The sequence below is a fragment of the Dysidea avara genome, chromosome 2 (assembly GCF_963678975.1).
Source record: "Dysidea avara chromosome 2, odDysAvar1.4, whole genome shotgun sequence".
Lineage (NCBI taxonomy): Eukaryota > Metazoa > Porifera > Demospongiae > Dictyoceratida > Dysideidae > Dysidea > Dysidea avara.
The window spans coordinates 25,653,419-25,775,314 of NC_089273.1; the positions used below are offsets into that span (position 1 = coordinate 25,653,419).

At 36.7% G+C, this 121,896-nt stretch overlaps 2 protein-coding genes, 3 long non-coding RNA genes and 1 pseudogene across 5 annotated transcripts; 3 read left to right on the top strand and 3 right to left on the bottom strand.

Annotated features, from left to right (window-relative positions):
• Window positions 1–14,391: 14,391 nt before the first annotated feature.
• On the bottom strand, window positions 14,392–34,216 carry LOC136246949 (methylmalonate-semialdehyde/malonate-semialdehyde dehydrogenase [acylating], mitochondrial-like). The gene is made up of 17 exons (XM_066038552.1): window positions 34,077–34,216; window positions 33,937–33,984; window positions 32,641–32,718; window positions 31,875–32,036; window positions 31,212–31,290; window positions 30,879–31,002; window positions 26,896–26,926; window positions 25,837–26,049; window positions 25,034–25,090; window positions 24,878–24,937; window positions 24,394–24,523; window positions 19,765–19,862; window positions 18,582–18,665; window positions 18,180–18,254; window positions 15,679–15,783; window positions 14,950–15,048; window positions 14,392–14,624 (listed from the first exon to the last, which is right to left on the bottom strand). Exons 1-17 carry the CDS (start codon window positions 34,107–34,109, stop codon window positions 14,523–14,525), a joined length of 1,578 nt encoding a protein of 525 aa, XP_065894624.1. The 5' UTR covers window positions 34,110–34,216; the 3' UTR covers window positions 14,392–14,522.
• On the top strand, window positions 34,217–43,560 carry LOC136246950 (uncharacterized). Its single transcript, XR_010696940.1, has 3 exons — window positions 34,217–34,443; window positions 38,850–38,986; window positions 43,445–43,560. It is a non-coding gene; the product is annotated as an uncharacterized lncRNA (long non-coding RNA).
• Window positions 43,561–60,647: 17,087 nt separating this feature from the next.
• LOC136246957 (alpha-tectorin-like) lies at window positions 60,648–96,551 on the top strand. The gene is made up of 24 exons (XM_066038557.1): window positions 60,648–60,846; window positions 65,982–66,266; window positions 68,101–68,350; window positions 68,995–69,954; window positions 71,066–71,233; window positions 74,291–75,217; window positions 75,388–75,558; window positions 76,024–76,212; window positions 76,535–76,711; window positions 76,934–77,107; window positions 78,587–78,760; window positions 81,424–81,597; window positions 81,780–81,953; window positions 82,582–82,773; window positions 83,393–83,581; window positions 85,182–85,319; window positions 85,373–85,492; window positions 85,998–86,183; window positions 87,580–87,708; window positions 88,566–88,682; window positions 89,527–89,712; window positions 92,188–92,397; window positions 94,175–94,306; window positions 96,150–96,551. The coding sequence occupies exons 1-24, from the start codon at window positions 60,649–60,651 to the stop codon at window positions 96,284–96,286; spliced, it is 5,757 nt and encodes a 1,918-aa protein (XP_065894629.1). The 5' UTR covers window position 60,648; the 3' UTR covers window positions 96,287–96,551.
• A 5,172-nt stretch (window positions 96,552–101,723) lies between these two features.
• Window positions 101,724–103,916, bottom strand: LOC136246958 (uncharacterized; annotated as a pseudogene).
• A 12,612-nt stretch (window positions 103,917–116,528) lies between these two features.
• LOC136246959 (uncharacterized) lies at window positions 116,529–116,919 on the top strand. The gene is made up of 2 exons (XR_010696943.1): window positions 116,529–116,688; window positions 116,743–116,919. It is a non-coding gene; the product is annotated as an uncharacterized lncRNA (long non-coding RNA).
• Window positions 116,920–119,787: 2,868 nt separating this feature from the next.
• Window positions 119,788–121,029, bottom strand: LOC136246961 (uncharacterized). The gene is made up of 2 exons (XR_010696949.1): window positions 120,684–121,029; window positions 119,788–120,036 (listed from the first exon to the last, which is right to left on the bottom strand). It is a non-coding gene; the product is annotated as an uncharacterized lncRNA (long non-coding RNA).
• Window positions 121,030–121,896: the final 867 nt, after the last annotated feature.

Sequence of the window (121,896 nt, forward strand, 5' to 3'; positions counted from 1 at the left end):
TCATTTTTACACAGGTTGCGTAATATAATATGAACCCTATATGATAAAAATTCTCACAAGTTTGCATTCCCTAGAGCATGCATTCATGCTGTTTAATGGGACTTTGTGCAACAGTAGTTTAATGCATGAATAATAATCTTTCTAGGAAATTAATGTTTAAGGAATAGATCACATACATACCATTTCATGACAATCAGCCTATACACATGATATCTGTATGAATAGACTACACCCATCCTTCACAGAAGTGTCTAGCTCTCATGTATAAGGTGTCAGACTTCATAGGTTGGTATGAGGTTTCATGCTCAGTGGATGATTCTTAAGCGTTACATATGGTGACTGTTCTATTAGAGTATTTGACTTGTTTCTCTATTAAATGTGTATAGAATTTTTTGGGGGGAAGGGAGCTGTGCCCCCTCAGTGCAAACCAAAAAAGCATAATTTTGAGCTTGCAACATGGCTCCACAGCATCACACAACCAATTGGATCACTTCTGGGAAAGTTATAACCTTGCAGAGAAACCAAAAGTAAATATTTGATGATATTTTATTCAATCTACAATTTTGATGGTGTGCAGGTGTTTACACACAGACACATACATGTAGGCATATATGCAATGCAGCACTGTAGCTTTGCTTTGTATAGTATGTGCAGATCTGGCTGACGAATAGGGGATGCATATGGGTGCTGACATAGCATTGTGGTATATGTGATAAAAGTGTCTATAGAGTACAAGGGTAAAATGTGACCCGGTCTGACAAAACCAGTCTTATTAAACGCTTTCCAGATTGCTAACTTTGACAACTCATAACTTCCCAACTCTCTCTAATAAAACTACTTGACACCTGGCCACAGTATTGTGCCATGCAAGGGCTACCTGCTGAAAAAATTTCAAGTGTTACCATATTCACAGGACAAGATATCATTTGTCAAATTGAGTTAATTGGAAAAGCTATGAGACTAGTTTTGTCGGACTGGATCAAAATAATGGTGAAGATTTGACATTGTACAGTATATGTTTCACAACTGCATGATGTACACAAGTACATTCATCACATAGGTATATGGCTACATGGTTAAGTTAATAAATTAAGACAACTGGTAATAGTGAATAACAGTCCATGATAGTGAAACATGAAAATATCTGTTTGTACATTTCAAGGTGAGTCAAGGTGTATACGTATATACCATAATCATAGGCAATAATCATAGTTGAAAGTGTCTATGTATTATATAGTTTTATCTACTGCACATCAATTGAACACCAGCTTTGATATGTAATACAGGTATGATTTTCGTGGGTAGGTATTCTCAATGACTTTAAGAACAGATAAGGCCATCATTATTTTATTCCTTTGTTCCCGTCACCACCCGCATCAATTTTTAGATAACTGCACCAAAATTTTATTATTTAATTATAGATCACGTGAATGCACTTTCATGATAAAGGGAGGCACAGAGTGACCTAGTGTTAAAGTATATGTATTAGCTGTGTATATAATTATAGCTGAAGGGTAACTAAAGGGTTGGAGTCCTCCACTCTCGATCAACAGCAATAATGGGGGCACAGTCTTTGTACCTTTCAAGATCAAGATACGTACTCACATATCTACTCAAATAACAAGAGTCAACTATATAATTAATAATTAATAATCACCTCCCACCCATATTAGGTGATGGGAATGAGCAATTATTATAATAATGATGGCCTAAACACATTGATTCCAAAAATAATATGTGACCGAATTTGTGAAAAGGGGTCTTCCACACACATCCAATTCTATGAACTTGGAAGACCATAACTTTGTGTTCAAGAAAGATACAATTCTGAAAGTTTTTCCATGTATTACCTTGTGGTGGTACTCACTACTGTCCAAATATCAAGGCAATAACTTTTTCCAATCTGAAGTTATGAATTATCAAATTTGGTAAATTAGATGTGTGTGGAAGACCCCTTTTGCAAATCCGGACATACTAAGCAAACTAAAACATTTGTTCTAAATCAAACTACTGTTCACACTATAGGCAGCAGAAACAGAGAGCCAGGAAGGCTATTATCCTCCCTCCCCACATTTATTGTTCAGTGCTTGTATTGTATAACAGAGCAAATCGATCACTCTTACACAACAGTACCATTATAAATACTGTCGGTAGCTCCCACTATATGTATGCACTACTATACACATGTGGTGGCAGCCTAATCGATTATCTATTTTATTACCACTATTATACTGTATATAAATACGTAGTTGTCCATGGAGTATGCAATGAAGTTGGTTACTTAACTTTTAAATTAGGTTATACTCTAACACTGTATTCTTATTGTTTGCTAAACACACCATGGATAAAATTAGGGCACTTGTATGTTATCTTAGGATATGGCTAATTGCTACATGGAGTACAGACTCATTTTACTTACCTCCTCCCCTACTAGAAAGTGTACTAATAACAGGTTGATGCTAAACTTACTCTCAGGTATGTACGAATAATCTAAGTTACAACGTTTTCGGTTTCCCACACTGCATCTGCTTCAGAGTTTGTCAGAATAATTATATTGTGTGTAAGTATTGACAAAATGTTGAAAGAGCCTTGTGTACAATATTAAACTACTTAAGCAAATATGTAATCTGACTACTAAGTTTCCACCACCTTTAACATTCTAACCAAACAATAGTACTAAATTATTATGAAAGTTATATAGCTATATCTTTATACAATGTCTACTAAAAGCAACACTTTAAAAGCATGCAAATTGGGCTTACCCCTCCCCCTCTGTACTCTTGTACAATGATGAATGATAAAGCAAACCAACTTCAGTGATCCCTTCATATCCAGCCATCAATTAGCTGAACATTCTGTTACCAAACAGCAGAAATGACTGTTCTATTAGAGTATTTTTCTAAGGTGTGAATTTTATTAGAGGCATTAATTTATCTGAATTTTTCAATGGTCTGAATGTACACAGAGCTCAATAAGATATCGTGTTTGTTTCTTTTTTTTGTATTTTGTATTGTTTGTATTGTTTGTGCTTTTGTTGTACATGTGTGTGTTCCGGTAGGGAAGAATGGCTTTGCCAATTACTGTGATGATGAGCAAAGAATCATATCTAAACTAAAATAAATATATAGATTTTCTGTGGCACTGGTAGCTGCAGTAGTAGAAAAGATTTAGCAAATTCTTGATGCTTATTGTGTCTTAGTTATCCATTTGGTTCCACATGGGGTACTTAGAGATAATAAGTCACTCTGTAGAGTTCCTATGGATACATACATATACATGAAATTGACAAGGAGAAAACATCTTGACCACCTGGCAGACTACTGTAAACGTTCGAGCGTTGATCGGATGGCTGCAGGTTCGATACATACAGTCAGTACCTTTAATTATTATTGTTCAAAATTTTTTGTGATAAAAATTTTCTTGTAAAATATTTTTACGTGAGTTACTGCTCTATTACAGTAGTTCAATCTTATGATGTAAGAAATTTTCATACAAGTTTTGCATATGAAAATTATTTTACAACGAAAAAAAGTTAATTATGGTATGTGGCATTTGCTAAAGGCATGCAGTAAACCACACGGTTGATGCTTGGAAACTTTCTGTGGTAGTAGGTGGTGGAAAAAGTCTTCATGCAATAAATCTTTGCATAACTTTTGCATTCAAAAAATTAATAATGAAAAAACTGAATTACAGTACATGTATGTACAGCCTAACCTTCAAGAAGATTTTAATGTAAACTTACCACAAAGACCATTTGTGACCTGGTCTAACAAGACCAGTCTTACAGCCCATCAAATTTTGAATGTTATTTTAAAGTTTGAAGTTTAATAATATATATTCTCTCTGAACATGATAGCTAAGTAACATTTTACCTTAATTACGTATGTAAAATCCCTGAATTTTTTCTAATTTTACAGAATTTTTATAGCTTATAGCTACAGAACAGGAGATAGTTACATAATATTAAGCCAACGTATTTTCAGGCTATAAGACTGGTTTTGTCAGACTCAACACATTTTACCATGATGCATATGACCATGTTTAAAACTCATAGATAACCTACAATACATGCGGTGTAAATTAAATAACCTACAATAAAGAAGCCATCATGGAAAACATTTGAAGCAATTTTCAATAAGGATATGCTGTTAGGCTTCTGTTTCCTACACCAATACATCTGGCATTCCTCATGAAACTCTTTCTGTAGACAGTACCATGCAGCATTACATATGCACACACCTTTCAGTACACACACACGCACACACACACGTACACACACACTGACACACGCACACGGACACACACACACACACACACATACACACAACATACACACACCACACACACACAAACATGCTAGTACAGAAAAGCATACATCTATGTAACAGTTTTATTATACAGATTCTGTTTGCTAAAAGAAGTATCATGCAGAATCTGAGTAATCCAGAAATGCAAGTGCATACAAGCTGCACCTAGTATATGTTTGACAAGTTGTTGATTACCTGAATATTAGGTTACATGGTAGCAGCTAAATTGAAATCACAATAACAAATCTCCATTTTACTAGATTTGCTGATGGAAAGCCTGATAGCAAACATCAACAGTAAAATTAATGGCAAACATGCATGAACAATGACAAGAAGATTATTGATTGTCAGTTGGTTTCAAAAGCAATGATTATTGCATGCTCTATATATAACTATATTTGTGTATGATATTATTGGTCAATGTTGTCACAGAATGATGTCCTATTGTTAAGTAAATGATGTGATAATGCCAAATGAATATCATGCAGCATCATCCTTATACTTTACATTAGTAGAATTTTATAGCTATACGTATGAGAAAATAATTTAAGGTACTCAGGTAAAGTGTAGTCTCAAGATGAAATAATTATACATAGTCTCTCACCCATTCACTCTTACACATATAAGAATAGTACTCCCATCAGTGTGATCATGCACCGAGATTTACCAAGGAGCTATTATATATATATCAAAGTAACAGATGCATACATATAATTTTGTAATAACACTATTATTTAATAGATATAAAGTTACAGACATCAACTTACAAAAGGCACAATTGTTACTACTTCATTTAGCTTTTCACATGTCTTTTAATATGCCTCTAAGAACTATGTTAATTGTTCACCTTGTTTCTTGGAGATATTAGAATTTCTTGCTCTATATGACTTTCTAAAACAGCACTTGCTATCAACTCATGTAATCGTATATTAGTATCTTTACTATTCAGGGCACATATATCCACCACAGGGCTACCCGAGAACATTGATTTAATGAATGCTACAGCTGAAGTGTAATCCTGTGTGGGACCCTCAAATGCAGGAAAATTATTTTTCAAGTCAGAATATTTCACCTTTTCCTTAAAAATGTCGCACTTGTTTAAAAGCACAAAGATCGCCAATCTTTCACTGCAGTGACGAAGATATTGACTATCTACAAACTCCTTGAATAAACTTACACTTTGTGCAAGGCAGTTCACTGGTTCATTTTCAGTATACACCACTTTATCATACTCACTAATGTCTACCACGTACAGCACAATTCTGATGAAAAAGGAACCACCTAAGTAAGAACTCCACTTCTTTGCATTTTGCTGACTGACATCAAGAACCTTGTAATTCCAATCTGTTGCCAACTCAGTAACATTTGCTAAGGTGGGCACATACACTCTTAGCACATCCTCCTCTGTTGGAACATAATCGTCATCACCACCACAAATGCGATCCAAACTGTCCAAGAAATATTTACCAGAATCGATTAACTTGATGTTAAACTCAGTCCTCCGACTGTAACATTCATCATGACTCGAACACCAGCATCACTCCATAGTTGTGATATCAAGCTATACTCTTCACTGCCAATAGCTGTGTGGGTAGGAATATCTACTATTCGTCTCCACATGTTATCATTAGCAGGATTTTCATATTTGATTGATATTTGATCCATCCCAAGTAATAAAGACTGTATGGCCATCAGAATGTTATCGTGTACTGCACTAACATATCCCTTCCTGCGTTCTAAGGAATGTTGGCATATCGATCCAATAGTCTTCAGTAGGGTCGTTTTACCTGATCCTCTAGCACCCAAGAGCAACACAACCACTTCACTGTAACGCCTACGTCGACGTTTTTCTTGTTTTATCTCTCGATCTATCGTCTTGCTAATTCTTCTTTGTTCTCGCAATTGACGATTTCCACTCAGGCAACTCATTGTTACTGATCCGAATGAGAAACTAAGCTAGCTGCAGCGAGACCGTGTAGCTATGAGCAGCCATAGCTATCACGTGCGTGAATCACAAAAGTTTACAGGAAATAGCTTGGACCACACGTGTCCATTTCCACAGAATTGTAGCTACCGATGGGGTAGCCAACGTCTTGGGACTCTCGTACACTATCTGAGAAATCTAATAAGTATTTAGAAATCCCAAATCCAGAACCAGTAGTAGTATGGTGTAGTTTTCAGTATGTACGTGTGTTATGTTAAAAAATCCAGAACCACGTACAAAATAGATTATTCTCGTTTCCGTCCATTTGAATTCAATTACGGTCGCCGCTCTATACAATCATTCAAATCGACAGTGCAAAGTACACCTGTGTCTCTTCTGATATTGCTGTCCAAACTGGCACATCTTTACAAGCGTAGTATGCACACCACATCAATCACACTAATAAGAGTGTGACCATAAGTTTACAAATGACAAAAAGCACTTAATGGATTTAGGAGTGGGAGGCATGTCATGACAAGCTATTATCAATAGTCAACTACTAATCTCAGTACTATTTGTGAAAAGCTGCATCATCTACAGTTTCGCAATTGGTGTTACAATCCTGGAATGTCAACGATCTACAAACAGTACACAACACTATATGTCATCAGTCAGCAACTTACCTACTTTAACATCTCTACTTAAACATTGTTTTTAAAATGTATTTAAAACCTGTATCAGCCAGCATGGACAGTGGGATATAAGATGGTATTTCCAGTGGCTTATTGAATACAAATAAGCCTTAATATAAAAACTGTATTATACTCATCATATACTTTAGTACATATATGGTTTCAGTTTATTTACCACCAGGGGCGGATCCAGGGGGGGGGCACAGGGGGCACGTGCCCCTCCCCTCCCTTTAAAAATGTATATAAGATCGGGATACTCTAATAGAGCAGTCAATCACCAATCACTCTAATAAAGCAGTCACAGTGTTCATGGGGAAGTGTAGCTTACTTAGGAAGCTATAAATAGGATTTTATTTTACATAACATACGTAATATAATATATTTGGTAAAGGATAACTAGCTATTATTGTTGTGACCTTTTTTTTTTTTTTTTTTTTGCTCTTCAACTTTTTTTCAGCAAGGTGTCCCCCCTCTTTCCAGACTCTGGATCCGCCCCTGACCACATCAAGACACACGATACACTGTGAAAAAGGTGGGATATAAGATGGTATTTCCAGTGGCTTATTGAATGCAAATAAGCCTTAATATAAACCCTGTATTATACTCATGTTATACTTCAGTATAATGCATACTATACTATTACATATATGGTTTTAGTTTATTTACCACAATACCAAAAATAGCTTATATCAAATATAATGCCCACACTATACCATCACATATATGGTTTCAGTATGTTTAACACATTAACTAAAGCCTTACATGTGATTGTTAGTATACTACAGGTTATATCAAGCTTTTTTGTATTCAATAAGCCACTGGATATACCATCTTATATCCCACTTTTTTCATAGTGATAGTGTGTCGTGCGGCTCAAGAAAGCCGGCGCGCCACACCGTGAGTATATTAACAGGAAGAAAGAAAACGCAATTTTCACACCTATGTAGCTCTGTGATTCCTTATCCGATTGGAACCAAATTTGCTAGAGACGTGCCGCCCAGTTAGGGGAGTCTACATACCAAATTTGAAGAAAATTATATATATATTTTTTTTTTCTTTTATAATACAGTTACAATACAAATTACTCTACAACTAAACTACAAACACAATTAATTACAACGGGGTTTGGGGAAAGGAAAATCAGAGTCCTCACACTGCAAAACCCAGTACCGTAAAATCATACGGGCATTGTCCGTCCATAAAGAAACTGAAAGTTGTTGTAACAAATGTTTACGAGCCTGTTTGGTTGATGCACCACTTCTGGCTGTGGTGCGTTCAGCGATGGTACGAAGGGTCCGAAGCGCAAATGGTGACCAAAAACCAAAAGTTTCTACAAGTGGGACAAAGTCACACCCTGCCTCCTCTACAGCATCTTGATGTCTCTGGTCCTTGGCTAACTCACCTGCTGCAGCAGCTACCCCAGCACAAGAAGAAGAAAAAGAAATGTGAGAAGGCTGGGTAGTGCTACGAACAGACACATCAAAATAAGCTGGACGACCATGCTGAAAGTCAGGGTGGTACACATCACCTGGGCAAGAATTATCTTCATAAGAAACACGTTGTTCCTTCAAAACTCCTGAGTGACTCTGGGACAAAGCATGACAAACAATGTCAACTAGAGCATCATGGCGACGAATTCTCATAGGACCATGACAACATTCTAGAAGATGGTCACCAAATTGGTCAATGGAAATAAGACACGCACATAATGGGGAAAGTGAAAATAGAGGGATTCCGAGCCACAAACGAAGGCCAACAACAAACTCAGGACCAGGAATAGCCAGAGCAAGGGAGACTTGAGGAATAGCTTTGAGCCATCCACTGCTAGTACCAGATGAGTGAGAGAGAGCAGCACGGTTTCGGATGTTGAAAGAAGCAAATAGTTGGTCATACTGATTTTGATCTAACAGAGCCTGTAAGTCCTGCTGAAAATCGCTCCAGCCATTTCCGAGATACGAGCGAACAAAATTTCGTTTTAATTTCTTCGTTTTTTTTCTTCTTCATTTCGCACACTTCGCAAAATTCGCCATAAAACACGAATGCGTGCTCGGATTGGGCTGAAATTTGGCACACGTAAAAGGCTCGTTAAGGCGGATCTCCGTACCAACTTTGGTAGGAATCCGATGAACATTCACTGAGTTATGACCGATTATTTGCGTAAAATAAGGTCGAAGGTCTGTCACGCCTACAGGGTAAACGCCTTGGAAGAATCAGTTGAAAATTGATATGTAGATGGAGCAACCATCGTAGGAGTGCCTTTTTGTGGTTTGAAAGGAATCGGGATAAAGACCATGGAGATATGACACAAAACCCAACCTGTGTCAAAATTACGCGATCGATTTTTATGAATAAATAAACTATTAGTTTTCGTGTCTACCAGGCAAACCGCTTAGAGCAACGAGCTGAAAATCAGTATGTAGCTGGAATAATCATCATAGAAAGTTCTTGCAGTAGTACAGAAGAATCGGATTACAAATCACTGAGTTATGATTCGAAAGGCAACTACGTGCAGCAAATGCGAGATCGAGATACTCTAATAGAACAGTCACCCTAATAAAGCATTCAGCTGCATGTATAATTTACTCAGTTATATTACATTGCAAGTTATTTTGTAGGGAATTCAGCTACAAACAAGTCACCCTGTAGTCAGATCAGCTAGAAGAAGGTACCTAATAGAGAGTTCAGCTACAAAGAAGCCATCATGTAGAGAGTTCAGCTCAAATAAATCACCCTGTAGAGAATTCAGCTACAAACAAATTGCCCTGTAGAGAGATCAGCTAGAAGAAGTTACCTTGTAGAGAGTTCAGTTACAAAGAAACAATCATGCAAAGAGTTTAGCTGCAAACAAATCACCCAGTAGAAAGTTCCGCTATGAACAGATCACACTGTAGAGATTTCAGTTAGAAACAAGTCATCCTGTAGATAGATCAGCTAGAAGAAGTCCCTTTGTAGAGAGTTCAGCTACAAAGAAACCACCATGTAAGAGAGTTCAGCTGCAAACAAATCACCTGTAGAGAGTTCAGCTAGGAACAAGTCACCCTGTACAAAGATCAGCTAGAAACAAGTCATCCTGTAGAGAGTTCAGCTAGAAGAAGTTACATTGTAGAGAGTTCGGTTACAAAGAAACTACCATGTAGAGAGTTCAGCTGCAAACAAATTACCCTGTAGAGGGTTCAGCTACAAACAAGTCACCCTGTAGAGAGTTCAGCTAGACGAAGTTACATTGTAGAGAGATCAGCTAGAAACAAGTCACCCTGTAGAGAGTTCAGCTAGAAGAAGTTACATTGTAGAGAGTTCAGCTACAAAGAAACTACCATGTACAGAGTTCAACTGCAAACAAATTGCCCTGTAGAGAATTCAGCTACAAACAAGTCACCCTGTAGAGAGATCAGCTAGAAGAAGTTACATTGTAGAGAGTTCAGCTACAAAGAAACTACCATGTACAGAGTTCAACTGCAAACAAATTGCCCTGTAGAAAGATCAGCTAGAAGAAGTTACCTTGTAGAGAGTTCAGCTACAAACAAATCACCCTGTAGAGAGTTCAGCTAGAAACAAGTCACCCTGTAGAGAGATCAGCTAGAAAAAGTTACATTGTAGAGAGTTCAGCTACAAAGAAACTACCATGTACAGAGTTCAACTGCAAACAAATTGCCCTGTAGAAAGATCAGCTAGAAGAAGTTACCTTGTAGAGAGTTCAGCTACAAACAAATCACCCTGTAGAGAGTTCAGCTAGAAACAAGTCACCCTATAGAGAGTTCAGCTAGAAGAAGTTACATTGTAGAGAGTTCAGCTACAAAGAAACTACCATGTAGAGAGTTCAGCAGCAAACAAATTGCCCTGTAGAGAATTCAGCTACAGACAAATCAACTTGTAGAAAGATCAGCTAGAAGAAGTTACCTTGTAGAGAGTTCAGCTACAAACAAATCACCCTGTAGAGGGTTCAGCTACAAACAAGTCACCCTGTAGAGAGTTCAGCTAGAAGAAGTTACATTGTAGAGAGTTCAGCTACAAAGAAACTACCATGTAGAGAGTTCAGCTGCAAACAAATTTCCCTGTAGAGACAAACAAGTCACCCTGTAGAAAGATCAGCTAGAAGAAGTTACCTTGTAGAGAGTTCAGCTACAAACAAATCACCCTGTAGAGAGTTCAGCTAGAAACAAGTCACCCTGTAGAGAGATCAGCTAGAAACAAGTCACCGGTAGAGAGTTCAGCTAGAAGAAGTTACATTGTAGAGAGTTCAGCTACAAAGAAACTACCATGTAGAGAGTTCAGCAGCAAACAAATTGCCCTGTACAGAATTCAGCTACAGACAAATCACCTTGTAGAAAGATCAGCTAGAAGAAGTTACCTTGTAGAGAGTTCAGCTACAAACAAATCACCCTGTAGAGGGTTTAGCTACAAACAAGTCACCCTGTAGAGAGTTCAGCTAGAAGAAGTTACATTGTAGAGAGATCAGCTAGAAACAAGTCACCCTGTAGAGAGTTCAGCTAGAAGAAGTTACATTATAGAGAGTTCAGCTACAAAGAAACTACCATGTACAGAGTTCAACTGCAAACAAATTGCCCTGTAGACAATTCAGCTACAAACAAATCACCCTGTAGAAAGTTCAGCTAGAAGAAGTTACCTTGTAGAGAGTTCAGCTACAACCAAATCACCCTGTAGAGAGTTCAGCTAGAAACAAGTCACCCTGTAGAGAGTTCAGCTAGAAGAAGTTACATTGTACAGAGTTCAGCTACAAAGAAACTACCATGTAGAGAGTTCAGCAGCAAACAAATTGCCCTGTAGAGAATTCAGCTACAGACAAATCACCTTGTAGAAAGATCAGCTAGAAGAAGTTACCTTGTAGAGAGTTTAGCAACAAACAAATGACCCTGTATATAGAGGATTCAGCTACAAACAAGTCACCCTGTAGAGAGTTCAGCTAGAAGAAGTTACATTGTAGAGAGTTCAGCTACAAAGAAACTACCATGTAGAGAGTTCAGCTGCAAACAAATTGCCCTGTAGAGACAAACAAATCACCCTGTAGAAAGATCAGCTAGAAGAAGTTACCTTGTAGAGAGTTCAGCTACAAACAAATCACCCTGTAGAGAGTTCAGCTAGAAACAAGTCACCCTGTAGAGAGATCAGCTAGAAACAAGCCACCCGTAGAGAGTTCAGCTAGAAGAAGTTACATTGTAGCAGTTTAGCTGCAAACAAATCGCCCTGTAGAGAATTCAGCTACAAACAAATCACTCTGTAGAAAGATCAGCTAGAAGAAGTCACCTTGTAGAGAGTTCAGCTACAAACAAATCACCCTGTAGAGAGTTCAGCTACAAACAAGTCATCCGGTAGAGAGATCAGCCAGAAGGATCACCTTGCAGAGAGGCTAGCTACAAATAAATCACCCTGCTTCATCTTTTCTTCTTCCTGTAGTAAAGAAAAAATGACAGGTTAAAAAGCCGTGAAGCCGGCCATAGGCCGGCTTTATGGCCAGCTTTGGGGTATACAAATACAAAAAGAAGTGAAATCTAATCCAAAACAGCCAAGCTGTAAAAAAAGAGTGCGGTCCTGAGAAAGGCTATGGTAAAAAGATGTGAAATCCAAGGTGGCGGCCAAGAAATGGCTGTGATGGTAGGTTAATGGTAAAAATTTTAATAACAACAATTCAGGTGAATTTGATGCCGCTTGGTCTTGGCACAAAATTCACCTGAATTGTCGTTATTAAAATTTTTACCATTAACCTACCATCACAGCCATTTCTTGGCCGCCACTTTGGATTTCACATCTTTTTTCACCATAGCCTTTCTCAGGGCCGCACTCTTTTTTTACAGCTTGGCTGTTTTGGATTAGATTACTTATATCAAATATAATGCCCACACTATACTATCACATATATGGTTTCAGTATGTTTAACACATTAACTAAAACTTTACATGTGATTGTTAGTATAATACAGGTTGTATCAAGCTTTTTTGTATTCAATAAGCTACTGGAAGTACCATCTTATATCCTCTTTTTCCACAGTGGGAGTTTCATTGTGGGTTTTAATTTCACTCAACCAAGGCTTACATGTTCTACAGTATGATATGTACTGGCCCCACTGATCATTAGTACACAGCAGGGGCGGATCCAGAGTTTGGAAAGAGGGGGGGCACCTTTCTGAAAAACAGTTGAAGACAAAAAAAAAAAAAAAAAAAAAAAGGTCACGACAATAATAGCTAGTTATCCTTACCAACTATATCACGTCTGTTATGTAAAATAAAATCCTATTTATAGCTTCATAGGTAAGCTACATTGCCTCATGAACATTGTGACTACTTTATTAGAGTAATTGACTGCTCTATTAGAGTATCTCGATCTTGTATGCAATTTCTTGGAGGGGGGGGGGGGCATTTGCCCCAAATGCCCCATCCTGGATCCGCCACTGCACAGTATTGTTATCCCTTTACTGTTGCTTACATTCTGATGTCTGATGACATAATTGATGTATTTTATTTAGCGATGAGCTAATGGAAATTAATTTTGTTGATTCAAACATATATTTCAGCTTTGTGCATTGATCTGAACTGCCTGTGTGTAATGGCTTAGCACAAAATGAGTTTGTTGTCACAATTATATTTTAAACACATAAATTCAATGAAATTGATACTTTGTGATCCTTCTTACAACCCCTCAATGATAAAGGATGCCACAAAATACCTCTATTAAATACTAGAATCATCTATAATGGCAGAGAATAGCTTTTCATGTACAAATATTGGTGTCACACACACCAATGTACAGTCACACTGTTTGTCTTATGTGCTTTACACACCATATCCTGAAAGTGTGACTGCACCCCCAAGGGTGTGCTGCTGTTTAAGTGTGCTATGACCACCTGAGTTTTAACAGTGTATAGGTGTTTTCTGCACAAGTCACATAATATAAGATTGAAATAAAGCAATGATCTACTCTAAAGTACTGATACCGGCATTGTAACAGAAGTCCATAACATAATGGACTCTTTTGACTAAAATTGCAAGCTCTCAAGATTCTAGGTAAACCAACTTTATTAAATAGTGTCCAAATTCTTAAGTGGGCATGAAAATTTGACCTCACACTTGTAAGATGATCCCTTTATGACAATATATCAATGTTTGTCTCATCTCTATTTGCACTGTTACATGCAGTAAACAAAAATTGGGTGAGGGTAAAAATTGGGTATGGTACAGCATTCTATAAAAAAGATGTGTTCACAAAAAAATGAGGAATTGATAGTAGATTGTAGTGGTACAATTTAAGTGACAGAGAAAGAGCTTGAGCACAAGACAAATTGAAATTACAGTAGTCAGATACATAGCTTCAAGGAAATTGGCATTCACAGTAGCATAACTTCTACACACATTCTGAATTATGAACTTTCCACTAATCTGAACACCACATGGATACTAGTGCAATCTCCCCACCCCCAATTCGGTAATGACAGGTGTGTATGAGCCATTGAAGGAAGCAAACTCCATTGGTTTATAACTTTAAGGTGACAAATATACACAATACACAAATTTTCGTATTACAGAAAAAATATACAGCAGCTAAGTAAATATTTGTGTCATTTTTCCAGTAACACTTTAGTGTGGTGGATCACTTCATTGTTGGCATCACAGTGGCTGAAGGGATCTGTCCAGCATCCTCTTTCCTCCATAAGCTAGTAATGGTCTTCAGTTGAGTGTAGAATTGTATACCCTATAAATTATGATGAGATAAATGTGTAGTGATGTACGTATGTGTGAAGTATCCAGTGGCTCATAGCTACGTAGTTACTAAAAGTGTTAAAGACAATCAGCAAATAGAAGCCAGTTATAGTAATGTCACAGTAGTCGTAGAATCTTACTTGTCCTAGGCTTTGTCTCAGACTCATATCAATAACTTAGATATTAGTACTGGGATACCTATAAACTCTTTATGTATAGCTAAGAGTTATTGCAAGCAAAATCTTGGGCTGCATAGTGACACACAGGTGGACACACAACATTGTAAACAGACACATACAGTAGACAACAACACTTACTGCTTTCCCATAGAAGTTGACATCACCTCTAAAAGAAGCACGTGATCCAGTGAAGGAGAACATGGGCAGTGGTACTGGTATGGGAACATTGATACCAATCTATGGGGAGAAACATGTACATACAAGTGTGCACGTACGTATGTGATTACATATGGATGTATGTACTTTGTACTGTACTGTACTGCATTGTATTGTATTTATTACTGTGCAGAGCCTCCACCAGGGAATATAAGGCACAGGAAAATTACAATTTTGCACAATAGATTGGATGATTAGCTACAAACTAGTTAAATGAATTATATGAAGTTTATCAATCTCTCTAGTGCTGTTCCTGCTGCATCAGATGGTAAGTTTTTCCATAATTTTATTGCTGATGTGGAAGAAGGAGTGCAGATGACAGTCTATTCTTGATAAGGGTCTCATGTAGCAGATATGATGGCCTCGAGTTGTGGTATGGAGAGGGATTATGTAGGTAGTTCATGCCGAACAACCACACAACTTTTAAAACAACTAAAGTGTTTGTTTTCTCAATACCTGGGAAGTATATGTAGCCATACAATATGTGTATGTTTGAACACAGTGTATAGTGTACATACCTAAGACATGTGGTGATATGCATACAAGTATATACAAGTACTCATGCGCATGTATACAAAGTAGTAAGTCCACTTACTTCACTACATACACAGATGCATGACTACATACACAACCCAACAACACTTAACTCACTTGTCCAACATCCACTTTGTCCTGGTAAGCTCTAGCAGTAGCTCCAGAATTAGTAAAGATGGCAGTACCATTACCATAAGGGTTATCATTGATCACCTTCACTGCCTGTACATGTACAATGGTGATAACTTCCAAAATACAGTGGAACCTTTCTATTACCGACATTTTGGGAGCCAGAATGTTTGGTCACTTTGCTGTAATATAGAGGTTTCCCTCTTTCAGAGGTAAAAGACCAAAATTTTTGTCCTTATTATGGTTTTTTTTTCTATTGCGTCCTTAATTCAGAGAGTTTGTTAAGAGAGGTTCCACGGTAACATCTATAACTCTTAAACTCTGGAAGTAACTTAATTTAAAAGTACAAACACTCAAAAGCAATATTCAAATACAAGTGTTCATGTACTTGTTTTGAAAGTACTCAAGTAAGGTACAGATACTCATTAATGTGTACTTTAGTGTACTGAAGTATAAATACTTGCTCCAGGGCAAAGATGTGAAATATAGGGGAGTCTTGAATATCACATGTACTCTCAAACAGAATCAGGACACACGATAGTATTGTTGTGTGACCACCAGTGTCAGTGGGTGTGTGACAGATATATAGTGAGTGTGTATTTTAAAGGAACCAATAAAATGCTGTTTTCGCTGATTTGTAATTTGATAGTACATGAACGGAAATGAACCAATTTTGCCGTGGAAACCCCTTTGGGGTGGGGTACCTCCTATTTTAAATTCAAGCTGAGATATGCATCTTCAAAGTTTGTCTTGTTTTCTTATATTTTTCATCTTTCCTCTTGGCACGCTTTATATAACTTGCAAGTGTTGTAGTTGATTTACTTCAAATTTGGATGACAGTACAAGTATGTATAATACAGAACATATACAGTCCAATTTATTGCACAGATCAGATAAAGAACACAAGGGAGTTATGTAAAATTTTTGAAAAACAAAAGTCAAGCTTCTGGGACAGGAGTGGCCATCATAGCGCAAACTTTTTGTGGTCTGAAAAAGAAATCGGGATAACGACAAAGGAGTTATAACAAAAATATCAACCATGTATAACGGGTGCACGCTCTACATGTTGATTCATGAATACAAACAGTTTGTTGTCATGCCTACCTCACAAAGCGCTGAAGAGTATACTCTGCCAGAAAACCTGACAGTTGAAGGGTTAAAATAGCTGATTATTACCCCCTGTACGCCGTTCTTTGGAAAAAATGTTGTGTTAATTTTTGTTTGTATCATTTTGGGGGGCCAGATCCTTTTTCTGTTTGTATCATTTTGGGGGGCCATATCCTTTTTCTGTTTGTATCATTTTGGCTGTTGTGGTATAGATATCACTTCTTTTTGTTATGCCAGCTTTGGGGCTTTCCATTTGCTTTTTCCCCCATTTTCTTTCCTTTCTTACTACAGAAATGAGGAAGAGAGAAGGTTTGTGTTAGTATTACATAGATTTGTAGTGTAGCTGAACTCTTTACAGGGTTACTTGTAATGTAACTGAGCATTCTACCGTGTGACTTTTTCGTAACTGAACTCTCTACATGGTGACTTGTTATATAGTTGAACACTCTACAGTGTGAGTTGTTGTATTGTAACTGAAGTTTTGACAGGGAGACTTATTATATGGCTGAACTCTCTACAGGGTGACTTCTTTGTAGCTAAGTTTTCTACTAGGTGACTTGTAACGGAGCTGAACTCTCTACCTGGTTGTAGCTGAACTCCTCACAGGATGACTTCAAACGTAACCGAATACTCTAATAGGGTGACTGCACTATTAGAGAGAGTATCTCGATCACACACTAGTTGGTTTTATTGATGGTTCTTGATGGTTTTTAATCCAAAGTTTCTTCTAAACTACTCATACTCAAAAGGTTCTCCACTTGTTAACTATATACTGTATCACAATGCTCCCTATGGACTAAGGAACTTAATCAAGGCATTTTTGTTTACACAGTGTTAACCACAAGATTGTAAAGAAACAAAATCGCGCACTGTAAACATGAATCTACATCTCTATTCTCTACCAAACTAACTGAGAGTATATTCTAAGGCATATGAAGAGTTTAAGACCAATTCCAGCTTCCATAATCGCTACCAATTAACATACATGAAGAATCACATGGGTAATATGCTGTGTCTTGAGAAAGTAGCGTATGTAACTATCCCCGGTATCTCGATTGTTTTCTTGCCTTCTTCAATTTCTTTTTAATGATTGATATCAAAAAACTAATGTATTTCCTTCAGTATGAAATGCTTTTCGTGATTGCACAATTATCAGAAAAGGATCTATTTATCCCGGAACCCTATGGAAGTAAGGGCTATATGGCTTATGCAAGTGTATACTAATCGCACAAAGAGTGGAAACTGCAGTCAGCACACAAGTGATTACAATAATCCACTATATGGCAACTGTAACAGTTAGAGGGTTAAAAATTCTCAACATAAGCATGTATCATATTTAACCACTACAATACATTGGTATATATCACACACAAGTGACTCACATCTTCTAAAGTGTCCACACTAAGACTGACCAATACTGGCCCAAAGATCTCTTCAGTATAACACTTCATTGATGGCTATAGGAGGATACCATTGAGCAGTAACACAACATAATAATACAGACAGATAACCACAGTTACATATTTGAGCATAGTGTTCATCTTGTGTTCAGATAACTCAAGATCTACTGTATACAATACATTTCTAACTGTGTAGAAAATCATAAATGTAAGCATAACGGTTCAACAAAACCGTCTACTACTTTTTAAACAAAGACAAGGTCTGGAGTTTAAATAACTCAATTTGTTGATGGTTTAGTGGTGACCAGAAGCCATACTCTCAACCACACACCTTACTACGATCAAAACTGAGCACTACTAATAAAACTGTACACATCTCCTCACCTTTACATCATGTAGAATAGTGGGACCAACAAAGTTTCCCTTCTCATATCCCGGCACTGTGATGTCTCTACCATCCAGCAACAACTATGAAGGAAACACAGCATCACAAAACTAGTAGAATACTGTATGTGTACATCAATGAATACACATGTACATCAATCTCACTAGTGTATCATGTGGTCAAGCAAGCCAGCACACCACAGCACACCACACCAGATATAACTAGTTTATTCAAATATAATTAGTTTTACATTTGGCTCCTTTTAACAGTGCCAAATTTCATCACAATCAGATAATTTGCATAGCACTACATGTACATATGTGAAAGAAGAAAAGCAAACCAAATCTAAACTTTAGTCAAGTATATCCTAGGAATGGTTGGTGTGATATTAACTTGGTATATGGACAGCCCCACACAGCAGATAATCATTGAATAAGGGAGCATGTAGGTAGATAAGCATGATAATTATTTGACATTCCTTACACTACAAGGAAAATCTCTTGACAGAAAATATGTCTGTAGGTATATTAGCTATATGTAATAAGATGGGGGCACCTTGTCACAGCTTAAGGACCGGATTCTCTGGCCATGTGGTTCTTCTTCAACTCTCTTATTGACATGTCTCTTAATCTTACACGCATGCACACACATACACTATTATACATCATATTCCAAGTCCATATAGCTAGCTCTGTTACATGCAGTAGAAACGTCTTTACTAGTGTAAAAACCTGAGATCATAATACTCTAATAATACAGTCACCCTAATAAAACATAGTGACTTCGTTCATACCATTATTCGTAATTACAAGCACAAAAAGAGAAATGATACCAGGAGTATCACTTCACACACGCACATGCATACAAAGTGCAATATGTTCATGAATACTTCTTTAAGTGTTGTACGTAAATCGTGACATGCAAGTGGAAACCTTCATGCGAACTGTCGTGATTCAGTTAATTAGGAACTGTAAAGCTGCTCACAATTCTAGTTTTTCTTATCTGAAAAAATGCAAAATCTAGACTTGCGTATAGCCTACAAAGTATCACTTTCTAGCATTTTGATATCAATAATAACTGAAAGAATTTGCACAGTTTAGTCACTGTACCCGGCTATGGTAGCTACAGAAAGTTTGCTACGTAATTTGAAAGTTGCCACCCATACAAAACAGCAGCACTCACATTAGCTCCTTCATCCACTCCAGACTGGACTAGCTCACATACCCTCTTCTTAGCATCAGGGGAGATCAGTGGACCCAAATCAGCTCCTGGCTGGTCACCTGTAAACCAAAATTTCAAAGTGATATGCACATTTGTGCACTAACAATTAATGTACGTAACTTTACATCAATATTGTTGTAGTAATACAGTACTTATATATCCCCCTCCCCCCAGTATAGATAACGAAGGCACCATGTGTGTAACGCATGGTTGCACCTAGACTTGTGTTGCCAGACCTTCTATACGCCAGACGCTTATCGATTTTTAGATTATAAGCGCTGGCTGTAGATGGTCTGGTGACACCAGAACAGATTAGTCGTTCTGTTAATTGGATAATTCATGCATGACCCTCACAGACAAAATGGTGGATCTTAAAGGAGCTCACGCCAGCTACTCAAAAGATGATTCATTCAATGATTTGTGTTGCTTATGGATTGGACTTGTCCTCGAACCCTAAGATATGAAGGAATTTATGAGAGTCATCTAAGGGTCATTCCACTGATGCACGTGTTCAAGTCTGTGGTTTGTGGATTGATTTGGACCAATGCTGCTGTTCTTATACACGATAACATGAAAATGTGCCGTAATTGCTTCAATGATTACAACAGGTATGCTTTGAAGTATGATGAGCTCAAGAAAAAGCTGAGAAATGCTATGTTGAAACTAAGTTGGACTGAACAGAATGAGGAAGATGAGGAGGAACAGCAAAGCACAAGTGATAGTCAAGGTCATGTTGAGACAACTACTACTAGAAAAAGAACTGCAGTGAGTGCACAACCACGAACAAGAAAACTTCAAGCATTACAGCAACCCATTGTTATTGATAGTGAAGAAGATTCATCTATACTTTTTCAAATGTGAGTTATTGTATTATTGGAAAACTGGTAATTTTTAATAAATCTTTAGCTTACAGTTGGATACAAAACTTTCGTTAAGAATTACAACCTCAACACACCAAACAGGAGAAACATCAGCGTATCAGCTGCTAGAGGCTATAAGAAGGGTATTTGTTTCTATTATAATCCTAAGTAAGTTATATCATAGGAGTTGCTGACCACTGTTTTGAAGACGGAAAAATCAAGGATTACTCTGTAAACAAGGTGGCAATGACAGTGTGTGATAAAATCAAAAAGATGTGCTCTCATTCTGTCAAGTCAGTTCTACAGAATAACTCTCCGTTAAATTTTCGCTGGACTGATTTGCTGAATGAGCTTAACACACGTGCACCAACTTTAATGACGATTTTGAATTATGCGACACAGTGAGAGACATAACAGAGATGGAGTAAAAGGAATGTGTGCTGCTATATTGCTGAAGTTCAGATATGATGAAATGAGTGTAGCTCAAAAGCTGATAATCTCTATTCTGTACGCAGGGCACTGTGGCATGCAAGTACGGAAAACAATGTGCATAACACTCATGTACGTATATACTTTTTCTTATATAGGTTTACAAGAGGTTGCAGAAGCTATGCCTTTCAGTGTCCCACAGGACTACCTTGAGACTAGTAAAGCAACTAGGACAACACCATGACAAGGCAGTAAAGGGATGGAGAGATTCATTTATGGTAGACCTAGAAAACCTTCTGGTTCCAACATATGAAGAGAAGGGGAAAATTATGAACTGTCCAATTCTGAGCATGATTCTGAGCATAGCACTGAATCGCCCAGCGAAGATGACTAGTGACTTTTCAACCGCTGGTTTGACAACTTTGATGAGGCTGATGATGAGGAGTATTGTTTATCAAGTGCAGTTCATGATGATGATGATGATGTTGCAAGGTCAAACCAGGAGGTCTCAAACGGAGTCCTAATTGTTCATCACCCAGAAGTTTTGGAGCCACCACATATAGTAAAGGTGTTACCTGGAGTCCCTCTGCAAGTAAGACACAAAGGCTTTCGTCTGTGTGGAAACAACATCGACAAAACTGTTCGTAGGCGTCACTTGCGGTCTGATAGGAGGAACCAGAGCCTTCACTATTTCCATGGAAAACCAAATTGATGTGTCACATTTGTCAGATGTCAGTGTCCACATATCCAAAGTTACATCTATTCATCATGTGGCCAACTCAGTTTGCCACTAGGTGACGACACCAAGATCAGGGAAAACATTGTAATTTTAATATCCAGGGTTTTGTTTAAACATTTAGACTTCTTCCCAGTTGGGTTTTGATGATATCATTGAGTGGCATATCCAACACAAGCATTACACTGTAAATTAGAAGTGGCAAGTGCATCAATTTAAAGTACATAGATTGTATAATGATTCCCCTGTAGGTTCCCCTTGGTGTAATGAAAACACTATTGATGGTATGATTGAGATTCTAACCCAACTGCAAAAGTATGTTCCACAGTCTACCTATTTAATTGTGTTGAAAGAGCAGTTACGTAGCACTGGAGTGGTTGAGAAATTATAAAAGACGAACATGAGATGGAGGGGACCAGTTAACTGCAGCAAGAGCCAGATGTGCCATTCAGGGAAAACTGAATGCACAAACTCCAGAGAAATCATTGGTGGAAATTGTCCCAGTGATTGAGGATTGGCACACAAAAGCAAACTTAAGTTTTGTATAGTGCATCTTGTACACCAATGAAGTTGGTATTTTTAGGTAATATGGAAGTACTATTATTCATTGAAGTCAGCATCTCAATATGGTACTTTGTACCAATTGAGAAATCTTACAGGGAGGACGAACGTGAAAAGAAAACCAATCAACAGTTTCGATTCATGTGAAAAATTTTCCTTGTTACTATCGAAGCCCACATTGTGGCTGCAGCAATGAAAATGTTGAAAATGACATCTGTATATGATACGCCGTCAAAAGAAATTATTCCTCAAGGAGATGTAACTTGGACTGAGACAGCAGAAAATTGAAAGGCTGTTATCAATCATATTTCTAGTAGCTTGGTAGAGTCTTTCATGCATCTGGATTATAAGACCACATCACCAGGTGACACTACGTCTTCTGAACCTTCTAGGACTGAGTTGCGTGATTCTTCTAAATCTGATGATATATACCACAAATTTGTTGACACTTGGTTGTTTTTCATGGAATTCAGGGATTCAGGGATGCCATCAAGCGGATAAAGAGTTTAAGATGTAACAGGTACATAGTGCCAATGCTTTTAAGCAATGGAAGAAGCAATTACAGTATTGAAAACCTGAACCTATTACTGCAACATGATTTTTTGTTAAGTCCACGTCTAGCTGAAGAATTGATTTGGGGCAGGTTCATAAATACTCATGGACAAGCAGGCAGGAACATATCCAATGATTTTCATTGCGAACATCTAAATCGTTTGTGTAAGAACAGCATCACACATTTAAGGGCAAAGAAACAGAAAGTGCTATTTGCCAAGTAGTGCAGGCACTTGGAAATCATCCAACCTGGTTTGACTGTGACAATGCGGTACAAACAAATTCCTCTGCACACCCAGAAGCAAGCCATAAGATGATTCTGGAAATCTTAGAGAAACAATCCATATTTACACGAAAGCCCAACAGAAAGCACCAATCTTTTCGTAACCCCCCGTGATCCTCTCCACGTCAAGCCACACAATGACATCATTGAATGGATACATGAGCATGCTAAGTGCTACTTTGATAAATAGCAGATATGAATATATACCATAATTGAATTGATATAGAACAAATTAAAGCACTAATAACTATGTAAAAGTTTCACAAAATCCACAATTACACTGTGATTTACAAATGTCACAACACAGGCATTTCTTGCCCATGCCAATGTAAACATAATTGTCTGTATCCTGAAAAAGAATATCTCGGCGGCATTCTGTTGTATTCTTAATGTATCCAAGAATGTCTTTATAATAGTAATGATTGTACTTGCTTACTTTGAGCAAAACTGTAGCTGTAAGGTTTCCATTTCTGTATGCCATTTGGTGGATTATACGACAGATGTCAGGAGTGTCAACACCCATACCAAAAGCTACAGTAGCACATACAATTCTCAGAGGAGCAGATATAGAACCAAAGGATTGAATGATCTGTGCTTTTACTTCAGCTTCTGTGTCACTAGTAAACACCTCCATCAGTCAACGTTCTGGTGGTGCATCAATGGGGTGGGTAAAGTGACCACCCAATCCTACTTTGAAGAAACGATACAAGCTGCTGCAGTCATTACATCGTCAGCAATATATAATAATTCTCCCCATATATAGATGTCAGTTTTCCTTTTAGCTACAAATTCATTACTTTTACGATCAATATGTCATAAGAATGTATTTAATTGGCTGGCACACAAATACTGCACTGGAACAACTATAATCTGTTCTGGTGTCACCAGACCATCTACAGCCAGCGCTTATAGTCTAAAATCGATAAGCGCCTGGCACGTAGAAGGTCTGGCAATGCGAGAGTAGGTATCCAACCTTCGTTACCATAATTGCAATAAGCTGCATAACCTTCTTAACATTCAATAGTATAAACCCACATGACAATCACACACACACATTCAAGTAGTGTGTATTGTGCGTCCATACCATTCACACATTTCAGATAAAGTGTGTGCATGTGTGCGCACTACACAGTGAAGTCATACACACGTGTACATAATTTTGTACTAACCAGCATTCACTTTCAGTTTCTTAGCCCTCTCCACCAGTTCAGGGACCCACTCCTTTGCCTCACCAACAAATATGGCAGTGGACAATGCCATACAACGTTGACCAGCAGCGCCAAATGCAGCTCCTACCAACTGTGCGTATACAGTATGACAATTACAACTATCATCATGTATGAACATAGCATGTATGAATACATACACAAAATGTTGTTGTATGGACATGAATATGTACATATACATGCTGTGATCCCAAGCAGCATCAAATGCTAAGGGATTACAGCACTAAAGGGCACAGAAAAATGTACACATTTGTACTTTCCTTTATCAATCCAAACAGACTAATGGTTATATTTTAAATGGATTATTTACAAAACTTATAAAGAAAAGAATTGTTTGTTCAAACTTGTTATGGTTCAAGGGCTTCGTTTATTTTGTACTTGAATCATTTTATATTTTGTACTATGTATAAAGTACAACTCAACGTACCTGAGTCAAGGTATGCTCTTTGTTAGCATCAGGCATTATTACTCCATGATTCTTGGCACCCTACAATGTGTGATATGGTGGATTCGAGGGTATCAAAATGTACAGATATGTACAGTACTTACATGAACATAATTATGTTAACAGACATACGCTTACCATGTTGGATTGTACTCTTTTTCCATTAGCACATCCTCTCTCATAAATGTGTTGACCCTAAACAACATACAGAGATGTGTACATGTACATGATTGAGACAGTATGCAATATTCTGATCACAATGTTACATGGGGAGAAACTCTATTATAGTTCTATCAAGTACTTCATCTGTTGGGCTCTTCTGCTACACATGAAGTTAAAAACGTCTATGTACACACACTATACATACTGCAAACAGTAGTTGGAGCACTATGGACAAAGAATATATTACATCAAAGTCAGAGTGTCTTTACTTGGCTATTGTCTCTTAACTACAAGAACGTCACACACACACGCACAAGCCTAAAGCAAAAGCCTTCAGCTACTGCTAATGCGATCATGCCTACCCAGTGAGCCAGCACTAAAACACCTCAGGTACTAGAAGTCTCAGATACAGGCCTGTGGCATTTAGATTTATGAGAGCCATAAAATGTAACAAGACTGTGCAATTGTTTCACAGACTTGTAACATACTTTAGTGTTTATAACAGTTTTGTGGCATATTTAGGTGATCCATACAGGCCTACACCCATCTTAGATTTATACAGGCCTGCAGCTCACAGGCCACAAACTGGCACAAAGCAATACATACATATGTACATTAGGCCTGGAGTATTAGGTTTTTGTGTGTGCAATATTTGCTTTTCGTTCACCGTACATGTTTCCATATCAAACGTTTGATATAACATTCATGACAAATATTATTACATCTACGTACATTAAGTCTGGTCCTACTGTATGGTGTGTCTGTGTAGCTCAACTTACCACATGATCTGATCCAACAAATGATATGGCTCTAATCGTGGGATGATCACAGATGAAGTCCACGGACTCCTTCTGACCATGAATAACATTCACTACTCCATCAGGTACACCAGCCTCTTGTGCTAACTTCACTAACATCATGGCAGCACCTGGATCTCTCTCAGATGGTTTGAGGACATATGTGTTGCCACACACAAGAGCCATCGGGAACATCTAAGGCAAAGGAAAACACATACTAGTCTATTCTACCCACACAAAACTTCTGTGAAATGTATCATTACACTAATCTGGTGTACCTGGCAGGGTAAGAACTCCATTAGCCTAAACTCTACATGTATATCAACACAAAGACTATTCATTGCACTACTTAGATAGCCACCATAAATAATGACATAGGCTTAATTGTTGCTAAGTAACATTTGAAGAAAAATGACAAGTTATTTGCAATGCCACATTCCTCATCCCATTCACCATACGCATTTAATCATTGTTTGAATCATGTAACCTATACAAATATATATACACGTATGCCATTGAACAGCAAAACCAGCTAACATCTGTTAGCAAATTTAATAGGACCAACTGGTAACAAGTTGTGCATAAAAGAATCTGTATGGTTATTTATTTCCACAGCGCATATTAGTCCCCTATACACCTTTGTTGTAAGTTCAATCTTTGTAATTCTGATTAAATCATGAGTAGAATGATGTAGTTAATAATATTATCTATTATGTAGAACACTAAGAATTCTTCAAAAGTTAGTGTCCAATTATGCATGAAGTATACTGGGCTAATGTGGCTTTAAATTCAGGGCACCACTGAAAAACAGTATTTTATACTGAAGCAGCCCTGAATTGTTCCCAAACGTATTCTATGCACACAAGTGAACTGTAACCAAACAATCAGTATGTCAATAACAGACCTTACATTAATGTGCGTGCACATACATATATCACATTAACAGAGTAAGCGTCCATATACACTATACACGTGTTAAATACATCATACGTTGCTATGATCTTGGAGCAAATAGGGTTCAGATATTCACACAACACTTACCCATAATGGGATCATTGCTGGAAAGTTAAATCTGCAGCAAAGAAGACATAAGCAATACATACTGATCTGTCTTGATCAGTTTGACAGTGTATTGTACAGACGTACAGACTCATACAGTACAGTTATGCAGCTAATAAGTACTATATGGAAAATACAGTACGCAGCATCGCTTTAATCCTCCCACACAAAGTACAATATATATAAGGAACAGCAGGTAGCTTGATAATGGTGTCTCTAGCGTTACAAGAGCTAGAAATAATGTGTGGATTGTTGCTATGAAGCTGTTTACAGCCTAGTTGGTGATTCACCAGTCTGTAAAATACATTAGGCCATGCATAAAACCAATTATAACTGTCTATATACACAATACTAATTGAATCAGTGGGGGCTACATACCTACCTATGAGTTATTTGATATTATGTTACACTCAGACTGACAGGGTTCATCAGGTCATAATAAAAGAAATACATAAGTTTAGTGAATCATTAGCATGTAGGGCTGCACCGATTCCACTTTTTACCAATACTCCAAACACCAAGTACTCAGCTGGGAAGTATCTGCAAGTACAAGTACTGATACCAAGTACCTTAAAGTAGCTACTTCATAGTGCACACATTTATTATATAGTGTATTTCATGGTATCTTGTACACGTTTTCAGTATGGTTCATGTTTAGAATGAAGTAGCCAATCAAGAAGGAAGTCACTGAAATGCAAACCAGTGGATATTCCAGTATTCTTTTGGAGAAGTGTAGATAATAATGGTGCTTACAAAAACACAAAGTATTCTAATACTGAAACAGTCAATTCTACCTGATTGCTGTATTAGAGTTATTGACTGTTCTATTAGAGTATATCAATCTTTTTCTCAGTAAAGCATTTTCACACGTAGGTTTCAGCATAGATCAGTAATTTTGCTGGTAGTTAGCTATTAACGTTATAATTGATGCTTTTAGGCGTCCACTGTGCTAGTAAAATAAGCAAGTACAAACGGACGTTATTTTATTCTCGCACATGATAAGAATCGGTATCTGCAACAATATAATAATGACCAATTCCGATACTTTATGAAAACAGCAGTATTGGCCCGATACCGATACTGATACTAGAATCGGTGCAGCCCTATCAGCATGTAAACAGTTTAACAAATTTTACTGGGGATATTGTACAGCCAAAAATATAAAATAGCTAATTGCAAGGTGTCAAATAAAGTAGAGCAGTAAACTGGCAAGATTATTGTAAGTTTGGCAGATTGACAAATCAACAGAACAAATGGTTATTCGCTAATTACACACATTCCTTATAGAAAAGGGCTGCACCATTCTACTTGTTCTGAGTTCTTTTGATGTAGAGCAAACTTTCGTCATTTATGGTATACAGTTATGCAGCTAATTGGCAAATACAGCACACTTGGGCAAATACAGTACAGTTATATGGAGAATGTATTTAAGGAATGTTACGAACACAACACACTGTAAATCGCTAAAACCAGCCAAACTAAAATCCTACCAGTTCATTCTACGACTAAAAACAGATTGTATAAACACTTACTGATCATCTGATCATGAAGCTATTTAAACATGGCTCCACGATTGTTCACGTGCGTGACATTGTAAATCGTTAAAACTAGCCAAACTAATCCTATTAGTTCGTTCTATGACTAGAAATATAGGTTATATAAACGCTTACTGATATCCTGATCACTAAAATCACAGGGGTTTGAGTACTAGAGAAAATCGCTACGCGACAGATGACCAGGAAGTATACAATATAACAGTTAAAGTACCACCTATGCTTGTGTGTACGAAAAATACAGCACTGGGGGATGTCTTGAGGCAATTACAGCACTCGGCTTTGCCTCGTGCTGTATTAGCCTCTCAACACATGCTGTATTTTTCATACATACATGCAGTGGTGCTTTAACTATAACATACAGTGTAGATTACAAAGGTCGAGTATGCACTTTAATTTAGTAACTACAAAATGTATTTTCATACGTACGTATGTACTATTAGACTATGGTATGGCTCATTCCTACACATGTTCACTTAGTCACCTGCCCTCAAGCAAAAATATAACACGAAAGGCACACTGCAGTACTTGATAATACTGTAATACTCTCCTTCTCCGTGTTCTGCAAATAATTCTGGACAAATAGTAGACTAAACGGTGTATCTACTGTAGCTGTAGCCGTTACTCTGGTTACCGGTTGAATAATTATTTTTGTGGGCACTGTAAGGATCTCAGGGAGAAACTGTTCCGCTGTTCTGCATTGCTCCTTCACCCCACACTCATGCTCTGGCTATAAAGGTATGTACTTTAAACCATAGCCTAAATAAGTTAGACACCGCGACCAACGGGAATTATGCAATTTAGTAACCCCTCAGGTCCTTGGTAGTGCCCTCGCTACACTTGGGACACTACAACCTCAGACCATCAGGGTTACTAAATTGTAGAGGTGTACCGATATAAGAAAACTAAACCGATCCGATACCGATACGATATGGATTAATCATTTTGAAACCGATACGATACCGATCCGATATACCGATATAACTAAGTGTAGCTATTTATATTTGAGGAATCACATATGCCATGTTCAACTTTATTTTAACTACTGAAGAAACAGTCTTAAGATTATTGGCTATACTTGGTTACCCATGGTGGTGTGGCCTCTATTGGCAGCTCAGACTATAAGGCACCCACAAATATTTTAATACATGCCCCTGCCAAGATTAGTCCGGATTACTCCGCATTTTAGTGGCTTATAGAGATGACTGGTTGTTTTATGCTGTGCTCTTGGTTCATCTTTTTGCTGTTTCCCCAGGCCCACCGCTATGAGTGTTTGCTGTATGATTGGTAAGCTTTGTGACAACAAAACAGTAATTATCCATGCACTTAGATGGCTTCGTGTAGCGTGCTGCTTTGAGACAAGGAAAATAACTACTGTTTCCTGCCCTTGTTAGCTAAGTATAGGGTTTATAATGTGGCTTGATCATTGGACAGTGTCCTCAAGATAGTTCAGTTGTATATCGGCGTATCGTATCGGTTTTTAGCAGCAATATCGGCTCCCACCGATATAGTAGAAATGTCTATATCGGCCACCGATACGATATGTATTGGTACACCTCTACTAAATTGCTTAGTTCCCTTGGTCTTGGTGTCTAACTATTATGTAGTTGTAGAAGCTATTGTTCTAGCATAGTATTTGATTCATTGGTTGCTCCAGTCCTTAGCACTGGAAGTACAGTAAGGCTTCAGTGATTGACCAGAAAAGTATTCACAGACCTAAAATCACATACATAGTCTTGTGCTCCCTGTCCACTCAATGTTGAATAGTCAAAAGTTTATGCCTACATGTATCTACAGATAATCTACAGATAATGATGGCTACACTGAGTATATGTAGGAATATTGTTAAGAAGCTGTTTTGCTCCAGCCCAACTAGTGGGTCCAATCTGTGAGTCCAGTCTGCGAAATCCATTAGGCCTTCCTTTCTGCACAACCTGCAGACCTCAGCTAAATATACTGTGACTTTTTAAGGGCTTTCAACTACTTCATTATTGAATGTGTGAACCTGACTCAAGCGTTAACTTTTAGAACCAACTTTCTTCTTTCACATGTGGATTACATCATGGATTGGAAACAATTACCACATATCTACAAAAAGAAGGTTAAGTTTGACCAGGGACCATAGAAATAAAAAAAGTTGTGAAATAAGGGAGGTTGCCTACACCTGAAGTTACATATACGTACTACTGTAGATTTGGTGCTAGACAGATGTCCTTTATGAAGTCCCCAACTCAAACATTTCCTTAGATGGTTTCCACTGCACCCCACATGCAACAACCTGTTACAAACATATATATGTGTGTGAGAGTGTAGGGATTCATAATACAACACTACTTACACACATGCACACACACACACCCACACTACACACACACCCACACTACACACGCACCACACCACACACACACTTACGGGGTAATACCAGAACACACTCCCAATGGAACACGGTAGGTGTATGTGTCCATGTCCTGACTGACTCCTCCCAACGTTTCTCCCAACTGAAGTGTTGTAATAGAGCAGGCATGCTCCACTACCTCTGTGTGTACAAGAGGGACATATAAGAATTTGTGTTTTCTAGTATAGCATCTACATTTTATTGCTACTAAAACAAATCTGCAATGATACAGCAGTAGCCATACTGTAACTAAATTTTATAGCGAAATTATTACTATACGTGTCTTCATTCTATGTTGAAAATCAATCTCAAACTTCATGACAATTTCATAGAAACATATAAACACTCACGTAGTCCACGAGTCACATCTCCTACAGCATCTGCCAAAGTTTTTCCTTGTTCCCTTGTGATTGACTGAGCCAGCTCATCCTATAAAATACACAACATAGGTTATACTGTACTGTAAACATGTTCAGTATACGTATATACACTTGCTGTACCAGCCATCTTCACAAGTTGTTAAATATACAGAGTAATCCATCAAATGTACCTACACAACGTGCCCACCATTAAAATGTTTGTGGGTATATACTGTAGGTGCCTTCCTGTTTATCAGTTCACCTTTAAACTTTAGTGTTGTGGAAACTTGTGACACCTACTGTAGTTACTAAGTACACTGTGTTTATATTTGCCTTTTGATTTAACAGTTTCTGCAGTTTTCAACTTGCGTTACTTATGTGGTGCTAAGAGTTGACAGAGGTAAGGGGCAGAACTAGAATATTAAACTACACTATGTTTCACAGGTACAAGTGTGGGTAACCTGACCAGAACCTCATCTAAAACTAGAAACAGTTGGCAAAGACTATGTTTTAACTGTCCATGCAATACTTTCACACCTCAGATCAAAGGAGCCGCCCAGCAATATTACAAATGAGACCATGGACAAATGTTCCAATTATCAAAGTTCCAAGGGTTCCATTGTACACATACACACATGTACATTATCAACCCACCATATTTTCCCTGATCAGATGTTGGAGGTTAAACATCACTCGTTGCCTGCTCATCACCGACGTGTTACTCCAAGCAGGGAAAGCATCCTCAGCAGCCTTCACAGCACTATTCATCTCCTTCTGTGTACTACATGGTACTCTGCTGATCACCTCATTGGTAGCCTGTCACACAACATTAGAAAACTTATAACAGCAGCTCTTACAGTGTAGGTACATATTCCTGTGTTTGTACCATATACGTATAAAAGCATGACTATCTATTTCCTACATATTTCAGATTTGGCATTCAATATGTCTATCAGGCAATGAAACAATGATAATTGTTTCAGGTGAGTGTACTTATAAATTGACTTATGATTCTGCATTTCCATTCTGACACATGACATGAAGCATTTTCAAGGTTTCATTTGTCTGAGCTTTTTGTAGCCATGCAACTCAACTTTTATCACTCTTTGACACTCTGGCATTTCAATGGATGAAAGGGCGTTTTACACTACTCCTCACAGAATTTCTTTTTTTTCTGAAGTTTCCCATGAATGCAAATATGTAGCTTTATTAATTTGATACCACAATTAATGCTCATCATGTTAAATCACTGCTTGCATAAAATTGTTTTATGCTAAAGTTATGATCCCAGCAGTATATTGATTTGATAGCATGAAACTAGCACAAAATAAACACTTGGATGTAAATAGATGCTGTAGCCCTGTACATTTACACACTGTATGCACACATACTAGTATATAGCCATATCGCTGTCTCTTACCGGATTATGTAGATCAATCCAGGTGTCTGTCTTGGACTCCACAAACTTTCCATTGATAAACATTTTGGTTGTGTCCGGCTAGTGAACAGTAAAAAAAATGAAATTTTTTTCTTTTGTGTGGGGGTGGGAAGGAAAAGGTATGGTAGATTACCTTTAGGCACAATGAAGTCAGTTCTACAAGTTTTGGGAGAATAAGTTTTTAAAAAAGCAAAAATGGTATAAACAGCATGTGTGCACTTGGATGCAGAGTTGAAGGCACAATTAACAAAAGCCTTACACATTCTTGTTTCATTAACCAGCCATTGCTGTATATTTATCAACAATGATCAACCATCTCCAAAAATTAAATGCACAGCTGTACAAAGTGTCTATGAAGATCCACCATGCACCTGTTCTTCTTGTCCCTAGCAACCCCATGAAACAACACAGTATAATAGCCACTATAGAAGTCATTAAAAAAATCTGAGACATGCATTTATTTACGAATTGCCACGAGAATTTAAGAGATTTATCAGAAATTGAGTGAAACTATTGTTACGCTTAATTTACAACCACAGGTAAAGAAATTGGTATGACTTTTTAATTAATGGTTGCTAGAGGGTGTTTAAAGACAAAGTGAATTGAAGGTTGTAAGTTATTCAGTATTGTAAACAAAGCCCAACTAGGGATATAGTTTGAAGAAAATTTTCTGCTAAGCAGTTCCAAGCCAAATGTGATTCACTCTACAAGCCACAATTTAAAAGCTGGAACTATCAGACTCCCTCCCTGCTGCGAACAATATACCTGCTCATCAGCCAATGGGATGCAAATAGAACACTCAATGGTTTACATGCCCAGTAGCCCATAAATTATCGTGGCTGCATTGACATTACGTAGCAGTAATCCGTAAATATACTGTATGCATTCTCAGATTTCCGAAAGACCTTTATACATACAACATAAAAGCCTCAATACACTCGTCACAACTAACACAGTACTATAGTGTACAAATAAACACAACACAAACATAATACAACCAGATATTTATGCACCTATCAAAGTCACGCCCCAACCGTACTATCCCAGGTCGGGCAAGGTATTGGAGATTTTCAAAAGCAGATGACAAATTTCCCAACCCTGGGGACAGCCTACTAAGTTGTTTACCTAGGGATTTTGTATATATTATTGTCATGTGTATATTGTACGTGGAGCGTGACACCATAGATCTATGGTGACACTGTAAGGTACATTATTATGCGTGCGTGCTAAACAAATCGAATATAGTTCAGTCTGGTAAACCACGTGTACTAAACTTACTGATGACGCGAAACATCTTGCGTACCGGCGGCCAACAAATGATAGCCTCTAAATGGAAAAAAGTTTTGTTTAATACAGCAACTTCATATGCGCCCGTTATAGTATAAAGCTCCAATAAAGGTTTACACACAGTCCCTCACCTGAACGGCTCTAGAAGATTTCCAGCCTAACATACTGTTCAAACCTAGAAGAAAAGGTCAATCAATTACGCTCCGATTCAAAGCGCCTGTAGAATGAACAAATTTCCAGTGGCGCTAACCTACTTCATACCACAATCGAACACGAAAATCCCGATTGGTGCACAACATCGTGATCGTCAGTAAAGAAATTATATTGTGTAATGTACAAGACCTATAAAGTACATGATTATCTAGTAACTAAACTTACGTAAGATTTAAAAGTGTCAATATTGTCAGTTTCTCCTACAACATGATTAGAAAGAGAATTCCACAATCTAATCTCATTCTGGGGGAATAAAAGAGTTCAGATAGGAATCAATTCTGAAGGGTAAGTGTAAATTTTTCTTATTACTATGTAAAGGTGTGCAATGACTAATTTAGACATATCTCGATATTTCCTTTGAACTTATCTCAATTATCTAACATATCTCGATAACTGAAACAATTATTTATTTTAGTGAGCTGCCAATATTGTAACTAGTAAAGTGAGCAAATTGCAATTTAACGACTACATAAAGTGAAAAATGTTAATCTTAACACTGTTCAGTTCCCAAGTGGTAGGAGAGTTGGAGGTACCGTATAGCCTAAATATTTCGAGGGGGGAAATATAGACGACACTATAATCAAAACTAGTAGTACTCACCATGACCTGTCATTTATCAACTGATTTATCTTGGAAAAATCATTATAACCATATATCAGCTAAAGCCTATAGAACCCTTGGACTAGTGAGACGTACCTTCAGCCACTTAGTTGACATTCCAACCAAAAAAACTTTGTATTTAGCATTAGTTCAATCACAACTACTTTACTGTTCTCCTTTATGGCACCCTTACCTTATTTGCGACATCTCTACTTTAGAAAGAATCCAACACCAGGCAACCAAATTTATTCTAAATGACTATGTAACCGATTACAAAACACGTCTTATCAAACTTAACATGCTACTACTGATGTACACCTATCTATGATCTTTATGACATACTCTTCTTCGTAAAATCAATCCAGCATCCATCTAATCATTTCAATATCAGTAACTATGTCAACTTTTGCCACAATCCTACCAGATCCTCCACCAGCAACAAGCTTCACCACAATTTTACATCATCCAACAAACAAAGTAACTTCTACTTTAACAGATTACCAAGAACCTACAACAGTCTACCAATACTTGACTTAAATCAACCTTTTTCCACCATTAAATCACAGTTACTCAAGATCTTCTGGCAGCATTTTACAAACAATTTTGACTCTGACAATCCTCACAGCCTGCACTTTGTTTGCCTTTATAGTGCCTGCTCCAAGTCTCCTCACCCACCAAACTTCAGCAGTAATTAATTTTTTTTCTTGCTCTCTCTTAAAATAAGTACTTATGTAAGTAAGTTTATTATTAAATACACATGCAAGTTTTAAAATTATAGGATAGTTCAACTATATATCAAATGTAAATGTGTGTAATAACTTTAGCCAGCTAACTTAATTTTTATACATTCAATTGTAAATGTAAGTTGTACGTATACTTTTTCTGGCTGTGGGCACCAGTTGCACACAGACCTTTAATGCAGGCAAGGTTTAATGCAGGCCTTGCCTGCATTAAAAAGCAGTTAAAATAAATAAAGAATAATAAAATTTCGCGGTTTTGGGTGTTATCAGCGAAAATTTTACCCTCGAAATATTTAGACCTCCATATAGTCTAATACATTTTAGGAGTGTATAAAAATTTTTATTTTTAGCAACATTGCTCAACCTCGAAATATTTTCCCCTCGAAATATTTAGGCTATACGGTACCTACACCATCAGGCCGGTATGGAAATAATTTAGATTAATAAACCTATCATCCTTATCTCGATAAGTCTTATGATATCTAGATGATATCTTATCTCGATAACTATTGTGAAGGCCTATGACTATAACCTCCAAATATAAAATATGAAAGGATTTGGTTATATCATGTGACTGCAGTTAGTGTGGAAAAGATTGTCCAAAAATATCGATGCCACAGGAGAGGGTCTTGTATGGTGAAATTGAGAACATACTAAAGCCATACCTACTGGAATGGTTGTTGCTCAGACCTGACCGACCTGATTTGCATAGAAAAAAAGGCTCACGTGAATTATTATTGTGATTGCTTCAAAAGATCAAGATACTTTAATAGAGCAGTTAATTGGTACAATTTTGATTTCAGATATCATGCTAGCTATCTGTAAGCATAGATAACTTAAAACCGGCATGTTTATTGCTATACCAATAGTGACATCAGTGCTTTTTGAACTAGTTATCATACAGCTAAATGTTTCTTTAATGTGACTTACTGATCTATTTTGAAATAGTATAATTATGGCTTGTAATCATAAATCATAAACATGTCTAAACTAGTTAGTTAGCTGTTTTTTGTTTGTTTGTTTGTTTGTTTGTGTGTTTGTTTGTTTGTTTTTTGCCTACCGAGCAACCCATTTCATTGTAAAATAAATCCAAGCATCAATTTTTCAAATAGGTGTGGCCTAATGCACTTTAAAAAATCCGTTTTTTTTTGGCACTTTTGTAATGCAACTCTATAAAATAACCAATTAAGCACTCAGTTTGGGTAGATTCTTTATTCAGTAAGCTCCAACACATTGAGTTTAGCTAATTTGGTTGAGGATAACAGGTTGTACTTCCAACCTAGTATAAAATTTTCAATGGAGTTATGTATGGAGAACATATTATGTTGTAATCAACAGTGAATAATTGTTACTATGGTAACATTACAACAAAAGTTCGGGTGGCATTGTATAGAGCAATTCAAGGGCTTTCTTTTGTTGCATGGTGTGCTGTAGAGATTATACTACTAATGCTATGTATTGTGTAAAATAGCTACATGTATTTTGTATAGGGAAAGGGAAAATGGCTGTCGATGAGGTTTTTCAATCGACTAGTTCAACCAGGCTAAGGCTGCAAAAAGGACATAGATTATGTTTTTGGTTGTTTCAATGCATAAATTCAAAGAACTAAGGGTGAAATTCAGTGTTGTGTTGTTTTTATTAGATGACAAATTCCAATAACAAGTTTTGACGTGATGTGCTTTTAAGTGTAATTCTGACAAATGTGTGCCTTCTGCGCTTTGCCATTCCTCAATTAAATGGTTGTCGTCTTCTTTATGACCATACCAAAGCATATTCCATTTCAAAGTTATGGTAATTTTTACTACAGAAAATTCATACACATAAATTCAACTGCCCACGTAACTAATTACACCCTTTATCTAAGATATCCAGGGGTTAACAATTTGTATTTGGATCTGTATAGCAAAATGTGTTCCATGTTTGTAAGTATAATAGCTAAAAAATGACTTCACAAAATGTACTTTCCAAAGCTTTACAGCAATAAAAATTTAGCATACAGGTTTTTGAAACAGCACTATCAGTCAGACCTTCATCCAGGAAAGGACTTAAGGGAAACCACAACGGGAGTAAGGAGGGATGATAATGTAACGATCTTTGTGTTCATAGCTAGTTTACACATATGGGGGAATGCCATACACCCAGGATATTTTAGAATCCCCCAGGTGCATTCTCAGGTACCTGAGAATGACCTCTCAAGTACCTGAGAATGACGAGAAGTAATCTCATGCTGTATTATATATTAGTTCTGGGCTACTGTACTTGACAAAATACTCATGTCATGTATTTCATTCAATATTACAGTTGTTGTTCACGTATTCACTGAGATTTTGATTTACAATTTAAGGATTTTGTTAGGTAAAAAAGCACCCCTCCCCCGAATGAACTAATACAGAACCCCCATTGTAGTTAGAACTATTGATAGAGCAATCATACGTACGTATAATTATGAGCTTTTGTTTAACTATGTACCACAAGAGAGGAGGGTACATACCACCATGCCCCACCCATGCATTTTATGTAACCTGTGGTGTTCATGGTTAGTTTAAAATATAATTATATAACTATTGAGTGGCAAACAAAGAATGTAGAAGAGTGTAATTGTGTGGGCAGTTGAATTTATATGTGCTAGTAAAAATTACCATAACTTTGAAATGGAATATGCTATGAACTTGCAACAAGTATCAGCTTGTGTATTGGATAACGATCTTCAATTTGGCACCTAGATTGAACAAATTGAGTGTTGTATAGGTGATAATTATATAGACAAAGGTAAGCATAAAATGAACTGTTGTCTGTAGAGGACACCAAAGATCAAATCTGCAAAGGCTCCATATCTCAATATACACTCATGGTAGGTAGGAACAATGTGCAAAGTTTCATATTAACTGCACAAATTTCTCATTTTTGCTAGCTATGCTGCTCAACAGATAGTATGATTTTTGCAAATATTTTTCTCCAAAAATTATAAGCTCAACTGGAGCCCATACATTTTTATACAGAGTTCTGTTGAAATAATCTAATAAATTATACACTTGTACTCAAAATACTCTAATAGAACAGTCATTTCCAATTTCAGGGGATGAACAAATAAATAAGTATGTATTAAGCACTATTATATACAGCTAATAGTACAGCTGTACATGTGTTACCATGCTTACCTAATTGCTTTTATTTATATACAGTTGTACATCCAAATCTCTTAAATTTTGACAAAGCAAAACCTGCAAAAATTTACACATGCCCACCACTGATATGTACAGCTATATATAAGAGCATCTCAATCTAACATATCTTTATGGTGGGGTAGAGCAATACATGTACATACATTTTTTTTAAAAATTTTATTTACAGCCTGTTTAAAATTGCTACACAAACTGAGTTTGAAAAGGTGGAGAAAGGAGAAAAAAATCAATGACTGGACCGTAGCTTGAACTTGCAGCCATCTGATTAATGCTCGAACACTTACAGGAGTCTGCCAGGCGGTCAGGGTATTTTCTCCATATCAATTTCATGTATATGTATCCATAGGAACATGTGTGCCTTAGGCCTTTTATTTCCTGTCTGCATCTTTTTTTCAAAAAGGTGTGTGTGTGTGTGTGTGTGTGTGTGTGCGTGCGTGCGTGTGTGTGTGCGTGTGTGTGTGTGTGATTTTTGTCTGCCACTACTTTTGTTCACAAATACATGTAATCACCTTCATTGGGTAGTCAAGGATAAGTCTGCTGAAGAAGGCCGCAAAGAGCAACTCGTGACTTTTTGCCATTGTTTGCTATTAGTGTGCTTGATTACTTAGTTGCTTGCTTAACTGCTAGCCTGTGCTTCAACAGTTATACATAATACAGTAGTCACATTTCTTTCAATTATTGTATTAGAAATACGGTGAACTACACATATCCCTAAGAGTAAAGCTTTAATTTGTAATCTGTCTATATATTTACTGAGCATCAACAAAACTTGTAATATACGGACCTAACCTGTAGTGAAGAACTGAAGATGAAACTTGCTCTACTCTGATACTATAGCTGGTATACCACAGCAACTGTAGTATATAAATGATGGCCACGGCTTGTGGCTACGCTTACCAAATATGGTGTAAGTTTGCACATTGTACAAAATCCTCACATAAACAATAAACATGTATGTCTCTAAGAACAAATACCTAATTCAACCAACTATTAATGATGAAATAGAATGGATTTTTGATGAAATCCTATCCCCCGGCCTTTGTGGATTCTTCAGTAATCTTGAGTTATACTTTTCTTGTCGATTGAAAATGTAGAATGCTGAAGCTGCTAATAATAATTATTCCTGCTGTAACGAGTGCTGTTTCCCTATAAATGTTAAGGTGTAATCCTGCAGCTATACTAGTTGACATTAATCCCTACTTTAGTCCAGGGGCGGATCGGGGGGGGGGGGGGGGGGGGCTTTGGGGGCTGAAGCCCCCCCCCCCCCATCATATTTAGGCTTTACTTGATCAATATGCTGAGTATTATAATGAAATTTTGTCTTAGCATATATGATCACTAATAATACAAATACTCATAAAACCACCTTATAAACATTTTTCCAAGGTATTATCAGTGGATTTATGCTAAAGTTTATGCAACAAGGACCCGGATCAGCATTGGAGGTAGTCTGGCGGCGCCCGCCCCTTCGCATAGAGTAAGGGTCTGGTATGCTTAGTATAGTGGAGTTGTACCGGATTACCAAAAACTGGTGCAACCAATCAGAACGCTCCACGTTTAATCAGCGCATTTTTGTGTATGTTACGTCAAAAGAAGGAATCAAATGCCCTAACAGTACTGAAGAAACAAAAGGAGTTAGCTAATAAAGAACAAAGAGAAGAAAGTGTTATATCGGGAAGGGATTTTCGCCTTGTTTGATACGCGAAAAAACCATGTTACGCTCTGATTTCCTAGGTAGGGAGACATGTGTCTTTTATAAAAGTAGACCAATCCACTTTCGCCTATGTAAAGGAGAAGAAAGTTCAATATCTCTGCCACAGTTTTGGGTGAGGCACTTCCGTTAAAGCCATTTTCGTTACGTCATTACATTCAAATTAAATTCCTCCAGAACAACTCGGTGATACTAAGCATACCAGACCCTTACTCAATGCGAAGGGGCGGGCGCCGCCAGACTACATTGGAGGTGTACAAGATCGAGATACTCTAATAGAGCAGTCAGCTAACTACTCTAATAGAACATTCACTGGAAACATGTAGTTGGTTCTGTTGTGGAATTTTTCCAAATCTGCCTGCACCTATACATACAATGAAGTGCATTGGTCTGTTTAAAGGGCTTCATTCATCTACTTGTGTACGTAGTTAATATGTATGACAATACTTAATTCAGGTACACAATTTCCATTGAAAATGATCTCAGATTCAATCTTGTATTGTTCAAATGTCAAAAGTTTCCACTTTCAACATATTATTATTCTAACATGCACCTATTCAGTGTTGTGCAATTGTGAGAGGGGTGCATCATGTACTTGGTTGCCTGTACCTACCCAAACTTTTCCATTAGTAACATACTTCAGAGTCAGAGAGCCATACCTATAATCTAAAGGCAGTATATAAAATATCTACAGGCAGAAAATATTATGAATTTTATGTGGAAATGTCTCCAAATTGCAGTATTTTAGCATCTATTTTTCAAAATTTTCCTGGGGGGGGGCATGCCCCCAGACCCCCCTAGTTCCAGCATGCGATTCGCACACCTCTACCCAAGAGATTAGTACCTTGAGTTAGCCCCCCTCCCCCCTTTTATAAATCCTAGATCCGCCCCTGTAGTCATAGCTATACTATTAACAGGGCAAAGTAGGAATTAAATGTCAGCTAATATAGCTGCAGATGTAGATGACCTCTCTTGTTTCATCACTATATCTGTGCTCCTTACTCAAATGTAAAATTTCTAATCTTTCATTTCACTTGTCATTTTATGATTCAAAATATTTGTGTAAATATGCCATTGTAACATGTGGTTATTGCTGTAACTTTCATTGGTAAACAAGAACACGAAATTATAACTGTATATAGCAAAAGTCCTGGACCAACTACATAAATCAACAATACGATTACAAACTATGTTTGCCCGTTGTATGTAATGATTGTACTATGGAGACTATGTACTTTAATCGAGCTCTTGGTGTTTTCAAATATTGGTGCAATCATGTTGTCATTATTAGTTTCAATCACTGTAACTGTCTGATACCGTATTAAAATACATGGCTGTTCTATCTCAACCTTCAGAGGATTAAAAACAAATACCTGGTAAGTTAGCCCAATTAAGAAGTAAACTAGAATGATTTAATTTAATTAATTAATTAATTAACCCTTATCACCCTACATTATTTATTAGTGCAAAGTGTAGAAAGCTTTGCAAAGCCTTTTGTTAGAGAGTACAGCTATAAGGTCCTGTAGAGAGATCAACTAGAAACAAGTCACCCTGTAGAGAATTGAACAAATCACCCTGTAGAGAGTTCAACTGCAAACAATTCACCTTTTATAGTGTAGAAAATTCAGGTACAAATGTAATAAGTCTATAATATTATGTTACTAGTCATTCAGTGGGGAGTCAGTTAGTAATACAGGTTATCCAGCAGATAGTTCTATACAATTGGGTAAAACTGTAGAGCATTCAGCCACGTAAAAGTCACCCTTGAGTTATGTAACACCCTATACAGGATTCAGTTATGTAACATGTCACCTTATTAGCTACATACATATTTATGAATCATTTTGTTCAGCTTTAATTAATATAGAAATATTTTAATTAGACACAAAATATACACACAAATATACATAGAGAAGCTTTGTCTTATTCCTGTAGTAAGGATAAAATGAAGCCCTAAAGCCAGCTTACGGTGGCTTGCAATTATTACAAAAAGACTCATAGTGATATCTAAACAAAAGCAACTGCAAAAAAAACTGTGGCTAGAGTGAAAAAATGGCAGGCAAAAATGGCTGTGATGGTAGTTTAAAATTTTCAATAACAACTAGGTGAATTGTGTGCCAAATTTACAATGGTAAATGTAATTATGACATCTGCCTTAATTAATGGATATTCTAATGTGTTTTCTTAATAAGTGACAACCACAGTGAGTTTTTGACCATGGTCAGTAAGTGGGCTATCAAAATCAGTGCATTAACCAGGGGCGGATCCAGACTTTTAAAAGGGGGGGGGTTCCACTTTGGAATTGCAACTTCAGCCTAGCTGTAAGTTGAAGATCAAAAAAAAAAAAGGTCATCACCTGCTGACAATAGCTGCCCCTCACCATAGATGCCATCACAAACTACATTTCCTTATTTATAGCAACTAGATACATAGCTCGCTACACTGCTCCTCAAAAAACTACTGTGACTGCTCTATTAGAGTATCTCGAGTAAGAGAGGCTCTTTCAAAAGGGAGGTTCCATGGAACCCTTTGAACCCCCCTGGATCCGCCCCTGTTAACTGACCTGCTGAGATATAAAGATATAAACAGTTTGTATATCTTTTATGATAAAGCCCTAATATTACTTGTGTGAGTTACATAATGGTTTAGTTGCAACTACTGTACTACATGCATAGTCCTGGCACTTAATATAATCTTGCATTTTACACTCTCAAATTCTTATGAGATGTAACTGATAATCCCATGGAAACATGTTGAACCTCTGTTATGACTGCCAGGTTGGCTTCCTTCTGCAATTACTGGGGTTTTTATTTTGGTATAATTAATTGCCAATCTAGTCCATCTATGGTTTGAACTGGTGTGATGCACAGTATTTGTGTCCTGGGTGATTAAGAAACACTATTTTCTATAATTCATACATACACTAGAATTGTAGGTGACTATATTCTGTAAGAGTATTTCTGCTTTTCAATTCCTTATACTTTACACTTTGCATAGCTGCACCTGTTGGCTATGTCAGCATTTGCTCACTGCTACGTATGTGTCTATTATAGCTATGCCCCTAATTTTGCAGCCAAAATTGATGGAATAAATCAGGGGCAGTAGCAGGTGGAGAATACAAGCCAAGAGTGTGCAGTGGTGGATTCAGGATTTGGCAAAGATGGGGGGGGGGGGGGGGGACTGCAACAGGATAGTAGATACATTGAGCAGGGTCTGTGGGTCACATCCACCTAGAAGCTGAAGGTATTAAATTTTTACATGTAGCGATACAGATTATAGTTCACAGGTGTGTTACATTGTACAGCTGTATGTAGCTATCTACATTTTTTTACAAAAGTGGTGGGATATATGGAAAGGGGGGGCGGCGGTAAAGTGCTTCAAATTTTAATTACAGTGGGGGAAAATGGAAACTTAAAAGCATCAATTCTTGTAAGCAGTTGGTAAAATATCCTCTTCTCAATGAATGGTAGCTGGATATGTATTAGCAGGTGGGTATAATATTTTGTGCATCATTATAATGCTTTTGCTTCGAAGTCTTCTTTCCTTGAGTGAAAGTAAGTTCAACATGGTAGTAACACTACTTGTTCAAGAATACTTATTGAAACAGAATCTGCTGCAGATCTCTGGATACTTTGTAGTCTGTTTATGTTTAAAATGGTGTAAGGGCCCCAAATAGATGATGCAAATTCAATAATAGGGTGGACCATTGTTTAGTACTGTGACAGGTAACATTTGACATGACACTAGAAGTTTCGACGTAAGAAGGCATTAACTTGTCTAGCTTTGTTAGTAATGGCAAGGAAGTGTTCATTCCATTTCAGCTTTTCTCTCACTTCTAGGTACTTACTATGAGTTACCTGCTTAATGATAGAGTTGCCAATGAAGCATGTGGTATAGTTCAGTGTGATATGTGAATTCACACTTGACAGGGTTAAAGTCCATAAACCATCCAGGTCCCTGGTGACAGACCATTAGCTTAACAGATTTAGATCTTCTTGCAGACAGACACAGTTTGCTACAGAATGGATAGCTGAATACAACAAGATTTCATCAACGTATAATTTTATCCTGTTATGTACACAGTCAAGGAGATCATTCACATGTAATAAACAGTAAAGGTGCCAAGACGGTGCCTTGCAGAACACCAGATAGTATATTGGCAGAATAGCTCTCCTTAGTATCTAAAATGACCTGTTGTGATTGATTTGTTATCCTTTAATCCATGCATAGTAAGAGAGGACCTCTACTACTACAATGAGAGCTTATGGAATAATCATTAAGTGAAGCACCTTATCAAATGCTTTCCTGAAGTCCAAAAATACAGGAGCTCACCACATTGTCCTCCATCATTAAGGTAGCTTACAAAATCATGGACTGTGTTGGTTAGCTGGGACTCACAACTTCTATGGTTACTGAAACTGTATTGTTCATCACATCATAATTATGTGCGCTTAATAAGTGCTCTGAGTTGTTAGAATAGATAATGTGCTCATAGTTAATAAGTGAAATGGTGTGTAATAACTATATGATTAATTTTACTTCTCTTTTGTGTATATAGAGACTATTGTGGCTGTTTTCCAAATGTTTCAGGACATACAGAATTTTTTGTAGAGCAGTTTTGTGCACAAATATCTAAATCTTAGTAGCTAATTAATTATCTTTTCTAAGTGATCTGTATTTACAAGAGTTGTAGGGATCAGTTACACATCACTTAAAGGATGGTAGTTATGCAGTATGCAAGGGACCACATGCATTTTATTTGCAAAATATTCCTAGCAGGCTAGCTATAAGCTAAATGTGCCATGCTAGTTTTCATGCTCATACTAGGCACCAGCCTATTGTTCTGGCACAATTTTTAGCATAACAGGTGCACTGAAACATCAAACATAATGCTAGCATAGTGGGAGGTCTTGTGAAAATTCCATGGATTAAACCTAACTTGCTTAAATGAATATAACAGATTCTATACTCTGAATACTATCCCACTAGAGACCTGTGAGAAGGCTTAAAACCTGTAAATACAGGGAGTCAGAAACATAATATATATTATAATTTTTTATTAGATGAAAAGGGAATATCAATGTAGAGCTGCCAAATGTATAATTTTCTATGGAAAACAATGTCATTATGACTCTCAACTGTTACCGACAGTTATTAAATTTACATGAGCATAATTTTCAGCATTAAAAGTGATAAGGTTTTTGAGTACTGCAGCATGTAGTTAGCATAATAACTAGGTGAAATAAAAAAAGCATGATGTCCTGGTGCTTAACTCAAGATCATACGGTGGAGGATTCTGATGACTGTTCTATTAGAGTATTTTGTATTTGATTCAGTGATTGTTCTGTGGAGATCTTGTATAAGTTTTGCTTGTATTTTGGGGATGTGGAAGGGATTTTAGGCATAAATTAAATTACACAGTGGAGTTAGGATACAACTGACTTGAGCTTGATGTCACTCCTGGGAAACTTGTCGGTAAGAAATAATTATTTATTATTATTAGCACCTTACAGTGACCAGCACTAAAGGTCTGACAGCAACACGTGCTGCAGCCTTAGGATTACCTAACCTAATTTCAGGGACTTAGACCTACACCTAATGACTTGACTTACTGACTGACTGAAAAGGTGTAACAGAAAAGGGGCCAAAGTAAGGAAAAAAATCCCTCTAGCCCCAGAATTCGAACTGCAGGTCACCCAATGTCTAGTCGGGGCCACACTCAGTCTTCCTCCAGGAGGGATGGATTTTCTTCCTTAAACCTAAAGTATTTATTATTAGCACTTTACAGTGACCAGCACTGAAGGTCTGACAGCAACATGTGCTGCAGCCTTAGGATTACCTAACCTAATTTCAGGGAATTATAATTGCTGGTCATTGTAAAGCTTTACAGCTTTAATAACAATAACAATTGCAGGCTCTGCCTTCTGTGCAAACCCTCCAGTGCCCAACTGGTAGACTTGATAACAATGATAATAACAATTATACACAGCCGGTGTGGGTAATATGAGCCACACCCTCTAGCTATAGTGCTGGGAATATTATTATGTATCGACGATAATCCACACACACACACACAAACTGAGATTTCTTATTCCTATGCAGCAGGTCATAAATCCTAAGATTAGCATAGATTAGCTAGGCTATCGTTAACACGTTCACCCACGGCGTGAGTCCATAAGCGCTTATACGTAGGCGCCAAGGTAGGCGCTTGATTGATTATATTTTACTGTGCGCCTGATGACCTCGTGGCTCGCGACATGGACATAATGAAGCAGCATAGATCTACGGAAGCAGGAACTGAGCTTTCAGGATGTGAGTTATGGGATCGCATGTTAGCCTACTTTTGCACGAACTTTACTTTACTGATTCCTGGGTGCATTCATTTTAAACTTTCAATAATGTACGTGGCAGGAAAAAAAAAAGAAGTTGGTCCCGTTAACTTTACAATCTACCACGACTTACAGGTGATCAGCTTAGGGATTAGGCTGCAAAAATATAAATTGTGTAATGTTAATGGGTCTGGCATAATAGAGCAGGCAATGATTCGCAACTTGTTGACAGCTACAGCCGGCACATGCACACTTTGTGTTTGTATGATTTCACTGATCATAAAATGGTATTGGTACTGTAGTTTGGGGTTGCCTAAGTAGTCACTCTGTGTGTGTTTCTGTGTCTGTGGCCAGACCTTTTTTCTCTTTGTTATTGGGTTGGGAGATCTGTCCGGTGAATTCACTGTATTCCTGCAGCAGTGAGCAGCGAGGACTGGCTACTTGGGTCGTTCTTCCAGAGACCCTGATTGATTGATTGTTTGTTACCCCTAAACAGTCAGACAAAGCCGCTCTTCCCTGTCAGAGGGGCACACATACATACAACATAAAGTACACAAGGAGATACTACAAAGACAATAAACACAGCAGACAGTTACAGTATACTACACATAATTATTACAAACCAAACTAAAAATAAAATTTAGTAAATCAATCATTTTCCAAAAGATGCTGTAACATTTGCTTCTTAAAGCCATAATAACTATTTTCTGCATAAAGATAAAAGACGGTAAATTGTTCCACCAGTAGGTCCCTAGCTAGGGGTCAAGGGTCTCTGGAAGAACAGCCTGAGTAGCCAGTCCTCGCTGTTCACTACCAAAGGGATAAGGATGAATTCTCTGGTACAGCTTGCACACTCATCTTCGCAGTTAACACTACCTGTGTTATTGAGTATCAGCCACTTGTGTTTCTATTCACAAACATTCATAATAATTTATGGTGACACATTTTATCAAATTGGTGGTGAATTTACTATATAGACAGGTTAGCTGAGTGTTGCATTTTTGTTCTATACTGTACCAGTTTTGTTAAAATGCATAATCTAGTTGTGTGATGTATTAAGATGATTGTGGGATTTGAACTGTACCTGTGATATGGGCTTTATCCACAATGACATCACGAGTACAAGATGGCCGCGTTATTTGGGGTACTAATGTACAGGCGCCTATGGAGAAATTCTTTTGATCGATCATATTTCAGCCAGGGAAGAAGATATCGAGCTCTAAGCAACAGGTACAGTTACAAGACAGTACAACAAATGATTTGTATCGCACGCCGGAAAATTTTCGAGATAACGCTTGTTTGCAATAGTTTTTGTTACTTTATATCCATACCTGTTGGTTACTCCTCGGTATCTTGCTTCAAGAGTGAAATATGATGGATCAAAACAATTTCTCCATAGGCGCCTGTACATTAGTACCCCAAATAACACGGCCATCTTGTTGCTCGTGACGTCATTGTGGATAAGGTCCATATGGTGTCAATGATGAAGTGGCCTTTTTAATTGTGTCGATCATTAAGTACACATGTGCATTAGCTGTGTTTTTGAGGTGGCCACTATATCAAGGTGGTCTTATATATTAAACAGGTGACTGCTAAATGAGCTGTTGCTGTTACTCATGAAGCAGAATTGTTATAAGCAACCACTTACAGTGGAACCTCTCTTAAAGGACCCTCCGTATAAGGACACTGTACATTCAACCTCTTTATAAAGGACAGTTACTGAAGTCCCTACAGACCTCTATCAATTTCAACTATACCTCTGAAAAAGGAAAACCTTCTTCCGGGATTGCCATATCTTGTCTACTATCAAAATCACGTCATCAAATGATTAAAATATTGTGTAAAGTACATCAAGGCACACAGTAGTAATCCAGTATTAAGCAGCCAAAGACATAATAATTATAATATGAAACAGAAATGTTTGCTGCAAAGCTGTTAAACTGGGAACATATTGTACAATTCAGGGTGCAGCTAAATAACAGCCTTGGTCACTGATGCTGCCATCCCTATAAAAATAAATTGGAAAAAAAAAGAAAAAAAAGCAATCTTCCCAAGCACAATCCAGACCTTGAAATGTGAAGTGAAATTATTACTCTCATATTTAGACAAAATTAGTATCATTATCCACTTCCAGTGGGTAGTTGGTAAAAGGCAGGCAGTCCTGGTCAATAGTAACCCTTATTATCATTTCTTCCAGGTCTACGCAATTAAAACCTGCATTGCAGTTACTATTAATTTAGTTGGAAAAGGTTGGACATGGTCGGACACAGAAGCGGACATGGATGCAGACATTTTCAAAATGCACTTATATATTAACTTTCATACCTAACATTGAACATTCTGCACTGTAGTCTTCACTTCCAGACCCAGTACATCTTCTTCAGATAGCACTTATTCATTTATAAGTGTACTGATATGCAGAGTTATATAAAATGATAGAGACTCAGGTGGTATGCTCTAGCTTAGATTCGCAGGCCATATTCAGGAACTCGAGTGCTTATACCAAATTAATGAGACTCTAAGGGCCTGACCTGCATGGGACATGCCATCTGAATATATGTGACTGTGCATTAGATTTCTAGAGCATATATATTATAGTCCATAGTACTCTGTAGCATGCTAGCCATCCTCTGCACATGTGCTTATAAATGGATAAGTGCTATGCAAAGATGACCTCTGGGTCTAGAAGCAAAGACTACTGCACAGAATAATATTAGGTGTGAAAATTAACAACATAATTAAAAAGTGGATTTTGAAAATATCTACATCGAATATCCATGTCTGCATCATGTCTGCCTTTTCCAACTACTTCTTGGAAGTTAGGCAAAAAAGCCGCCCACCAAGCTGACTGAGGCCTGGGACAAATTACCCCAGTTGCTCCCCAGTGTGGGTGACTGTTAATGAATTAGAAGTAAAGAAATGAAAGCAACAATCAATTTCATGGACTTGCAGAAACTCAAGAACAGTCCATAGCTAACCATTAGTTATTCATACTCCATGGTAAGAACTGTGTACTAGAAACAGCTTTACCAATCACAATGGTCACAATCATTGTTATAAGCTGAGTGACATGTGATTGAAAAGCACACATCAGCATTTCCATATTTTGATAATGAAATCATAACCAGACATTTTGTGGCCAACCGCTAACCATTACATACACTGTAACAAGGAATTCATGTCATTTGCTGTAATTTGGCTGTTATGTGCATTATCTACATGGCCTCAGGGCAAGATTTCATTGTGCAATCTATCTACTACGTTTTTGTGCATACGACATAATAGACTTTGAAAATGTTTTGAATCTTTGTTCAGTATAGGAGCCAATTAAATGACACGTTTATCATTAGGATTGCTGCTTAACATCCGATAGTGGTTGATATATGAGCTGTACTTAGAGAAATGTGTAATTGCATTAAGATCACTCCAGTACTTTATTTTTCAGGTCTATGTAAAGCACATCATATGATAGCAAGAGTATATAATGGGAATAGCTAAATCACAATGTAAATGCCATAATTATGAAAGATTAATAACATGCAGTGTACAGAACAAATGTTAGCCTGTAGTATATATATGAGTATGAAAATATTATTGAATTTCAATGTAATGTCAGATTAACCTTCAGTAGTGTCCTTTTGTCATAGCTACAATATCTTTGAGTGACATCATTACCATTGTTGACATGATGGATGTGATTGATTTCTAGCATCCTGTGTGCCAACACAGCAAAGCTATTAGCCATATGGTGTCTGAAAAAGTTTTCAAAACTCAACCTTTGAACTTCATGATCAAGGTACACACACATGCACATGTGCACACAACACACACAATGCACACACACACACACACACACCCACACAGTTATTTTCTATGTACAATTGTAGCTCTCCGATTGTAGATGATAGGAGTTGTGGCATTGAAGGTTGCATGCTTGAATTGAACAACTACTGATAACAATGTGAAAGCACAGTACATTTATACAAAAACAAAGACGATTAGCAGGTGTTGTTTACCACTTAATAGCATGAAAGGTGTGTGCAATTAATAATTAGCTGTCACAATATCATAGCATGGCTTTGTTACATGTTAGCATGTTAACATGGCTTTGTTACATGTTAGCATGTTAACATGGCTTTGTTACATGTTAGCATGTTAACATGGCTTTGCTACATGTTAGCATGTTAACATGGCTTTGTGTCATGTTAGCATGTTAACATGGCTTTGTTACATGTTAGCATGTTAACATGGCTTTGTTACATGTTAGCATGTTAACATGGCTTTGTTACATGTTAGCATGTTAACATGGCTTTGTTACATGTTAACATGGCTTTGTTGCATAGATGGTGATGGCTGTAGCTGGCTGCTACTTATAGACAGGTTTAATGAGAAGGCGTGGCATTAATTTAATATTATGCGATCCAGTTTTGTGTAGGGCAAAAAGATTGGTAAAATTAATGCAGGCAAACATGTTTCAAAGTATTTCTGCTCACTATATTGCTGCATCAGGTAATCACTACCCAAAATACAAATCACTATCAATACTTGGGCCTTGCTGAAAAAGAATAATGGGGTGACCTTTCCGTACAGGTGGTTTATGAATGCAAAATTTAAATCACCTCCCAAAACTTACTTTTAGCATAATATTATTCCATGCCCAGGTTTACTAATGGTTTTTGTTCTCAAACTACCCTCTTATATCATTGTATGGTAAGTCAGTTACAGTTGACAATGCATTTCTTTTGCCCTACAAAATTGCTGGTAATTTGTATACGCAGTGCATTTTAATGACCACACCTCTTCATTAAACACATCTATAATGTGTTCACATAAATGTTATCTACTGAACAAGCCTACAATACATCTTCAGTCAAATAGATATGATAAATTGCTATGAAATACTTATATCCATGCACCTTATACTTATCAAGAAGGCCCACTGTTAGTATTGGTCAGTGAACAATAAACAGTTTCACTTTGATTATTTGAGGAAAATGTTAACAAGGCAAGATCAAAAAGTCGTGTATTAATCAACAATAAGCCCATTTTCAATAAGGATGCAGTGCACTCATTGGGCTTCTGTTTTCTATAGGCTCTAATGTTTTTGACATCATCACTTTTAGTTGTTGATCTCATATACTTTGGTATAGCAATTGGTGATACAGTTTTCAGGGTTTTAAGAAGCATCTAGAACCACTCTATTAATTGATCCTTGTTGCTATAACCACTAATGAAGATAATACGCAGTGACATCAAGAGTTCATAATAAAATATAGTCAGGGAGAGTGCCTAACTTACCAATGCAGCCTGTACAAAATCACTGCGTATACGCAATGATATTTGAACAAATTAACACTTTTACTGATGACAGAGAACTGTTGATAGGTGTTAAATAAATAGGCAATTGGGAAACAGAGGAAATGGAAAAATGGAAAACTGAAATGGTCAAATTGTTGTATCCTAGAGTAAAAATCTCACTTAGTGGTGACCGCTTAAAGACCACCTTTTTACAAAAAGCCTTTTAGCTGACCTAGCTGTTTTGATAAAGTCATGAAATGGAGCTTAGCTTTATAGCTATCAGTGTGAAGAGGTGGGCTTTGTAAAGAAGGTGGGCTTTGTAAAGAAGGTGGGCTTTGTAAAGAAAGTGGTCTTTATAAAGGTAACCATGGAGAGGTCAGCATGCCATAGCCATCTTTAAGATCTGATTACAATGTGGTCTTTGTATGGAGGTTGTCTTTGTAAGAAGACAGTCTTTAAGAAATGGCCATGAAACAAGGGTTTTACTGTAGGGTACATTTATATGATGATTTGACCATTTCCGTTTTCCATTTCCACTTTCTGGTAAAGCCTTTGATCTACCAGATATGGATACCCTCTAAGTTACAGCTTAAAGTGCCTTAGTTAAATGATCTATCAATTATGACATTGGTTGTCTTGAGCTAAAATGAGTACTTTTGTGAGGTATGTACTTTGTGGTGAAGTTTTAAAGTTGATTTCTGGCCTTGTGATTATCAAGCACTTTATTGCTTTTCTATATAAGTAAACTTATTATTCACAAGTGAGAACAATGATAGTGGTAATAGCCATGTGTAGAAAAAGAAGGCTAAATACACTGTATATTGCAGCCATTGGAAAGCACGGTTTCGAGAAAGCACCCCACAGAAGCCATGAACTTAATTGCATAGTTTGGTTACCTACTTCCATCATGGTTTGAACTATTAGACAATCGCTAATCCATTGAAATGCATTAACTGTGACAATAACATTATTGTCTGACACTAATGTGTCAGCAAAAGTGCTATGTAAACCAGATGTTTGAAGTAACACCACTGTCAGGTGATGTTCAATGTGTTATGTGTTACACAAAGTAAACACTATTCATTATTAATTTATTCTCTCCTGCATGGGAGAGTATAAATCGTCTTACTTATACTTGGGTGGTTTCTTTCACACTTCTATAGCGATGTTTTTGGTGAGATGATCACAGCTAGCATAAATAGTCGCAGCATTTCTTGGTAGATACTTTACACTACATGTACAGCTCGATAGCTCTTTCCTGAAGGTGCAAACCATTAGCTATGTATTGTCACGTCTATGCAACCATCATACAGGAATTTTTTTATAGTAACACTCACTGATGCCTCTTATAGAAGCAAAATGTTCTTTACTGTTCTTCCAACATGGAAAAATGAAACTAAAATATTGGATGGATTCATTCTGACTTAGTTTCTGCGTGCACCTGCCAGCACAGTGTAGTAAGTAAAACTCTATGACCACTCTAAACTTTTGAAAAGATAAAAGAATAGTGGGCGAATAATTGACTACACAGAGCTAAAAAAGTTAAGAGTTGTGTGAAGTTAGCACAGTCTAACAAGTGGGTGTGGTCATACAAATTGAAAGTAAATAACACATAGTCAAAACTATGTCATACATTTTGTAAAGTCGCTTGATCAGCAGCTATTGGATTGCACTAGGTGAGTCTTACAAGCCATACAAGTAACGTGAGCAGGCAATGTTTAAATTTTAGTTATATGGTCCTTTACCCATTGCAACAGTTAAGTGACTATAGTGTGAAGTTGTTAATTTGTAGTATTTAAACACGAACAGTGGAGTGTGGGTTATTTGAAGTAATCTCTACTCCCAACTTGAATCATGATCCCTGATACGTAGCTGAAATAAACTTACTGTAAATACTTGTACGAATAATTACATGTCCCAAAGATTATTCAATGAATATGGAAGCAACACAAGGTGCATTATTATGTTTCAATGAGCTTGTTGATGTACAGTATAGTGGAACCACTATATGCAGCTGTTCTTGGGATCCAAATTGAATGTGTTCATGAAGATGTGTTCCATACACTTGAAATCATTTGGTTTTGAAAGACAATTACAATTATTCTGAAGTAGTCTGACATTATGTTAGGTCATGTTAAAGTTGGTCTGTTATATTATCACGATATGCTTGTTCCATTGGGAGTGATCACATGTCATTCACTTGGTCAACCACTCTAATTTTTAATTTGAAAATGGTCCATGTTCCCATGATGATCAGAGTGTGATAAGAACATGTTTGTGGTACACTGTTAGGTTCAAGCCATAAATTTTGTTGCTGAAATTTGGCAATTACAGTAATACAATAAAGTGGCAGACGAAACCTGAGAATGTAATAGAGATAGATTATAGATTATGTAAAACATTTTTTGGGACAAAGCAGTGTTATATACCAACATATAGCCAGAATTTTTTGAGGAATGAAACTTTTGTAAAACCGTATAAAATACGATTTTCACATTTTTTTAATTCATAAAAGTCTAGAAAACAATTTTGGTAATATGTATAAACCTAAAACATTTCACGATTATATTTTCACGAAGCTAGCTATCATTATTCGCAAATTTCGTGAAAGTTTCATCCCTCTAAGAGTGAGCACATGTGGTATTAGTGTGATGCCATAACGTGTAGGCAGTAGATTAATTAGATGGTACAGTCTTCGTTGTTGTTGTTATTGTAACTAAGTATGTGCTGTCTGATTTGATTTACAAACTTAAAATGTTTCTCATGATAGGTAGCTATTAAGTGTTGAATATACATACAAGATAATGTGTTTGCCTTTATATTCACTGTACATTCTATATAAGCAGCTACCAGTATATAGAAGTGATGCATAACCAAATCAATGTCACAATCACAATAAGTAGTTACATACTAAAAACTAATAACAAAGCAACTATATACAAAGCAATTGGTTTTCTAGTTACTATAAACATCTCCATACAGTACGTCAATGCAATGCTTTTAGTTATGATGTCTTGATCATGTCCTTGATCAAATGTTTTATGGTACTGATTAACTTAATTTGTCTTTCGGTAACGTAACAAGCTAGTGACTTGATTGTGTCATCACTGTATACTGTGATCTCAATGTGGCCTCAATGATTATTGTAAATTTATAAATACAACTAGCAAGCTGGATATTAAGTGGCAAACAATATGCACAATAGATTCTTGTGCCTATCATCACCAGCCAGAATTAACTCATAAAAATAAATTCAAAGTGAAGAATAAGCAATACTATATAATACAATTACTTTTGCAAGAGTTCAAGTTACCATAGCTACAGGATGATATTTTGTAAATCATTTTTACAGTAGTTGGTATGGTAACATAGTTGAAAACATATGCATGTACATGCACACTTGACTGAAGTAAATGTATTCCAGTAGCTAATATAGAATACCAATTTAAGATTTCATTATAGGTATGGGAAAGAGTGTCTCTGGAATGTATCACTGAGAACAGTAATTCCTCTAAGCGTGTTCACAGAAAAGGACTCCACTTTATCAAGACTAATAAATCAACATTTAACTGACTCAGTGATTTTGTACATATCATATTGGAAGCTGGACACTCCCCTTTACTTATAATGAACTCTTGGTCATGCTTGATAGACAATTAAGTACATACCATCTTTGTGTACAATAGTCCATTCTCAATAAGCAACCAAGGTATGCAATTAACTTTATGGCTTCTGTGAAGTGCCTGCTTTTATTTATTTATTTTTATTTATTTATTAATGCTTTATAGTGCACACATACAAGCATGAGCTTAGGTACACACACAGATACAAGAATTGACAATACACATGGTGTACTAAAGGTCTATAGGCTTGTGCCTACAGCCAAATAACCATGAAACCATGTTTTCCAATGGCTACAATGTATTTTAGCCTTCTTTCCGCACATGGTACTCAAGCATACTGGGTTGTGTTGGAGGATGCTATAAAGCTTTATAAACGTTTAACACTACTCTTTAAAACAGTCCATGTTGGTAGTTCATACCATGAAGCATGACAAAACTATGCAGCAGTAGAAATAATTGCTCTCATATGACATCACTTGTGTGCATAATTTAGAAAGCACAGAAGACAAAGACTAGAACAGTAAGGAACACTACCAGAAACAATAGTACAAAGAAAACATCAATTACAATAATGAAACTTTAAGACTTGCTGGTTAGATTAAGGGAACCACCACTATCAACGCTACCATATGTGACAACTAGGTTTACTTAGATGGTGAAGCAATTTAGCATTTGCTAATGGCTACAAGACCAGGCAACTTCACCACAAAGTGCCTACCTCACAAAGGAGCTCTCATTTAAATGTCAAAATAGATTGGAGCCTATGGAAAACAGCTTATGCCGTTAATTTAACACCCCAGTAAAGCCATACAAGAAGCCAAAATGTGCACTGCACACTTTAACCTTATTGAAAACCACTATAGCTGATGATATTCAATATATATATATTATAGTGCGTTTACACTAGCAGTTGGGCACGGTACGGTACAGTACAGCACGGCACGGTACGCTTAATTTTGCTAGTGTAAATGGGTATCGATCCGAGCCAAACCGTTACGTGCCGGGCTGACCTGGCCCTGCTACTTCAACCGTGCTGGCTCGGTACGGCACGGCACAGTAGACAAATTGAAACAAACCTTGCTATATCCTTGGATGCTGCACGTAAATACGATGGCTTCTACCATGGCCAAACGTGAAACAAAGTCCAGTTACCAAGTTCAACTTGAATGAGCTGTCCATAGAGCGATAGCCGCTGATATTGTCCTTCAAACGGATTGCCGGTAACTTGTACGACAGCAACAGCTTGAAACAAGCTTGAAAACGGCGAGGGAATCTCGTAGGACGATACTTTAGCCATCACGTGCTTATGTATAAACTTGCCCAGCACGGTTATTTCCTTACCAATGTAAACGCGCACTTAAAACGTAGCGTACCGTGCCGTGCTGTACCGTACCGAGCTGGAGCTACTAGTGTAAACGCACTATAATTGTACTTATGTTAACATAAAATATTTTAAGCAATGACTTGTTTTGTAAACTCTTTCAGACACCATATGGCTAAGTGCTACAGGATGACCTGGCATTGCTTTACAGATAGAAAGGTCTGAATCATTAGACATTAATCATGGTTGGATTATTGACAACAAATTTACTGAGCAGTGCTAATGGAATACTGCCATTCTATAAGCCATGAAACAGTAATCATGGTAAAAAATCAGTACCAACGTATGTCAATTTATTAGGTATTACTTTAAATATAATATTAATATATGTATAATCAAGAATTTTACTGGAGCAACATGCCTCGTATAATTGGTTACACTGTGAACAAAGGTAGTCATTGGAAACACCATTAATTTTATAAATATCGGTATTGATTAACTTATGACCGTACCATGCATTTACCTGTTCATTAGGTAAACATGATAAATGTATGCAGTTAGCATATTCACAGAAAAGTGAAAAACTGTGCCATGCACACTGCACAAAATTTTACAGTGCAAAATGCAATAGATTACATACAAGATCTTTCCCTTAGGCTATGGCATTATTATGTAATACAGCATAAGACATAACACCCTGTTAATAGCTGGCCACTAAACACCTGACTATGATTTTGTTACCTAAATGTTTTACCACACAGTTATGCATTGTTTTAAAGCTGTATACAATCAATGTCACCTTTTCAATTGGCAAATAAACTGTTTCTAATGGGTGTTTTTGGCTTCAATATGGTTGTTATAGGAATGCTTTGCTGGGTACTCTGCAACTCCATAAATTTTGCATCCCATATAATTCGATCAATATTTCTTTGCCTTCTCTAAATTAATAATATGATTTCCCACAGGTCTATGCCATCAAAGAAAAACATCTGTTGCTTAGATGTACCCAATGTGGCTTTCACTGTGTTCAACAATAGTTTCTTCACTAAGTGCTTATTGTATATGATTGTGATATCATACCATAATGGAACCTACAGAAACACTATACACTTCTCATCTTTTGAAGTCAACTTTGTTTTTTTCCTGTAGTTAGCCATTAGATGATGGTTCCAGCCACAATTGTTGTTTTGATAATGTATTAGCCACGCTGTGGTCAAAAAATAGTTGAAAATGATTTTTCTTATGTGTTATTGAACTACCATTGTTTAATGCTAAGTATCAGTCCTTTATGAACATACTTTCAATTAGGTGGTGCTACTCAGTGAACTATACATGACACAGTTGCACACAATCATTTAATCATAAAATTATTAATTATTGACAGTTACATTATTTTACCCGATTCTTGGCCACCACGCATGCACCTTTTAGTTATTAAACAAAATTTATGACTTCCAGTGGAATACTCTGTTATCTATCAATATAATTTTGTAAACATGTAACAAACCCATGTTCTCTTTATTACCCCTAAATGTACAATTTTACAGTTATGCGATTGCAGTTATTGTCGCAAAACAGGGTAAGCACATTACTGATGGTCTGTATATACTACAAGGCCAGCAAGCTGGACAATAATAGACAGACAGTAATGGCTGCATGTGCTTATGGTTTCACTCATCTACTGAAAGTATAACTCAACAAAGGCTAGTTGAGAAATACTGTGATTATGTTTGCAAGAGTTCATGAGTACACAAGTAACCATGCACAGTATGACTTTTAAAAATGTTTTTTGAAACATCTCTGTACATGCTTGACTAAAGGAGATGTACTGTTTTGCCATTTATGGGTACATGTTTGAAAAGTGCCTACAATCTTATGTATGCTGAAGATGTTAAACACAAATGAAATGAAATCATGATAAAATTATGTGTATAATTATTTCTCTGTGCATTATCTTCAAAGGTAGGTTATAAAAGCTCTTTCAGACACCACATGGCTAAGTGCTGGCTGGTTATATGATGACATTGTTTATGGATAGGAAGTTGTAAACTAATCACAGGAAACCCATCATAAAACTTTGTCCATTAACAATCAATTGTATTTGTGATGATGTCATGGAATAATGGACTTAGTTAAACAATCAACTTTAGACGAAGTCATACAAAATACTTTTGCACACTTCTGCAGTTGTCCTTTTGAAGTCAGTATTTATTTTTTGCCATGGTTAATGGATGATAGTTCTAACCACAAATGTGTTGTGATGTGTGACCTGATGGTCAAATATGAACTTCATATGGCCAATATGCCACCATGGTCCATGATTCTTTCACTCATACTATATAATACAGTATTTAAGTGTATTTTTAACTACCAATGAATCTGGGTTAGGTGTTAGTCATTCTGGGCATGTTGAAGGCATACATGATGATGATGTGCAATGAGAACTTACAGTAAATCAATACTTTCACCTATAGTTGGTTAGCCTTAAAAATGTTAGGTATAGGGAGCTGTAGTGTTCATATTCCATGGTGTTCAATTAAGTTAATTTGATCAATGTTATAAGTTGCCAACCTAGCTTGACACTTCAATATATTAAATACCATAATTATTCCAAGAATGAATATAGCAGACACATAATTAAAACAAAGGAAACAGAGCAGCACCTTTAGGAAATACCAGGTAATAGGAAAATGCCAAATGGTTGAAACACTGTATAGAAATATCATGACAGTAATCACCATATGCTGGTCATATACGCACCTCTATAAAAGGGCAGCAACTGCAGGTGGCCACCTTTTCAGCAGTGGATTCTTGATGTTTTAGCGTGCAGTGTACTTTCATATCAATTTACTGCCTATTAGATTATGATGCCATCATTCTGATAAAAAGAATTGTATGTGTTTTTATATTGACATGTAATGTGAAACCAGTTCAAGTGCTTTGGTTTCCCGTTGTGGTCAGACATTAATCATGTGGTCAGACATTAATCATGTGGTCGTATTAATGGAAGATCTGATCGCACAATGGTCTGTGGTAAGTGTCTATGAGTATTGATTGTTGTTATCTTTTGACCTTTGTGTGTGATATGCATATACCATATTTTAACAAGTAAGGTGATATACAAACAGCATCTGACCAATGGTCAATAGTGAAGAGTAACATCAGATACAGATCTATTCAACCACATAAACTTAATTGTTAGTTTCTCATCCCTGTTTGCATTGCCACCAGCTACACAATTGAAATTTTGCACCATTGACAGCTGACTATAGCTACTAGAGCAGACTCAGAACCTTGCTAATTGCATTCTGCATCATGTGAGCTATCTAAATCATCCATCTAGTTAATAAAAATATAAACCTGTCCACCCTTATTGCAAGTTTGGCTATTGGTGAATGAGACATTGAACTTTAGCTTATTAGCTACGTATATGTGTGTGCAAATAAAAATCATATGACTGAGTTTAATTATATGTACTGCATAAATGTGTTGTTGAGTGCTGGATGAGTTGAAATGACTGAAAATGATGTGGAGAAACTGAGAACGCTCACAAAGGTTATAGCGAGCAGCTAACGGTGATTATTATTAAATTATGATGTCACGTGTAGGTACAAAGCCGGGGTTCAGGATATTGCTAACTCTATAAAAGGGCTGCAGCACTATCTGGTTCTAGCGAGCTAGCAAATATGATTGCAAAAGCGACTGTAGTCCTTCTGCTGTGCTGCCTGAGGAGCAGTTTGTGTGTTCCATTGTCCGAATTCTACCCCTATGGTGAAAATATTGAAGAACCAAACCAGCGACTAGCCAACGGTGACAGCTCGTTTCAATGCATTTTTCCAGATCAGGTGTATCGTTTCTGCAACACTCCATTCTTCGAATTATGCGTAAGTCAGCTATAAATCTTTATAGCTAATGCGGCCGTGCATACGCCAGTGATGTGAAAACATGCATTTGATTTAGCTATAGCAGGCTAATGTAGCTAGCTATATGTGCTGTATGCAAGCTTGCACTCAATCTATATAGCTACCTGGAGACTTAGCGTTTACTAACTAGCTAGTTTACTTAGCTATACAGTTCGGTAATTTTGTATCATCAGTCAAGTTCATTGTTTATCCATATTGTATGTGTATTTTGCAGGTCCTAAAACGGAGACGGATAGCTCCCATGCAGCGTGTTTTGTTTGAGCTAGCTATACCTGATTTAGTCTATTGGCGTATACGAGCAACTAAAAGCAATAGCCATGCATGCTCGCTGGAAATATTAAGCTAACCTGTTGGTAGCTGTAGCTACATTATGATGTGCAAATAAGCAGTTTGATAGTTTACCTATACATTACTCTGGTGGCAGTATAGGTAGATCCTGAGCGCCGTAGCTATGTTCATAACTTCAGAGTCCTATCATTGTCCTTTAATTGCTCCACAGAGTGGATAGCTACCTCTTTATCATGTGTTTGTGACTGCTGAGACTAAAGGCATTAGATATTACATAGCTACTGCAGCTAGACTGATATATAGACCTTTCGGGCTATCATTTTTTCTCTGGCTTGATTATCCAGTTTGCATTTTGGCAACACAACTCTGAGCCGGCTTACTCACAGACCTGGGGTTCTCTACTCCCCCGTTATACTCTGATAGCTACAATAGCTAACACGTTTAGGTCCATATGAACTACGCCAAACCCTAGCTAACAGGAGCGAACATCAGGAGAAGCTTCATTCAGAATGCAGTGGCGTGGAGGTTCAGGATTCCTTTTGCTAGGCATTCCAGTATCCGAGATTTTTTAATAAAAAAATTCTCCGTATATTCCCAAATAGAACCATGGCACAAAATGACAACTCCTGTTTAACTTGGGATTGCTCCGTCGTCCGACCTGCAATGAGGATGAAAATCGCTGTGGGATTTGTCCACACGCTGATGATCATGAAAATCTTAGTTTTGTCGTGCGCGTTACATATACGTAAGTTTTGTGTTGTTTTGTAATCTTTTCTAGCCCTCAAAAATGTAGGCATGTAGAATACTTTAAAACTTTTAAAAACGTACTGTCGGGTGGAAGGTAGTCACTGGTGCTTACTTTAAAGTGCGTAGTTACTTCACTCGGGTTAGCAATTTTCAGCACCAGAACTCATCAAATCAGAAGTATAAACCACTTCAAAGTCGGCAAAACAATGCCATAATTGAAACCACAACTCCACCTTAGGTATTGTTGCATCATTGTGGCACCTCCACTTTAGTTGTTTACCTTTGTAAGTTGTTAACTTGATGTTTTTACCAACTTGAGATAGCAACTTGCCTATAGGTATACACCATTGTATTGAGAAGTGTGCAGTAGGTGAAGCATATTTTCTCACCACAAAGCATACAAAGATCGCTGAGATCCAATAAGACCTGAAGTTACTCTCATTAAATGTACAAACTTGCAGCTAGAAGCAACTGCAGTTTCAAGATAGTCCAGATTGCTAGATGGCTTCCTGATTCAATTGTGCCATTTTTCCCTTTAAAATGTATGGGGAGCCCCGGAGAAAAAATGTACCTTTTTTTCAGTTTTTAAGTATTGTGCATGCCAAAGTAGCTAATTCCAACCAAAAAAACTATATATTTCTGAGATCGACAATCAATACTCTATCTATTGAGCATATAAAAAACCTGTTTTTCCTAAATTTAAAAATTGGGCTGGAATGCCTACTTTTGCTATTCCTGTTACAGTTTATGCATGGACTATGGAGCATATATAGACATTCCAGTATCCGAGATTTTTTAATAAAAAAATTCTCTTTTTTTCTCCGCCCCCACACAAAAAGAAAAAAAAGCGGTCTGGGCACGAGACTAAATAGAACCCTGGCACAAAACAACAACTCGTGTTTAACTTGGGATTGCTCCGTCGTCCGAGCTCCGATGAGGATGAAAATCGCTGTGGGGATTTTCCACATGCTGATCATCATGAAAATCTTAGTTTTATCGTGCGCGTTACATATAAGTACGTTTTGTGTTGTTTTGTAATCTTTTCAAGCCTTGTAATGTATGTAGAATACTTAAAACTTTAAAAAACGTACTGTCGGGTAGAGGGTAGTCACTGGTGCTTACTTTAAAGTGCGTAGTTACTTCGCTCTGGTTAGCGATTTTCAGCAATTTTCTGATGGCTGTGTCATCAGCTCAAAAATGTAAAACACTTCAAACTCAGCATAAGAACAATTGCTAGACTCACCTTCCTATTCAAGATTGTCAGGAACTTACTAGCAATACCTGATCATTGCTTACCGTCACCAACTCCAGTGTCCTACACCCGTGCTCAACATCCTCTCCAGCTAACTCAATTGCAAACAAGAGTTGATGTGTACAAATACTCCTTCCTCCCACGAACAATTATTCAATGGAACTCCCTTCAAATTCCTAACATCGAAACAATAGATCTCGAAACATTTAAGAACGCTGTAAGTAATATAATATGTTATTGTAATGCTCATTAGCGTGTTGCCCCTAGTGGGCTTTGCTAATTAACAATAATAATAATAACTCCACCTTAGGTATTATTGCATCATTGTGACACCTCCACTTTAGTTGTTTACGTATATAAGTTGCTAACTTGATGCTTTTGCTTACTTGAAATGGCCTCTTGCCTATGGGTATACACCATTGTCTTGAGAAGTGTGTAGTAGGTGAAACATATTTGCTCACCACAAAGCATATAGTCAGTTCATAAGCCCGTAGGGCGAGGAGTATACAACGGCCAAACAGCGAAATCTAAATTAACGTAGGCGATCCACTGTCATAGCAACCCTGTATCTAATAATAGTAACAATCTATTTATTCGAGATACCATATCCTTTTTTTTCTCGTGAGAATGACAGATGGAGAGCCCTGTACGTCTTCTCAGGTGAAATGGCCCTCCTCTCAGATAGATACGTTGTTGCGTTAAGAAGCATGTGTACATTACGTGTGAAATAATTCCAATTTTATTTATAGTAAAGCTTGTTGCCATGCAACTACTCCTACGTTAATTTAGATTATGCATTTTGTACTATCGGGTCGGTCGTTGTATACTCCTCGCCCTACGGGCTTATGAACTCCTGATATAGTACATGGATCGCTGAGACCTGATACGATCTGAAGTTACTCTCATTACATGTACAAACTTGCAGCTAGAAGCAACTGCAGTTTCAAGATAGTCCGGATTGCTAGATGGCTTCCTGATTTAATTGTGCCATTTTCCCTTTAAAATGTATGGGGAGCCTGGAGAAAAAATGTACCTTTTTAAAGTTTTTAAGCACTATGCATGCCAAAGTAGCTAATTCTAGCCCAACAAACTATATATTTCTGAGATCGGCAATCAATACTCTATTTATTGAGCATATAAAAAGCCCATTTTTCCAAAATTTAAAAATCGGGCTGGAATGCCCACCTATAGCTAGTCAGTATTCATTCACTATTCCAGGGTGACACTTGAATTGGTCACACTCGTTTATTCAACTTGGCAATAATTTTTTTTTTTTACTGGAAGTAATAGAACACGGTTTAACAACACATATCACATAATGCTTCCTGTAGGTATATGTGTTATGCTTAGAACAAAGGGATTTGCTGATGACTTGATGGTCACCTCTGAAGATGTCAAGTTACATCAGCAGGTTTTTGTCATCATTTGTCTTATAGGCAGTAGACATAATATTCTTGAGTTCCAGTCTCAGAAATGTATCTCTCTTAGACACACTTGCTCAAGTGGATAATGCTTGTCACATATCAAAGAGAACTACAAGTTCACAGTTTGAGCAGGCTGCTTTTATTGCCATTTCCTGCTCATACAGAATTTTTAATTCTAGAACTTCCTTGGACTGGGATCTATTGGATCACCATATAAACTTTATTATCATATGTTATAATTATTTTTGTATTGTAATTTACCTTTCCAGGGCTCCTGTACTGTGGCTATTAGTGCATAGTACCCCTGTTGTGTCTAGGCCTCTGGACATGATATTGTATATTGTCCAACATTTGTCATCATAGACTTACTGCTCCATGTGTCTTTGGTAAACCAAGACTGTTGTATTAGAATATTTTGATCTCAGGCTTATAGTCTTAGCAGCAACTACTACAACTGTTCTTTCTATGCTTTGTAAATCTATTATCTTCGCTGGAAAATCCTGTAGCTACCACACAACCACATGTAGCTGGAAAGCATTCTTTACGTACTACACAATTTACTGAACAGACATGAAATTGACATTACCAAAGCCAAAATTTTATTCAGGCAGAGAGCATAAAATGTTTTCCACGAAAAAGCATGGAGTTTTGTAACCTTAATTGATAGCTAAACTTAGTAACCCCTATGAACTGAATGTTTGAAAATCCTGTGTACAGGTCTGAAACAAATGGGGACAGGAGTGGTGACTGAGAACAATTGTGCATGCATGTGTATCTGAGAACAACAAAATACAATCCTATTCAAGCACTAAAGATTGAAATTGTAGCTAACTACTTGTCACAAAGTATTGGCCGTAAGTAGCTGTATTTCTTGCTATTTTTAGAACATGTTAGCTAGCAGTCTAGCATCAAAACTGAATTTCAAGATGAAGGTTTAACTTTGCCTCATTTACAATAGCTGTTTACTAAACCTCTAGATGATTGTATAACCTGTTGCAATAGATGGGCACTAACCCTGCACTAATAATTAGTACTGAAACGAATACCATTCAAATGGTTCTGAACAAAATGGCCGAATATATATTTGATTATTCTTTAAGCACGCATTTCTGTTGAATAAGTACTAAAGTCTTTGTTTGGAAGCATGGTAAAGCTTGAGAGCTATCCCTTCCAAATAGAAATTTTGCAGCATAAATATATATATGTACCACTTTGTTCACGATCTTAAGTTTAAAGGTTGGCTTTGTATAAGTATAATATGGTTGTGTATACAATTCTGTACACAATTTTGTATGCTTGATGGTGTAAATGCACATGTACTGTATTATGCAAAGGCCTGTTTGAAACAGTATCTATTATGTGTCCAATTTTAAAACCATGTACAGGTCACAACAGATGGTGGAACAAGTTTCGGGGCAGACCCAATACCATACACTACACAAGTATTCCCTTTAGGAGGAGATAATTATTTAGCTGCTGCCTACTGGGTGAATATAGATTCATCAGTCAATGGAAACGTGTGGTTTCGTCAATCTACTGCTCCTGATTTACTGACCAGAGCGAGCAATGATGTACAGCAAGCTTTTCCCTTGCTTCCAAGGTTCACTCCTACTCACTTATTCATTGCTACTTGGGATGGTGTTGGTGCCAATAGTGGAATAGCTACAGAGGTGAGTACAATTGTGGTGTTACAAAGAATGTAATAGTCTTTATTATATATGACATTGGATACAGTCTAGGGTAACCATAAGTTCAGTGTATTTTTCTTTGTTTTCTAATACTCCATGTATACTGTGCTAGCTGAATAATTGTTCTGCAGTGATTACATAAAATGCAAGTTAGTATTCAACAGTAATTATGAGGCTTAACAACAGTGGTATACAGTCTGAGAGTAGTTGCTTGATAAAAGTATTTCATAAAGCTACAAATCTACTGTGTAACCCATCTCTGTATTACTGATAAAGTACTTTTACTGTAATTCCACTCAAAAACTTTGACTAAATGATTTGCATTAAATCAAATTTTTTATTCATGGTTTGCTATATTCCCAGAATCTCAATGTTTTGTAGTACCATTAAGGTGTAAGTCAGACAACCACCTTCTCTGATGCATAATATTTTTTAGATAGCTACAGTATTACGGGTAGTAAGTTGTATTGATCCTCAGAAACTTTGGCTATAAGCTACATATAATAACTGTGTGAGCAATTCAAGTTTACACTTGCATATATGAAATTAATGAAAAAAGCAAGCTTTCTTTGAAGTACATAGAATGAAGCTCTGTATGTCTACTTTAAGTCAAATGAATGTTGTGACTGTTTTATGACATTATTTGGCTGTTCTGTTTAAGTATCTTACAAACTCCTCTGGTAGGCACCAGTACTTGAATATTGTCCAGGCCTACTACTTATGTCCCTACATGTGCCACTACTTCAAACTGTTCTTGTAAATGTATTTTAGAAAAGAAGACGTATGCACAATTTGTCTCATTGTCACTGCAGTGAACTACATATAACTACCAATAATATTTGCTATTATGTGTAGAATTATTTTTTTGGTTGAATGACATACACCATCATACATATGTGAATGTCTCTGGGAAAACTGGTCTTATTTAAAAGTATTCTTTTCTGTGGTTTTAGTTATCTGGCATTAAACTTTATTTCCCTGCAAGTCAAGGCTACCTCTCCTCCATTACTATTTTCCCTAATCGCAGCCATTAATTTTTAAGTATTTAGTGTGTTGTAGCTCACCAATGGTTGAAGCTGCATATGCCAAAAATTTACACACACTTTACACTAATTTCTTACCTTCCAGATCATCCACTGTATAAATACGTTTGTTACAGGAAGACAGTAAATTTGTGTATGTATTTCGCCTCGCACTACGGCATCCTTTCCTAAATATGTATATCTTTTAGTATATATTTCGAATACCATGATATCTGTAGTATAATATGTTAATACAACATCTCATCTCCCGCTTGGAAGCAGTAACAGCAATTTCTACTGTTTTTATACCATTATTAGTACTGGTAAGTAATTCCTTGTGATTAGCATGCTCAAGGAGTATGCACATGTGTTGCAGCCTGCAATCTTCTTGAAAATTGGTCCAACATTCCATAGCAGCTGTTGCTAGGCAACAAAATTTAAACCTGACTTGGTGGTTGCTTAGCAACCATTGTTATGGTGTCAAAATCATTTTTAGAATTAGTAGTGGTTGCCTAGCAACGGTTGCTAGGCAACTATGTTGTTGCTAGGTAACAGGTATTGGTTACTATGGTACCACTAGTTGTCAAGTCAGACATGCCTAACTGGTAAAACAACTAAACACTATCAAAAAAATTTTAGCCAATCATGCATATATCAAATGTACAAGTGATACACAAATTCTATTGGCTAGTTTGCTGTAGTATATCAAAAATATACCACAAGCTGCTATTGGAGTTTTTGTACAGGACACGATATTGATGTTGTATTAATATATATATACTATATGCTATTAGACGAACACGTTTCAAAGTATACTGGCCACAAATGGAGATGAAAGCTATGCTGTATACTTGTTTGCCGATGGAATGATGCAGTGGGCAGATAGTAATGGCACACCTGCACGAGTTGGAATGACTTGTGCTGACATGAAACTAACTCATCCAGCATCAGGATCACAAGACATTGTCAATGTTGATGAAGATAGTAATGCTGGAGAAGATGGAAAATATGTTTATTGTCTTACAGACCTTTCAGAGCCAATACGTGAGTACATTACTTTGCTGTCATAACTGTATGTGACGGTCTCTTCAATCGACCACATAGTTTGCACTAACTTTTTTATATTTCAGTGAAACTATACAAAAAGTTAACTACATACAGTATGCACACTCATGCACTATTCTCACCAGTGTAGACTATTTGTGATGAAAGCTTTGCAGTGAAGCTTAAACATAGCTACGTATATACAGTAATAAGTGCACTGTAAAATTATTGATAATTTTTGCAGTTTGCTTTGAAACCACGGAAAATGCAATATTTTTCCCATTCACAGTACTCCCTTTTTAAAAATTTCATTCTAGATGATTTTAAGACCCATAGCACTTTCACAAGCTCACACAATTCAGCTGAGATAAGGAGACTACATCGGTAAGCCTTAACCACAAAACTCCTCCCAGCAAAACGTTTCCCATTTATGGTAGATGACAAGTTATTGAATTTTTGAAAAAAGTACCAGGTTTTAGTCATTTGATTGGTAATGTGTCATGTGGAAGGTAGAGCTTTAACTCTACACCTTACATGATCTTCCATTTTGTAATGTATACCCACCCCGCTACCCCCTTCCACAATAAGGTGTTGCTTTGCCTACACTATTAAGCTTTATATAATATATCTCTGTATTCATTTAGAGTGCTCTAGTGGTGGTGTGTTGTATGACATTGGAGAACAATTTCAACCAAACTGTAGTTCAAGATGTACTTGTAATTTTGAAGGAAATTTTGATTGTGAAACAGTTCCCTGTCCAATTGATGGGCCCACATGTACAGCAAGTGGAGATCCACATTACACTACTTGGGATGGACGTAAATATAACTATATGGGAGATTGTGAATATTATGTAGCCACTCTATGTGATAGCGATGATTTTCTGGTATCTACTGTAAATGACCCTACATGTGGAAGTAATCCTGGGGTAACTTGTGTTGATCAAGTGAGGGTAGTAATTCCTGGTGGTGACCCCAGTGAAGTATTGCTAGCACGCACATCTACTGATTTTCAACCATCCATAACAATTGATGGAGTATTGCAGCCGAATACAGGTGATACTGTTGTACTATCAACACCAGAGCTTGAGGTTGTACGTACTGGTGGTAAGGCTTATGTGACTCTGGAAACATATGGTGTTAGGGTGCACTATGATGGAAGGTACACTTCTACTTTTCAAGTTTCAACATCATTGAGAGGAACGATTTGTGGACAGTGTGGTACCTACAATGGCAATCAAAATGATGACTTCACATTACCAGATGGAAGTACGACTACTTCAGCAGATGTTTTTGGTGACAGTTGGGAGGTTCCTGGTTCATGTGTTATGAAAAGAGATGCGGATGGTTTTACTGGTTGTGATAATAGTGCTGACACTATAACAGAGGCACAACAGAGATGTAGTGCACTGACAATGGACAGTTTTGCTGCATGTAATGCAGTTGTGGATCCTACAAGTTTCATTGCTGACTGTGAATTTGACTACTGTTGCTGTGCTGTTGATATACGTGATGAATGTTATTGTAGTTCTTTGAGTAATTATGCTCTCGCTTGTACTGCAGCTGGAGTACAAGTATCAGGCTGGAGGGATGATTTTGGTTGCCGTAAGTTGTAGAGTTTATCTGTCCGTACATTGGGTATACAGTATGTCATTAACATCTAGAAATAATTCAAACACTTGTGTATATAGGATATCATCAAAGCTAGGGTGAAATGTTGTGAAATCAAAGATGGTAACGATATAAATGACTCCATTTTAATGTTGACCAAAACTGATGTTAACTTCATTGCAGCAATCTCTAGGCTACCACCTTTGATTTTCACAACTTTTCACCTTGAGGTATATTGAAGGCTCTGCACTTTTATCAGCTAAGCTATTTTAAATGTGCCACTGCTTTTTATGCATACTTGATGAAGAAACCTTTTAGTAAGATGACTGTCCTGGTAGAGGTTCTCAGTAGATCACTTAGTATTTTGTATGTTTTAATGAACTGCTCCTGTATGTTTACCCTTTCACTTCAAAAAGGCTTTCATGGACGTCTCAAGCTTCCTGACAACTATATATATATATATGACAGAAGTGTCACAGCCACGAAGCATTTGGGGAAAATATCCCTCATCCATTTTAAATCTTAAAGTGCTACTCACATAATGTGCTATATATAATACAGTCCATATATAGAGAAGCTGTGTTCATACTAGCTTCACTGCTTTAGTATGGCAGGTTTAGAGGGAGTGTAGATGAATTCCCTTTACAGTCCTCTCAGGTAAAGTACAGTAAGAGTTATAGAGATATTCTAACAGAGCAGTCAATAACTCTAATAGTACAGCCAGAGCAATTTTGGGCCATTATTGCATTGCCACTTGTACATAAACTTAATTACGAAGATATCATTCAACTACCATACTACTAACACTACGTATGGCTAGGGAACATTACCTGCTTGATATTTACCTGCATCTTAGCCTATGCTATATTTGTGCCTCTCTCTTTGGCAGCTCCTGAGATTCAGCTATGACATCTTACAATAAGTTTTATTTATTACTGTTTGTTTTTTGATTGTTGTATAACACTGATCCTATAGGATAGGTTTCGTACAGCATTTTCTGCAACAAAATGTGATGCATATAAACTTATTTGCTGTTACATCTACTGTATGTGTTGCAACTTTGTATATATTGTGCTTAACAGTTTACGTTTGTTTTATGTATTAGCTGCTGATTGTCCAGAGGGTATGGTATACCAGGAGTGTGGTCCAATATGTCCTCAGACATGTGATAACAAGGATGAAATTTGTGATGGAGGTTGTGCTGCAGGTTGTTTTTGTCCTTATACACAATATCTACTTGATGGAGTATGTGTGGATGAGGAAGTGTGTACAGGTAATGATGGATCAATTTGCTGTGTAGATGTTTGTTTCATTCCATAACATACTTGCTCTTTGTAGCTTTATGTGTAAGTACTTAAAGTGGTCTGTTACTCTATGGCTAGATTTTGACTACTCTATTAGAGAGATCTCAAACTGTGTGCAATAGTAGTTAAAATTATTCCTTCACTTCTGAAACTTTATAAGTACCAGAAAATCCCAAAACTGCATGTGATGTACGTAGCATAATTGCAACATCCATAAGGAACTTAGTTACTCTACTGTAGTAATAGGAAAATTTATAATTCTAGGGATGAAACGATCGTGAATATTTAGCATTTGAGTACTCTCTAGCATTAACGATTGAGTAAATTAATATTACATGCGGTGTAGTGCTAGCTACAGTATCTTTGTATCTCATTGTTACTTTCATCTTCAATCAATGGCCATGGGTTTGTTCTACACTGGAAGAATTGATTTGTGGTTCAAATTGCCCCATGGCTTCACTCTGTACTTCATCAACTTCGTTCAGATAAACACATGTGTGCTGATTCAGCTCCATAATTTTGGGACACACCTTCTTGAGTAAGCGTCATGCCCCACAGAAGAGTAGACCGTATCAAGTTGTTCAGTGAAATCAGGTTGAATCACACATAATTTGTTAGTTAATTTTAGAGGCACCAATTTGTACATTGCTTGCACATACATATAAAATAGAAGCCCTTTCAAAATTTATACAGCAATTGGCTATAAAAGATAGAAAAAACAAGTGGAAGGATATTTTGCAATGTAGTAGTAACTATTACAATAAAAGTGAAGCAACTAACTAGGGACATCATCACTTGACAAGCATATTTAATCCCTACCTTTGGCTATATATACTGCTGGTTTATATACTGAAATTTACTGCTAAGTAGGAATTAAATTTGCATTTAAAGTGATGACCTTACTAGTTTCTTCACAACAAGTAAAAGGAAAATTTTAAAGAAATAAAAAGTAATGATCGAGGGAGGTTGCCAACACCTGAAGTGGACATTTAATCCATAATTCACTCTATATACCCATGACTGAATTAGGGATTAAATATCCACTAGTATATCTTCAGGTGTAGGTGACCTCCCTTGCTTTACTACTTTTTATTTCTATAATCCCTTAAACTTTCTAATTTTTCCTTCTACTTGTTTGTTTATGTTTTGTAACAATATTATGACTGTTGAACCCACGCATACTGCATTAGAAGAAAGAATCACGCCAGGCTTATTGTTTTTTGTCTAAACGTGTACCCCAACAATCTATATTACTGAACTAGTGAAGTGGTCGTTACACTTCATTTTCAGCTATACTGTATGTATGTTCAGGCCATTACATAGTGTTACAAGCACAAAACACTACGAGAAGGACCTCTGCAATCAACCCAGTCACAATGGAAGACTTAGTCCAGTAGGGAAGGCACCACATAGTGCTACCATGAATCGATACCTTGCACTGTCAGCAAAGATACGTGGGATGCAAAAGAGGACACAGGTAAGTCCATGAAGTATGTATTGTACATACTAGAGGTGTACCGATATGGGTTTTTGGCATGTACCGATATCCGATATTGGTGCCACCAAAAGAGGCCGATAACCGATAGTCGATCCGATATTTGCATTATAGTTAATAGTGTACATTTACCTACCCTACAACAACATGTGCATGTATTCATTGCTATACTCTGTCTGTGGTGGTACACAGCTTGGGTTTCTATTGTGCAATCCAGACAATTAGGCACCCACAAACATTTTTATGTATACTCCCATGAAGCCTTATACGGATATTTCTGCATTCTAATGGTTTGTGAGAAAGCTGGTACTGTGACAGCAAGTTTCTTTGGTTATCCTGTGACCCTTCTTTTTATTACAAGGTAGCTACTCTATAACTGCTTCATTTATAAAGACTGTGTCTGTGATAAGCTTTCCAGCAACAGACAGTAGAATCGCGTGTATTAATATGGCTTCTCGTAGCGTAGCGCTTGTTTCAGAATGAACAATAAGCCACTGGCACTAAAGAGCCACATGAATAATGTAGAAAACCAATGCACAATCCGTTTATGTACAAACTATATAAATATCGGTAGCGATATCGGTCCTCCTGCTGTTCTGTACCGATACTGATATTGGTAAAAATTGCCATATTGGTGGCCGATATTATAGCCGATCCGATTATCGGTACACCTCTAGTACATACTGCGGTATTCCAAAAGGCCCGCATCAGGCTGAAATGTGTCAAACAATGAAAATATGTAGCCTGTATAGCCTTAGCTGTTATTAAGCTACCACTGCTTGCATCATTCAGGCATGCAGTTAGTCAGTCAGGCAGTCAGTGAGTAAGTAGAAGTGAATATAATTAAGTTTGTAGCAACCTATTGGAAGCGCTTCAAGTCATACTGATAGCATGTTTGGGCTTGGTTTTATACCTGTCAAAGGTACATATTGTGAAGCTGGTTTCTGGTCAATATTTTTTTGTGAGAAGGTGCAAACCTCCGTGATCCCTAATACAGGACTACCATAATGTACTAAATTACAAAGTTCCTAATTTTCCTTTCATTTTTATTATTAGTCTGACGTATCATATCTCACTAGAAGTACAAAGCTACAGAGAGTCAAATCTTGACATCAAATAGTGTTGAATGCAGGAAAATCCTAGACCAGTGATGGCTTGGATCATTTCTTGTAACTTGCAGTCTAGGCATGTACCATACACTGTGACAACTAAAATCCATAGAATACCAAATCACACAAAACTTACTGTATGTATGTATGTACACACTTTCTGTAACAACTTTAAACAGACTGTAGGACCAGGTGTCCTACAGCTCTTCAGCACTTGTGCTGTAAAGCCTTAATAAATAAAAAATAAACTTGTAGTGCTAACAGTTTCAACAGAAAAAACAGGTAGAATAATGACATCATGGTAGCCAAAAGGGAAAATCACACCTCATAAAACATTAGCATTGTTAATTAGTAATATTATCATACATTACTGTAGTAATATTAGCATATTGATGGCAACAGTGTTATAATTTTCATTATAGAGTGTGACCTGAATGGTACAAAGGTTCAAGAAGGTACTGAGATACAACCTAACTGCTCTAGCCGTTGTGTATGTACTAAGCGAGAATTTCAGTGTGAAACACAAACTTGTTTGGTTGATGGAACAACTTGTATAGCTGCAGGAGATCCTTACTACCAAACATTTGATTTCAATTACTATGAGTTTCAAGGAGATTGTGAATATGTAGTTTCTACCCCATGTGACAGTGACGAGTTTAGCATTTCTGTTAGATATTCATCTAAAAATGCCTATATCTCATCTGCAGATCAAGTGACAGTTTCTGTTCCAGGAGATGGAGTAACTGCAGTATTGGGAAGGGGTGGTGGTGGAACAATTACAGTCAATGGTGTTCTAGAGTCTGATGTTAGTGTCGGTGTCATTTATCAGTCAGATGAAGTGCAAGTACTGAGAGTTGGTGGACATCCACAAGTTGTACTTCTTGAGCAACAGATTACCATATTTTATGATGGCATAAATCGTGTTGCCATTTCTACCTCTACCATGTGGCAAGACAAACTGTGTGGACTATGTGGTAACTACAATGGTGATCCAACAGATGACTTCATGGATCAAGGTGGTAATCCACTTGCCACAGCAGATGAGTTTGCTAGTAGCTGGACTACAGGGGACACAACCACTTGCAGCATACTCGAAGAAGCACCATTTTGTGTAGGAGACATAAGGGAAGAGGCCACCAAGAGATGTAGTTTTCTGAATGGTGAATTTTTTCAACCATGCCATGCAGCAGTTGATCCCCAATCATTTGAAGATTACTGTGTGCTTGATTTCTGTAACTGTGTTGATGATGACAAAAATGTATGTTTCTGTTCAAGCCTGTCTACGTATGCATCAGCTTGTTCTTATGCTGGAGTGCAACTTGATGACTGGAGATCTTATTATGGATGTTGTAAGTTTAAGTTTTGCTGTAACAGTAGCAGCTAATACAGTACCTGTGAAGGCATTGTAGAATAATACTTATTATGTTTTTGGCACTAAAATGTATGCAAATGTATGAAACACAAAATGGAATTAGCTTGTACTGTATCACATGCATCAATTGTGTGTCTTGATTTTTAGCTGATGGATGTCCAGCTGACATGACATTCCAGCAATGTGGTTCATTGTGTCCTCAGTCATGTGATAGTACTGATGCAACTTGTCATAGTGGATGTGCTGAGGGATGCTTTTGTCCTGATGGACAAATTGTCAACCAAGACGGGGAATGTGGTGACTTTATGCCTTGTCCAGGTGAGTAATTTGTAATTGAAGATGAATTCAACTGTAAATCATGAAATTTTTGCACCAACAAATCTTCACAAAGGGTTTAAAGTGTTTTGTTGGAGCAAACATTCACCAACTGCCCGTTTTCAGCTGAAAATATTAAATGCAAAAGTCAAGTGTTCAAATTGTATTTAAAAAGCTATATGGATAAAATGAACCAAACACTCACATTTGCCTGTAAAATGTCTAAAGTTGACTAATAAAAATTTTACTGTTAAGCGTTTTCTTGAGACAGAAATAATTTTGTACCTTTAAAAGATTTACATACTGTATACTAGAACATAGTATAATAAATAGAGTTGAAGCAATAAATCTCCTACACTAATAGTAGCTATCAATGGCCATTCATCAGGTTTGTCCATATGTTCAAAAGTCTTCACAATGTGTATACTGTCAAAACATTGCTTTGAAATACTAATCAACCCAACCTAGGTCAGTGTCCAGTACTTACTGATCCTGATAATGGAATGGTGGACTGTTCACTGGGAGATGATGGAGTACCAACTGAAGGAGACACTTGTACTTACCAGTGTGATGATGGTTATGAGTTGTCTGGTGATATGATGAGGGAATGTCAGAGTGATGGAACATGGACTGGTAGTGATCCTACTTGTGATCTAGGTGAGAATTACAGGTAGCTGATCAAATTAATCTACATACGGTACCGTTTAAATGCAATGTCATCTTGCGAGAGTGTGAGCAATTTAAAAACCTCACTGTGGCACCTGTTTCACGCATGAGTATTCATCCCATACAAAACAGGATGAATACTTGTGAGTGAAACAGGTACCAAATCGCAAGTTTTTAAATCTCTACCTCTGGAGAGACAATGTTGAATTTGAGCGATACTTTAACATGATACTGTATTTGACATTATACTGATGTGTATTATAGTAATTCAAATATGTATGACTATCACCTTAGTATGCTTACTGTATTTCAGTGGTACAATGTCCCACACTCACTGCTCCTGATAATGGAATGATTTCTTGTACTGGTAATGAGGTTGGAGACACTTGTACTGTCTCATGTGATGATGGTTATGAATTGGGTGGTAGTGAAACTAGAACCTGTCAGGGTGATGGTACTTGGAGTGGAACTGATGCTACTTGTTCAGCAGGTATACAAATAGCCCTGGATAAAATATTTATAATTCTTAAGTTCATTATATCCACATACGTCTGTCTCTATACCATATCAAGATTAACTTTCATTGATTTTCTCCAATATAAAACATCGGTTATACACTAATCTCTCATATTTACTTGTGTATTTCCTAATTATAATCTATTTACTTTGTGATTGTTGGTACTGTATGAATAAAGTTGTGGTTTTTCACTAGTTCAATGTCCCACACTCACTGCTCCTGATAATGGAATGATTTCTTGTACTGGTAATGAGGTTGGAGACACTTGTACTGTCTCATGTGATGATGGTTATGAATTGGGTGGTAGTGAAACTAGGACCTGTCAGGGTGATGGTACTTGGAGTGGAACTGATGCTACATGCTCAGCAGGTATCATACAGTACAATAGTACTGTATAGTAGGGATAATGGAGGGTTTGGGCTTTTCTGGCCAAAAATATCACCCAATAACCAGCTTCACAATACCATCTTGGCATAATGGCAGTGGTATAACCAAGCCCAAAAGGGCCTTTGGTACAACCAAAATAGATTGTTAATTTTTAAAATTTTTTTTGTTCAATGGAATTTTCTACTGCCTGCCTGCCCTGCCTGCCTGCCCTGCCTGCCTTAAGACTAGCGCAACTAGATAACTGCTACAGCTATGAGCTTGATTTTTTTTCACTGTTCGACATCACTTTGTCTCAAGATGTGCCTTTTGGAATATCACAGTACGTACAATGCACACATCCTCTTTTGTGTCCCATTTATTTTTGCTGACTGCCAAAGGTGTCGATTCGCAGTATCGCAATTGCTTCCCTATGGGAATCGTCTCTATTTTCCCATATAACAGGATTGGCTTCTCCTACTGCTCTTCACTTGTAGCGCTGTGTGAAATGGGCTGAACATAACTGCAAACAAAGTGCAATGGCCACTTTAATATTTGAGCCAGTAATTGATAGTTGGGGCACATGAATCATCCATATTTTTTTGTGATAACTGGACTGACTGCAGAGTCGTTTCTCATAACTGTTCTTCATTTGTAGTGCTGTGTAACAGGCTGAACATAGCTGAAAGCAAAGCATAACAACTACTTCATTTTCAAGTCAGTAATTGATATTTGGGGCGGGTGTTCAGTTGAAAACATTACCTCTGGCAACTTCCTTTCTTTTGATGTAGTATGCGTGGGTTAACCAGTCATAATAATGTTACAAAAAAGTAACAAACAAGTACGTATAAGACTGAATTAGGGATTAAATGTACACTAGTATATCTGCAGGTGTATAGGCAACCTATCTTGTTTCACTACTTGTTTCTATGATCCCTAATCGAAGTTATAAAATTCTTAATGTTTACTTGTATTTGTAAAAATAACCCTGGATACTATATTTATAAGTTTTTACTTTATTGTATCCATCGTAGATACATGTGCTGCAGTACCTCTATCAGTATGCTACAAAAGTCCATCAAGAATCCCATCTGTATGTTTAAATTCATTGATTTTCTCCAATGTCAAATCTAATGGGTTGTTTGTAACTGTACTAAATTCTCATACGTAGCTACTCAAGCTGACATTATAATTTCACATTAAAGATTTCAAATACACATTTTTTTGTTATCCAAATGTACGAAGCAGAAAAGGTGTTGATAAATTTGTCAGATGTTTTATATTTAATTATGGATAAAATGTATACACATTATTTATGCCTGCATGAGGTCTTTCACAGTATCCACTTCCCATATGTATACACCGAAGACAAGTAAACTGATAGAGCAGGGTGACATGCCTACTCTATAGAATTACAATTTTTAATCAGCTTTCTTTGTGATTAGTAGATACTGTGTGAATAAAGTTGTTTTTATCTTTCACTAGTACAATGTCCCACACTCACTGCTCCTGATAATGGAATGATTTCTTGTACTGGTAATGAGGTTGGAGACACTTGTACCATCTCATGTGATGATGGCTATGAATTGGGTGGTAGTGAAACTAGAACCTGTCAGGGTGATGGTACTTGGAGTGGAACTGATGCTACTTGTTCAGCAGGTATAAAATGACCCCGGTTATGTCTTAAGTTTATTATATCTGTATAATTACACGTGTTACTTCTATTTCAATTCCACATCAAGATTACCGTGTTTATATTTCAATGTATATACCACTTTTACACTTCAAAGGGAACAGAAGGTGTCCAAGATCAGATGTCATTACAGTTCAGGGAATGCATTAATGAGAAACAGAGCCTCCTAGAAGGGATGTGTATATGATATACTACCTCTATTTCTCATTAATACGGCACACCCATGCTCAAAGCTCCCATGTCGTTATGCCCCAGTAACACCTTTCCAATGTTGTTATTTTTATTCATGATCGAAATTTACATGGCAAACCTGCAGTTTCCCATGCACTAATACTCATGTGACAAGTATGTACTACTTGAATTTGGCCATGAAAACCACTTAGACAGAAAGCGTTTGTTATCCTTGCTATTCTATGCTATTATAGAACTTTGCATGGGCTAGATCAAAGGAAAAAGTGCACTCTCAGCCAGCCAACAGTGCTTCATCGACCACAAAGAGTGCTTTATTCAATGAATAAAGCACTCTTTGCGGTGCAATGAAGCACTCTTTGTGGGCAATAAAGCACAGTTTCCCATGTGCTCTAGTGCAGGCTAATAGCCTATAGGGCTCACGCCAGGTATGACTAATCGCCCAAGCTGGTGAAGGCTAATAACCTTGCCGTGCTGAGTGATCAATCACCCCAGGCAATACGAGTTCTACCACTGAATTGCTTTTATAGACATACCTAAATGCTTCGATGATGGGTGGGAGAAGGTAACATTGCTGTTACGTTTGTTAATGTAAATGGACAAGTCCTGGAGATATCACAGAAATATTTCATCATGTGACTCACAAAAAATCAATTGTGGATTGCGAGCAAAACCTTCCAAAATACACGATAAACGTCTACCATGCCAAACTATGGTGAACTACGTATGGGTTACTTGTTAAACTAATTTGTATGCATTCAGGCTGTTAATAGTTCGTGCAATGCGTGTTAATTACAAGTCCTAGTGTATGGTGAAGCTACATGACTAGAAAGTTCCATAAATCATTTAAAGCATAGCCTTGCTCGTGCTATATAAAAAATAAAGCACTCGGCGCTTAGCTTCAATGCTAATAAAGCACTCTGCTTCGTCTCGTGCTTTATTAGCATCTCGGCCATGCGCCTCGTGCTTTATTTTTCATATAGCACTCGTGGCTATGCTTTAACATATACTTAATGGACTTAACCAATCAATAAACAGCCTAAATTCCAGTCAATGTACTACATCTACTAGTAAAGTACGCATTGGAACAATAGCATATAACCCCTCACATGCTGCTTCTTTGCTAGTCAAGACAACATCAAGAATAGAATCATCAATGACACTGCTTGTTTCTATATCGATGTCATTAAAAATAACTTGTTAACGTGTACTATACCACTAGGATTCACCATGGATTTCAAACCATGTTATGAAAGACACACTTTGCAAGTGCTACTGATTCTCACATTGATAATGATGCCACTTTTGCACCCCACACTTGAAACAGAAATCAACCATATAGATTTAAAAATATAATTGCAGGCCAGTAATGTATGAGCCACAATTTTTTTTGTAAAAATGCATACATACATTGTTTGATAATTAGACACACAATGGTCATTTAAGGGCTCTACAGTACTTAACAGTACAACAACCAGCTCACAACCAACTGTTAATCCTTCGGTTCTGTTCTTGATCTCTTTACGGTTTCTAGCTAGAAGCTTTGTAGGGAAACCATGGTGGCATACTTGAGAACTCCAGTAGTGATGATTAGGTTCCGTATGCTTCTCAACAGTTGGTTAGATAGTAGTACACTGTTTTGAACTACGTTCTCACCAATCTTTAGCTTCATTGCAGCCACCACGTCATCCGCTTAGGTTATGCCAGTTTAACTCCCAACTTCGACACTAGCCGTACAGCGTTTTTCTGTGGAAGTTTCAGTGACTGCTGGCCTTGATCTTGTTTCCTTTATTGTTTGGTGACTAACACTGAAGTAGAAATTAACAATAGACTGTCATGGGCTTTCAAAGTGATGAAGAGAATACACCATTGATGTTGCAGGATGAACGCACTTCTAAAAGTAGCCCCAAACGTACAGTAGGGAAGTAACGTGAGGTGTTAACCTTTGTCCAGTACTTTATCAGTACAATTACAACCTTTAACAAACATAACACTCTTTGTGTACCATGCCACTTCTTTGTACCACAAAAATTTACCGGTTTTATTAGTATAACACCCGTCTGATAATTGAAGCATGCATTTCCGGTAACTGAGCTCATCCAATAAAATTTAATAGATGCTTACGCTACACTAACTTCTCACACTTCAGTGAATCAATTATCCTAACGCACAAAATAGAAATCATTTGTCAGGTATTTTGTGTGTGTGTATATATAATGTAGTTACTGAATTAGTAGCATGATAGTGTAGCTGTCCACAGGTGATGTTAGTTTGATTTTGCCTGATTTGGAGTGGTTTTGTACTGTACTGATATTCATAATAATATGCTCTCCACTGAATGGAGTATTTGCAACTTTGGATCAAACAGTATCTAGCTAATATTATACTTTGTGAACAGTAGGTATCATCAAGTTGTGCTTTCATCTTTTCACTTCTGTAGTACAATGTCCACCACTTACTGCTCCTGATAATGGAATGATTTCTTGTACCGGGAATGATACTGGAGACACTTGTACCATCTCATGTGATGATGGTTATGAATTGGGTGGTAGTGAAACTAGGACCTGTCAGGGTGATGGTAGTTGGAGTGGAACTGATGCTACTTGTTCAGCAGGTATACAAATAACCCTGGATACAATATTTATAATTATTGAGTTTATTATATCCACCATAATTACATGTGTTATCTCTATCTCTTTGCCAGATTAATATGTTTAAATAATTTTAGCTAATTTTAATCCACTTTTTTGTGATTAGTAGATACTGTATGAATAAAACTGTGTTTTGACTTACTAGTACAATGTCCACCACTTACTGCTCCTGATAATGGAATGATTTCTTGTACCGGGAATGATACTGGAGACACTTGTACCATCTCATGTGATGATGGTTATGAATTGAGTGGTAGTGAAACTAGGACCTGTCAGGGTGATGGTACTTGGAGTGGAACTGATGCTGTGTGTGCACAAGGTACAGTGTGAAGCATGGTGGGAGGCATATTATTTTACCAGTTTTGATGGTCATTTAAGCTTCACAAAAAAAATTCTGAACACACTACAACTAATTGTGGGACATGTTTTAGTGGCCAGCTTTATATAAAAGGCTATATATGCCTTGATCAGAAAAAACTGAATTCCCTTTTTAAGTCATCCAATCTGTACAGGGCATACGGAGAAAGGAGTGGGACATTTGCATTTCCTTGTAAGGAAGAATGATTGTGAAATTGCTGGCTAAAAACGTAGTTTCTCCAAATAAAGTATCTGCAGCTGATCCACCACTAGTAGCTCCTGTAAACTTTTTAAAAATTGAAAAATGTTCTGATCCTATGATAGTTGGGTTGGCTAATGACCATATTTGCACCATGTACCCTGTATACACTGGTCCAACTGTCTGCACCTGTGTAATTTATTATGGCCAAGAAATTTTGGCTTGAAGATGACCATTTTAGGAGCGTAATTTTTATGTTGGTGAACTAATAATATCCTTAAAATGTGTTCCATTAAGTAGCTCACAAATTAGCAGTGTAGTTATGTGAAATAACTGCTCAGTATAATAGAAAATGTATCACAGATTTTATTACATGTATTTCTACCACAAGGCACTGCATGCCCGCCACTCAGTGATCCTGATGGTGGAATGATTGACTGCTCACTTGGAGTTGATGGAGTACCTAATCCTGGTGACACATGTACCTACACTTGTGATGATGGTTACATGTTGGATGGTGACATGACTGTAACATGTGGTGATGATGGTAGTTGGAGTGACGACACTACTTGTAAACTAATACGTACGTACTGTAGTCTTCATTGTGCTCTCACTATCCTTCACATGCATATACATACTATGTAATATACATGTGGTGTACCGTGTTTAATTTTACCAATGCTGCCAGTATAGACTTGTCTTCTTCTTGGTTTGATAAAATTTAGGCAAATTACACTTGCATATGACATTTGGTAAAAAATAATGATGATTAATTCATATTTCTGCACTGTCCATGCACTAAGAAAATTGATATAGTGCTTCTTCCTCACCAATAGAATCCCAGTATGAATTGTGTAATGTGAATCAAGCCAATCAAATTACAGCACCTCCTTTGTTTTCAATATCACTCAAACTTAAATTAAAACCCACCATGTCCCAAATCTCTAGTTTTACCTTTCATCACATGTGAAGGTTCACAAAGAGTGCAGAGGTGAGAAATGTAGGAAAGGAATAACACTGATGATATTTAAAGCTGGTTTTTACCAAAATGATTACGTACGTATACAGCTATCGTATAATACCTACTATTATGTAATGGCATAACCATATCTGATTGTCATACAAGCATCACAATCAGGGATATGATATAATACAAATCTTCATTGTATCATTGATGTGTTGTATGTTATCTGTTTCCACAGGATGTGAAGTATTAAAGGCTCCTCAATTTGGTTCAATCAATTGTTCACTGGGTGATGATGGAAAACCCACTCCTGGAGACACCTGTAGTTTCTCATGTGATGAAGGGTACAATATTGGAGACACTACCACAACTACCTGTAAAGATAATGGCAACTGGGCACCAGCTTTATCAGCTGAATGTGTGCTTGGTAAGTATAAGTATAATAAGCACAATTTATTATACAGCTTTTACTGTCAACTATAAGACGTTATAGTCTGCATATGTAATCCTAAAAGTATTGTCAAATGTACCAATGTATGTACGTATGTGTTATTTTGCTTTGTGATATAGAAAAGTAAAGAATTAATAGAAAGTTGTACCTTTCAGGCCTTCGACCAGTATTTAATTTTTGTTTGAGGTTCTTTTCAAAATAAGTATACAAATTTTTAGTTCATAATGGTGCAGGTGTTTAAAACACACTATGGACAAGCATACAATAGCATAATTCTACACATATTTAGGTGGTATTCCTGGATTCCAGTCTAAGATTTAACTTGTGCATGAGCTTGGAGCAGGATAATAAGACTATGGGTTTGTAGCATTAATATACAGTGTAGCTACAGTGTACATGTAATAGGATTCTCATAAGAGTATTTGATAAAATTCTAATAGAGCAGTCAGATTATTCTAATAGAGCAGTCAAAATTACTCTAACAGAACATTCATAACAGAATAGTATTTTTAAAAAAGTAGTGGTTACTGAACTGAAAGTTAGTTCAATAATGTACCAGCTATTGAACCAACAGTAAAACTGGATACTAAAACAAATAAATGAAGTGTAGTGTCTGTGTAGTAGCTACCAGCTGTGCTACCACTGTTGGCTCCCCAACTCCTTTACTTTTTAAATCCTATAAATGTGACTACAGAAGTAGGCTGTACTATAGTAAGAAGAAAATAACATAAAGAAGAAACCAAAGCTGAACCTGACAGTAAAACGTAGACAAAAAAAACAACAACAACAACAGTGCAGCATCCAGGGTTTGAACCCTGGACCATCAGTGTGATGGTTCTGTGTAGTGGCTATCTGCTGTGCTGTTAGCTCCCCAACTCCCTTACTTTTCTATCCTATAAATGTGACTATAAGTAAGAAGAACATAACCTAAAGGTGAAAAAGAAACCAAAGCTGAACCCAACTAACACTAATACTATTTGTTGTGTGCCCTAAATTGAATACTTGGGGCAGATTAGTGAATGGATACTTAAGCAGATTAATGACTGTCAATTTAGCTGTGTTATCCGTGAAAAAACCTTTAAGTTCAGTAACCACTTCCTTTAAAAAAATGGTATCAAAGATTGATGATTAAATTGATATTTAAAGATAGCTTAGCAGCTAACTCTTAAGTTTTTAATTTAGAATGCGTAGGTACATGCATAATTGGAAAGGCTATTAGACCACTTTTGCAGATCCAATCACAATTTAATTTTGCTGATCAGAACATTTAATTGAACTGAGGTATATCCAAGGCAGTCCAGATGCAGTGGTCTAGGGGTGCAGCCCCTAGTTGGTGACAAATATTGAACATCAAAATGCTTGGACTTGGCAACCCGTAACTTACTTGTGAATATTACAACTTGGTCACATAATATATATCCTTTGTTCCACTCTGTTTGGTGTAATTTTAATATGAAGTTACGGTCAGTCAGACTTTGAAATTTGAAAGTACTCTGTGACTCATTTTATAGATCTTTCAAAGTTTTACTGTAGTACCACATATTGTATGTGATATTAAAAACTGTTTGAATTTCAGATGGTTGTGAAGTAAATTCAGTTGTTGATGAATCTATCACTTCGATGGATAAGAACATAACAGTCACATTCACTTCTGATAGTACAGACCCAGAAGTATTTTTTGACTGCAGAATACACAAAAAGGACTTCGAGATTTGTAAGTGTGATTAATATTATGACATTCCATACACAGTGTATTGCCTTCTGTAGGCACCAGCCCTCTCACCTATACAGAAGATGACGGTGTGAGAGAAGGAGAAAATATTGTTAGGGTGCGAGCTCAGTGCCCTGGTCAAATCAATGATCGTCCAACACAAGACTTAGACATTGGTATGTTCATGGAATTAGTGTGATATTACTGTAAGTACTATCAATAATTTTGAGCATAACAAGTGGCTGAAGCATTAAGTATAATGCTAGCTACATAATAGGTAGACTAATTGTCCAATAGTTAAAATGGATTTAAAGGATAAAATAATACACAGTCTTGACAATATCTCTAATAGAGTAGTCAGTTATTAGTTATAATGAATGACGGATTGGTTGACACATAACACAGTGCACTTCAAGCTAATTGTGGAAATATGTTGTGTTATTATTGTTATTCGTTAGCACCATAATGGGTTACAAATATTTGTTCTCAAGGGAGACCAATGTGCTCTATAGTGACCAGAACTTAAAAATCTGATGGCTATTTGTGATGCAGCCTATTAACAACTTGAAATTAAATATAAACTATCCTCATACATGGTCACATGTGTATTCTATAAATCAGAGTTTTGGTAAGCACTTTTGTTCCATACAATGTTTCAATATATGTTTGCTCTTTATGCAGTAATATGCTGTCCACTCACTCTTGGAAATGGGACAGTTAATTGTGAGCTTGGTGAAAATGGAGGTCCTAATGCTGGAGACAATTGCACCTTGACTTGTGATCGTGGCTTCATTATGGAAGGTAGTAGCTCCAGAATGTGTGACGATCTTGGGACATGGACCGGCGATGATACGACATGCACTGCCCGTATGTATATGTGTGTAGTGTGTATTTCTACAAGTAGAGGAATTTTAAGTTCAATTAGGAATCATAGCCATAAAAAGTAGGGAAGCAAGGGACACTGATGTAATAGTGGATAGTTAATCCTTACTTCAGTGATGGGTGTAGACTGAACCAGGGATTAAATGTTCACTAGTAGGCAACCTCCCTCCCTTCACTACTTTCTATAGCTACATGTATGATCCCTAATTGAACTTAAAGTTCCAAATTTTTCCTTCCTCCTGTTTGTTTGTTTATTTACTTTTTGTAGCATAATTATTATCGTATACCACATCAAAAACTTAATGTTTTCGTCTGAACATGTGCCCCAAACCATCAATTACTGAAAAAGTGAAGTAGCTATTATTCAACTATGTTCAGCTCATTACACAAGCTTACAAACAAAGAGAAGCACTTTTGGAATTAGTTCAGCCACTATGGACAATTTCTGTTACAATTATAGGAAACTCATCTCTGTGCTAGCTAACACAAATCAACACCTTGCACTGTCAGCGAGACGAAATGTGACACAAAGGAGGACAAAAGTAATGTACACTGTACTATATAGTGTGCCAAAAGGCACCTTTTAGGCTGAAACGATGTCTAACAGTAAAAAAAAATCAAGCCATTTGCCTTATTGAGTTACCCTAGTCTGGAGGCATCAGGTAGGCATGCAGTTAAAGTCAGAAAGTCTATTAAATAAATAATTTTAAAATTCTGTAGGAACTTATCAGAAGCCTTTTTACTGCTTTAAAGACACTTTTGGGCTTGCTTATACCTATCTAAAACTACCAAGGTGCTATGGTACAGTAGTACCTGGTTAATATTTTTTATATGGAAAATGCAGACCTTTGTCCTAATATACAGTATGGTTTGATAGAGGCCTTTATAATGTTTTATGTACAGTATAACATTACAACTGCTGCACAATTTTGTAATGGATCATAACTTTGTGGCACAATTCTAAATAATGTGCAAATAATTATATGTGTGGTCTAAAGTGTGAGGAGGTATTTTTTAACTGTATGTGCGGTGGCATTATATGAATTATAGAAACATGTATAGGTCCCTAGAGGGATAGCATTTAATAAATCCACCTGGATGGTGAGAACAATGATTAAGTAGAGGTTGAATACAGAGAAGATCACGGATCCCAGCTGTTGTGGCTCCTCTGGTGCATGCCTAGACTGCATGTTGCAGGGGATCAAGTCACTACTGGGTCTGGGATTTTTTCTGCATTCTTCAATGTTTCAGTAACATGTTTCAGACTCCCTGTATTCACAGGCTTTAGCCTTCTCACAAGTCCCTAGTGCGATAGCATTTAATAACATATATGAACCTGGTGTACTAAATACTATTATTATACATGTTACTTACTTTATAGCTGACTGTGAGATCACAATGCTTGATGCCAATATTTCATCACATGACTTAACCATAACTGTTAATTTTGTCGCTGATGATCCACATGCTCTATACAGCTGCAAACTGAATAACAGAGATTTCGTGGACTGTAAGTAAATACATTTGTGACTGGATTTTGAAAATTAGTCTCAATATCACCTCAAATGTTTATAGCCAAATTAATGCTCTCACTAAAGTGAGTAAAGTACAGTATATCTTGAGTTACAATTAATTTTGTGACAAAAAATTAAAGAGGTCTCTTAATGGTAACACAGTAAGTAGTAGTATAACTCTAATTATTTCACACAAAACATTAGGGATAATTTCCCAGAATCCAGTCATGTTTACAACAATACACAGCAATCAGTATTTGAAAAGACTAAAGTTACTAGTCTAAGATCAGCAATTTAAGTAATACAATTTTAAACAAATGATTATCAGCAAGTGTCAATAGCTCATGTCAATATAGTTTCTACAAGACACTTTTGAGCAGCCTAATACCACATGATCAATTGTTGTCAGAGAACTGTCAAATAGTGTTGATGTGTATGTTACAAATATGTACACATAAAGGTTTTACACAATTCCTTTGCTGAAGTTATTTTAGTGCATTCATTTCATTTAAAAAATTGTCTTCACAAAGCTTTCAGTGGTACTGTTGCACAAATGTTTTTGTAGAGGTGATGATGTATATAGTGGAATTGGTATTATTATAGTTGCCATCCCACCAAGGGGCAGCTATACAGATTGTAAATATGGCAGATCTCCCACAGTGCTTGCCTTGTTACCAGATATATCCCCTCAAAGTTATTCAAACAGAATAATATTATCTGGTTTGTGATTATTGATACTGATGATTATTGCTGCAGAAAAGTATTTCAGTATAGTAATGATACCTACTAGTATTTAAAGCTCCCATTTTTTACGAATTTGTATATAATTATATGATTGTGCTATTTATTATAGGTACCAGTCCTTTCACCTATTCTTCACAACAAGTAAGACCAGGAGACAATCAAGTGAGAGTTAGAGCTAAATGTCCAGGCCAGTCTGGTAGCTCTGAAGTTGAAGTGTTACATATACGTAAGTGTACAACATAACTAAATTAACAGCTTTAAATTATAATATATATATATTACAGTACTATTATTATTGTTATTATTGTTGTTGTTATTGTTGTTGTTGTTGCTGTTATTTACTAAGCAGTCATCCCTGCTGGTGTGCTCAGAAGACTTGATACTGTACTTACAGCAAAAAAATTATTTTTTAAAAATTATGAGTGGACACATATATTCACATCATGTTGCTTATGCATGCACTTTTGGCTTCTCAAACTACATGAGTCTCAAATTAAATTACTGAACATCAAAATACCATTCATCATGTCTTATAGCTATGTATGTAACATGCATGTACAATAGATGTTGAATTTTTATAACAGTACATGAGCCATAATTATTCATAATAAATTATCTTCCTGCAACTATGTACGTAGTTAAAAGATGTGAGCATTTTTAGTTGACCAGCAAATTGTGGGCATGTGACCTATTATATATGTAACTGCAACAATTGCATGCAAATAATATAGTAGATTTTACCTACTGAATAGATTGTCCAGTGATTCATGATAAAATGTAGCCCTATGCAGCTATAGCCCCAGAGTTGCTTGATAACTAGTACTTTATGTCAAGTGCAGATCATACATCCATAGGTTTATAAAATGTAGTTTTGGTGAATCTTCCTCAAGTTTTCTCTGCATCAAATTCCAGAGTAGCCAGTTTTGTGGCAATATTCCTAGATTTTGGTGCGTAATCAGCTATAGAAGAGCAAATAGCACTTCAGCTTAATAGACTCAAAATCATAAAAATGTTATATTATTATAACTCGTTTAGTTGAGTGTGTTTATAAGAAGCTATGTACTTTATAGAAATATGTGAGGCCCTCACTCTTGATAATGGGATGATTGACTGTCAATATGGAGACAATGGAGGTCCTAATGCTGGGGACATGTGTAGTTTTACATGTGATGCTGGATTTGACCTAAGTGGAAGTGCTTCTAGGACATGTTTTGAAAATGGAACATGGAGTGGGGAAATTTCCATGTGTACCGGCAGTAAGTTATTCTGTGTTACATTTATTATTATGTGGTATGAGAAAATCTGTAGTAGTATTTTTGTACTTCATATGTAACTTCTTAGTATAACGTTTCTTGCCGAAACAATTACAGGGGCAGATCCAGGGTTTGGAAATGGGGGGAGGGGAAGGTGCACCAGGGTAGTAGGTATATAGATCATGGAACAGGGGGTCTGGGGAGCATAGCCCCCCCAGAAGCTAATGCTATGTCATACGTGACTGAAAATTAAATGTATACAGTATTTAATGCACACAAATAATTTATCTTAATCATACTGCTTTCTAAGTGGACTAAGAGTTGTGGATAAGTGACAGGCATGACTATCCTACATAATAGTTATACGGGCACAATGTGGAGTCTATGAAATTTATAAACCCGAAGGCCCTGGCTATATAACTGCTTTAGACTGTATTTCACATTACACTCACATTACTTACTTTATCCTGGCTGTTTCTACTGTAGGCTTGGCAAAACGGCTGGCTTTCTTGCGATAATAAACAAGGTGGAGTATATGTGACCCAGTCTGACAAAACCGGGCTTATCACTTATTTAAAAGTATCAAGAAATGCCGGTTTTAAGTATTTAGTGTGTTGTAGCTCGCCAATGGTTGAAGCTAGGTGTACCAAATTTTCACACATTTTATACCAATTCCTTACCTTCCAGAGCATCCACTGTGCAAGTAGCCAACAACTAAGTTTCCCGTCATTTTAGATAGTTTTTAAACCGAGGTTGACTGTATCAGGCGAGCTGCAAATTGGGTGGGAGGCGGGGGTCCTGGAAGGCGGGCAAGATGGTGTTCAAAAATTGAATAGGAAGGCCAAGGGATAAATTAGGCCAAGTGTTGAGCCATTGAGGTCTCAAAACTGGCTAAAATGAAAGGAAATTCACAGTAGTGGTAGTTATTTAACACCACAGAGCTGTACAGCCACATACAGTCGTTCCCAGGCTGACCACTAGGGACCCGCCGATTATGCTGGCATAATTTTGAGTGTAATAGGTACCTAAAAGCATTGAGCATAATGCCAGCATAATAGGTTAAATATTTTTACGATAGTATAAATTCTTGCTGGAAAAATGACAATTGCAAAATAAGATCGATATACTCTAATAGAGCAATCAGTAACTCTAATAGAACAATCATCAAACTGGCTGTTCTATTAGAGTATATCGATCTTTTCTCTTACATGCAGCAAGAATTTATTATTTGTGTTCCAGCCACTCATTTTTTTCTTTCTATACAGTGTTAAACTAGTAGCAAAGCATATGAACTAAGGCATGAACATTGAGCATAATCGAGCATAATAGGTAAATATTGAGCATTAATTTGAGCATAATAGGTGAATTTTTGAGCAGTGCAGCATAGCATAATAGGTAAAATTATGAGCATAATCGGCGGGTCCCTACTGACCACAGCTCCATTAAGGCTCCATACCACACGTACGGATCGCCACTGGGCTTGGGAAAAGCAGCCAGCAAAACCAGACCACTCAAGTCTAGCTGATTTTAAATGTGGAATTAGATAGTTTATTCATGTAACTGTGTGACCTGGGTGAAAAATCGAATCTGCTGACATGGGAAATAAGACCGGTTTTCTCAGACTGGGTCACATATGAGTTTTATTACCCACCCAAAACAGCCTAAATAGAGTCTAACTATATAATCAGCCTAAAGAATGGCATACACAAAACTATGTGCATTTCATTTACACAACATTCTTAACAGGACCATGCATGAGATAGTGGTGCAGATGCTATTTCATGCTCAGCAACTATTATGAAGGATTCCGAATAGTGTTTTGTGTGGTGACTGTTCTAATTTAACTGACTGCTCTATTAGAGTATCTCAATCTTGCTTAATTCTTTTTTTGGGGGAGGGGAAGAGGGTCTTCCACTGAATTAATAGCGCATATTGTAAAGCAATAACTGTTATCTTGACATCAGCAAGAATATGTGAGTTATAACATCCTATATAAACATCTATATAGTATTGGACAAGTCAAGCATAGCTGGAAATGTGATATTAATTAGCACTAACACATTTGTTCCTGTATTAAAGTTAAGGAGTGTACACATGTTCACTTAATTGTTTGATATTACTGAACCAGGTATTCATGGGGCTTGGATGAATGTGAACAAAATTGTAGTTAGTTGTTTTGTAGTCAATTCCATCAAATATTACTTCTAAAAGTTTACTAAAAAGAATAATAGTGATTTATAGTTAACAGATTAAATAACTTTATTACTATGCACAGTGCTTCTATACAATGAATTCAAAGCAGTCCAATAAAATTTTGAAGTTTTGTTTCAAAATTTATTGTGCAGGTGATCAATGATTCTCCTCATTTCTGATCATGTTACTTATATAGGCCATAGTGATCGATGGGTAATTAAAATATAATGCATGGTTTATTGCATGCACACATTCTACCATTGAGTACATATGTAACCCCTATAGGTCAATTATCAGACAACAGATGTCCACTACTTCCTGACCCAGCTGATGGAAGTATTACGTGTTCACTAACACGTAATGATGCTCCTACTGATGGAGAATCTTGTAGTATCACATGTGATAGTGGCTTTGATCTGTCTGGTAGCTCCAGTAGGACTTGTCAGATACAAAGTGGTAGAGGCAGCTGGACTGGTACTGGAGCAACTTGTAGAGGTATGTGTTCTGGTACTGTCAGTATAATATTAGCTATTGCATAGGAAGATCAGTAGATTCTACATTTGCATTGCAAAGCTTGTCAGTTAACTATATGTTCAGCTAACATCCCCTTAGCTGATTTTTGGGCGATAATGCTGGGTAGGAATATACACTGTATTGAGATCCATACTGTATATAATTAAGAATTCTATAAGGTAGTAGCAGTAGCAATCATTACATAATAAGTACTAAACATGTTAAGGGATTAGAGCGCAGTAAAGTGTTACAGTGTAATGGATGGGGAAATTTTGACTGTTCATCAAAAAAGCTTAATTTTGTATTACACCAGAATGGTAAGGCTTTATAGATTTATACAGAAATTCAAGAAAATTCTTTTGAGTTTTAATAGAAATGCTCAGAAAGCGTGTGCTCTATTAGAGTATTATATTTTAGAAGGCTGTACAGGCAGCTTTGATCCATCATATTTCACTCATGAAGTAAAATACCAACCAGTAGCCAACAGGTATGGGTATAAAGTAACAAAAGCCACTACAAAAAAGCATTATCTCGAAAATTATCCAGTATATATGCAATACAAATTATTCATTGTGTTGTCTTGTAATCATATCTGTTGCTTAGAGGTTGATATCTCCTTCTCTCACTGAAATATGATCGATCAAACAATTTCTGTTTTGTTGTACAATTATAGCCAGATACATCTTCCTTCATGGACTTTATCCACAATGACGTCACAGCCACAGGATGGCCATGTTATTTGGGGGACTAAAGCACAGGCACCTATGGTGTGCAATTGCATGATATAATAATAAACAATGTACTGTAGCCATTTCATGTGGTTTTGGCTCTGCCTGTTACACAGCAAACAATACATGAAATTAACCTGCATCTTATTTCAACTGTAGGAGGCATCGTATGAAAATGACAGAGAATTTTAGTTTATTTGTGCATGATAAGTGACACAATCCCATCAGCGCACTACCACGAATTTATCTCTCATGTTGTCAGTGAAAACTAATGGGACACAAGTTCAATTTGTGTATAATACATGTCCTGTATGTGGTGTGCTAAAAGGCACCTTTAGTGAGAGGAGGGCGGACACAATTTAAGCACTACTAAAATATTTTATACAAATGGTTCACTTATAGAGTGCTGGAGAGCACTAAGCTTACGACAGGAGTTACCAAGCTATAATTATTGCTGCTTTGTATGGCATGCAAAGGGCTGAGATAATTGTGCACGATATACATGACATTGTTAAAATTGCCTTAAACTAACTACGGGTCGTTTTTAAAAACAACAACAACAACAACAAATGTACCATTTTCTAGTAATTACCACTGTTTGCTAGATTTGTAATAAGTTTATTGAGGCTCACGTGGAAATACCAAGTGGATTTATGCAACTAAAACAATAATTTTATGCAGCGCTTAAAACATGTGCACCCTCCTCTAGGCTTTAGTGAGCTGATAATCTGAAAACATCACTTCTGCGAGAAAATCTCTACTAAATGTGTTTGTAGCAAAGCTTTGGTAGTGTTTGAGGCACTTTAGGGCCTGAATATAATATAACTTACTTTTACCTTATATCCTAAGTATACGAATGTGAAGTTGTTCACTAAGTACTTACTGGCATCATAAAATTAAAAGTTGATTAAATATTTTAGTAACTACTGTATATTAGAGTGATTTAATTTTTGGTTTGTTGAATTGTAGGAAAGTCTTTTGTTCACTGAATAAAATACAAAATAGTGTTTATATTTGTTGTCTTACTCAAGGTTGTTCACTCACCTCAATCAGTGCTGATCATAAAGTATCAAGAGATGATGTAACTGTCACATTTTCTGCTGATCCATCTCATTCTGAAACTGTATTTCAATGTAGATTGGACAGGCAAAGATACAGGAGTTGTAAGTGATAATTATTACATATGTGGCTAGATTTGCAAAAAGGGTCTTCCACACACATCCAGTTTACCAACTTTGGAGTTCATATCTTTAGAATGAAAAAAGCTATTGACTTGAAATTTGGTCAGAAGTTAGCACCAACATAGCTGAATACATGGTGAAAGTGTCAGGTTAATATGTTACTTGAATACTAAGTTATGGTCGCTCGAGTTTACGGAATTGGATGTGTTTGGAAGACCCTTTTTTGCAATCCGGTCACGTAAGTTAAGTTAGATTGCAAATGCAGTGGCGGATACAGGGAGGTTGCAATGGTTTCAACTGAAACCCCCTCTGAAAATAGTTCCTGCGCCTAATTTATGACTCGTGTGGGTGATAAATTCACCACGAGTTATACATAGTGTATTATGGGACATTATACTGGCGAAACTTCATACTTTTGCCTCTGTGACCTTTTTTTTTTGGTCTTTGACTTACAGCTAGGCTGAAATTGAGAGGAATCTGAAACCCCCTCTGAAAATTTCTTGATCCTCCACTGAAATATGAGATAAGCCAGCTTCTATACGCACACACATTCAAGCTCATTTTTACCACAATTGGATTGCCAGCATATAAAATAGAGAACTATGAATATTCTACTCTATCTACTGTTCAGAACTGGTAAGAGACATTGCAAATCTTGTTTCCTATCATGGCCAAACAAATCTTGCTATGTAGGTAGGTGGCAAATTGTATGGCTCAATATTATGATCCATGCAAAGGATGCAGCCTTCTAAACCTGAGTTGTGAAATCAAAGGGAGCAACCATGAAAGTGGTGTTAATAATGATATACATAAGACCATTATTAAAATTATTAGCATCATTACAGCAGTTTCATGTTAACTACTATACAGGTATGCAACTAAATGCTTACATGACTTTTACGCACAAGAAGTGGGACTAACACAATTATGCTATACTTAGAACAGTAGTTAATTTTCTTGCTTGACAAAAAAAAGCTAGATTGCAGTGGAAGGGAAAGAGGTCAAATTGGAGCAAATTTACCTCAGAAAAATTGCTTAGTAATTGCAAACTATTTAATGAATCATGAAATACAGGGAATTACATTTGTATGCATTCAAGTAATAATCCAAAAACCACTATATCATACACTGTAGTTTAAAAGTTAATACTCTTACTAGGAGATACTATTACATAACTTCTGAGCACTTAGTTTTTTAAGTAGCATGTTAGTATATGTAATAGGATGGATGGCTGTGGTATTTGGGATTAATAGTGCGAGCATTGTAAACAGGAAGGAGTAAAATAGTGCGAGGCGAAACCAAACACTATTTCCTTCCTGTTTACAATGCGAGAACTATTAATCCCAAATACCACAGCCATCCATCCTATTGTAAATTAATCCAACCAGCATAGCAGCTGTTGCTAGGCAACAGAAAGTAAAAAATAGCCACTGTAATAGACCAATTACACTTAACAACCATTGCTTACTATGGTTTCAAATGACGTTTACCCTAGCAACGGTTACCTAACAACCATTGCTAAGCAAGCATATTGTTGCTATACCGTGGGGCATCTATTACTATGGTAACACTAGTTGTCAAGTTGGACATTTACTTCTAACAGGAACACACCACACTATTTTAGCCAATCAAATTAGTATTACAGATTTTTGTTAAGCAAGTGTAATACTAATTCTATTGGCTAATTGCTTGACGTATTTCAATATAATACGTCAAGCTGCTATTGAGAGTATTATATTGTAACACATTCAGTTGTTGGATTAATGATTAATTTGTATCTAAGTCATCACTACTGTCAATAATGATTTGTTTGTACTTTGTACAGGTACAAGCCCTGTGACCTATAACAATTTATCAAGAGGACGTCATACCATCACTGTGAGGGGGAAATGTCCTGGTGATGACAGTTTATACAAAAGAACAAAGGTCCAGTTTAGGATCCGTCGTGGTAGTCGGAACTAGACATTCAACTACAACTGGAGGAACTGCACACACATTTGATAACTCAATTCAATAGCATTACATAACATTATTAGCATTTGTTACACTTTGTTAGATTGAACTATTGCATTGGAAATTAGCCAGCATGTACAAAATGTAAACTCACATTTTGTGTATGTATGTAGTTTAGACATCAAACCTTGCAGTGTTAATGTAATTTAATATACCTGAACATCTCGTAATCTTTTGAGAGCAGTGACATAAAGGATAGATTTGTAGCTGGATAACCAAGTGTTTGTATTGTAATTGGGGATGGGAAAAACGGTCATGGTTTTTTGGTATTCAAGTACTTTCTAGAGTTTGAGATCGAGTACTCATGGATACTAGCTACTTTTAGTTAGTCATACCCATTAAGACATGTTTTATATATACTGACTAGTGACTAAGCAGTCTAAAGCTTTTTCAAGGAACAACAATGAAACACACTGTATTATGGTACTGATGTTAGTGTCCCTGACAAGAAATTATGCCAATCAAACCCTATAGCCTCCATCCTGATGGCAAATGCTTCATGTAAGCTGAGTCATGTGATTTTAATGAGTACGTATACACAAGTACCACAGCAAATTTTACTATCTGATTACTAAAATCCTAACAAGTACTAGAGTATTGCAGTATTTGCTTCAGCCCTAAAGCTATTTGCAATCATTATTTTTTAGTGAGCCAGTGTTATAAAAGGTTGTGGAACAGGAGTTACAGGACACTGTACTCAGTGTACTGTGGATGAACATTTTGAGTACAGTATATAGGTGTCTCATTATGCATAATAGACAGTAATCATGCCATACTGAAAGCCTTGGTCCATAAAATTGCGCACATTACTGCAGCTGTTTGTTATGGAAAATGATGTACTCTTGACTAATAGAACAGTTAGTAACTACCATGCGGTAGTTGGAAAACCGGGTGACTTGCAATTGTTTGTAAACTCTCCACAGGGTGACTTGTTTGCTTCTGAACTCACTACAGGGTGTAAGGATGTGTGCCTGCATAAACCGTCTACAGGCCAGGGTAATATTTGTCACAGGGCTATAGCTGAACTGTACAGGATGACTTGTAATGGATCCATAGCTGAAATCTTGACTGAACTCTCAACATGGCCACTTGTTACATTGCTAAAAGAGTGAATGCATGCTCTAACAATGTGAATGTACTATTAGAGTATATCTAGATTGTCCACTTGTTAGTGGTAATGGTTACCAAGCTCTATCTATATACATCAATCCATAAAACTGTATAATTAATATGTGACTGTACCCGAAAAAATAGATCGAGCATGTGGGCACAAACTACACCCTGCCATACAACAGGTAATATCTCAATACTGGAATTAGGAATTTGCACTCTGTCACTCAAAAGTTTAATAAAGGCTGAAAATTGCATGGCAGTAGCATGATGCATAAAAAGTTATAAGTGATGAAAGTTTAGAAAGTAAGCAAAATTACTTACGTGCCCACATGCAGTAATACCAAAGGCCAAGTCCTGATTAAATTTTTGATGATCTCTTTGTTTAAGCATTTTTGAATGATCCCTGTTACTGCTGCTAGTAGGCCTGCATAAAATATGCTAGCATAATAACATGCATAATAGGCTGGGGTGCTATGCCAGCATACTGCTAGCATATTAGGTGGATATTTCAGATTGATACTACCCAATAGAGTAGTAAGTGTAAACTGCCAACTGCAATAAGCACTCAAATGCATTGTACATATCTCCTTAGATCGATACTCTCTAATAGAACAGCTACTTTGTAGTGAAATAGTGTACCAGTGCATTAGCTGAGAAAATTTTTTTAAAGATATAAGAAATGTTGCTAACCTAGGAGCATAATGCAAGCATAATGGGAACACTGAATGAGCATAATAATTATGGTAATTGTTGGGAAATTCCTGAAAGAATTTTGGGCTACATTTGTTGAGCATATTTGACTCAGGCCTACTTGCTAGTTTGTAAAATTCCTATAAACTTATTTACAGTGATAGAATAATTCATATAACTTCTACATATTATTATGTCATAATATTGATCACACTTTACAGTAGTCCAATAAGTGAGAGACAAACACACGTACTGTGTGAAAAAGATGCAGTTTAGTGGCATCAGTGTAATCCTCACCTCACATTAATAACATAAGGCCTAATTTAATGATTTGTCTGATTTTGTCAAGTGGGAAACAGCTGCCATAAGATAAATCACTGTATTCCGGAAATTCATACAGACTATACTACTATACTGAGTTATTAGAGAGTTTCATTATGCACAGTATATCGATGCTTAAGATAAGTATAATATACTACAAACATGCAAAGATCAGAATCAGTGTTGTCCCAATGACATGTTTGTACAGTTGATTTTCCTGAAGTGTATACTTCTATATGTACTCTATAGTATAAAACAAAAATGAAATTGGCAGAGTCAAATCATCTGTAAACATTCAAGCATCAATCGGATGCAGCGGCGGCGGAAGTAGTTGATATGAGGGGGGGCTGGGCTGACCCAGACTTATTTCTATAGTTTGGTAAGGTGAGACCAAAAAAAAAAAAAAAAAGGTCGCAACCAACTGACAAGAGCTTTCCACCTCACCAGCTACCATTCCTAGCTGATAAACTACATAAAAATCCTTTCATAGCTCGCTACACACTGACTACTTTATTAGAGTGACTGCTCTATTAGAGTATCTCGATCTTTATCACGGTTTTCAGCCCCACTCCAAGAAAGATAATTTCGGTGTGATATCATTCTGAGGGGGGGCTAAGCCCCCTAGCCCCCCCCCCCCCCCCCCCCCCTTTCCGCCGCCTATGATCGGATGGCTGCATGCGAGGTTCAGGCTGCCCAAGTCCAGTCATGGATGTTACTCTTGCTATCAACTTTACTCTCCATTACTTAACAGGGGCGGATCCAGACTTTTAAAAAGGGGGGTTCCATTTTTGAATTGTAGCTTCAGCCTAGCTGTAAGTCAAAGACCAAAAAAAAAAAAAAAAAAGGTCATCACCTGCTGACAATAGCTGCCCCTCACCATAAATGCCCTCACCAACTACAGTTCCTTATTTATAACTGTATATATTATAGCTTGCTACACTACTCCTCAAAAGACTACGGTGACTGCTCTATTAGAGTATCTCGATTTGACTGCTCTATTAGAGTATCTCGAGTAAGAGAAGCTCTTTCAAAAAAGGGACCCTTTGAACCCCCCGGATCCGTCCCTGCTTAACATCTTCAAACAGAATGCAGGGCCACCACCAAGTAGTTCTCCAGCAATTATGCTGTAAAGCCTTATAAAAGTAAAATAAATGAGATTGCATGAATTTTGTATCATGTACATAGAATCTAATAGACTTACTTTTGAGAAATTCTCAAAAACCAAGCATATTGTGCTCAATATAATGCTTTCAAAACCTTAAAATCTGACTTTTTAATATGCACACTTTAATAGAGTAAATTGCAGCTCTAATGGATCTTATTTTGTAAAGTATGAACAATCAGCCCAGAAACAGTACTTACAGTGATAACTTAACCTGTTTTCTGATGGTCTAGATCTGTGTTGTACACTCATAGTTCACTGTGTATGGGTGTGCACACTGACAATTTAAATGCATAAAATTATCATATTATTAGGCCTGAGTCAAATATGCTCAAAATTTTACCAAAAATGCTTTCAGGAATTCCCTACGTATTATATTCTTCACTGTTTCCATTACGCTTGCCTACATTATGCTCCTAGGTTAGCACAAAAACATTTTAATCAGTGAAGGTTCTATTAGAGAATTTCATTATAAAGTGTCTGTTCTATCAGGGAGCATCAATCCAAGGAGCTATGTATGTATAATGCATTTGAGTGCTCTATTGCAGTTCACAGTTCCAACTGACTGCTCTATTAGGGACTATCAATCTATTTTCATGGAATTAAGCTCCATAGTTTGAAATATCCACCTCCAAGTCTATTATGCTTTCATTATGCTGATGCTTTAGCTATTGCCTATTTTTGCTTGAAACGATTGGTAATATTTATGCAAGCATAGGATCCTGAATTATTTCATTGCTTCAGTATTTCCATGTTATTTTCAACTCACAACTAGACAGCTTCCATCTTGAAGCATAAGAACATACACACACACACACACACACACAAGTGTGAAAGTGACGCTGCTAATTTTATTATTGTATATAGTACAATGAACATGCATGCACATTATACACAAATGGAAAAACTCCTAATGAATTCAGTCCAAGTTACAAAGGTACTGAAAAAAGAATTGTTTGCAGAGAAAACAAGATTACAAGAATGTCACATGCACAATCCGAAAAACTACAATAATTACAAATTCATATGTATAAGATACCAGGATATAATTATAACTCGAGATTGAGAAAAAATTGCTAAGAAATTGGAAAGCAGTACTGATAGGATTTACATGCAGTTACACATGCACACACATACTGTACACTCATAACACTTTGTCCTCTTGCAATAGCTATATAGCCGTGCTTTCACACTTGTAACAGGTGCTATTTACAGCATGTATATACACACACATAGTGTTGACTCCATCAAATCTTATTCACCCTGGTCATATAACTGCTTGAATAAGAAAACAAGTTTGTTTGAAGTGGGATAAACCAAAAGTAATCATTAGTATGTATTGAAAAAAATGAAGTTACATAAAACCAAACTGCAGCATGTGAAACATTATTTTAAATAACAATTATTTACCTATACTTTAGTGACACTAAAACGTATACATTTTCACATCATTAGGTTGAATCCCTATCCATCAAGGAATCCATTGAACTTTACTACAAGCAGCTAATCACTCCATTAATGCTGACTTCACTGCTCAATCTGAGGGGTCAGCAATAAGGCATAAATCTCTTAGACCACGTGATGAAATCTTATTTACACAAAATTTCCGCATATACCAAGTGATTGGACATTAGCAATGAAACTATTTTTTGACAATTTTGTAGTATAAACCTTTAATGTCAATCTGTCTAAAAATCTAATACCGTATTGTCTCGAATTATGGCCGGTCTCGTATAAACGCCTGGTCTCGTTTAATCGACAGGGTTGATAACAACGTGACCACCATGAATGCTAGTTTGTAGTATTCATAGCTTTAATAGACATCATTTAATACCCTTTGTTGTGTCAACAGAAACCTTTTATAGCAATTAACTTAAGATTTAGTGCCAAGCAATAGTGTTGGGCGATATATCGATATTATATCGTATCGTTTGATTTTTTGCTGATATCGAAAAGTATCGATATATTTTTAAGAATCCGATATTTCGATACGATACATCACGTGATCTGAATTTACTTTTAAAATGTATTTTAGCTTATTTAATTGTTAATTGTAGCTTTCCATTACCTTCAGCAATTTTCAAATTACTATTACTCTTGTGTATGTGGGCGGGGAATCTCCATTGTGTATAGCTATAGCTACCTACTATCAAATTATGTAAGAAAACTGGCAATTTACATGAACAAATAATGTTACAATATCGTATCGAAAAGTATCAATATCGGTCAATTTTAGTCAATATCGTATCGATATCGTATCGTTCTGAAAATCTTGATATCGCCCATCACTACCAAGCAATAGAAATAAATGCCTGGGCCATAATTTGAGACAATACGGTAATTCTGTTAACAATCTTTAGCTTTTTGTGGATCCCTTGGTTCAGTCTTACTTAGTATTTAGGATTCTACAAAAGCAATTGAAGCCTGTATAACAGTAACTAAGCAACTACAACAACATATGTGACCGGGCCTGCAAAAATAGGGCATGCATGTGGGCGCATAAAATTTGCCTACTTTTTAAAACTTCGATTCATTGTAACTTTGTATTCCATTATTGCTTAGCTATGAAATTTTTATCACTAATTTAGTTGCCTATAAAATAAAAGTTGCAGAATAAAAACAATTATGGAGAAATGAGATGTTATGTGGCGAGGTATATAGTTCGTGCCCACATTCCCTATCTCTGCAGGTCCAGTCACATATGTCTAGAGGGATTTAGCACATATAAGTGATTTAGTAACAACCATATATTATGGCTCATGTACACCAAAATTGTTTACAGCATGTGCTTGGTAACACTGTCATTAGCACCTTACCTGTATATTAGAGTAGCTTGACAATTTATTTAGCATTCAAAACTTTGTAAACAAGTAGCTAGATATTTGTGGTTTCTTGTTGTAGCTACTCATTTACAAAGTCTTGAATGCTAAGTAGTTGTCAGTTACACAAAGTGAGTAATAGATAGGATGCTACAACATATTAACCAGCTATGTATACTGATGTCTATTGTTAGGCTACTCCAAATATTCATAGTTTCCTATTCCTGCCTGCACAAATATTCTCTTTTGTATGGTTTTATTCATTATGCTATCAACTGAACATTTAATTCATTATTTACCAGTGATTACCTAGTATTTGCAGTTATTTTGCACACAGATACTATATTTAGTAATAACCTTGTTCAGAACTATTATAATAATCTCATGTATATACTTCAACATTATAGGATTCTGGGCCATGAATATATTGAAAATTAGTAGCAATAGCCATTATAAACATAATGAATAACCACCACATGGCGCATGTATTTTTGAGGTCAAAGAAATGGGAAACAATCAAATTGAGTGGCCTTTAGCTAAAACCTAAAATAATACTTCAATGAAATGGAGGACGTTATGCTTTGAAAGCAGTGATTCTCCATTTAGTTTTGAACTTCTTCAGTTGGGTGAGTATCCCTCAAGCAGTCCTGCAGAGTATCAACTTTCTTAATGATGGCAATTGCCTCATCGATTATTTGTCTCGGCTCCTCTTTTTTATCCAAAAGGTTAGCTTGCCTAGAGATTGCCCATGTCAGAACTTGTGGGTCGGTCTTTGTGAGATCAATAACACGCTTCATCATTAGCTATAACTCCTGAGGCTCCCTCAACATCAGTAATGACATTCCTGGAGGTGAAGTTCCAGCGGTAAAAGTATGCATCTAAACGAAGAAGTGCATTATCTGTCCACATTATAAACATGTTGGTTCCTTCATGTTGACCCATGCTGCTGTTCCCTAAGACTGCAGCAACACCAACTTTTATAATCTTTGCAAATCCGTTGCGAGCACTATCTCCTGTACCACTAATAAAGTCGGTAATGGAGTCTAGAAGTTTAGTGTCTGCTCCACCTTTCATCGCAATGCTGACTTGTTGAGTGTATTCAACCACAGTCCCAGCGTGAATTTGCTGATCATTTCTATCGCCATTCAGAATATTTTGTTTGGCAAGTTCAAGACGAGACGTTACCATCGTTTCTAGGAGGTTTAAACGTTCTTCCTGCTTAATTCTTTCTTGGTCATATTGATCACTGAACATATTACGAATTTCTGCGCGCACCTTTGACACAGGATTTCCCATCATCGAGATAGCTAGCTAGCCGCAACTGCTCTTACCAAGGCACTCGTACACTGTCACGTAAAACAAAACTTGAAGTGTCTGTGTTGTAGTAGCTAACACCGGGGGTCCGAAACCAACTGAAATCCAACAAAAATCACTTGGAATCCCTAAACGAAATCTGGAATCTCTTAAACCTCGACAAAATTAATGTTCTTACGTCCGATTTTTTTTTCGATTATTTCCGCATATTTCTTGTAAATTATACTGTGTATACATATAATATTGCATATACTGTAGCTATTATTACTGAAATATGATTTTCAGTTATAGTTTTTGCATGGTGCTGACACATAATTGTATTTCTATATTCCACTAGCTAATAATAGCTAATTCGTATTTAATATTTATGCATTCATAGCATTGTGGTTAGAGGAGAAATGCACAGTTGAGCTAGAGTGCAGACTATTTAAGTGCTCAGTTTACAACTGATCAGTGAAGTGTGTCCGCCATGAGCTCATAGCTAATTAACTTTTCAGGAGAATTCAGGTTAAAATTATAGTGAACTATGTGTAGAGAAAAATATTTATTAATCACTTATTGATTAATGAAACCATTAATTTTGGTCTCCATGATGTTAACAGAAGTGGAGTTTAGCCAGTATTGTTTATACTCTCTCTTTGTGAACTGTATATATGTAGCTTAGTGTCTATGGAAGTTCAACTGTTACAGTAGCTACTTGTACCCAGTTACAGTATAGTTCACAAAAAAAAATTAAGTTGTCCACTCACACATGTTTTCTCTGTATTCCACTAGATGTGACCTTCATACCATGTCCTGCTCATTACTATTTATATAATAATTTACCACTTACAGAATGTTGTTAATCTGTGTTAGTAGTGTTCCATTTTACATTTTTATATACATTCAAGTCCAATAAAATTTCAGTTCTAAACTAGCTACACCATCTCGATAGCACTTGAAAACTTTTCTTCCCAGAACATGACCATGACCAAATCCTAGACCATCTTGTAGCCAACTGGTAGGCATGCATGGTAACACTGATGTATGCACATGTACTGTAGTCAAGTGATGAAAGAAAGTGTAGAGTTCCTGATCTTGATGGCCAGAAACAGCCAGACCTCATCAATTAGGTGTATACTTATTGGTTAGTCTAACATTGTTACATTCACAGATATGGTTTAATACCTTGGGGGGCTTCACAAAGTACAACAACACATCTATGGCTACCTAATTTTAATGTTGTGAGCTCATATTACACTGAAACCTTCTAATCTGACACCACTGTTATACCTCTACAAGATTTGCTGCACAAATACTACCTGAATAATCTAAAATTCACAATAATTTGACACAAGTTGATTATCCCAATGAGTGTTGGATTAGATTAATAGAGTGTGCATGTAGCTATATACTGTAGTTATGGAGCTTTCAGTTCATTTTCCAGTTCAGTGATTTATGAATATACTTAATTATGTCACTTGTCTTGAGCTTTCATGAGAATTCCTCTTTCCTGAAATATGAAGCCAATTACAATCTTTTGATATTCCTTGTGTATTTATATGTGGAGAACACAAGCACTGGAATCAGCTGTACCCTGTAGCTCTACATGCAACTTATTATTGATATCAAATTACATGGTTATATATAGTTAATAATTATGCTGATTGCCTGTTGAGTAGAAAAGATACAGCATGCAGTTATGAATAATTCTTCTTCAATGCTATTATTTCATAAGCTATATTTAATTATATTAGTCAATTATGTAGTGGTTCAGGAGCGGATTTAGGATTTACAAAAAGACAGGGGGAACTCAAGGTACTAACCTCTCATGTGAGAGTGCAAGCACATGTTGCATACTGGAACCAGGAGGGGCTGGGGGCATTCCCCCCCAGGAATGTTTGACAAATAGATACTAAATACTGCAGTTTGGAGACATTTTCCACGCACAAAATGCTTAGTTCTGTAGCATTTGCTAATGAAAAGATTCAGACAACCAACACCCTCTCACAATTGCACAACAAAGGCTGTATGTTAGAATAATTATGTGATTGAAACTGGAAAAAAATTATTTGAGATTGAATCTGAGAGCATTTTCAGTGGCATGTGTATACTTGAATTAAATATTGCCATACGTAGGATGTCTGTACTAGTATAGATAAATCAGTTATTAATGAAGGTCTAGACCAATGCACTTAATTGTATGTATAGGCACATCTTTAGGTGCAGACAGACATGGATAAATTCCATAGCAGAACCAACTATTATGTATCTGCTGAATGTTCTATTAGAGTAGTTAGGTGACTGCTCTATTAGAGTAACTCGATCTTGTATACCTCCAATGCTGATCCCAGTAACCCGGGTCCTTTTAGTATAACCTTTAGCACAAATTCAGTGATAATTCCTTGAATAGATGGCTATAAGCAGGGGCGGATCCGGGGGGGGGGGGCTTTGGGGGCTGAACCCCCACCCCCCTCTCTTCATATTTCGGCTTTAGTTGATTAATAGCTATGCAGAGTATTATAATGAAGCATAATTATATGATCACTAATAATACAAATACTCATAAAACCACCTTATAAACGTCTTTCCAAGGTATTATCAGTAGATTTATGCTAAATTTATGCAACAAGGACCCGGATCAGCATTGGAGGTTTACAAGATCGAGATACTCTAATAGAGCAGTCAGCTAACTACTCTAATAGAACATTCACTGGAAACATGTAGTTGGTTCTGTTATGGAATTTTTCCAAATTTGCCTGCACCTATACATACAATGAAGTGCATTGGTCTGTTTAAAGGGCTTCATTCATCTACTTGTGTAGTTAATGTGTATGGCAATACTTATAATTAAGTACACAATTTCCATTGAAAATGCTTTCAGATTCAATCTTGCATTGTTCAAATTTCAAAATTTTCCACTTTCAACATTATTATTATTCTAACATGCACCTATTCAGTGTTGTGTAATTGTGATAGGGGTGCATCATGTACTTGGTTGTCTGCACCTACCCAAACTTTTCCATTAGCAAAATGCTTCAGAGAGCCATACCTATAATCTAAAGGCAGTATATAAAATATCTACAGGCAGAAAATATTATGAATTTTATGTGGAAATGTCTCCAAATTGCAGTGTTTTAGCATCTATTTTTCAAAATTTTCCTGGGGGAGCATGCATGCCTCACACCCCCCCAAGTTCCAGCATGCAAAGCATGCTGGGAAGTGTGCTTTGCACACCTCTACCCAAGAGATTAGTACCTTGAGTTAGCCCCCCCCCCCCCCTTTTATAAATCCTAGATCCGCCCCTGGGTTTAATAAGTATTTGCACTATTAGTGATCATTATAACTATGCTAAGACAAAAGTTCATTATAATCTTCAAAGTGTTGATCAAGTAAAGTCTGAAAGTGAAGGGGGAGTCTTCAGCCCCCAAATCTCCTCCCCAAGATTCTCCCTGTCAGGTTCATAATAGAGATTGGCTATGTTCTTTCCAAAATCCTAATAGAACACTCAGCTAAACACCACCTTAGAAATCTGTTCCAACCTCAAAAAATCCTTAGAAGTTAATTTGAGGTTCACTAGTAAAGATGAAGTAAAAAGGACTTGATAAAGTACTTTTTAATGAGCTGAAATCTACCATTTTGAGCCATTTTGTTTTTTTCCCCACAGGGCTAGAGCAAAATGTGAGTACTTTTTGGGGATAACTTTCCTTCCTATGTCTTTCTTTATGTCCATGGGCATACTGTATTGCAATGTTAACATCCAATTTCAAGCAAATTTGCTTCTTTTAGGTTTACTTTGCCATTGATCTTCTGACTTAGTCTCTGCACTAAATACTTGACTTATTGTGATCACCAAATTGAAGCCATACTACTGCTGCCCACAGCATGCTACATAATTATGTTGCCTATAGTTGGATATATCAAAGCTGTGTAGTACAAAGTATACATTCAATAGTAAGGAAACAATACATTGGGGTTTGATAACACTGATAGTATTAGCTAACTACTAGTGTACATGATGACTGACTTGATACTGAGTAACCACCAGTATCATATTAGGTAAAACATGGGAATTGAGATCACTGAAAACAGTAAAGAAACAGGAGTCAAACAAGCCCAGGGGCGGATCCAGAGTTTGGAAAGAGGGGGGGCACCTTGCTGAAAAACAGTTGAAGACCAAAAAAAGAAAAAAAAGGTCACAATAATAATAGCTAGTTATCCTTTACCAAATATATCATGTCTGTTATGCAAAATAAAATCCTATTTATAGCTTCATAGGTAAGCTACACTGCCTCATGAACATTGTGACTGCTTTATTAGAGTAATCGACTGCTCTATTAGAGTATCTCGATCTTGTATGCGATTTCTTGAAGGGGGGGCATGGGGCAAATGCCCCATCCTGGATCCGCCATTGAAGCCAGTATGTTAACCACACAGAGATCTTCTCATCCCTATATGCATGTCTGTGTAACAGTCAGAATAATACCTTCTAAGAGTGCCGGAGTAATAGGGTCTTTGCTTTGCATTTTATCGACTATTTTGAAGCTATGCATTTTGAGTAATGTGTCAGTCTGGGGTGATTATTCTTTCTTTAGATGCAATGCCTATGTAAAAGATTGGTCATACATTGGTCTACATAGTGTTTTTGCATTATATTAGAATATTACTGAACTATCTTTCAGTTTAATTCTAATTGTAAATTCCGATAAGAATATAGTGAAGTGTTATACTACCTGACTAAACCATACATCTCCTATTATGTCAGTCACAGAGTACTACATTGTGTTGCTGTGTAAGGAATGCACTGCATCATTAATGATAAACACATCTGAAGCCCCCACATGTGTATTAGCTACATTGCACCCTTCATTTTTTAAAAAGTGCTCTCATAACATCGTCATTGCTAACAAGCTGTGTAATATAATATAGTATTGATCATGAGTGATTACTACATAATTATGTAATCCATAATTAATTGTTCTTGTTGATTATGAATGGAAGAGGCCAACTTTTTCTATTGTTACAGTTGTATATGTATGTATTCCTTGGAGATAGTGTGTATAGGTGAGATTACATAGTTATAAAACTAGGTAGGGATTCTTAACAACTAATGTACACAATCATAAGATTTAGAAATGTACAATAATACACCACTCAGGGGATTCGTAGAATTGATATATGATTGAATATAGCTAAGTTGTGCATTTATGATATCACAAACTACCACTTTACTTCACATACTGACACTTGTGACATTTTTGCACATTGTCACATGTTAATCTGCATGGGTAAAACAAATTAACTTGTTCTACGTGTGGGTACACAAACTCAATGTTTTAGCATCACCACACCATGATGCGTAGTATACTACTGAATCTACACATCACATGGTACATAATTATATATTGTCACACAAAATTGATGGCGCGTGCATGGTTGTGTGTCGCACACGCATTGTCACACCAAAGGCTGATGTCTGTTAAAACTATGAATACTTGAAACAGGAATTTATTGTGGTTATGATGTTTATCTACCCTGGTGACTAATACCGTGGTAATGAGATTGGCCATAATTTGAGGTAATACAGTAGCCATAGGATGTAGCTAGCTATAATTATACAGCTGCTATGTAGTACTCTAATATAACAATGCTATGCTGTACAATGCTACAAAATGCATAGTATTAGTGTTCTGTACCAATATGGATTTTGATGGTGATATGGTAGTACTAATTAATTGTACTTGTAATTAAGAGGCACCATCCATTGTATTAAGACTTGCAATACAACAGTTGTGTTTGGAAAGGAAGGAAAAATGGTTCTATAGGTTCTATACTGTCTTGTTTTGTTGACACTTTAGTGTAAATAATGGAATGTAGCCTGTCTAATGTGTTAGGTAAGATTGTTGGACAGTTTGTCTCCTGGTTGCCATGCTACCAAGTTTAATGTTTGTGGTGTCAAATTCTAACAATGTACTGGGTGATATTCCCCAATGAAATTTGATGAATATACATAATTATACAGCGGTGGATGATTTTGTCTTTTTATGTCTGCTGTGATGTGCTGTTTATCAATTCCATTGTAACACACTTGTATGTATTGCACACTAAGCAACCACATGTACATTATGTGAAGTACAAAATGTAGACCTAAGTATGCATGAAGTCACTATATACAGCAAAATGGCCTTTTGCCAAAGTTTTGAGCAAACAATCTATTATTATATAAAGCTAAAATGCTGTCCGTCCGACCGTCACGCTGCTTACTCACCAACTAGGTGTAAATCAACATAATCTGTACTGATATTGAAGCACTCATCATCCAGCTACTCTAAGTTTGTTATCACCAGTTCACGCGTGCTTCCGTTCATTCTCTACAGCGCGTAGAAGGCCAAGGTGTAAAGAAAACTTGAGCAACATTCTTTTGAAAACCACAGTACATACTGTTCAAGTGGTAGAAGCCCTAACTAGCGTGTAAAAGGTCGTGGGTTCGAATCCATGACCTCTTACATGACCTGTTGGCATTTTTTCCTTTCTACTCAGCACCTTTTTGTGCACACCTTTTTAAAACATGACTTTTAGCTAGTATCTTGACATGCAAATAGTCAGGGTGTAAGCCTTTAAAAAAGGCCTTTTTGTGCACTTTTGGATAAAAGCGTGAAACTTGGCAAAAAGTTTGTGTGTAAGATAAAGATTATTTTTTGATAGGGAGCCACCTCAGATTTGACCTTTGGTGACCTTTACAGGTAATTTAATGTTCAAAAACTGTCAGTTTTTTTCTCTCTATTTCATGTTTGTACGATCCAAAATCCACAAACTTGGTGTCAAATTGAAGTATTTGCCCTAAAAAATAAGTTGGTTTTTACAGAAAGTCTATAGTTTATTCTGTTCTAAAGTTACAAAGTTTTTGTGGTAAAATATGCCATTATTGTCTCCCACCCATGCACAATTTGAAATATGTACAGAAAGGTTTACTTTTTCAATACTTTTAATTTTTTTATTAAGGCTCTACAGCACAAGTATGAAGGGCTGTAGGACACCCGGTCCTACATCCTGTTGAAATTTGTTGTGTTTGTAAAGTTGGAGACAGGAGAAAAAATCCACGACTGGAATGACCTAGGCAGCTGCAGCCTCAAACCTGTAGCCATCCGATTAATGCTCAAATTCTTACAGGAGTCTGCCAGGCAGCCAGGATGTTAAATTTCATATATATGTATCCATGGGAACTCTAGAGAGTGACTTATTATCTCAAAGTACCCCAGGTGGAACCAAATGGACATTAGTATATTTATAACAGCACAAGTGCTGAAGGTCTGTAGGACACCTGGTCCTACACCTTGTTTAATGTTGGTACATAAAGTGTACTTATTCTGTACAATGATTTGACATGTTAATAGGCATGATAATTAGGGATAGATCAATTGACTGCCATGGGTTACATGCCTATGCAGGTCATTATTCTGAATGGCGGGTTTATGTATGAGGTACAATTTGTGTAAATTTTGCAAATTCTTGATCCACTAAATTTTAGTTGCATTTGCAGAAATTTCTGTTGTATAGACTATTTAGATTATATATGAACTCGCAAATATATACTAGTATCACTAATGTTTAGTATCTATCACTGAATAATATTTGAAACCAACCTACAGTATATAATAGTAACTCAGTATATTAGTGCATATCATACTATATAAGCATTGTTCTTATTATATATTTTAAAGCTATTACTGTGAAACCTCTTTAATTCAACACCTGTATCTAATCCAGAATATCTCTGTAATCTGACACCGTTTGCTGCACCAATGAAATATCACTTTGTCTGTTTGATATTGCTTGATAATCCAACACCCTGAACCTGAAACCCCTCTGAATATTTCTAGATCCACCACTAACAGCTATTTTTACTTTGACCAATGCTGTAACATATATCATATAAATAGCTACATATTCAAATTGTGACTGAATTTTACGGCAAGTGTGATACGTATGAAAACCGTGGAGTGTTAGTGCCTGACTTGATCTTACCATATAATTCTCACTTTAAAGCTTCTTCTTTTCATGATATAATTGTTGGGTTACATTGTGTGTAATAAACAACAATTGATGTCACTTTATCAGTTACATCATGATCAGTCATAACAAGTATGAAGCCATCATGAGAAACTATCATATGAATTTGTATAGTACTAGTACTTCTAATGTTAAACATAATCATAAGTGACAACGAGTCATTAAATTGGTATTCAATTTTTTATGCTTCTAGTGCTAATGACAAATCATGTTGTCCATGGATAGTATATCAATGGCTTAATTAGTGTGTTTCTATTAAGAACAAAAACATTCATTTGTAGCTGCTTGTCACCATGCTTGTTAAAAACAAAGTAAATGGACACCTTTAGTCTTCTCTGTATGCATGCATGTCTGTGTAACAGTTAGAACATATGTACCTTATATAAGACTGAGTAGTAGCATGGTTCTTTGCTTTCTGTTTCATCAACTATTTTAAAACTTTGCATTTTATAGACTATAATGTCAGTCTTGGGTAACCGGACATTCTTTTCTTAGATGCAGTGCTACATATTTAAAAGATCGCTAATCTGGATGTCATACATTGTTCTTCATAGTATTTTCACATTGTATTGTGATTTTAAGAAGTTATTGAAATATTGTATCAGTGTAATTCTCATTGTAAGCAAGTAAAAGCAACAGAATTTTATTCTGATAAGTAGTATAATGCCTGACTTAACTACTAAATCCTTAGTGTGTCAGTCACATTTTGATAGTAGCCACTAGCTACATTCAGTGTAAAAATGAAGCATGCCAGATACATCAAATAGGTCCCAAAAGTGAAAAAAAAGCCATGACCTAGGCGGGGATTGAACCCAGGTTGGTTATGTTAAGGGAGGTTCACAAATCGCCACAGTTGTTTATTTGTGGTTTTGACAGGAATGTTACTCAACTTTTCAGTGATCCTTCCCTACACCAGTGCCTTCATCGTCCTATAAAGAGTGAACAAAAGCACGTATTGATTTGCTACAACAACACTCGAGTTTCCAGATGATGGGTATATAATTTTGCAAAAGTCCCACGTCGATATATGCTTTGCATGCCAAGATATGATGAGCTAAAAGTCGTGTTTTAAAAAGGTGTGCACAAAAAGGTACTGAGTAGAAAGAAAAAAATATATGCCAACACGTGGATTCGAACCCACAACCTCTTACACGCTAGTCAGCGCTTCTACCACTTGAACAGTATGTGCTGTGGTTTTCAAAGGAATGTTGCTCAAGTTTTCTCAATTTCTCTACACCTTTGCCTTCTACGCGCTGTAGAAAATGAACGGAAGCACGCGTGAACTGGTGATAACAATCTTAGAGTAGCTGGATGATGAGTGCTTCAATATCAGCACAGATTATGTTGGTTCGCGTATAGTATAAAAGCCTAGGCTGCTCCCCATAGAAATTTTGAAAAATTAACATTCTGAGATTATATTTTGGTGGCTATCTTGGCTGAAATTTGCTGAGTTCAACACTGGAAGAAGTATGAATGCTAATAGTAGCTATATACTGAGCTACATAACAGAATTGGTTAGTATAGTATATCAATAAAATTTTAAATAATTAACTTTTTGAGATTGAATTTGGTAGTGATTTTGAATAAATGTTTATGAAACTATAGCTAATTTTTCAATGCAGTATAAGGAAATTTTGAAAAATTTACTTTTTGGGAATGATATTGATAGTAATTTTGACTGCCATTCATGAGAAACGTGAATACTCTTTGCAGCATCTAGCTAAACCTAAAGATAATAATTACCTCTTTACAACCCAATTTATGATTTAGACAAATAAAGCCAAGGTGGGAAAGTTTTTTATCCATCCACATTTCCGGCTCCAACTAAGTAAATGTGTCACTGTTAATTGGTACTTACTCTGTACATACACTACCATCATTATATGACTCTTCTTTACTGCTTTAATTTGCTACCTTTCATCATCATCAGCTGATTCATCACCAATTACTTCCTTGGTAGACACATGCGGTCTACAGTAGAGGGGGTAGATAATATAGTTCTACATATAAATCTGGCTATAGGAGATTGCATACTTGCAAAATCAACTATCACTTGTTTAATTCTAATTAATGCACACCTCACTAAAGGAATTTTTGAGGATAGTGGGATTAGCTTCCTCTGGGGGATCAATTGGCTCGAGAATCATGTTACACCAAGTAAGAATATGTATTACTATGTACTAACTAATGTTTCATGGATGTTCTTTGCTGAGGAGTACTGTAGCTACCTTACACTTAGCTAGGCTATCAAGGTATACTAATTTACAAAAATTGTTATCAAGGTATACTTCGTATACCCCCGTATACCCTCAATTCGAGCACTGCATGTGGTTGCTTAGTGTGCAATACATACAAGTGTGTTGCAATGGAATTGATAAACAGCACATCACAGCAGACATAAAAAAAAAAATTAAACCATCTACCACTGTATAATTATGTATATTCATCAAGATTCATTGGGGAATATCACCCAGTACATTGTTAGAATTTGACACCACAAACATTAAACTTGGTAGCATGGCAACCAGGAGACAAACTGTCCAACAATCTTACCTAACACATTAGACAGGCTGCATTCCATTATGTACACTAAAGTGTCAACAAAACAAGACAGTATAGAACCTATAGAACCATTTTTCCTTCCTTTCCAAACACAACTGTTGTATTGCAAGTCTTAATACAATGGATGGTGCCTCTTAATTACAAGTACAATTAATTAGTACCACCATATCACCATCAAAATCCATATTGGTACAGAACACTATTACTATGCATTTTGTAGCATTGTACAGCATAGCATTGTTACATTAGAGTACTACATAGCAACTGTATAATTATAGCTAGCTACATCCTATGGCTACTGTATTACCTCAAATTATGGCCAATCTCATCACCACCGTATTAGTCACCAGAGTAGATAACATCATAGCCACAATAAATGCCTGTTTCAAGTATTCATAGTTTTAACAGACATCAGCCTTTGGTGTGACAATGCGTGTGCGACACACAACCATGCACACACCATCAATTTTGTGTGGCAATAATTTTTTATAATTATTTATATGATGTGTAGACTCAGTAGTATACTACGCATCATGGTGTGGTGATGCTAAAACATGGAGTTTGTGTACCCACACGTGGAACAAGTTAATTTGCTTTACCCATGCAGAATAACATGTGACAATGTGCAAAAATGTTGCGCAAGTGTCAGTATGTGAAGTAAAGTGGTAGTTTGTGATATCATAAATGCACAACTTAGCTATATTCAATCATATATCAATTCTACAAATCCCCTGAGTGATGTATTATTGTACATATCTAAATCTTATGATTGTGTACATTAGTTGTTAAGAATCCCTACCTAGTTTTATAACTATGTAATCTCACCTATACACACTATCTCCAAGGAATACATACATATACAACTGTAACAATAGAAATAGTTGGCCTCTTCAATTCATAATCAACAAGTCATTACTTAACAATTAATTATAGATTACATATTATGTAGTAATCACTCATGATCAATGCTTTATTTTATTACGCAGCTTGTTGGCAATGACGATGTTATGAGAGCACTTTTTAAAAATGAAGGGTGCAATGTGGCTAATACACATGTGGGGGCTTCAGATGTGTTTATTATTAATGATGCAGTGCATTCCTTACACAGCAACACAATGTAGTACTCTGTGACTGACATAATAGGAGATGTATGGTTTAGTCAGGTAGTATAACACTTCACTATATTCTTATCGGAATTTACAATTAGAATTAAACTGAAAGATAGTTCAGTAATATTCTAATATAATGCAAAAACACTATGTAGACCAATGCATGACCAATCTTTTACATAGGCATTGCATCTAAAGAAAGAATAACCACCCCAGAATGACACATTACTCAAAATGCATGGCTTCAAAATAGTCGATAAAATACAAAGCAAAGAACGTATTACTCACTCTTAGAAGGTATTATTCTGACTGTTACACAGACATGCATACAGGGATGAGTACACCAAAGATGTCTATCTTTACTCCAATCACTTTAACCATATATGCATAGCAAGCATGGTGACAAATTACAGATCTAGAGATGAATAAACCTTTTGTTCTTGATAGAAACACAAAAGCCATTGATCATATACCCATTCGCATTTTGTCATTTGAACAAAAGAAACTATATTATTATTTATACCAATTTAATGACTCATTGTACATACATTATTATTGTAATATCACTGATGATTATAAAAGGACTATGGATTCTCATGATGGCTTCATATTTGTAATGACTGATGTAACTGATAAGGTGACATCACTTGTTGTTTATCACACACAATGTAACTCAACAATATATCATTGACATGATGAAAAGAAGCTTTAAAGTGAGAATTATATGGTAAGATCAAGTCAGGCACTAACACTCCATGGTTTTCATATGTATATACACTTGCCGTAAAATTCTGTCACAATTTAAATACGTACTAGACATATTAGAAATTTAAAATAAGAAATATAGGGATTGCTGAAAAAAGCCACGAAACAAGAAGGGATCGCTGGGGTGGTAATGTAAACCACAAATCCCTATTTTGACTTTTTATACTCAAATGGAGCATTCATAGAGAGTCAAAATAGGGATTTGTAGTTTACATTACCACCCCAGCGATCCCTTCTTGTTTCGTGGCTTTTTTCAGCGATCCCTATTTCTTATTTTAAATTTTTAATATGTCTAGTTTGTGTACTTTTTTCCAAATTCATATATGGATTATAAGTCATATAGACATTATTGAGGTATGTCCATATGTATGTACTGTACAATATATAAAATACTTATTGACAGAATTATACGTTGCTGCTGAAGGATGTTTATTACTGACAACTGTGGTAAGAACATTCTTTATTGGTTTCATTTGTTTACAGTATCATACTACCCTATAGACTTGCAACATTGGTTACAGAAATAGGAGAAACTGATGGTTGCAGTTCCCATGGTTACCGTTCATCTTCACATTATTGATTTCTGCTGGATTAACAAGACTTGAAACCCTGGAACAATAATTGTAATTGATGATATTTCAAAATGTACATTTCTAATTGTAACAGTATTTAAATGGATACAGATCATACCACAATAACGGTGTGCGATACATACATTGAGGTAAAATGGTCAGTAATACACACAGAGAATGGTGTGCTCGGTGCGAGGAGGCATATCATACACACTTTGGTGTGATATGCAGCCAACTGTTTTAACAGTGTGGTCTAGACGAAATTTAGAAACATTCAAAAATTGCGAATTTTACGCGAAGTGTTCATATTATTATTCATAATATTATTATTATTTTGTTTCACTCGTGTACAGCCCAAGGCTTCCATTTTTTCGTGATAGCTAAAAACTACACAGCCTTATGCACCTATCAATGTTAAGCCCCACTACCCCCCTCCCGGGCTTACTAAGGGATTAGTGGGGGATTTTCGCCGATTTGATCAGAAATTTTGCCCCACTAGTGGGGCATTTGACCGTTCGAAATTTTAGGCGTTTGCTTTAGGCCACACCAAGTCAAACCTTAGTTTCTGGTCACCCGCCCGCATGGTAAACCTGGAACCCTAGTTTATGAGGACTATTATTAATATTACAGGTGCTTAAGTGCATGTGACCCAGCAAGACACTTATTTTTTACTGCTAAAGATCGAGATACTCTAATAGAGCAGTCAGTGATTCCAATAGAGCAGTCACACTACTCTTAACTCTAATATTAGGTATATATGTGACACTAATAAAATGTTTCTAACTATAGCTAGTTTTGTCCTTGATTATATATAGCTGTTCAGATTATAACTGTTACTAATACTTTTGTAACCAAAGTAATTTCAGTAGCATTAACTACTAGCCCATGCAGATGGGCCATAGCTTTAACTTTATAATTCAAATGTAGTCCTCTAATGATTAGTCTAGTAACTTCAAATCCTTATCACTGAACACTGCAGGGGTATGGAAAGCCGGCAACATTCGGTGAGCTTAAACTTAAACTTTTCCATAACTAAAATTAGATTGGCAAGTAGAAACCCTTATAGTTTAAACATTCCCAGATGATCACTAAAAACACTAGTCTGGAGCACTCAATGACTCAAAACTTTGACAGTTACTTTTCTCAAGGTTACTGAATAGAAGGCTGGAAACACATAACTAGTGGGCTAAGACTTCACATTTGAATGAAGAATTTCTGATGTGAAAATAGAAGTTAAATTTCATTTTGGATCATGATCATTTGAACAACTTAGCTATAAGTGCATAGTAATACTTTCCTGACATAGCTAATGAGACTTTTATTTCACTTGGAAAGCATAAGTAGCTACATGAGCAAAACATTTCCTATAGTATATTCTAAATAAATAAATAAATATACTTAAATGCTATACATCAGTGTATAGCTAGCCATGATCCATCAACAACTTTCCTAGTGAATTTTTTGCCGAAGCACAACTACTTATGTTGTTGGTTAAGTTTGACTAAAAACAAAATCAACATGAATTTGCTAAATTGAGCAAATAATAATACCATACAGTATATTGTCACAGTAGAGTCTATAGTCCTGAAGTCCTGATCATCCGCCCGCCCGCATCCATTTGTAGGCTTGGGAGTGACCAGAAACTAAGGTATGACTTGGAGTGGCCTTAGCTTGCGAGCTATGAGAATTGATCTGTTTCCTAAAGTTTATTCCAGCGACACTACATGGAGATTTGACCACTAGTTGTTCCCCAGTGGGTGGAGAATTTGATTTTTCAAAAAGTCAAATCCCCACCATTTCCCCCACTACGCCCGGGAGGGGGGAGGTGGGGGATAACATTGATAGGTGCATTACTCACTGAGTCCTTCCGCATGTCCATAACCCATTAATTAACTCGTACTCCACAGATCGCTAACCGGCCCGTATACGGAAGAAGCCGTAGAAGTACAAAATTAAGGAATCTTGTGTGCTCAGGGATACGTATTGTTCGACTATAGTCTTTATAACGTTAATAGATGGCAGATTGAAGTTGTGCAGCACTCTTTTACCTTACAAGATCGCCATAATAGGGTCTCTAGTGAGCTGCCCGTCTTCGCTACGAGAAGCCGTTTAAGCGCGCATCCCTTCTTTCTAGCCATCACAGTGAGTGCTTTGTTTGTCCATTATAAGTGGAAGATAAATGGTAGCGCTGATATGGCTGCTTTTCACATGCAAAAAAAAGGTTGGGTGGGGTGTTTATTACAACCCTACCATTTAAAAATATTTTGTGGTCTAACCACATATCATCAACAACCCTCCCATATGGTATCCATGTCATAAACAACTTACAGAGTGTGAAGCCTGACAGTCTTGTATGGGAGGATTGTGTGCTACTGTGCTTATGTCAGTGTAACTAGCTACTGTGTACATATTCTCCGATCAGCTAGTGACATTGACAGTTGCAAACATTTAGCCATGACCACATGCATGCTAACCAGACTTTGCTGACTATACCTATGGTGTTCAACTTTGTGACACACTGTTGCTAGCAGGCTACACCTAGGCTTTCCAGGGCTAGAGCCCAGTCTAAGTCCTGGCAATTGGAACTCAATATGCTAGTTTAAAGTACTCCTGCATGTATGGGTAATGACTGCCAAATCCCTGGTAATCATGTAAGACTGGCTATGCCACTGGCCACTGGTAGTGACATTGTGATTTGTATATGCAGACACCGGCATAGGAAGACTTTTCGGCCAAGCCTAGCCATCTCCTATTTAGCTTGATTAATACCAACTCACAATGTTGCTGCTGTATTCAGCCCTGTTCATACGTGCATTTATACAAAGGTGTTGTAAAGCGTCATCGCTACAATAATAGCACTACAGCTACAATGTATAGCTATCTCTTCACTACCTATTCTGCTAGACAACTTTACACCTATAATGTACGTGCTTGATGTATGCATCGTTATATCACGTGAAAATTTATGAAAAAAAAATTGGACTCTACAGGAATTATAACACTAACAGTTACCATTCTTATAACTTGTATCATAGAGTTTCATTCTTGTCCTTCTGTTAGAATAAACACCTAAGACATCTTGTTCTTCAAGTCTCCCGTGCCGTCATCAACACTGTCTCCTGTATGATAGGTGCACAATCAATAATTCTTCTGACAGGTAGCTAGCTCATATAGCAGTGTGTTTTCAGCAATGGTACCAAGTGTGACGATGATGGCTCAAACACTAAGTATAGACTAGGAATTAATGTATCCTGCCTTATATTTTGTGTGTGTACAAATGAATCAGGATGAAAATACAGTCTTTATCATAGATTACAAAATTAATATTGCATTAACATATCTAATGAGTTAGCCTTTTAAACCAAGGAATCTTTGTTAGCTTACTACACTAATGTACCAATTAACTTATAATCCATATATGGATTTGGAAAAAAAGTACACAAACTAGACATATTAAAAATTTAAAATAAGAAATAGGGATCGCTGAAAAAAGCCACGAAACAAGAAGGGATCGCTGGGGTGGTAATGTAAACTACAAATCTCTATTTTGACTCTCTATAAATGCTCCATTTGAGTATAAAAAGTCAAAATAGGGATTTGTGGTTTACATTACCACCCCAGCGATCCCTTCTTGTTTCGTGGCTTTTTCAGCGATCCCTATATTTCTTATTTTAAATTTTTAATATGTCTAGTACGTATTTAAATTGTGACAGAATTTTACGGCAAGTGTATATTATATAGTTATACAACGGCCACGAGTGCTCTGCCTGAAATAAACGCACGAGCCTGAGGGCCGTTAGGCCCGAAGGCAAGTGCGTTTATACAGGCAGAGCACGAGTGCACGTTGTATAACTGTTATGTACCACTCACCTAATAGGTGGGGAGAGTCTCACAAGACAGCTGTAACACTTATAAAGGCCAGGTTTCTAACATTGATTGTGGGTAGCTAACCAAGCCGTACGTTGCGATGACGTTCCTCCTGCAGTACTGCTGCCACCTGAGATATTGAAAGCTAGTACGCTATGGGTTATATCGCTAACCTGCATTCGCTGTTCGACTCTCATCATGTAGTGCTCAGCATGCCAGCGTGATCACTCAATCGCCATATAGACTAAGCGCCAGACTAATCACCATAGTGATTCTCTTGAGCAAAAAAAAGTAGCTAAATAGATGTTTTAAGTAAACAAAACCTAACTACTAAACGATGCTAGTCTAATTCTTACTATTCACACTGGCTAAACTCGAATCAGGTGGCATGACAAAACTGGTTACCACAATCGAACGTAAAGGTTAGTATTATTTAGAATATATTTGCTTTATTGAGTCATTGTCGAAGTGGGCTACAGTTTAATCTGGGCTAAGATGGCACCAGACTAGTAAGGTGTATAAGTACGTTTATATATATATGTAGACTAGAATTGTGGTCACCCGTGTTGGATTTTTCGATCGCCATTGGCTGCTTGTAAACATTATACGTATTGGTGACGTTATGGCCCAAAATCGACCTTTACATGTCAGGCTATAAAAGAATTCGAGTGATCTGTAAAGTGTCTTTCCACCTATTAGGTGAGGTGTCGTAGTGGTCTTCGCCACCAGCACTTGTGCTATGCTGCACAAAACCGCAGCCAGTGTAATATCTGTATATTGCACTGCGGTCGGTGCATTATAACTTATAATGCACTCGTTGTGGTCTAAAAAACCGCAACCAGTGCGTTGTAAGTTATAATGCACTCGCTGCGGACTGCAGCAGTGCAATATACAAATTATGGCACTGGCGGTGCCTTTGAACTGCCCACGCAGAGTGGTACATACATATGAAAACCATGGAGTGTTAGTGCCTGACTTGATCTTACCATATAATTCTCACTTTAAAGCTTCTTTTCATCATGTCAATGATATATTGTTGAGTTACATTGTGTGTGATAAACAACAAGTGATGTCACCTTATCAGTTACATCAGTCATTACAAATATGAAGCCATCATGAGAATCCATAGTCCTTTTATAATCATCAGTGATATTACAATAATAATGTATGTACAATGAGTCATTAAATTGGTATAAATAATAATATAGTTTCTTTT

Excerpts from the sequence above, each read along its gene's own strand:
- LOC136246949 (XM_066038552.1), bottom strand. The coding sequence starts at position 34,109 with ATGTTAGGCTGGAAATCTTCTAGAGCCGTTCAG. Across the intron at positions 26,927-30,878 it reads GTGTGTTCTGGTATTACCCC|ATTTAACTTTCCAGCAATGA; the intron begins GTAAGTGTGTGT and ends TCTTTGCTGCAG. Across the intron at positions 18,255-18,581 it reads CTATTCTACATGATGTAAAG|CCATCAATGAAGTGTTATAC; the intron begins GTGAGGAGATGT and ends ATCCTCCTATAG.
- LOC136246957 (XM_066038557.1), top strand. The coding sequence starts at position 60,649 with ATGATTGCAAAAGCGACTGTAGTCCTTCTGCTGTGCTGCCTGAGGAGC. Across the intron at positions 71,234-74,290 it reads GGATGAGGAAGTGTGTACAG|AGTGTGACCTGAATGGTACA; the intron begins GTAATGATGGAT and ends TTTTCATTATAG. Across the intron at positions 78,761-81,423 it reads TGATGCTACTTGTTCAGCAG|TACAATGTCCACCACTTACT; the intron begins GTATAAAATGAC and ends TCACTTCTGTAG.